The 144,179-nt window shown below is 46.1% G+C and overlaps 1 protein-coding gene across 1 annotated transcript; it reads left to right on the top strand.

Annotated features, from left to right (window-relative positions):
- The first annotated feature begins 20,407 nt into the window (after positions 1-20,407).
- SPDYC (speedy/RINGO cell cycle regulator family member C) lies at positions 20,408-94,588 on the top strand. Its single transcript, XM_077463484.1, has 7 exons — positions 20,408-20,490; positions 58,242-58,477; positions 62,000-62,058; positions 63,078-63,163; positions 66,578-66,749; positions 66,847-67,138; positions 93,974-94,588. Exons 2-7 carry the CDS (start codon positions 58,273-58,275, stop codon positions 94,033-94,035), a joined length of 876 nt encoding a protein of 291 aa, XP_077319610.1. The 5' UTR covers positions 20,408-20,490; positions 58,242-58,272; the 3' UTR covers positions 94,036-94,588.
- Positions 94,589-144,179: the final 49,591 nt, after the last annotated feature.

A 144,179-nucleotide genomic window follows, 5' to 3' on the forward strand; every position in this document is an offset into this window, starting at 1 on the left:
TAAAACACATGGAGTTTATTATTCAACCGAATAATGTTAAGTACTACAAAAGACTCGACCGAGTCGTATAAAAGTAGTCGTAACGTAAAAAAATGAACAATTTTGCTAGCAAAGTATAAAAATAAACGAATGCTAATAGCACAAAGGGTAGATACGCTCACCCTTTGTGCTATTAGCATTCGTTTATTTTTATACTTTGCTAGCAAAATTGTTCATTTTTTTACGTTATGACTACTTTTATACGACTCCCCCTTATCCTGATGGCGATATTTAGCCAGTTTTGAGGCTGTTTCTGCCCCTTTCTTTCGTGGTGACATGTTCTCTATAGGTGCAAGATGTCAGCAGACTTGATTGTGGGGTGCAGGTGGCAATATTAGCCCCAGGATTTGGGGTGATGGAGTTTGGGCAAACGGAGCTCGCGATTAGCACTCCTCACACCATGCCGGTCCAGGCCACGCCCCTCCCCCTACTGGGCACTTTTACCTCCTTCCTGCCCATGCCAATTTTCAGTTTTCAGTGCTATCACACATTTTTTTCACACAAATAGCGCTTTCTTTTGGTGGTATTTAATCACCATTGGGTTTTTTATTTTTACTAAACAAATGAAAAAACATTTTTCATAGTTTGTTTTATAAAAATTTTCAAACAGGTAATTTTTCTCCTTCACTGATGTGCGCTGATGAGGCTGAACTGATGGGCAGTAATAGGCTGCACTGATGGGCGCTGATGAGGTTGCACAGGTGGGCACTGCTGAGGAGGCACTGATAGGCAGCACTGATAGATGACATTGATGGGTTCTGACAGGCAGCACTGAAGGGCACTGATAGGTGGCACTGATAGGCAGCACTGATAGGTGGCACTGATGGGCACTGATTGGCAGCACTTGTGGGCACTGATTGGCAGTACTGATGGGCACTGTTGGGACTGCACTGATAATCAGGACACTGATTATCAGTGCCTAAATCCCTTTAACACAATCCGGTTATTGTCTCTCTTTTTCTCTCCACATTCTATGAGCGTGAGGAAAGATAACCGACTTGTGTTTAATATCCGTGATCAGCTGTCATTGCACACAGCTGTTCACGTGGTAAAGGACCTTTGTGACTGGTCCTTTTCCCCGATCTGTGATCAGAGAGTGCGAAGATCATCGCAGCGCCCATGTACGCCCTCCCGGAAAAGTAAGCCCACGCTGTAGCTGTCTTTTGTCTATAGTGCGGCAGGAAGTGGTTAAAAGAGGGTAATAATTATATGTAGTCTACCAGCTCACTGAATTAGGCATGGATCAGGGTACCTCAAAAGGACACTTAGTAAAAAAAATATTTAGGGAAAGACCCCTAAGAAGAAGAGGTACTAAAGGCGGTCTTCGTGGTATGACTAAAATTAAAAAATATTTATTGAAAACCATAATAATAGTAAAAAAGTCGTGAAAAATGCATCATATCACAAAATTATAAAAACCTCCACCCCACACCATTAATGAACTTGACAAAGTTGTCAGTGAAATAAAAACATGGAACCAGGGCTCAAAAAATGACTATAAGAAGACATCTGTCACAACAGAGTCTAGGGCTCTGTTCCTATCTCCCTGCTCAAATCTGCCTCCCGGGCAGCCAGCGCCGTACCACTATCACCTCCCTAGCACAGGTGGCACTTACCCAACGTAGATGGCGGGCTGTGGTGTCCTCCAGCATGGTGGTGGCGGTGGGATGCATGCAGTGGCTCCGGTGTCCGCTCCTCCAGCGGCTTCCTCCGCTGCCTCTTCTCGCTTCCACCTAAGCGGCAGGCATCCAATAGGATGGCCTAAACTTTGGCCAATGGGGAAACAGGTCTCACGACCTGTCTCCTGATTGGTGGGGAGGAACTAGTGTGAAAATAGCGAAAATTTATTTGCCGATGTTACACAACTGGGTGAGATTGGGGCACAGTAGGGTGCCCACCCTTCTTTGAAGCCTATTAGAGTCTCTGGCTCTAATCACATACTTAAATCTCCCCCTTATTGGAATCCATAGTCCGTTGCCTTGATATGTAGATCAGGGGGCCTGACGCATGGATAGGTGGGGCACCGCCTCTGCGCCCTCTATGGAAGGTCCGCCACTGCTTAGAGGTAAACAAACAGCGCAACAGCAAGAATCTCATGCATAGCAAATGTACACATATAGCTGTGAGAGGGGCCTGAGCATACTGTATTCATTGATTAACATGGTTGCTCTTTTTCTGAAAACGGTAAATGCAGCAGAGTTACGTAGTATCTTATAGGTACAACAGGAAACGATTGCACACATTACACTTCCCACATAAGATTTGCATCAGCAAAGAGCATTTTACAGTAAACATTTCTTTGTAAAAATAGCCCCACAAGGGAATTACATTATTCAGGTGCAATCAGATTGGCACATCTTCTGTTTCTTCAGTCCAACCGACTTCTTACAGGCATTATTTATGCAGCTTAGCTTTGTATGAGCAGCATCTAAAGCTAAAATTATTTTCAAGCATACCTTTCTCTGTAACATTGCTCCACTAAGATTCTCTGTTGTAATTATTAAAGCGGTAGTAAATTCTGTTGAAAAAACATTTAAAAAATGTGCCCCCTGCAGGCTTATAGCTGGGTTCCAAATTGTACAATGACAGACATCGCATGTGATTAACACCGCTTTGCTGTGCAGATCACATGAGATGTCTGTGCGATGCACATTCAGCCTTACAAACTGTATGGCTGAAATTGCATCGCATTTGCTCCAAAATGGTGTAGGACCCTTCTTTTGGTCTGCCCTGAAAAAAAGGGTTCTGCACCATTTGACAGTGCGCTCCACAGGGATTCACATATGTCAGTGTGAACTGGCAGAGAGTGACATGCGATACTGGAACACGCTCTGGAATTGCGCTGGTTCCAGCATTGCATATGTGTGAACCGGGACTAAATCTGGTGACAAGGTATCAAAAAGTTTTGAGAATAGCTCTGTTTACAAGAAAATACTTTATTTATCTACGTTTACACACTATCACCTTCAAAATAGTCCCCTTGCACAGCAATACAGTGTTTCCAGCGCTACTGCCAATTCTGGAATGTGTCCCGGAAGTCTTCTTTTCGAAACGTGTCTAGCATAAGTTGCCAAATGGTTTTGACAGCATACAACAAATTACATCCCAAAATACATTCTGCTACTCTTCCCGAGTATGACGATACCACATGTGTGAGACTTTTACACAGCCTGGCCACATACAAAGGACCAACATTGAAGTAGTACCTTCAGGCATAAATGACACTTCTCATTTCTCAATCACCTATTACAATTTTGAAAGCCCTGGCGCACCAGGACAATGGAATTGCCCACAAAATGACCCAATTTTGGAAAGCAAACACCCCAACGTATAATCTATGAGACATAATGAGTCTTTTGAACAGTTCATTTTTTTCAGAAGTTTTTGGAAAATGTGTAAAAAAAATGAAACCACATTTTTTTTACACAAAGTTGTCAATTTATAAGATATATATATATTTTTTTAATCTAAAAAAACGTTTTATTTGTTTTGTGTGTTCGTTGGTACAGATACATAATATGCAAAGAATTACAGGTTACATCCAAAGAAAATTTGTACAGTACAGATATTATGTGGACAATCTCTATACAGGGTCCGCTAGGTATGCCAAAAAAAACAAAAACTAACATGCGGCACACAACGAACACCAGAATAACTGACAGAATCAAATACCTATAACCACCAAGGAATATAACTATTAACTTTGTGCTTATATATTGACTCTTCCTAGTAGGCCGGGCAGAGATCTCTCATCAAGAGGCTGTCACATCCACCAGGTTTAAAGGTTCTTACACAACGCATACATACAAAAGATTCGCCTTTTCTAATTAAAGCATTTATTCACCTTTCATTCCACCCCCAACCACACGGCTTAACAACCCTGTAAAAGTCTGTCATTAATTAGTTGAAATGGTGCTAGCCCAGGTGTCTCCAGCCATGCTCTCCACAATGAGTAAAATTTACGAGGTGCATTCCTATGTTGAAATGTCAGTTTTTCCCTTATCAACATCCGGTTAACCTGCTCCACCCATTGATGTCTAGTGGGAACCCTGGGCACTATCCAAAATCGTGCAATTGATTTGCACGCTACATATAGTAAATTAAGAACTGCTGTGTGAGCAGGAGGAGCAGCTCCTCATCCAGGGTGCCCAACAGACATATCTTAGGGTCTTGCGGAATAGTAAAATCAAATACCTGAGAAATTTCCAATACCGGAAAAGTTTGGGGCATTTCCAGAACATATGCAACAGGTCACCACTGTCCTGTTGACACTTCAGGCATATAGGTGTGTCCCGTAAACCCCAACTATGCAAACGTGCTGGCGTTCTATATGCTCTATGCAACAAGTAGAGATGTGATAGTTTTTGGGAGGCGGATACTGAGACCAGGGGGGCAGAGGTGAGGCCAAGGTTCCAAGTCTCCCCATCCATAATCCTCACATCCCCCTCCCATTTGTGTCTACACGGCAAACTAGCCGGGTCCTGAATTTTATTAAGTAGCATATTATAACACCTAGATATCATGCCTTTCTTGTTATTCTCCATCAGGATATCTTGTATCAATGGTCGGTTTACCAATCTAAGTTCTTTTTGTCTGGCCTGTATGTATAATGGGTGGTGCAGTTGTAAGTATTTGTAAAAATCAGCGCGTGGTACATTAAATTCTGACTGTATTTCCATAAAAGACTTAAGGGTCGACCCATTATACAATTGTGCAATGTATCTTATACCCAGATTCACCCAATGCCTAAAGCCTCTAAGCATATATAATTCCTTATAATTAACGTTTTGCCATAAGGGGGTATGGGATAGGTATCCCTGTATCCCCAACAGCCGCTTGGTATAAGACCATAACATTTTCAAAAGGTGTATAGTCGGGGACCCATGGTCCAGTCCTGGGTAACCAGCTTCCAACTGTAATAGAGCTGTCATATCACCATCCGCAGAGTCCCGAAGGACTCCAGGAATTGGATCCAAGGAGTCCTCTGTCGCCCAACCCCCCACCTGTTGGAGCTACGAGGCAAGATAATAAGTTCTTGCATGTGGCACCGCCAACCTACCCTCAGTTTTATTATATTGTAATGTTGATAAGCTCACTCTTGCCACTTTTTAACGCCAGATTAATTCCCTAAATTGGGAGTCTATCTTGTCAAACCACTTTCTGGAAATCCAAACAGGGGAATTATTAAATATATACAGCAATTGGGTTGCCCATGCCATTTTTATTAAGTTAACCCTCCCCACAACGGATAGGGACAGTTTTCACCAGGCCTTAGCCCTTGTACACATGGTCGGAGAATCTGTTGGAATGAGTCTTATCGGACCGTGTCGTCAGATAATCCGACTGTGTGTGGTATGCATCGGACTAATTCCGTCCGAATCTCCGTCCGACCCAATTTTCCAACATGTTGGAAATATTTCCTGACCAACTGGGCCGGACGGACCTAATCCGATCATGTGTAGAGCATTTTCATCGGACCAAGTGCCACGCATGCTCAGATCAAATTCCTACATCAAAGCTATTGGCTACTAGCCTGAATGTAGTCCCATCGTAACGAAATTACGTCATCACGTTCTTAAAGATCGGATTTTTCGCCAACTTGGCCCGACCGTGTGTATGCAACAGTTTCGGACACAATCCGTCGGACTAAATCCGACGGGCAAAATCCGACGGATTTGGTTGGCAAAATCTCCGACCGTGTGTACGTGGGCTTAGACTTCTCCCAAAACTTAGCCAGGAGAGGTATTAAGTTAAGAGGTATGTATTGAGACACTTCAGGAGAGACCTGAATACCCAAATACCGAAAGGGGGGCACTATTTGCACTGCCGCAGCACATTCCGGTAGAGGAGAAACAATGGGATCTAGGGGCATAAGCACTGATTTATTCCAGTTATTAGAGAAGCCGGACAGTGCGCCAAATGCCTTAATAAGAGCCATCCCCGCGCTCAGAGATCCTTGTGTATCCCCCAGATATAGAAGCGTGTCATCGGCATATAGTGATATTACACCCGTCGTACGCTGGAATCCCTTTATATTACCGTCTCCTCTTACACGCGCCGCCAGTGGTTCCAGGGCCAGGGCAAAAAGCAGGGGCAACAGTGGACACCCCTGCCTGGTACCCCGGAAAAATGAAAAGGGATCTGACAATGCACCGTTAACCCTAATTCTGGCTGATGGCTGAGCATATAATAGTTTTACCCAGTTAATAAAATTGGGTCCTAGCCCCACCCTTTCAAGTACTTTCCACAGGTAAGGCCACTCGACACTATTGAAAGCCTTAGCTGCATCTAAGGAGAAAATGGCTCTATTACCCGTATTATTCGTGGGCACCTGTAAATTAAAAAAAAGTCTCCTAATGTTTTGGGCCGTAGACCTAGTAGGAATGAATCCCGATTGATCCCTGTGTATCAATTTATGTATGACCTGTGCCAACCTAGTGGCCAAAACCCTGGCCAGCAGCTTAACATCGGTCGTCAGAAGTGAAATAGGCCCGCATGAGTCCGGTAAGGTGGCCTCCTGGCCCGGCTTCAGTAATAAAACAATAATGGCCTCATTCATGGAGTTAGGGAGAACACCTTTGTCTAATGCAGCATTATATACTTTCAGTAACGTGGGCAATAAAGCCTCCCCATATCTTTTTTAAACCTCAGACGGCAAACCGTCAGCCCCAGGAGATTTATTATTATGGGTTTGTGCTAGCGCTATAGCTAATTTGTCCTCCAAAAGTGGGGCATTAAGCAGGTCTGTGTCCGAGGCTGACAAATGGGGCAATGTACATTTCCCTAAAAAGTCCTCCAAGTCCCGGTCTGTTGGTTGCACCTTAGATGAATATATATCCATATAAAATGCCTTAAAGTGCCCGTGCCAAAACGGCCAGCATGTGCCCAGTGGACTCCCCCTCCTCAAAATGTGACTGCTGTAAGAAGAAGCGTTTGTTCTTGGCCAACTGCAGTGCAAGCTGTCTATACATAGACTGAGCACCTAACCAGCATCTTTTAGTGTCGTCGGGATTAGCAATATAGTTATCCTCCACTTCCTTGAGTGTCCTACATACCTCCATTTCCCACGCCTTGGTCTTAGTTTTAATTTGATTAATTGCTGTAATGAATTGCCACCTCATAAAGGCCTTAGCTGCATCCCATACTATATTCAAATGTGCTGAATGCACACTGTCCTGTATAAAAAGTTTAAGCTGTTCACCCATGGGGTCCGACTCAGGAAATGGCAAAAGCCAGAAGGGGTTAAGCTTCCAGCCCTTGGAACAGCAGGAATATTGCTTCACTGAAGGTTGTCTCAATCTCCATAGGTCCATTAATCCGAGTTCCTCAAGTAGCCCCGCAAAGGGAGTATGTTCCCTATTATTTGAAGATAAATTATTTGGAATGGTCTAACAAATGATTTAAATAGTTATTATAATCACCTACTGCCACAAGCGGCACGTTTGACAGAGACTGGGTGGTAAAGCACAAACTTAGAAAAAGAAACAAAAATGTCAGTAACATATCAAATAGTGGAGCCAACAGGGCTCTCGTTGCCCTGTTGGGGCTCTCTACATACGTTGCCCCCTGAGAAGTACTTTCTAAAGGGGGGGGGTATGCTATGGAAACACCCGCAAAGAAACAAAGCTCTGGATTACAGTTGGGGTCTCACACTTGCAGGGTGAGCAACACAAGTCATACTTTAACAATGTGTAGTGTTCTCCCTCCATCCGCCTGGCCCAGAAGAAGAGGCAAACAGGCCAGAGGGGGCGAGGGGGGGAAAGAGACGAGCAATCCCTCCACCCCCCCCCCTCCAAGCCCTCCACATAACATGATCAAGGACCCTCAAGCTGGAGCTGGGTGCTGTCGTCTTGCATCCTTAAGTGCTCTATCTTCACGGTCTAGCCACTGCGCAGCTGCTGTAGGACGGTCAAAGAAATGCACCTCGCCGAGTGCTACCACCCGGAGGCGAGCAGGGTATAGCATGGCATATTGTAAATCATATCCTCTGAGTCTTTTCTTAACATCAATGAATTTTGCACACTGTTTTTGTAGTTCTGCAGAAAAGTCTGGAAACAATGAAACTTTAGCATTATCTATTGCCAATTTGTCACCCATGGTGCTGGCTTTAGACAGAATTGTGTATCTATCTTTGTAATTCAACAGTTTCAACAGAAAGGCGCGGGGGTGGTACTATAGTTTATCTGACACGGGTAAGGCCAAAGGTGTGGCCGTTGGACTCCGCAGGGGAACCGCATTTATCTTTGATTCAATGATGCGTGACCCAACTGGGCGATTTTTATTCTTGAAGGGTACCCTGGGCAGCATGCCATGTACTTTGGCCACTCTGTACTCCCCCAACCGGGATCAAGCTAGTTTTATTGCTTCCACCCTGAAGAAGTTGCGGGATTTCTCACATGGGTGTGTTATACTTGCTGGGGACTTCAACACACCTCTTGAACCTTCCCTGGACACTTCCAGGGGCAGTGCGGCTACCTCCCATAAGCGGTTGAGGTTTATACGTAGGCAGCTGCATGACTCACAGCTCACGGATGCTTGGAGACTCATGCACCCCCGCGATCGGAACTATACCTATTATTTGTCGGTTCACCAAACCTATTCCAGAATTGACTTTCTGTTAATTGACCACCGACACCTCCCACTCCTGGTTTCCTCGGCCATAGAAACTTCCCCCATTTCTGATCATATGCCCATTGTGCTTACCATTCGTGTGGAGTCACTGCCACCTAAACCTACGAATTGGAAATTAAATGAGGGTCTCCTTGCTGATGAGTTAGACACCAAGGGCTTAGAGGAGGAACTTACCCTTTACTTCCAGGATAACCTGAACCCCGATATCTCCCCGGGAACGTTGTGGGAAGCCCATAAAGCTCATATTAGGGGTAAAGAGGGAACGCACGCAGCGACAGACCGAACTACTCTCGGAAATTAAACATTTAGAGCAACAACATAAAGCCTCACAGACCTTGGCACTATTTCACGCTCTCACGGAGAAGCGAGAAGAGTTGAAGGCCCTTTTACACCTAGACCAGAAAAACCGGCTCCGCTGACTGGCACACAGTTTCTATGAATGGGGCAATAAACTTGGTAAATTGCTGGCGCGTTCCCTCCAACAGAGGCACGCTGCCCCGTTCATAGCTAAAATCAAGTCCTCCTCGGCGACCACAGTGTTTGATACACCTGGGATTGCCGACGAGTTTCGCAACTTCTATCAGCACTTCTACCCCGTTCAACACTCTACCACGAACCGGGAGTTAAAAACGCAACTCATTAGGGACTACTCGGAACGCGCCAATCTGCCCAAATTACCTCACAACACTTTGACCTCCCTTGAGGGGGAGCTCCCCCTTGCAGAGTTACGTGCAGCTTTAAAAAAAATGTCTACTGGGAAGGCTCCGGGTCCGGATGGCTTCATGGTAGCCTACTATCGTTCATTTGCAGACATTCTAATCCCCCACTTGACTAGGTATGCCAACACGACCTCGGAAGGCGGTGGGTTCTGCCCAGAGACCCTGCATGCCCATGTCACTGTCATACCTAAACCCGGGAAAGACCCATGTGACTGTGGGAGCTACCGCCCTATATCGCTACTAAATGTTGACACCAAGATCTATGCTAAAGCCATTGCTAGTAGATTGCTCCCCTTGGTCTCTCGATGGGTATCACTTGACCAAACGGGCTTTATTCCTGGGAGGGAAGCGCGAGATAACTCACTATGTACTTTATCCCTGATGGCACGTGCACATAGGACCTCCCAGCCCACCCTTCTACTCTCAAAAGATGCTGAAAAGGCGTTTGATAGGGTGGACTGGGAGTTCCTCATAGCAACACTTTCCCATTTAGGTATTAATGCTCCCCTACTGTCCCAGATTTCCGCTCTCTATCGCCAACCCACGGCCCAAATACGTGTTAACGGTATGCTGAGTGCTCCTTTCACATTGTATAATGGCACACACCAGGGCTGCCCCCTTTCCCCAATTCTATTTACGCTCTCCCTAGAACCCTTTCTCTCCGTAGTTAGGCAGAACCCGAATATTCATGAGATAGTAGTTGGCCGCAATGACCACAAATATGCCGCGTATGCGGATGATATTTTATTTTTTATACAGCAACCTCTAATTACACTCCCCAATCTTCTGTCGGAATTCTCCGCTTATGGTGCTGTTTCCAACTTCAAGATTAATATGGTTAAGTTGGAAATCCTAAATGTGTCCACCCCGTTGCGTATAGTTACACAATTGAAACGAGACTTCCCCTTTCAATGGCAAACAAGGCAGATTAAATATTTAGGGATATACCTTACATCTAACCTACATTCTCTTTTCCGAGCCAATTACATGCCCTTGCTCAACACACTACGAGTCGACATACAGAGATGGACGCAACTTGCCCATTCATGGTTGGGAAGGATTGGGGTGGTTAAGATAACCCTGCTGCCTAGGGTACTATTCATGTTTCAGATGTTACCTTTTGGAATCCCCTCGGGTTTCTTTACAATTATTAACTCCTTAATTACTAAGTATGTGTGGAGAAGGAAGAAACCTAGACTACCCAGGTCGTTACTTATTAGGTCCAAGCGTGATGGTGGCCTGGCTTTGCCAGACCTTAAGACTTACTTCCGCTCAATAGTGCTGGCCAGGCTCTCCGACTGGACATTTTGCAAACACACTAAGCTTTGGGTTGAGCTGGAAATGACCCTTTGTGGGTCTGATCCTTCGACGCAAATGTGGATACCAAAGAGATACCGGAGTCTATCACCTGATACCTCACCGCTTACCCTTTCTTCTCTGATGATTTGGGATCAGCTGTGCAAGACTTATGGTTGGCTGTATAATTCACCTTTACTGCCCCTTACTGGTCATAACTATTTTCCACCAGGGAACATGGACTCTAACCCCCACCTTTGGAACTTGGGGTCCAAAACTCGCCTGCACCAGGTCCTGAGTCCAGCAGGAGTGCTGCCCCTGTCCTCCATGGTGTCAGACCATCCTATTTCATTTATGGATCAATGGAGACACCGACAACTATCTGCCTTTGTTAACTCACTGCCAAAACCCTTGAGATCTCTGTCAGACTTAACGCCTGTGGAAGTAGCCTTCTCCGAAATCCAACCAGTGGAAAAACCCATCTCGTATTTTTATCATGCTCTGATCTCGATGTCGTCATCCCCTTCCCCAACATTTATCCGCAATTGGGAACAGGACCTTCATCAAGAGTTGGACTCAGATCAAGTAACCATTATTCTGACCTTGACCCATACTTCGTCGGGAGCCTCTAAAGTGGTGGAGATGAATTACAAGCTCATCACCAGATGGCACTATACCCCAGTTTTACTCCATAAGTTTTTTCCTCAAAAATCCCCTCTATGTTGGAGGGATTGTGGAGAACTAGCTATCCATGCCCACATCTGGTAGTACTGCCCAAGGTTACGCCCTTTTTGGCTTGCAATTATCTATTGGATTAAGGAGATTCAAGGTTGTGTTGTTCCTAATGACCCTTGGTGTGTTTTGTTTCATTGCACGGGTAAATCAGTGGGACCATACAAGCGCTCTGCAACGCCACATCTCCTTAATGCGGCCAAAACCCTTATTCCATGCTATTGGAAGACCAAAACTATACCGACATTACGCCGGTGGCTTTTATTAGTAGACGATATTTATCATATGGAAGATATGAGACTTTCCCTTAGGGGCAAAGCAGATCTTGCTAAAAAGATATGGTCCGGCTGGTTTGCCTTTAAATATACCTCCGCATACGCGGAAATTATGGCCCAACCTGCTTAAGTAATTTACGCTTAATGTTTTATCCTTGAGACAACGAGTTAACGTGGTGCACTGCATATTTTTATGATATGTGGCGGATATACCTATACCCTGGCCTCCACCCCCCAAACCACACTTCCTCCCCGCCCCCTTCTCCCCTTCCCCCCTTCTTTCTCTTCTTTGGCTCTTCCCCCTCTTTTCTTTTCTGCTTCTTTGCTCTTCTCTCTATACTACCTGTTGTAAAACCGGAAGGGGGACATACATTTCTTATGTAATTTTTGAAACGATGGCATTTGCACTCCTATTGCAATGGTAATTGGTATGCGAGCTCAGCTATGTTATTATTGTGTACTGGAAATTACCTATCCATATGCTTTCGATGTATACATTGTATGTACCTCCTTTTCTAATAAAAACTGATTTAAAAAAAAAAAAAAAAAGAAAGGCGCAGGGGTGATTGCCCGGTGGCAGAGGATAAGACGGCACTCTGTGTGCTCTTTCAACAGCAAATAGTGGGGAGAAGGCCTCTTTGCCAAATGTGGAGATGAGCCATTGCTCAATAAAGGCCACCGAATTCTTGCCCTCTGTCCTTTCTGGAATGCCCAGAGCGCGTACATTATTGCGCCTTTCCAAATCGTCTAAGGCCTCATGCACACGAGACGCAGTTAAACGCGCGTTCAGATGCAGTTGGACAGTTTTTTCAACTGCACCTGAACTCATTCAATGTTATCCTATGTGTCCATGCACACAGTCTCGTTTTTTTCCGTTTATATGCAGTTGCGTTTAATCTCGTTTTTCCAGAAGCAAAAAAATGCGTTCAGAAACAAAAATTTCTGCGTTTCAGACGCAAAACGCGGCTAAACGCGGCTAAACGTGGCTAAACGCGGCACCCGCGTTTAGCCGCGTTTGCGTTTATATGCGTTTTTAAAGGTGACCTTTTTTTTTACATTAAAAATCTCAAAAATGATTGCAAATGATGAAAAACCATTAGAAAAATATTTTAAACAATTGCAATTGCAAGTGGACAATCCACAACTTGTGGCAAGTGACGTGGCAAGTGGACAATCCACAACTTGTGGCAAGTGACATGGCAGGTGACAAGTGATGTGGCAAGTGGACAATCCACAACTTGTGGCAAGTGACGTGGCAGGTGAAGTGGCAAGTGACGTGGCAAGTGACGTGGAAAGTGGACAATCCACAACTTGTGGCAGGTGACGTGGCAAGTGACCTGGCAGGTGACGCGGCAAGTGACTTGGCAGGTGACGTGGCAAGTGGAAAATCAACAACTTGTGGCAGGTGACTGGCATGTGACGTGGCAAGTGGACAATCCATAACTTGTGGCAGGTGACGTGGCAAGTGACGTGGCAAGTGGACAATCCACTTGTGGCAGGGGACGTGGCAAGTGACGTGGCAAGTGGACAATCCACTTGTGGCAGGTGATGTGGCAAGTGACGTGGCGAGTGGACAATCCACAACTTGTGTCAGGTGACGTGGCAAGTGGACAATCCACAACTTGTGGCAGGTGATGGGGCAAGTGGACAATCCACTTGTGGCAGGGGATGTGGCAAATGACGTGGCGAGTGGACAATCCACAACTTGTGTCAGGTGACGTGGCAAGTGGACAATCCACAACTTGTGGCAGGTGATGTGGCAAGTGATGTGGCAAATGGACAATCCACTTGTGGCAGGTGACGTGGCAGGGGACGTGACAAGGGACATGGCAAGGGACGTGGCAAGTGGACAATCCACAACTTGTGGCAGGTGATGTGGCTGGTGACGTGGCAAGTGGACAATCCACATCTTGTGGCAGGTGACGTGGCAGGTGATGTGGAAAGTGGTGTGGCAAGTGGACAATCCACAACTTGTGGCAGGTGATGTGGCTGGTGACGTGGTAAGTGGACAATCCACAACTTGTGGCAGATGGTATGGCAGGTGGCGTGGAAAGTGGACAATCCACATCTTGTGGCAAGTGACGTGGCAGGTGATGTGGCAAGCGACGTGGCAAGTGGACAATCCACAACTTGTGGCAGGTGACGTGGCAGGTGATGTGGCAAGTGATGTGGCAGGTGATGTGACAAGTGGACAATCCACATCTTGTGGCAAGTGACGTGGCAGCTGACGTGGCAAATGACGTGGCAGGTGACGTGGCAAGTGACATGGCAAGTGGACAATCCACATCTCGTGGCAAGTGACGTGGCAGGTGATGTGGCAAGTGACGTGGCAAGTGGACAATCCACAACTTGTGGCAGGTGACGTGGCAGGTGATGTGGCAAGTGACGTGGCAGCTGACGTGGCAAGTGGCGTGGCAAGTGGACAATCCAAAACTTGTGGCAGGTGACGTGGCAAGTGACGTGGCAGGTGACGTGGCAAGTGATGTGGCAAGTGGACAATCCACAGCTTGTGGCAAGTGACTTGGCAAGTGGACAATCCACAACTTGTGGCAGGTGACGTGGCAAGTGAACAATCCACAACTTGTGGCAGGTGACGTGGCAAGTGACGTGGCAGGTGATGTGGCAAGTGACGCGGCAAGTAGACAATCCACAACTTGTGGCAGGTGATGTGGCAAGTGACGTGGCAGGTGATGTGGCAAGTCACGTGGCAAGTGGACAATCCACAACTTGTGGCAGGTGATGTGGCTGGTGACGTGGCAAGTGGACAATCCACAGCTTGTGGCAGGTGGCATGGCAGATGACGTGGAAAGTGGACAATCCACATCGGGTGGCAAGTGACGTGGCAGCTGACGTGGAAAGTGACGTGGCAAGTGGACAATCCAAAACTTGTGGCAGGTGACGTGGCAAGTGACGTGGCAGGTGACGTGGCAAGTGATGTGGCAAGTGGACAATCCACAGCTTGTGGCAAGTGACGTGGCAAGTGGACAATCCACAACTTGTGGCAGGTGACGTGGCAGGTGACGTGGCAAGTGAACAATCCACAACTTGTGGCAGGTGGCATGGCAAGTGACGTGGCAGGTGATGTGGCAAGTGACGCGGCAAGTAGACAATCCACAACTTGTGGCAGGTGATGTGGCAAGTGACGTGGCAGGTGATGTGGCAAGTCACGTGGCAAGTGGACAATCCACAACTTGTGGCAGGTGATGTGGCTGGTGACGTGGCAAGTGGACAATCCACAGCTTGTGGCAGGTGGCATGGCAGATGACGTGGAAAGTGGACAATCCACATCTCGTGGCAAGTGACGTGGCAGGTGATGTGGCAAGTGACGTGGCAAGTGGGCAATCCACAATTTGTGGCAGGTGACGTGGCAGGTGATGTGGCAAGTGGACAATCCCCAACTTGTGGCAAGTGACGTGGCAAGTGGACAATCCACAACTTGTGGCAGGTGCCGTGGCAAGTGACACGGCAAATGCAAGTGTACAACTGCTCTCTATGCTGCTGCTGCTCACTCTGATCAAAATAGCAGAAATAGTTAAAAAAAATGCTTTGAGAGCTTGGGGAGGGTCTACATGATGTTATCTTTATAAACGCGTTTAAACGCAAACGCGTCTAAACGCGTCTAAACGCGTCTAAACGCGGCATGCAAACGCGGCAAAACGCGCGTTTCTAAACGCGCGTTTCAGCTTTTTTTTAACAGAGGATTCATCTGCGTCTCGTGTGCATGAGGCCTAAACGGGCTGCATGTTGCTCAGTAAGGTGACAGTTGTACTTTAAGTCTCTTTGCATGGGCGCCATATCATCCTCCATTGTGCTTATTCTGCCTTCCAATGCAACTGTCCTCTCCCTAAGTTTTTGCATGTCATGATGCACATAAGAGATTTCCGCTTTCACCCCCTTAATGTCATCAGAAAGTGCAGTGATGGATTGATTACAGGAGGTTACAGCTGATAAAATATCCCTGGGAGTAGGTTCAGGCTCATCACAGTTAGTAGGAGAGGAGGCATGAGGCCCAGCAAAAATGTCTCTAGGGGTACTCACTGTGGTCCACTCTGGGGATAATCCATCGGCATCAGCCAATGGTACGGTGTCATCTGCCTCATCGGGGCTCCCATGTGCTCCCCCTACGTCCGGCGTTGCTGCCGGGGCATCTTTACACGATTTGCCACCATAGAGGAGCTTCTGTGCGGCCTCTTTGTATAGCTCTTTGGAAGTTCGTTGCAGGCCAGCGCCATCTTGGCTCAGCTCGTCTCCAGCTCCTTTCGCCTCCCTGTTCCTCCTGGTCATCGCAGCGACGGGCAACAGAGTAGTCGATTGTGCGGTGTGGCTCTCAGGGCTCTAAAGACCAATTTTGCGGGTCCTAAGCAGTTAGATGCGGTGCATCACAGATCAATGTCAGGATACTCGGCGGAGCGGAGGAGAGACACGTCCGGTTACATCCGCTGCTTAGCCACGCCCCCAATTTATTTATTTAAAGATATTTCTAACACATAGCATGTATATAGCAAAAATTATACCCCAAAATACATTCTGCTACTCTTCCCGAGTATGGTGATACTACATGTGTGAGACTTTTACACAGCCTGGCCACATACAGAGACCCAAAATTGAAGTAGTACCTTCAGGCGTTCTAGGAGCATAAACTACACTTCTCATTTCATTCCTACCTATCACACTTTTAAAGGCCCTGAAGCACCAGGACAGTGGAATTACCCACAAAATTACCCCATTTTGAAAACACACACCTCAACATATATTCTATGAGGCATGGGCTGCAGATAGGTACTTGGGAACTCTGATGGGCTGCAGATAGATACTCGGGTACTCTGATGGGCTGGAGACAGGTACTCTGGTAATTTGATGAGCTGCAGACAGGTACTCAGGTACTCTTATGGGCTAGTGACAGGTACTTGGGTACTCCTATGGGCTATAGATAGGTACTCGGGTACTTTGATGGGTTGGTGACTGGTATTTGGTCAGGCCGCGTACACACGCGCGGACTGTTGGCCCAACTTTGTCCGTCCAACAGTTTGAGCGAACAGTCCGCTCAAACTTAGCATGGACGGACATGGCCACACACGACGGACGAACAGTTTGCTGAAACCGTGCGCGATGACGTGAACGGCACGTACGACGGGACGAAAAATACGACGTCCTATACACTGCAATGCAACCTTCCGACGTGGAAATCCTTTCTGAGCATGCGCGAGACTTAGTTGGCCGAACAAGCCTACACACGAGCGAACAGTCCGCTGAAACCTTGTTTCAGCGGACAGTTTTTCGGAATTTCCGTAAGACCTTGTTCGGCCAACTGTCCGCTGAAACTGTCCGCTGAAGCCCCACACACGAGCGGACTGTCCGCCCAAACACTGTTCAGCGGACAAGGTTGGGCGAACAGTCCGCGCGTGTGTACGCGGCCTCACTCTGAAGGGCAGTGACCGGTACTCAGGTATCCGGTACTCATATGCACTGTTACAGGTACTCGGGTACTCATATGAACTGTGACAGGTACTCAGGTACTCAGATGGAATGTGACAGGTATTCATATGGACTGTGACAGGTACTCAGGTACTCGGGTACGCAGATGAACTGTGACAGGTACTCGGGTACTCAGATAAACTGTGACAGGTACTCGGGTACTCAGATGGACTGTGACAGGTACTCGGGTACTCAGATGGACTGTGACAGGTACTTTGATGGAAGGTGACAGATACGTTGCTGGGTGGTGACAAGTCCTCTTTATTGGAGGGGGCAATCATTGTGTGTTGGTGTACACTGTAAGCGGTAACGAGATGTTACCGCAATCTCCTTCTCATACACGATCGGTGTGTGAGAAGAACCTGGTAACATCTCGTTACCGCTCTATGTTTACATTTAGTGATCGGCTGTGAAAGGATCACAGCCGATCACAATGGCTGTTCGGTGACGAGCCGTGTTCCTGGGGCTGGTGACAGGTACCTGGTTACTCTGATGGGCTGGTGACAGGTACTCGGGTACTCTGATGGGCTGGTGATTGGTATTTGGGTACTCTGAAGGGCAGTGACAGGTACCCAGTACTCATATGAACTGTGACAGGTACTCAGATGAATTGTGACAGGTACTTTGATGGGTGGTGACAGGTACTTTGATGGGTGGTGACAGGTCCTCTTTATTAGGGGGGGGAGCAATCAGTGTGTGTTGGTGTATACTGTAAGCAGTAACGAGATGTTACGATTGGTGTGTGAGGAGGAGAATCTGGTAACATCTCGTTACCGCTCTATGTTTACATTTAGTGATCGGCTATGAATGGCTGTTTACCATTGTCGGTGACGAGCCGTGTTCCCGGGAACACATCGCCATCGACGTGCACGTGTAGCGCGCTTGCGCCGTGCAAAGTGGGGCAGTACCATCTGTGATTGCCCGTGACTTTATCGCGACCGATCACGCGGTAAACATCCATGCCCAATGGCTGTTCACCCACCTCGGTGGCGAGCGGTGTCTCCATGACATGCTGCCACCGAAGGTACAGGGCTGCACGCACACAATCGCGCACATGCCCTGTTTCAATGGACGGACATCATATGACGCCCGCCCAGAACAAGAGCCGCACCGCCTGGCCATCATATGACGGCCGGCGGACGGTAAGTGGTTAAAAAACATTTGCCATAACTCCATCAGTATCACCAGCTTCATTATTATACCATTAAAGAAGAAGAGAATGTGCGCTGCATTTTGAGATTTCATAATTTGCCACATCACGAATGTTAATTCTCCATTAGAAATGCTAGTTTACAAGACCAACCGCTAGCGGCTCGTCCTTGCTACCAAGCATGTGTGTTTGTAGTTTGGAGTTTTGTCTGACGGACTTGTGTACACACAATAGGAAAATCCGACAACAGACATTTGTCCGGGGAAAATTTTAGAGCCTGCCATCCAACATTTGTCCATGGAAAATCCAACAATTGTCCGATAGAGCGTACAAAGCCTTTCATCACACAATTCCCGTCGGAAAATCCGATCGTGTGTACAAGGCTTTAGTATTGCATTTTCTATACAACTATACAGATCAGACAAAAATGAAGGACAAGTGAGGAGGAAAGAGGGATAGAGGGACTTTGTTCCAAATCAGGGACAGAATCTACATACATACCTCCCAACATTTTGAGATGAGAATGAGGAACACCTATTAGCAAACGTATGTAGGCATAGGACACGCCCTTTTCCACACCCTCTTAACCACTTAAGCCCTGGACCATTTTGCTGGCCAAAGACCAGAGCACTTTTTGAGATTCAGCACTGCGTCGCTTTAACTGACAATTGCGTGGTTGTGCGACATGGCTCCCAAACAAAATTTACGTCCTTTTTTTCCCACAAATAGACCTTTCTTTTGGTGGTATTTGATCCCCCCTGCGTTTTTTATTTTTTGCGTTATAAACAAAAAAAGAGCGTCAATTTGGGAAAAAACGCATTATTTTTTACATTTTGCTATAATAAATATCCCCCCAAAATATATCAGTTTAGGCCGATACGTATTCTTCTACATATTTTTGGTAAAAAAAAAACGCAATAAGCATTTATTGATTGGTTTGTGCAAAAGTTATAGCGTTTACCAAATAGAGGATAGTTCTATGGCATTTTTATTAATATTTTTCTTTTACTAGTAATGGCGGCGATCAACAATTTTTATCGTGACTGCAACATTATGGCGGACACATCAGACATTTTTGGGACCATTGTCATTTATACAGCAATCAGTGCTATACAAATGGCAGTGAAGGGGTTAACCACTAGGGGGCAGGGTAAAGCGTGCCCTAGGGGCTTGTTTCTAACTGTGGGGGGCGTGGCTACATGTGACACATCACTGATCTCTACTGCCGATCACAGGGAGCTGTGATCAGTGACACTGTCACTAGGCAGAGCAGGGAGATGCTTGTTTACATTAGCATCTCCCCGTTCTTCCTCCCCGCGAGACGATCGCTGGTATCCCCGCGGCGATGGAGTCTGTGGGACCCACGATTGGACTCACGGAGGTCCTGGTCGGCGCGCGCACGATGGCATGGCAGCAAATTTAAAGGGACGTACCTGTACGCCCATTTGCCTGCCCGTGCCATTCTGCGGACGTACATCGGCGTTCGCTGGTCGGGAAGTGGTTAAAGGAGAATTAACCAAAACAAAAGGTTAATTAAATCCACAAGAGTTTTTTTTTACCACCACCATTTCTTAATATTGGGTTTTAAAATTTACAAATGGGGCAATTTAGAAACCGTATGAAAGGTTTAGCACTGGGAAACACTTTTTGAAAGATAAAAAGTGCATGTTATATATAACTATATAGATCAGACCAAAATGAGGGAAAACGAGGAGGAACGAGGGACATTCCCTCAAAATCAGGGACAGTTGGGAACTATGTAGACACTCCTGTGCTGATCACGGTTCTCCTTGCTGGAAGATCTGACATGAGAAAGGAAAGCCCTGACTCTACCAATATGGCCTCCTCCACATGGTCAGTCAGCAATGAGGAAATGATGTCTTATTATACACATCTTGCAGAGTTCATTGCACTACAGAATTCCCCATACTGAACACATATCTCGCTGTTTGTCTTCAACACCATCACGTGCCCTCTGTATACACTCTGGAAGACACTACCACCGAGATCTAACCAATCACTGACGTGTGCTAAATATAGCCCGCCCCCACGTTCCAGCTGCCTGCTAAGTGATTGGCTGGCGGTCTGGCGCTCTATTTAAGGCGCAGCATGACGGATGGGCGGGATTCCTTGTGTTTACGTCCGCCCCTCGGCTGGTCAGTCCTCTGCTCAGGTCAGTGTGGAGTGTATGGGTGGATGAGGGCTCTATATAGTGCACACCTGACGCTGGCTCCGCCTACCGCCGGGCTTTGTGGCGGGAGCGGGTGTGCGGCGTCCTATCCTCTGTTAGAGGTATGGCGGGGGTTAGATGTGACGGATGGCTCCTCTACTTTGGGGGAAATGAAAGGCTGTTGCGATCGTCCTTTGATTGGAAGCGTGTGTTCTGGTATGAGAGGTGTAATGAGGGTTCTGTATTGGCTGGGATATCCCTGAACTAAGTCTGACTGAATTATATAGAGGATATTCAAATAAGAGTCTGTACAGAGGCCTACCTGTCCTTGGGGTGATTGGTGCTGGCCCCACCATTGTTCTATATCCTTGTGGCCCCCTATGGTCACCTTTGTGGTGGGGATGGTGGAAGGTTGTCCCCCAAATCTGCCCTGTTGCCTGTGAATACCAGCCTTCAGGACCACTTCATATGGGGGGTAGTAAAAGCAGTTGAAACCTGCTGTTCAATTGGTAACACACATTGGTAATCGGCCAATCACATGGCAGCAACTCCAAGCATGTAGACATCTAGATGTGGTAAAGATGACTTGCTGAAGTCCAACCTGAGCATCCGAATGGGGATGAAAGGAGATTTAAGTGATGTGGTTGTTGGTGCCAGATTGGCTGTTCTGAGTATTTCAAATGCTGCTGGTTTACTAGGATTTTCACACAACCATCTTTGGGGTTTAGAGAATGGTCTGAAAAAGTGAAAATATCCAGTGAGCGGCAGCTGTGTGGAGGAAAAGTCCTTGAGGTCAGAGAATAGGCAGATAATAAAAAGCACCAGTAACTCAGATTACCACTTGTTACATACAACTTGTTTACTGCCAGTGGAGACCAGCTCTTAGGACCACTTCCTATGGGGGGGACAGTAAAAGCGGGTGATTGGTTTGTTGCCCTCACCCTTCTCCTTATGACTTGGGCCTGGTTTACTGGTGCAACAAGTGTGCTAACTTTGAGAGCACATGTTAAACGACAGGTAAAAATCAATGTCTCCCTATGAGGCATCCTAACTGGTTGGACTTGCGTCTGATCTTGGAAAAGCTTCTTGCACTTTGGTCCCTTTTTTCTCTCCTCCCCCCCCCCCCCCCCCCCCCCCATATAAGTCAGATCCTCCTAACTGATGTGATTTGGACACGACAGGAAAATTACAGGCATTCCCTTAAGTGGAGCCAAAGTCGCTTGATGAAGTTGCACAACTTTCAGGTCTTAGCAGTATGCAGGGGCAGACTGACGACTCATGGAGCCCCCGGGCAATAGGAGATTATGGGGCCCCCAGGCAATCAGAGGTTATGGGGCCACACAGTATACAATCACAGTATACACATACACGTACAGACATGTTTCTATTGGCTGAGAAGGCAGGAGGATTTCCCGCATCAACACTGTCTGTTTTCATGGGGGAATTCCATGGTTGCAGGAAGGAAATTTGCTCCGTGTATGGCTGGCCATGTGCTAGAGTGTGGAAGGTTGGATTCGATTCAAGTCCATTACAATAAAAGGCTTGATTTAAATTAACTCGACTTACATTTTTTAATTTTTAAAGAGCAATTGTTATCTCCTCTGACCCGCAGCTGACTCGCTAACAGTCCCTTTCACTTTAATGGGATGGCTGGTGATGCAGCAGTAACACAAGGTGAGGGATGTTGCAGCAGCAGGTGAGTGGATGCCCGCTAACAGGTGCTGTCATGATCTGAAATGACAGGTGCTCTTTAAATGTAAGGACTTTCTTGCTGGTAGAATCTTTAAACACTTCAGCCCCAGAAGATTTGGCTGCTCAATGACCAGGCCATTTTTTTTTATACGATACTGTTGCTATAGCTAAGAATTGCGCGGTCGTGCAGCGCTGTACCCAAACATAATTGTGCTTTTTTGGTATTGGATCACCTGCTTTTTTATATTTTGTGCTATAAACGAGCGACAATTTTGAAAATCACTTTTTTACTTTTTGCTATAGCCCAAATTTTTTTCCTGTTTTGGCCGAATCTACATATTTGTGGTAAAAAAAAAAATGCAATTGGCGAATATTTGCGCAAAAGTTACAAAATGGGTGATATATTTATGGTTTTTTAAATTTTATCGCGACTGAGATATTGTGGAGGACAAATTGGACACCTGACACATTTTTGGGACCTTTGACAATTATACAGTGATCAGTGCTCAAAATGCGCTGATTACTGTATAATTGTCACTCAAAGAGGTTAACACTAGGGGGATCAAGAGGTTAACTGTGTTCCCTCACTGTTCTAACTGTGGAGGGGCATGGGACTGTCTAGGAGAGGGTAATCGGTGTTCATACATAGTATGAACATACGATCTCTCCTCTCCCCTGAGAGAACCGGGATCTGTTCTTGCTGTCATGTGCGATCACCCGGCGGTCATCATGTTTTGCCATGCTGTTCTGCCTCAGAAAGGCTCCTTTCACATGAATGGACGCTCTATGCAGGTCTATGGAGCGACGGATGTCATCCGATCCACTAAAATCAGACGCATTGAAGAGAATTTGTGGAAAATAGGGACTTTCAGGAAGCCATGGCTTGGTAAGGTCAAGTAGTTCCATCCCTAAGGACTTTATATAGCATCACGACTTGGTAAGGTCACGAGTATCCATCCCATTTGCATAGAGAAAGAAAAGGGATTGATTTGCAGGGGAGGTGGGACTTCATATAAAGTCCCACCTCCCCTGCAAATCAATACCCTTTTCTTTCTCTACCAAAATCAGACGTATGTCGATACGTTTGCATCCGTCCTATCGGATGAGATCTGATGAAACGAACATGTTGCTTTCGCCTGATCCATCCATAGGAATCGGTGGTGCTGACAGGCCCCTCCCCACTCAGTGAGCAGAGATGGACCTGTCATCTGCCAGCTCAGCGGAGATCAACAGATCTGCTGCTGAGCTGGCAGGATCCACCTTGTGTGAATGAGGCCTAAAACTGCAGCAGCTGTTCGACAACCAGTCAATATTTGAAAACAAAATTAAGGTTTTCCTATTTGGATATAAGCTGTCAGGTTAGTAAAATGGTGATATCAGAACTATTTCAAATCATACATTTTGTAGTGCACGAGATTTGCAAAACAATGGGATAAAGGAATATTACTGAAATGTATATCCATCTAGATCTTTTTTTTTTTCAAAGATCTCATGGTTACTGTGAAATTGTGTGAATGAATCAATGCAGTGCATGGACTCAGCTTGCAGGCTTGGATTCATTGATTGACTTTACCAAAAATGTAAATATTGCAGACTATACAGCCTCATGCTATCTAACTAGGCTTCATTTCATGTTGAATAAACTAAATTATTAATATCTTAAATGGGAGAACTTAGGTGTTTACTCCAAAAGCATTTTTATTAAAATTTAATAAAAATCTGTTTTAAATCCTTTCTCAAATCGCCTTTCAGGACAACCCTGGAGAGCGCAGCTCCGCCCATTTTAAAAGGAAACACTTGCAGACCTTTAAATCTCCCCTCTTCCACCATGGCTTCAGTTATTGTTTCCTCAGTCATGGTGGAAGTGCTTGCGGGAAGCATGGGGCTGTCTCTCCAGGGTGGAGTTGAAAGGCCTTACCTCGGTGAGGTGTTTCGTATGACCATCCCAGCTCCCTCCCGGTCCGATCGGATTGCGCTCCAGAGCCCGAGCCTTTTCCAGCTCAGGGGAGCAATGGCCGACAGGAATCGTCCGGAGCTCTGTTTTGGTTTTTGTGTGTTCGAGGTGGTGGACTTCCGGACATTTCTCTGGTGGGCAGATGATGCAGTGGCCAGTGACGCAGCTTCCTGTTCAGGCGGAATGAGTGGTTCCAGATGTTTGGAATGCAGGGGTTTGGGGGTGGGTCTTTACGCCTGTTTCTGCTTCCGGGCAGCGTAGTAACGTCAGACCCGGGAAGCTAAAAAGTTTGGCTGTTGGTTTTCAGTCCCCTGCTGCGCTCTGTATGATGGAGGGATCATCAGCGACGTTGGAGGCAGGCACTGGTCAGGCCCAGGTAAGAGGGGCACAGCGGTGCTCTTTATTTTTATTTTTTTTTCTTACGGGCTGTATGTTTGTCTTATGCTACCTCCTTTTGGGGTGCCTGCCACTACAGTTCTAAGGTAATTTTTCTTGGATCTGTCTATTGGTGGTGGCACTGGTGGCTTTGAGGGCTGTTTTTTTTTTTTTTTTTTTCTTCTATTTGGTGATTGGGGAGCACCATGGATGGAGTTATTCAGTTGTTAGTGGTAGGAAGACATCATCCATCTGTCTTTTAAGAAACTGTCTTGGGGAAACAAATGTTCAAACCAGCCAAGCCAGAAGAAATGCCCCCGTGCAAGAATCCACTGCATGAATCTTGGCAAAAGGCCTTATGCAGATCATGTATCAAGGAGCTGGTTGAGGAGGAATCCTCCCAATAGTACAAGGACCTGTTTTTCCTCTGTTCGGGAGCTTGCAAGTTCCCTGAGCTCAGTTAAGACACTGCTGGTCCAGAGTTCATCAGGTCTGGTCAGTAGTCGGCAACCACCACTAAGTCCCAGGGCATCTACCTTCAAATATGGGGAGGATTTAGACTCGGGACAAGCACTCTTCCTTCCCTCAGGGATTCAGAGGATGAGGTGGAAGATGACAGCTGTAGTTCCAAGTATAAGTTGTCCTTGGAAGTGGACGATATTCTGAAAGCAATTTACACAACATTGGATATCCAAGAAGAGAAGGTCCAGTTGTTAATTCATGACAAGATTTACCAGGGCCTGGACGACACCAAGTCTAGGGTATTTCCAGTCCATATGGTACTGTCTGATACAGTCAAAAGGGAGCGGAAGGATCCAGAAAGAGCTACTGTACTTTTACTTTCCAAAATCTTGAAAGGAGTTTTCCTTTTGACAACAAAGATTCAGAAGTTAGGAACAAAAAGCCACGGGTTAATGCGAAGGACATGGGGGTCCTCAAGGGTGCAATGGGCAGAATCCCTCTTGAGAGAGGCATGGGATTCCACGTCGGCTAGCCTCAAACCAGCTATGGCATCCACAGTGGTGGGAAATCTTGAATGCTGGGTGGAGAAACTAAAGTCACGTTGAGGCAGGAACATCCTGGAAGGATCCCAAAATGTCAAGTGTCTGCCAGCATGTCGTTTGTCACGATAAAAATCAGATTGCCACCATTACTAATAAAAAATGCAAAATAAATCTATCCCCTATTTTGTAGACTCTATAACTTGTGTAAATCAATCAATATATGCTTATTGTGACTATTTTTGTGGAAAAAAAAAATGAAGAATGCATATCGGCCTAAACTTATAGATAAAAAAAAGCACTAGCTACTGCACCTCAGGTGTTTACAAAGATCTTGGCCCCTCTGGCCAGATGAAGGGCCAAAGGTATAACAATAGCATACCCTAGATGCCTTGCTCTTGATAGACCAGTTGGTAGGTAGCCTGCCTGGACCAAAATTTGGTCACCACAATCCACTACCTGGAATGCTTAGGTTGGGTCCTCGACTTGGAGAAGTCGTTTTTAAAACCAGTAAGAATACTAGAGTATTTGGGTCTGGTCATGGATACAGCCCAGCAGAGGGTATTCCTACCCCAAGCAAAGATCAGTGCTATAAGAGAACTGATTCAGGTAGTCAAGGCAAAGAAGGGTCCTTCTATTTGTCTTTGTATGAGATTGTTGGGGAAGATGGTGGCTTAATTCGAAGCAGTTTCATTCAAGGCTGCTGCAAAACGGTATCCTATCAGCCTGGAACAAGAAGGTTCAGGTGTTTAGATTTTCCGATGCATCTGTCCCCTACAATGCATCGGCGCCTCAGCTGGTTGATACCTGAAAATCTGTGGAAAGGAAAATCCTTTACCAGTTACCTGGGCAGTGGTAACAGATGCCAGTCTTTCAGGTTGGGGGGCAGTCCCAGAACAGTCGACTGTCCAAGGGAGCTGGTCCAAGACCGAGGGGGGCCTTACTTATCAACATTCTGGAGATCCATGTGGCTTATCTAGCCCTAAAAGCCTGGACACTCAGGTTACAGGGTTTCCCTGTCAGGATCCAGTCTGACAATGCCACAGCAGTGGCTTGTATCAATCACCAAGGGGGCACCAAGACGTGCAGCTCAGAAGTAAACCATATCTTAATCTGGGCAGAAAGACATGTGCCATGCATATCGACATTCTTCATTCTGGGGATAGAGAACTGGCAGGTAGACTACTTGAGCTGCCAGCAGTTAGTGCCAAGGGAATGGTCTCTTAACCCTGATGTCGTCTTGGCCATATGCCAGAGATGGGGGGGGGGGGGGGGGGGGGGGTGGTGTAGATCTTTGTGTCCAGGTTCAACAAGATCGACAACTGTCAAGAACGAGGGATCCTCTTGCATGCAGGACGGATGTGTTGGTTACTCGGTGGCATCAGTTCTCTCTGATGCATTTCCTCCTTCTGCTACTGCCAAGACCCCTTTGCAGGATCAGGCAGGAAATGAAGTCTGTTCTTCTGGTGGCCCAGAAGAGCTTGGTATGCAGAAATGGTGAAGATGGCAATAGGCTCTCCTTGGACCCTACTGTCCAGACCTGCTATCCCAGGGACCAGTATTCCATACTACCTTACAAACGCTAAATTTAAGTCTGGCTATTGAAGCCCACGATTCAGAATGTGGGTTTCATTCAGGCCCTGTGATATCTACCTTGATGCCAAAAACCAGCTTCCAGAAAGATTTCAGAGTCTGGAAAGCATATGTCCCCCGATGTGAATCCATTTCTGCAAATGGGTTAGAGATTAAACTGGCCTTGAGTACCATCAAGGGCTAAGTCTTGGCCTTGGTTCTGTTTCAACGTCCCCTTCGCATTCTTTGGTTTGAAGCTTTATACAGGGGCTAAAGCGCCTTAATCCTCCAGTTGGGGTGCGTCTGAACCCCTGGGATTTGAATTTGGTTCTGTCAGCTTTACAGAAGCAGCCTTTTGAACTGATGCATCAAATTCCCTTAGTTCTGTTGACAAGGAAATTTTTCTGGTGGCCATTTCTGCCAGAAGAGTATCAGAATTAGCGTCCCTCTCTTGTAAAGAACCGTATCTGATAATGCACAAGGATAGTGGTATGCTCTCATCCTAGTCTTCTACCGAAGGTGGTCTTGGGTTTTCATCTAAACCAAGATTGTTCTGCCTTCCTTTTTTTCCAAATCCCTGCTCTATGGAAGAGACATCACTTAATTCTTTGGATGTAGTGAAAGCAGTCAAAGCCTATCTGGAAGTGACTGCTCAGGTTCGCGAAATGCATGTTTTTCTTCGCATTGCCAGAGGGTCCTAAGAGGACAGGCAGCGTCAAAATCTACCATTGCTGGATGGATTGACAAGTGGATGGATTTGACAAGTAATTGTTCAGGCTTATGGTTTGAAGCAAAAGATTCCACCTTTCAAATCGGGGCACACTCCACTAGCACTATTAGTGCTTCGTGGGCAGTGCATCACCAGGCCTCCATGGCTCAAATCTGCAAGACCGCAACCTGGTCATCAGTTCATGCATTCACCAAATTTTATCAGGTGGATGTGAGAATGCATGAGGATATCACCTTTTGGGCGTAGTGTGTTGCAGGCAGCGGTACAGGGTCCTCGGGTCTGTATACATCCTATGTTGTGTGGTTCCCCTCCCCTCAGGTGGTGTACGAGAAAGAGAAAATAGGATTTTTATAACGGCTTGCCTGTAAAATCCTTTTCTTTTGAGGTACAGGACAAAGAGGTCCCCCCCCCCCTCTTCTAGTACACTTCTATTGCTTTTCTACAAAACTGAGGTACCTCCAGTAGGGGAGGGGTTTTATGGGGGATTGAACTTCCTGTCTAGGGTGTGCTAGTGATGCCCATCACTAGAGTCTGTGTCCCGTGATGTACCTCAAAAGATGTTTTTTTTTTTTTTTTTTTTTTTTTTTTTTTTTTTTTTTTTAAAAACCGCTTACCTGTAAAATCAATTTTTCATCCACTGACGGAGGAAAAATAGGGTTTTCCTCCGTCATCAGTTTTGGATCATAGCGGAGACTGTCAGCGGATTTTCATCCGCTGACATACTCTATCCCATAGGGATACATGTGTCTGTTTTTCATCTGAAAAAGGATGAAAAATGGACATGCGGTCCGCCCGTGTGACGGGCATAAGACAGACCATAGATGTGGTTCTTTTTCCTGCAGGCACGGGTTGCAGGAAAGGAAATTGCTAGATTTCTACAATAAACAGTGTTGATGGGGGGAGGGGGGGGGACTACTCCCTCCCACAGAGCTGTTGTGTTCTGCTGGGGGGGAGGGGGCCTGGCTCGGGTGCGCAAGGAGCCATTTCTGCCAGGAGAGCTGGGATTGTTGCTAGCAACTATAGCCACTGGTAATAATTGCATGTAAAAATCTGTCAAGCTGGTTGTACCAAAGTCTATCGATGGATCAACTTGGTTACAACCAGCCTGGCCAGTCCCTGCTGAACCATCTATGGCTGGGTTAAGGGCCCAGACCTGAATGGCAATGTGCATATGCAGTCAGGAACAGCTAGTCAAGGGTGTTAACAATCTACCCAGAGATGTACTCCTTGTAAAAGTTGCCAGTGGTAGCTTCCCTATTTTTGTCCCCTTACAGTGATTGAGGTTGTAACTGCTTTATACAATAGAACTGTTGCCTTAGCCTAGGATAGAATTGAAGACTGGGAAGTCTAGGTTGTATTGATCTTATAAGCAAATGCTGGTCCAAGATATAGTGACACTTCCAATAAGCATCTAGAAAAACAAATGAAAAAATTGATGCAACGTCAGGGAATGTCTATGTAAACTTGCATCAGTCACTACTTTTAAAAGTACAGGGACTATGAAGTCTAAGTCGCACCAATATGAATGGTTATCATGGGGTACAACTTGTCATGTGGTTCTGATGTTTAAAGTCGCAGGAAAAAGCCATACAAGTGTGAAAGGGGCCTAAAGTGTTTGTAAAGTCTTATTTTTTTATAGAAAACAGTCATACATTCCTGCTCAGTTGCAGTGAATTTGCACAGAGCAGCCCGGGATCCTTCTTGGGTCCTTCTTGTGATCCTGGCCCCTTCCTGTTCAGTGCCCCCACAGCAAGCAGCTTGATAGGGGGCTTTGACTTGGCTCCCCCCATATGTCCATTGAGGCATGGAGCCCTGCCCCATCTCCTCTGATTGGCTAGCTGACTTTGATGGCAGCCAATGCTGTGATGGCAGCCGCTGCCGTCTCAGCCAATTGGGAGGAAGAATCTCAGATGGCTGAGACACTTGTAGACAGAGGGCCCTTAGGTAAGTATTAAGGGGGCTGAGGGGGGTTGTTACACACAGCTTATTTGAATGCATTAAGATAAAAAAAAATCTGCCTTTACAACCACTTTACGTTTTGGGTAGAGTAAGGGAGGGGGTTATAACTCATGTAATCTTTATTTCTTGCCACCTTTGTCCCATTGAGATTTCCCTTCACCTCCTGCCCCATAGCCAAATGGGAAGCAAGAGCAAATCACTGCAAATTAAGGAATTTCCTTGGACCCCCAGTTCACTGGTCACCAGAACTAGTGTCTCCATTGGAAGATTCCCCTCTGTTACTTTTCTGGGGACAACCCAAAATTTGGATTTCACTTTTAATAAGCAGGACAAAGGGTGAATCTCACAAATTTTTAGCACTGACAGGTGTTCTAATCCATTTTCACTCTCAAACTACATTTCCCTAATCGTCTTTCAGGACAGCCACTATGAGAGATAGACTCCTCCTCTTCCTCTGGAAACACTGCGCCAGCCCATAAATTCTTACTTCCCCTGCCGGACCTCAGTTATTAGTGTTTCCTCCGGCGGGGAGACACTGTGCAAGGAACCAGGCCGATCAGTCGGGGAGGCTGTGGCCGTTTTGTCGTTAAAAGAACCCGGTTGAAAGAAGCAGGGGCTTCGTTTGGAGAAAGCTGGGTTCAAACCGTTCGAAACCAACGTCCGCAGTCGGACGGGTCGAACGGTTTACTTACCTCACCAGGTACTGCCACCCCTTCCGAGTCGAGCGCGGCTTCAGGTCGTGGGGGACTCCTATCGCGTCTACAGGGACGCAGCTGGCAAGCCGTTCGGAAGATTTCCCTGTACATGGGTACAGTCCGCCCCTTTTTTTCTTTGAACCGAGCGGGCCGAACGACGGGCGACGTCGTATCCGGCGGAAACGAAGGCTTGACCTCGAAATACGATCGACTTCCGGTTCCGGGTCGTGGAGCTGATAGGAGGGCCGGGCACAAGCTGGAGATGAGTTCAGAACGTGCACAGGCAACGTGGAACTCTGTAGTAAGCAGCCACCTGCAGTCATGTCGGAAGCTGAGGCTCAAACGACACTCTATCTCCAGCATTCCTAAGGTAAGAGCGCCCTGGGGAGGGGTACTCTCTATCTAGGATCCCCCCACCCCAATGTATAGTTCTATCATGGGTGGGGGGGCAGACCCCCTGGGTGGCCAGGGGGGAGGGGAGGCTCAGATCCCTTTGTTTTAAAAAAGGGTCTAGTGCACTCCCAGGGTTGTATCCCGAGCTTTTGATTGACTTTGTCTTTTTCTGTTTTTTTCTTTTTTCCTTTTTTTTAGAAAGCTACGGAAAAAACTAGGTCTACACATAGCTCTAAAAAGTGTGCCTCCTGTAGGGACATTTTAGGGGAATCTTGGACCAAAGTGTTGTGCAAAGGCTGTATTGACTCCCTCGTTAGGGAAAGGGAATCTGAACAGGAGTCAGGACTAGCAGCTTCAGTCAAGAAGCTCTCGTCCACCTTCTCTTCTTTTAGGTCCCTTTTTGAAAAATTTCAGCTTCCCACGGGTCCATCTCCCCAGGATACAACCCCACCTCTAGCACAGAGTTCTGCTCCAGTCCAACCTGCTAGTACAGGGGGGACAGAGGTTGCAGGCCCTTCAGGGACAGGTAGGGAACTTCCAGACAGTTCCTCTTCCGATTCCCAGGAGGGTTCCGAGGGGGAGGACCAGGACGGGTCCAGGAAAGCCTCCAGATATAAGTTATCCCTTGATGAGGTAGAGGACCTCTTAAAGGCAATTTATGCAACCCTCGGTATCCAGACGGATAAAAAGCCCCTAACCCTGCATGACCAAATGTATTCAGGTTTAGGGGAGCCAAAAAGGGTGTTTCCAGTACACGAAGTTTTAATGGAAACAGTTAAAAAAGAGTGGCAGGATCCGGAGAGAGAACCCTTTTTATCTAGATCCCTCAAAAGAAGGTTCCCATTTTCAGAGGACCCGGCATGCCTTTGGAATAAAAGTCCCAAATTGGATGCCGCGTTCTCCCAGGTCTCCAGACACACAGATTTGGCGTTTGAAGACATGGGGGGCCTTGGCAGATGTCATGGACAAAAGGATTGACTCCCTGCTTAAAAAGACGTGGGACTCGGCTATCGGCAATTTAAAGCCTGAAATGGCAGTTACAGTTGTGGCTCGCAATTTAGAGCACTGGCTCTCACAGATCCAACAACATATTGAGGCAGGCACAGATAAGGAAACCATTCTGTCATCCTTCCCTACTATGCTGCGAGGGATCACTTACATAGCTGATGCCTCTGCTGAGTCCGTCCGCATGTCGGGCAGAACGGCGGCTCTAGCCAATTCGGCCAGAAGGGCCCTCTGGTTAAAAACATGGCCAGGGGATAATGCCTCCAAGATAAAGCTATGTGGGATACCCCTGACGGGGGACCTCCTGTTTGGCCCAGGGCTAGAGACGGTTCTAGACCGGACAGCGGACAGGAAAAAGTCCTTTCCTCTCAAACGGAAAACCCCCGTACCAACAAAAAAGGGGTTTCGCCCGCAGGGGTGTAGGGAAACCTCTAAACCAGGGGGGAAAAAGAGAACCTGGCCCCAAAAAGGCAGGGGCAGAGGAGGGGCGTTTTTTCGCCCTCCTATCCAGCCCCGTAAAACCCAGTGACTTTCCAGCTACAGTGGGAGGAAGACTGGGGGCCTTTCTTCCACAGTGGGAGACAATATCCCCCAATCAATTTATTTTAGGGGTAATAAGGGGGTACCTCTTGGAATTCCTAAGACCACCCCCTCAAAGGCTCCTTGTCACGCATCTACCCAGGTGCATGGTAAAGGCCGAGGCCTTGCTAGAAGCTCTGAGGGAATTGGAGAATCAGGATGTTATTCTCAGGGTCCCAAAAGCAGAAGAGGGAAGGGGGTTTTATTCTCACATCTTCATAGTGAAAAAACCCTCAGGGAAGTTCAGGTTGATTCTGAACTTAAAGCCCCTGAACGCTTCAGTGACATACAAAAGATTCCGCATGGAATCGATCTTTTCAGTAAAGGCGCTTCTGCCCCACAACTGTTTCATGGTATCCCTGGATCTACGGGATGCGTATTTACACATCCCTATAGCGGAAGCCTCGCAGAGGTTTCTACGCCTTGCCATAGATCTGGGCGGAGAAACAATACACTTTCAGTTTCAGGCCCTGCCATTCGGGCTATCCTCTGCACCCCGCATATTTACCAAAGTCCTGGCAGAAGCCATGGCCTTTCTTCGGCTCCAGGGGATATGTATAATTGCCTACCTGGACGACCTGCTTTTATTTGCAGCATCCCCAACACAGTTGGTCAGGGATCTCGATCTAACCAAAGGGGTCCTTACAGACCTGGGGTGGCTTCTGAACTTGGAAAAGTCCAGCCTGATCCCCTCACAACAGATCTCCTATCTAGGTTTCCTGTTGGACTCAACACAGAGTTTTTCTACCAAGAGAAAAGGTACAAAAACTGGACAGTGCGGTGGCCTCTCTTCAGAGCAACCAGCTGGTTCCCATAAGGGTTCTGATGTCAGTACTGGGTCTCCTTACATCCACCCTTCCAGCAGTGCAGTGGGCAGGGCTACACTTTCGTCCCCTACAGTCCTTCATCCTAGGGGTATGGGACCACAGTCAGGAGGCCCTAGACACCCTAGTTTATATTCCACACCAGGTAAAGAGATCCTTCTGGTGGAGGAAAGTGACAAATCTGTCGCAAGGTCGTCTGTGGCTCATCCCGATTTCTCGGGTAGTAACCACAGACACAAGTGGAAAAGGTTGGGGGGCACATTTGGGTTCCCTTCTAGCCCAGGGCACTTGGGGGGACGGCGAGTTGACTCGATCGTCCAACTGGAAAGAACTAAGGGCAGTGGGACTAGCCCTCAAATTCTTCAAAAAAGAGCTCTGGGGTCACCACATTCAGGTGCGGTCGGACAACTCTTCCGTAGTGGCCTATTTGAACAAACAGGGTGGCACGAGAAGCGGAACCCTGTTGTCTTTAGCGACAGATTCTGTCCTGGGCCGAAACCTACACCCTTTCGCTCTCAGCAGTTTTTCTGAGGGGAGAGAAAAACGTGGTAGCAGACTTTCTCAGCCGAAAGAGGCTGAGGGAGGGCGATTGAAGACCTCCTGGTTGAGAACCCAATCTCATAAGGAGATGGGGGTCTCCGGAGGTGGACCTGTTCGCGTCCAGAAACAATGCAAAAACCCCCTGTTTTTTCTCCCTAAAAAGGGGAGAAGGAGCCTTAGGGGTGTGGACGCTTTGAGCCAGAATTGGCACTTCAGAACTTGCTATGCCTTCCCACCTCCAGCGTTGTTGCCAGCAGTTCTGAGAAAGTTTCAGATGGAAAGCACATCTCTGATTCTGGTGGCTCCACATTGGCCCAAGAGAGCATGGTTCTCAATGCTAAAGCAGTTGGCTGTAGAACCTCCCTTACTCTTGCCCCCTCGGGACGATCTCCTCTCTCAGGGGCCAGTCCTCTGCCCACAGGTACGCCAGTGGAAGTTAGCGGCCTGGCTACTGAGGGTTTATTAAAATCTAAGGGATTTTCAGAGACTAGTTTCTACCCTCCTGGACAGTAGGAAAAAGGAAACTCGCCAGATCTATGAAAAGGTCTGGTTGCGTTTCAACAAGTGGTGCGCAGAGAACTCTTTCCCAGTACGGAGCTCCTCCGCAGTGTTGGAATTTTTACAATGTGGGGCAGATGAGGGCTTATCCATTAGTACCCTTAGGGGTCAAGTATCAGCCCTCAGTGTTTATTTAGAGGATCATTTGGCTGCCAACCCATGGGTAGTAAGGTTCTTTAGAGCCCTGTCCAGACAGAGACCGGTCCAGGGTCTGTCCTTTCCCAGATGGGATTTATCTTTAGTTTTGCAGAGCTTAACTGGTGCCCCCTTTGAGCCTTTAAAGGAGTGTCTTCTGAGAGAGCTTACTCTGAAGACAGTGTTTCTGGTAGCAGTGACAACTGCTAGGAGGGTCAGTGAGATGGAGGCCTTATCAGTCAGGGCTCCCTTTTGCGTTATTTTTCCGGATCGGATAGTTTTGAAGACCGATCCAGCCTTTTTGCCGAAAGTGGCATCCAGCTTTCATAGAAGCCAGGAAATTGTTTTGCCCTCTTTTTGTCCCAATCCCTCCGGTGAGAAGGAACTAAAATTCCATTATTTGGATGTTAGGAGATGTATCCTACACTATCTGGAACTGACCAAGTCATTTAGAAGGTCAGATTCCTTATTTGTTTTGTTTTCCGGGGCCAGGAAAGGTTGTAAGGCATCCCGGCGCACTATTGCTAGGTGGCTCAGAGTAGCCATCGAGCAGGCTTATTTAGTTGCAGGGAAAGAAATCCCAGTGGGTATTAAAGCACACTCCACTAGAGCTATGGCAGCCTCCCAGGCAGAAAGAGCGGGAGCAACGCCAGAGCAGATTTGCAGAGCAGCAACATGGTCCAGCTATTCCACTTTTGTAAAACACTACAGAGTGGATCTGGTGTCGGCAGGTGAGCAGACCTTCGGGCGAAAGGTCTTGCAAGCTGTAGTCCCACCCTAACTGGTAAGTGCTCGCTTATCCTCTCATAGTGGCTGTCCTGAAAGACGATTAGGGAAAATTAGAGTTGCGCTTACCGGTAACGTCTTTTCCAGTAGTCTTTCAGGACAGCCCTAGTTCCCACCCGAAAATTGGGGGGGAGTCTTACAAAAGACCAGAGCGCAGCAAGATAATGGTATTTGATAAATATGTTATTAATGTGTTCTTGTCTCCCCAGCTGGCCGGAGGTTTTCTCGATATAAACTGAGGTCCGGCAGGGGAAGTAAGAATTAATGGGCTGGCGCAGTGTTTCCAGAGGAAGAGGAGTCTATCTCTCATAGTGGCTGTCCTGAAAGACTACTGGAAAAGACGTTACCGGTAAGCGTAACTCTAATTTTCTCACCTCGTCTTTCAGGACAGCACCTGGAGAGAGCGTAGCTCCACCCACTTTCCCAGGAGACACTGCAGTCAGTTTTCTTTATAGACCGGACACTTTCACCATGGCCTCAGTTGTAGGGTTTCCTCCGTCCATGGTGGAAGCGCTGCAGGGAACCAGGGGTGTGCTACGCTCTCCAGGTGGAGACAGTATGGGGCATACCTGTTCTCTTTTAGTTTGTCTTCAGGCCAGCCCAGAATCTCGCCTTGTGTGGCGGATTCTCGGTGCCTGCTCCCCTTCATACCCGGCGAGGGTTCAGGCTGCAGGGGGTCCTTCATTAGACTTGTGCTGTGGGCTGGTAGAGGATGGCGTGCTGCACAGAAGTGTAGGCAGCGCCTCCTCTGTATCGTCCATGCTGCTTCCGGGTCCCAGGCAGCGAATGTGTCACTCCGACAGGGGGCGCGACTTCCGGCGACATGGCTTCTGGTTACGGCCGCTGGAACGCAGGGGGAGGAGGTGGCCTCAAGCTGGTGTTTGATTTCCGGTCCTCGCAGTGGTGAAAGGACTGGGAAGTTCTAAATAAAAACGGCCTGACAGTGCTGCAGCCTCGGCACTATGGAGGAACAGACGGCGGTGGCAGGAGCCACTAACACCAGCCAGTCTCAGGTAAGCAGGGGGGCAGCGGTCCCTGTAACTTATCTAAGGGTCTTGTGTTCTCCCTCCCTTGTTCCCCTGGGGGGAAGAAAAGGGAGTCTGCGCCACTCTTCCTTGGTTTTTAAAATGTAAGGAGAATCTATTATATGCTTATAGGTGACTTATGGGGAAGAGTCACTGAGGTTAAGCTGCAGTAACAAGCATGGGGGCTAAGGGGGTTAGCTTTTTTATATTTAGAATTATTTTTTTCCTTGGCAGCTTACTGTTTTACCTTGGGTAAATGCTGTTAATCATGTATGTGATTTAATAGGGGTTTGTGTTAGTGTATTTCAGCCTAAAGCCAAGGAAAAGATCAAACATTCCTCCCCTCCTAAGAGGAAATGCAAAAATACGCTGAGTCATGGGCTAAAGCATTATGCAAGACATGTATAGCAGACCTAGTTGGGGAAGAAACCCCCCCCCCCCCCCCCCCCCCCCCCACTACACCTGCTACCCAATCAGAACTATTATCTGCTGGTTCTGGAAAAAACTAGCAGATGCATTTGAGTCATTCTGTTCTTTCTTGGATAAATATCCGGCAGCAGTCACAGTGGTGGCAATTCACCATCCTGTTCTCGTCCACGTATCTTTGCACCAAGAAGTGACAGTGACTCAGAGGACGGGGAAGTGTTTCCCAAGGTTCGGAGGAAGAGAGATTTTTTTATTTTTTTCCTCGCTATAGATTGTCTTTGGAAGATGTAGATCTGTTAAAGACACTACCTACAACCTTAAACATCGAAGACAAGGCTCAACTGTCCTTGCATGATAGGATATTTCAGGGCATGGGGGAAGTAATTCACTGGGTATTCCCAGTCCATAAATTTATATCCGAAACAGTTAAGAGAATGGAACGACCCAGAGGGCTGTGTGTGGGTTTTTTTTTTTTTTTTTTTTTTCTTCTCTTAAGAGAAGATTCCCTTTCGAGGATGACAGCGATCAGGTCTGGAATAACACCAAAGCTCAGGTGTTCAGGAACACTGACTTGGCCTTCAAGGAAAAGGCATGGGATTCTACTCTAGCCAAATTAAAACCAGCAATGGCATAAACTGTGGTAGCTAGGAAACAAACATTGGCTTGAGCAATTAAAAATGCACATTAAAGCAAGGACCTGTTAGACACACTTCCTGTGCTGCAGAAAGCCGTAGGGTACATGGCAGATAACTCTGCCAAATCTATTGAAATGGAAAAATCTCTAGGGATGTCAGCCCTACATCAGCTCATCCAGCAAAGGGTGATTGTATCTGTTCCCCCCTGGAGGGAAAGGGGTACTTTTCTCACATCTTCCTAGTAAGGAAGCCATTGGGAAGTTTTAAATTGTTCAGAATTTTCAGGTTTAAAATCATATACAAAAGGTTCAGGATGGTCACCATTTTTTCAGTAAAAAACCTTTTGGTCCCAGGCTGTTTTTTGGCCTCAATAGACCTGAGGGATATGTACCTATAGCCTTGACATTACAGAAATGCCTCAGATTAGTGGTAAAGATGGGAGTCTATCACACATCTACAATTCAGAGCCCTCCCCTCAGCCTGTCATCCTCACCAAGGATATTTACAAAAATAGCAGAGGCCCTGGCACCCCTCAGATTAAGGGGGATATCCATTGTTCCATACCTGGACAACCTCTTGCTATTTGCCAGAACAAGGGAGCTACTCGAGAAAGATCTAGAAGTGAATCACATTTGGAGAATCTCGGATGGATAATCAACAAAGAAAAATCAAATGTGATCCCAGACAATAAAATTTCTGGGGTTTACCATTGGTTCCATTCAGGAAAGATTTTTTTTCTCCCAGAGGTAAAGGGACTGACAAATCTGCCAATCAGGGTAGCCATGTCAGTTCTAGGCCTCCTCGCATAAATTCCAGCAGTGCAATGGGCACGTTCCCATGCAAGGGACCTCCAGCAGACAATTCTCAGGAATTGGTCCTATGGAGAACCTCTAGAGAAATTGATCAGGATCCCCCCTCAAGTTCAGAGGAAACTATGGTGATGGAGGAATCGGTCAAATTTGGACAGAGGTCTACTTTGGACTTTTCCCATAGCCTACAAAACTTATTCAGGGGTAGATCCTCCCACAGGAGTAGGGGCCCATTCAGCCAGGGCAGGATGGGCAGGGGCTTCTCTGGGAGGGGTTTGCAAGGCTGCTACATGAACAAGCGTCTCCACTTTCACCTGCCATTGCAGATTGGATTTGCTCTCTGCATCAGAGCAGTCCTTTGGCAGAAAAGTCCTACAGGCGGTGGTCCCACCCTAAAGTACTTTTATCTCCAGGTGCTGTCCTGAAAGACGAGGTGAGAAAACCTTAGACTTACCGGTAACCGTTACTCTACAAGTCTTTCTGCAAGTCTTTCAGGACAGCACAGATGACCCGACCTAAAGTATTAAAAAAAATGTGGTTATTGCTATGTTCTGCTTATCTAATTTCAGCATGGCTGGAGGTACTCTAAAACTGAGGCCATGGTGGAAGTGTCTGGTCTATAAAAACTCCTCCCCTCCTTCCTTCCCCCCCCCCTCTCAGGTGCTGTCCTGAGACTCATAGAAATACCATTACTGGTAAGTCTAAGGTTTTTCTCACCCTGAGAGATGACTGGTCCACCTGACAGGAAACACAATCGAAGGGGTTAAAACCCCCGTCCCTCCCTGTGCTCCTCAGTTTTTGATTGTCTCCTCGCAGCAAAACTTTTTTTTTTTTATATATAGGACCTGAAACATGGGGCTGGTGGATTCACCATTGGAGCCAGACCACAAGGTTGGGAAGTCTCTGGGTCTGGTAGGATTTCTGTTTCCAGACATGGAAATCCCCTTTCACTTCCTTAGGGGGCAGCATTGGGAAGGGCATCCTAAGGACCTGGGGTACAGTGGTGTACCCAGAACTTCAGGGGCCCTTATCCTGCCTCCCCCACCTGTGTGGGTGCTGTGCAGAAAATGAGTCCTGGGTGCCCTCTGTATGCAGCATGTTGCTTTTCTTGGGGCTGAGTGGGGCAGTGAGTATCTACTAGCTCTCCCCTCAATCTTTTCAGCCTAAGGCAGTGGTGACGGTGCTGGGGAGGGGCTCGGGTGGCTGTGTGCTTCTATGTGTGGGGCGGTGAGCATTTCTGACTGCCTGGGCGATCTCCCCATGGCTTGCGCAGGCTGTTGGTTGAGGATGGCACCGTTCATTTAGGCTGATGGTGCTCGGTGCCATGTCTTCAGTGTCTGGAGGAACAGTTTCCTGCCCAGCCCCCAGTCTCCAGCAAAATGGTGGCATCTGAGGAGGATGCTCTCCTCATACAGATAAAGGACAGGAGGAGCGGGCGCCCACTTCTCCTGTCCAGCTGGGTGTATGTCAGACGGAGGCTATTATATACTGACACCTGCAGCAATGGAGCGCAAGGAGAGGCCCACAGGATCTACGGCCATGAGATCACAGGGGGTGAGTCAGACTGGCTGCCCGAGGTTTTAATGGGGCAAGGGTACCATGACTCTTTCCTGTGACATACCATTTTTATTTTTTTAACTTATGCATGTGTATCCTTTGTTTCAGTGGAGGACGTCATTGCCTATGGGGTTGCCAGCCGTCCCATTAAATCTTCTGCCTGCTCTAAAAGATGCGTAAATTTCAATGAGAAATTACCCCTGGACCATTCAAAACTTTTGCTTTAAATGTATTCAGAAGCTAACAGGGAAGGAAACATCTCAATTTATGAGAGATTTTCTTGCAGTCCAAACTGAGATGCTGTCCACGCTTAATGCTTTTCAGACTTCTCTCAAATCTAGGGACCCAGAACCTCATACTAGTAAAGTGTTCCTCCTCTCAGGAGGGCTCTGCCTCATCCAAGGGTTCTAAGAGGCAGTCGGAACCGCCAAGATCTCTCCTTTCTCAGGATTCTGAGGAGTCTGAGGCCCCTGATCAGGCATTTTCTTATGGTCTAGTAGACGGCCAGGATGAGGATTGAGGAGGGAGAGGAGTCCAGGTCTGGCAGACATCTTTTTTGTATCGGCTCAAAACAGAATGCATAGAGTCTTAGTCAAGCCCCAGTCCAGAGTCCTTCCAGTTCCCCAAGCCCTTAAAGATATTATCTTGAGGGAATAGAAGGAACCTGAAAGCTCTTAAAATACAAGACTTGGAAACATAGGTGCCCCTCTAAAGAGGAAGATGAGGAAAAGTTTTTCTAACTCCTAGATTAGACGCTTTCTTGGCGCAAGTATCCAAGCAGTCTGATCTTTCCTTTGAAGATGCTTTCTAACATCAAAGATCAGATGGATTGGCAAGCTGAGACCATTTTGTGCAGAGCTTGAGAAGCTAATGCTGCAGCTATGAGCCCCGCATTACCTTCAGCTTATCTAGTGAGAAATGCAGATGTGTATCTCCAGTTTAATGGATCACCTATCCTAGACCTCCAAGTCTAAATAGGTCCTGGATTCTTTAGAAGTGATAGGTAGTGTGGTTGCCTACTTGGCGGATGCAGTGGTTGACCGTGTACAACTGCCAAATCTGGTGCTCTGAATGCAGCAAGGAGAGCCCTGTGGGTCAAGACTTGGAATGGGGATAATTCATCTAAAACAGTTTGTGGTCTCCCATTTAGATGGTTCTCTCCTTTCCAGAAGCGGGACAAAAGGATTTTTCTTTTTTGAGGGCCCCAGGTGAACTGTTCCCCAGATAAGGGCTTTAAAGCGTTGGGGGGTGGGAAGAGACAAGCAGAAGGGAAGTAATAGGATTTTTATAATGGCTTACCTGTAAAAACCTTTTCTTTGAGGTACATCACGGGGCACAGAGCCATAATAGTTACTGTGAGTTTTAGGCCACCTTCAGGTGATGGATACTGGCATGCCCTAAATTAAAGTGCACTCCCTCACTATATAACCCCTCCCACTGGTGGGAGTACCTCAGTTTTGTAGCAAAGCAATACATGTGTACACCAAGAAGGGAGGGACCTCTGTCATGTGATATACCTTTAAAAAAGGATCTCATTTTTGTTGTACATCACAGGACACAGATCCATAGTTACTATATCTGATGTCCCATAGCAATGCCAAGTGAAGGGGGGGGAGACACACAACAAAGTAGGGCACCAAGATGGGGCTTAAACAACTAATAGATTATGAAATTAATCGATTACTATTTTCATAATCGATTAATCGGCCAGTAACAAAATGGGGTTAAAGTTAATGAGTCTGATTACCAGATTGACCCTTTAAAAGTATATCTCTCCTCTAATAGTTTATACAGTATATGCAGTATATCTCCCCTCTAATAGTATATACAGTATAACTCTACTAAAAGTACCGGTATGTACAGTATCTCTCTTCTCTAATGTATATATCCCCTCTAATGTATATACAGTATCTCTCCTGTTCTCAGAGTGGATTCAATATTTTGCTCCATAACCATATAGTTGGTTATTTATATTTACTACTGCATAGAGATATTTAAGAATAAATTGCCTTTTTTAAAACTTTACATATTAACTAAATTATACAACACACTTTAATTAATCAAAACAATAATCGGCCAACTAATCGATTATGAAAATAATTGTTAGTTGCAGCCCTACACCAAGAGACTAGAGGACTCGTACTGCAACTTGTATACTGTGCCCAAAGGCGATGTCATGCGTTTTTACATCTACTTGATAGCATCTCATAAATTTATGGACTGAAGACCAAGTTGCGGCCTTGCAGATTTAAGCCCTGTAGGCTTGGTGATGCATTGCACAAGAAGCACTAACAGCCCTGGTGGAGTGCACTTTAATATGAAAAGGAAGAACTTTCCTCTTAAAACGATAAGTTTGAACAATCGCTTGATGAATCAATTTGGAAACGGTAGATTTCGATGCTGCCTGTCATCTTTTAGGCCCATCTGGCAACACACACAAAACATTTGTTTACGATTCTGAACGGTCACTTTCAATAGGCCCTGACCGCTCTCACCACATCAGGAAAATGTAGTGACTCTTCTTCCACAGAAACTAAGTTCTGGAAAAAAATTAAGGCAGAACTATATCCTGGTTTAAATGAAAACCTGATGCTATCTTCAGTAAGAATTCAAGATGAGGCTGCAATCCAGCCTCAGCCTTATGAACAACCAATACGGCTCCTTACAAGAGAGCAGCCAACACTGATGCTCTTCTTCCAGAAGAGATGGCAACAAATAATTTTTTTCCCCTGTCAAGAGGACCAAGGGAATATCTCTCGTACTGGCTCCCAAAAAAGGCTGCTTCTATAAGCAGACAGGACTAAAATAAGTCCTAAGGGTTCAGGAGTGACCAGACTAGAGAATTAATCTGCATTACCCCCCGAATAAAGTTATGAACCAGAGAAGCGAGTGGTTGATGAAAAGAGGCTGACATCTGTAGTACTCAAGGCCAGCTTCAATTCTAATCCTATCTATGAATTCAAGGATCCTACCTATGACATATTTCCTGGGGTGCCAACCCCTGGATTTACACCAGGAGAAATAGGCTATCCAGATTCTTGACTCTGGAAGCCAGCTTCCTAGCATTTACCAAAGTAGAGCTACTGAGGCTAACTGCCCACAATCTTTCAGAATGTGGGTCTCGATAGCCAAACCGCTAAATTTAGTGTTTGTAAGGGAAGATGGAATACCAGACCTTGCAAGAGAATGTCTGGCTATAGTGGTAGGGTCCCCCACTGCCATCTTTACGATCTCGGCAAACCAAGATCTCCTGAGCCACAAGAATCACCAGCTTCCCTTCTTACTTGATCCTGTGAAGAAGGCGTGGAAGCGGCAGAACAGAACGCTTAGATCAGCAAAAACTGATCCCACAGAAAAAAAAATCAAGGCATCTATTTCATATGCCATCAGATCCCTTGTCCTTGACACAAAGTTCCACATCTGGAACACCCATCTTCGAGGATCAGGCGTACTGCCAATCTCTAGAATATTGGACAAGATCACTGATTTGGACCGTTTCCTTAGGACAGATGTTTCTCCCAGGACTGCTCCTCAGCCCAGAAGACTTGTCTGTTAGAACCTTCCAGGTAACTGGTAGGATTCCTTTTTGAAGATTCTTGGATATCAACCACTAATTGGGTCTCTGACACGCATTGGGGGATAAACACATTAGGAAGCCCAGAGTTTGGTCCTTGTTCCCAGTTAACAGGATACTGTTTTGCAGCAGTATTAAATGAAACCACACTTAAGGAACAGCCTCGAAAGATCACCATCTTTCCCAACAAATTCATCCAAGGCTGAATAGAATAATTTTTCTTTGATTACTCAAGTCAGTTTCCTTATGGAACTGACCCTTTCCTAGGGGGAAAAAACATCCTCTTTTGAGCTGCATCATTGATGCGCCCCAAGTACTGCAATCTCCTTGATGAATTCAAGGAGGATTTCTCTAGTTTTAGCATCCAACCTAGGTATTCCAGGTAGCTAACCGCAGTGACCAAAGTTTGGATTAAGTGGGCTACCAAATTGATCTATGAAGAGAAGATCTAAATAGGCTAGTATTGTTATACCTTGCACCATCTCCCTGGCTAAAGGAGGAGCCAGGACCTTTGTTTCCACTCAAGGTGGAATAGCTAGACCAAAAGGCAGAGCTACAAACTGCAAATCAAGATTTTCTACCTTGAAGCGTAAATTTCTGGTGAGCGGGGGAAGAATGGCACCGGGGGGGGGGCGCGCATCCTTGATGCCAGAAGTTCTCCCCCTTGTAGGACTGAGACTACTGATCAGATTGACTCCATGCCAGGAGAATGGATATTCAAACCTGGTTTAGATCTTTGAGATCCAAAATGGGTCTGACATTCCTGTACGGTTTTGGAACCATAAAGTTTGAAAATCCCTAATCCTTGCTCTACCAAGGGGACCATTGATTCACTTTTTGAGTAGAGAGGTGATCCAAAGTAAGACTTTTCACTCGATCTCTGGGAATGTTTTGATCTGAGAAAACAAGGGGATGGGAACTGAGTTTGTTCCTGCCAGATCCTTGACAGCTGTAGAGGCCCCCCCAACTCGAGAGGCTTTAGTTTTTTTAGTTTTTTTGTGGGTTACCTCCCTCAGGTTCTCTGACCCTTGGACTGACCTCAGGTTTAACTCTTGAATCCTGACGGTGAAGGGCATCGTGACTGCCTTGAGGCAGATGCCCCTGGCACTGGAGAAGCACATTTAAAAGAAAAATACATAAACTTAATCAGAACTCTTCCCATTTGGAAATTGTGTGTTTGTGTGTGTGTTTTTCCCCCTCAAAATTACCTCCTAAACTTGGGGTGCGTGTTATATGCCAATGAATACGGTGCTTATCCAGATTGTCTCCAAATAACTTATCCATAAAAAGGAAACTGGTCAAAACTTTTTGCATGGTGCTTCGGCTGACCATCTTTCAACCATAGGATTTAGGGATGCACCGAATGGGTTTTTTGGTGCCGAAAATGAAAAATACACTAGGCCGAAAACCGCTACCAAAACAGCACCGATACCGAAAATGACTGTTTTTAAAAATATATTTTTATACAGGAGGTGGTCAGACTGGGGACATGGTACAGGAGGTGGTCAGAGACTGGGGACATGGTACAGGAGGTGGTCAGAGGACGTGGTACAGGAGGCATCCCCCATTGCAGGCAGTGTGCCCCATTTTGCAGGCAGTGTCCCATTTTGCAGCCAGCCTGTGCAAGGAAGAGCCGCCTCCGCCGCCTGTTTGATCACAGCGCCGGGAACATCACAGCTTTCATTTCAATAGCTGTGTGTTCCCTGCTGCGCGCCGTCACACGCAGCCCCTCTCCCTTGTCCGGGCACTTTGATAGACAGATCATCCGTCCAATCCTGCGGATGATCTGTCTATCTAGGTGCCCGGACAAGGGGGAGGGGCTGTGTGACGGTGCGCGGCCGGGAACACACAGCTATTGAAATGAAAGCTGTGATGTTCCCGGCGCTGTGATCAAACAGGCGGCAGAGGCAGCTCTCCTGCGCTATGCACCCCCCATGATGGGCGTCACCAGGGGCGGAGCCCCGCCCCCAACAGGCCACGCCCCGTTTTCGGCCGTTTTCTCTTTCGGCAAATTGCCGAAAAGGGCATTTTCGGCTGATATGTTTCGGCGGCCGAAATTTCGGTGCATTGCTAATAGGATTCTATGCACATGTACCAGCCTAGGCATGAGGCCTGGAGAATAGAATCTTTCATAGGGTCAACTGTAAAACAGAACGCTTCTGTTATGCTGGCCAAGCCCTGGGCCTGCTGATCAGGAATAACTGAGTACTTCTGTAAACTGGTCCTAGAAGCCTACGGCACATGGAATTCTCAGGCGGTCTCCCATGCAGGTAATAACCAGGCCTGACCCTGCTTGGCCTCCAAGATCAGACAAGATCTAAAGCTTTCAGGGTGATGTGGCAGTAGGCCTTTAAAAGCCAGTGCAGGTTTGACTGAACCTGCAGTGAAATAAGTTATTTTTAAATAAAAAAAATCTGTTGAATCCTTTAGCATATGAGCATTGTCTACTGTACAAGTCAGGTTTTTGTTTAGCAGATACAGCAGCAATAATTGCTGGAACTCCCCATAAAACCCTTCCTCCATAGAATAGTGTTGACCTTTTTCAGAGGAAAACTTTTTTTATCTGGGTGCTCACTCAGAATACATAAGCTTTTCTTTCTTGGCCATGAATGGATAGAAAAAGCATTAACAGTTTTGGGGGGAGGGGGGTGCTTTTTGGGAACCCAAAGCTGAGTTGGCTCATCGATTTGATTGCGTTACTGGCAGTAAAAATGTGGAGTGGACCAGTTCAGCGAGTGACTGGAAACTACCTTTCCTGTGAGCTTGATACTTCACATCAGGTTCTTTGGAAGAAGAGACCTCAGCCTTTTCCTGGTCCTAGAGGGAAATTTGCCATCTCTCTCCTTGTTCCTCTGTATGAAGGTCCTGAGCAATGGATGAGGATATGCTATGCTTAGTCTCCCTCTGGGATGTGATTAAAGCAAAAACTTTTTTTTTTTTTTTTTTTTAAACGTAATGGTTGAAGAAAAACCTCCTTTAGCAATATACACAGGGCCTGCAGTGTTTAAGAGCAGCTGCAACAATTGCCCCTCCTGACGGCTCACCGTGACCAGCCATATTACACTCAGGGGAGGATGCCATCTTACTGTAATAGATCTAGGCTTCCATGTGACTAAAGTCATGGTGGCTTTATCCTCAGAAGCTATTGGGGCCAACTTCAGCTCCTCAGGATAATAATGGATGCGATGGCTTGGGGGGGGGGGGGCGGCGGCACCAAGAGGAACTGCAAGCCCAGGGCTCTTGGAACCAGGGTCAGAGAAGCGCCTCCAATTTTCGGGAGCTCTTGGCTGTCAGAGGCCCTTAAGGCTTTTGAGGGAAGGATCAGGGGCCGAGAGGTCCAGATTCTTTCAGACAATGCTACAGCTTTGGCATTCCTAAATCAGAGGCACCAGATCTCGTGCTCTTCTGACCTAGAGATTCTTGGCTGGTTAATGCATCGGATACAATTTCAGCAGTACATATAAAGGGAACATTAAACATTGAAGCAAACTCTTAGTCGACAGCTGATTCTCCAGGGAGAATGGGAGTTGAATCCCAAAGTGTTCTCGCTGGTGTGCCAGCCTTTCAGCAATCCAGAGATCGATCTCTTCACTCGCAGAACTAACGGAAGGGTAAAGAGATTCTTCTCTCCCACGAAGGGCAATCGGAGGGGATGGGTACATTGGCCCAAGTTTGGCTTCAGATTTGGCCTATGCCTCCCCCCCCCCCCCCCCCCCACACACACACCTTGGGTCTAATTCCGAGAGTACTACAGAAGTTGTATCTCTGAGGGCAGTCTGATCCAAATCGCTCCATGGTGGCCCAAGAGGGCCTGGTTTCCAACCTTTTGGAGTTGGTCCATAGCCCTGCCTCAGCATCTTTCTGTTCGGTGGGACATTCTCCTTCAGGGTCCAGTATACCACCTAGATCCCAGCTTCAGGCTGACGGTCTGAACTTGTGGGAGAAGGGCCTTTCTGACAGTAGTTCCTACACTCAAGTAGGAAGCCAGTTACCAGGCGTATTTATGCCAAGACCTGGGATTTTCTCACTCTGGTGTCAGGTGAGGGGGACTTCACAATAAGAGATCCCTGCCATCCTGGACTTTCTCCAGGCTGATGCAGATCAGGGACTGGCAACTAAGACTCTTGTGGTACAGGTTGCAGCCCTGTCCTGGCTTTTTTTTTTTTTTTTTTTTTTTATACAGGACATTGGCTCTAGACCCCCTGATTAAGGGGTTCTTGTCGGTCAGAAAGGTTGTCCCTGGTTCAGATGTCTAAATTTCTGCCATTGGGCCCTATTTTGGTTTTAGAGGGGCTAACCAAAGCTCCATTTGAACTGATCAGATTCCCCTAAAATGCATCACTCTAAATTTGGCTTTCCTACAAGCGATTACAACAGCCAGGAGGATAAGCAACATTCAGGCTTTTTCAATAAAAGCCATTTTTCATTTACTTGCTGACAGGGTTGTACTTGGGCAGGACCCCCTTTACCTCCTGAAGGTAGCCTCGAAGTTTCATAGAACTCAAGAGATTGTGCTTCCTTTTTGCAACTATCCCCAGGAGACATTTATTTTCATTGTCTAGATGTCAATTGTTAAAGTTTAGAAGGTCCAGTCATTTTTTTTATTTTTGGCCAGAAGGTCCACTAAGCTAGAGCATCCATAGCAAGGTGGATTAAACTTACTATTTCATTATTGTTATGGCAGTCCTGTGGGACCTTAAAGAGGGATTCCACCAAAAAAAAAAAAATTAAAAGCCAGCAGCTATAAATACTACAGCTGCTGACTTTTAATAAATGGACACTCACCTGTCCCAGGTTCCAGCGAGGCCGATCGATCGCTCAGCTCTCGGCTGCTGCCCTCACCATTCTAGGTGAGGGAATCAGGAAGTGAAGCGGATCGGCTTCACTTCCCAGTTCCCTACTGCGCATGCGCGAGTCACGCAGCGCAATAGGAATTGTCTGCGCTGTCGCTGGGACCTGTGTGTCCCAGCAGACAGCGCGGCAGGACAGGAAATGACAGACTCCCATGGGAGTCTATGCCCGGAAGTGGGTGTGAATACTTGTCTTTGACAGGTATCTCCACCCCCCTCCCCCCTGTAAGGTGCCAATTGTGACACCGGAGGGGGGGAGGGTTCCGATCAGCGGAAGTTCCACTTTAGGGTGGAACCCCGCTTTAAGGCGCATTACACTTGGGCAGAAAGGGCTGTAGACTTCAGTGGAGCAAATGTGTAAAGCGGCTACATGGACAAGCCAGAACACCTTCCTGAGGCATTATAGAGTGGAGTTGCTGTCTCCTCAGGATCTGGCGTTTGGTAGGAAAGTCCTACAAGCGGTTGTCCCGCCCTAAGGTAGGCCTGCGCTACTATATCTAAGGGTGCCATCCTGGAAGACTACTTGAGAAAATGACCAGTTACATTTGCTGGTAATGGTGTTTCTGGGAATTCTTCCAAGACGGCAGGCCTACTTCCCACCCACTCTTTTTAGGTATATTCATAATGTATAAAGTTTTGTGGTGGTTTCACTCTTGTGCACTGATATGAGTCAATACTTTTCACAACTGAGGAGCACGGGAGAGGCAGGGCTTTTAAACTTTGTGTTTCCTGTCGGGTGGACCAATCATCTCTCGGGGTGCCATCCTTCAAGACTTCCCAGAAACACCGTTACCGGTAAGTATAACTGGTCATGTTTTCTCAGTTTAGGCTGATGTGTATTCTACATATTTTTGGTAATAAAAATCGCAGTAAGCGTATATTGATTGGTTTGCGCAAGTGTTAGTGTCTACAAAATAGGGGAGGCATTTATAGTTTTTTTTTTTTTTTTTTTTTTTTTTTTATCTGGACTGCAACATTATGGCGGACACTTAACATTTTTGAGACTATTGTCATTCATACAGCGCTCAGTGCTATAAAAATGCACTGATGCAAAAATGTCACTGGGAGGGAAGGGGTTAACACTAGGGGGTGATCAAGGGGTTAACTGTTCCCTCTGTTCTAACAGAAGGGGGGAAGGGACTGTCTATGGGAGATGACAGATTGCTGTTCATACTTTGTATGAACACACGGTTGGTCTCTTCTCCCCTCAGTTTACACACAGATCCCGGTTCTCGGTGTCATGCCATTCTGCCGCAGTAAAATGCGGCAGCTGGTTGGCTAGTGGTTATCAAGGTAAGGTCAAGTCCACGGTAATGTCGCTTCACCTAGTTGAGCCATTCTGCTGCAGTAAAACTGCAGCAGCTGGTCAGCAAGTGGTTAACAAAGTAAGGTCAAGTCCCATTTTACTAAACATTTGTTAACACTAATGTTTTATCCTGCATTGTGCTGCACTACGTGGCAATAGAAATTACCTTATTCTCTGTAGTGCCTGCACATTGGTACAACCAATTATTTATTTATTTTTTGGATAGTGGAGATGGTTTAGGACACCTGTCAGTCTGTATTGCTGTTTGTGCACCCATTTAACCACTTACGGACAGCCCGCTAAAGTTTTATGGCAGCTGTTTGAAGAGTAATATTGTTATGGCAGCAGCTAGCTGCCATAACCCCTGTATCCCCTTCAGCGGGCTATCTGCTACAAGATAAGTGGTCCCTGCGGCAGGTTCACCGTGAGATCACTTTTATTGGTGGCGGGAGAGGGGCCCTTCCTCGTGCCTTCCGCTGCTTACCGGAGCTGTCGACGGAGGCGATTGTGTCCTGCTTATTCAGTATGGAGACAAGTAAGGGGAAGATGGCCACCACCCGTCTCCATACAAATGCTGGGCGGAAGTGACATCAAAACACCAATTCCGCCCATAGCTCTTAAAGGGCCAATTCTTTTAAACCATTTAAATTACAATATTTTATTGCCTTTTTAGCCTTAAATGAGATCTGATGTCAAAAAGTCCTCAGATCTTGTATTTAGAGGCCCTGACATGTTCTATTACAAGGGATGTTTACATTCCTTGTAATAGGAACAAAAGTGAAAATTTTTTAAAATTGTAAAAATAACAAAGGTAAATAACTTATTTTTTTTTAACGCGCCCTGTCCCACAGAGCTCGCATGCAGAAGCAAACGTATGTGAGCGCTACTCGCGTATGAAAACTGTTCAAACCGCACGTAAGGTATGCCCACGATCGGTAGAGCAATATTAGCCCTAGCCCTTCTCTGTAAGGCAAAACATGCAACCTGTAGCTTTTTTTTAAGTGTAAACATTTGTCACCATTCCACAATTTTGAAGCGTGACATGTTTGGTATCAATTTACTTGGCGTAACATTATCTTTCACAATATAAAAAAAGAGCTAACTTTACTGCTTTTTTTTTTTTTAAGTGATTTTTTTTTTCCAGAGTGCGCTTGTAAGACCGCTGCACAAATACGGTGTGAAAGGATTTCAACGACCGCTATTTTATTCTCAAGGGTGTTGGAACCCCCCAAACATAGGAGAAAAAGTAATTTTCTAGCAAAAGTTTTAAATGTGTAAACACCAAAATATCAAAACAAGGCTGGTCCTTAAGTGGTTAAAACCAAGTTCCAGATTCCGGTTGTGTCATAAGGCGATTCCAATTGACTCCTGGTATACAGACGTCTAGCCCAGGAGTCTTTGGGAAGCCTAACAAAATCTTGCAGTATTTGAACACATGACAGCCTGCAATCAACTGTGGTGTCATTACCGTGCAGACACAATCAGGTTTATGCTGGGTAGCCAGTTGCACCAAACCCTTGAAAAAGACAGAAGGGGGGTTTGAGATGCCCACACAATAGGTGGCCAGCTGCCTGCTTCTGAGATCGGGTACATTTTAAAGATTCAGAAATGGGCATGAATACTGTTATAACAGTATTCTAAATTTAAATGTACAAGTAATTACAGGGGCAGCTTTTTAAATGAATAAAAGTTTATGGGGACTGAAGCTCTGCTTTAAGGAGCTTCAGCCTTTGTCCTGTTTACCATTATTGCAGGTAAAGCCTGAATTTTGGCTTGTCCCCAGAAAAGGAACTGAAGGGAAATTGTTCTAGTGACCCGGGGGTCCCCAAGAAATTCCCTTTGCAAGGGATTTACCCTCACTTCCTGTTTGACTATGGGACTGTTCTATCCAGAATGAAGAGAAGTTTTGCCCATAATTATACTTAATGCAGCACAGCTGTGACATTCTTTTGAAAAGTGCAGGTGCTGTTGTAGCACATTTTCTGCCCCATAGGCTTTAATGGAAATGCACCGTAAATGCATTTTAACCATTTGTATGCTGACCATACACTGTTCGAATTTAGAAAGAATTTTCTTTCAAAAATCGTATCTAAGAACTTTCGTATAAATTTCCGCATGAAATTCAATCTAATGAAGTGATTATGTTGGAAAAGTTTTTGAAAAACAAACTATTTTCTCCGTCGTCCAGGACAGCCTCTGAGATATAGGGCTCCTCCCTCCGGGACAGGAAACGTGTCAACCCAATCAGATAAAAAGGGTGGTCCTCCAGGCCTTTTTTTTTTTTTTTTTTTTTTTTTTTTTTTTTCCTGCCGGATGGGAAGGAGCATGTTGGAACTAGCAGGGGAGCTCCTTATCTCAGGGGGTGTCCTGGGGAGCACCTGGTGGACCTTGCCCTTAGCTACCCTCTCCTCCCTCTCATCGGACCGAGGGGTGCTAACAGTCTCCGCTGCCAGAAACGTTCAGAGAGCGGGACCCCGATGTGTGGCAATCTCCCCACTATCTCACTAACCGCTTGTACCTGGCCGATCGGATGGCGGACGAGACGTTCGAGTACTGCATGGAGCGGTGCGGTCGTAGGAACGAATGGTGTGAGTGGGCGGAGTTTTTGCGTTCCGTCATTTGGAAATGAGATGCACTTCCGCCAGGAATCGCATAATCAGGGGGCACCACGGGACCTGTTCCAGTCCCCAAGGCGCAGCGATGTGGCTGTAGGGCCGTCCGGAGCGGTATAAAGGCTCAGACTGAGTAAATACAGGAACCATGGAGGGCACAGTGGTGCAGGTTCCAGCACCTCCCAGGTAAGCTTGGTGAGGGCAGACCAGGACTTACACTGGGGGGGTTGAGGTGTCACTTTGACCGTAGTAACCTCCCGTGGTGGGGAACCTGCTGGTGAGGGGGGCATTTCCTAGGCAGACCCTAGGAAAAAGTGTGGGTCAGGAGTGGTATTCTAATGGGAGCCTGTTTTTCTTTTAGGTCAAACAGGATAGAGCCCAGATACCCTTGCCCAGAAGGAAATGTGTCGTGTGTGGGGCTAAGTTGGGCACTGGGAGAAGCTGCTTTGCCCTGAGTGTCAGTAGCCTTGTTAAGGATGACTCTGTGGCAGCTTGTCACAAAGTTTTGACACAAGGATGAGATTGCATACACTTTCCAGTCGTTTAAGAGTATGATGGCTAGGATGCAGGGTCCCTCTGTTTCCTTACCCAGGGCTGTGAGCATGCCTTCCTTATCTGAGCTAAGTCAGGAGGAGGTGGATAAGGAGAGGGTCCCAAGGTCGCTAGTCTCCTCTCGGACAGAGTGAACTTCTTAGTCAGAGGGGGGAAGAGTCCTCTAGTGCATCCAGATACAAGTTATCTTGGGATGACGTGGGCGACCTTCTTAAAGCGATATCGGTCTGGAAATCGGAAGAACAGGTCCAACTTTCAAAGCATGACTTGATGTATCAGAGGTCAAGTGCACAGAAAGACAGACAGGGTATTCCCCATTCATAAATCATTGATTGAGGCGATTTTGCTGGAGTGGGAGCAGCTGAAAGGCTTTTTTTATTTTTTTTATTTTTTTTTTTTTTTCAGGCAGCCTTAAACAGAGGTTCCTTTTTGAGACTGATGCAGTGCATCCCTGGAACAAGGTCACTAAGCTTGATGCCCCTTTGGCTAAAGTCTCTGAAGATGGATTTGGCCTTTGACATGGGTTCACTCAGGGACCCCATGGATAAGAGGGGAGATGTACTGCTTAAGGGGGCTTGGGATGCTGCTTTGATTGGGCTTAAACCAGCCCTAGCAGCTACCTGTGTGGCCAGGAATCTAGTGTTGTCTTACCCAGTTGCAGTCGCATATTTCAGCCGGTACTTCCAGGCAACAACTGAAGTCCTTCCCGTTGCTGTTCAAGGCAGTAGGGTTTTTGGCTGATGCCTCGAGTCAGTTAAATTAGCCGCTAGGTCTGCTGCGTTAAGCCATGCGGCCATTCTGGCTGCATTCACTGAAGCTGTGTGGATTACCCTTTTCAGGGACCACTTGTTCTGGCCTGCAAGAGGCGTTAGAGCGCACGAAGGATAAGAGCTTTCCCAGAGAAAAGAAGGCTGAAGCAAAGTTTTTTGAGGAGCAATCTTATTCAATCCACCTCTAAAACCCAGTGACTCCTGTGTCCCGGTGGGGAAGGCTGGGGAAGTTCCTTCCACAATGGGTCACTTCAACCGAAAGTCCGTTCATATGCGATGTAATAAGGAACGGCTACAGGTTGGAGTTTGGTTCAGTTCCCCTCCCAAATTTTCAGGTAATCGGGTTACCAAGAGAAGGCGATGGCCCTGGGTTTTCTTTTGGCCTGGTAGGCCAAGAGGTGTTTGTACAGGTGCACCAGGAGGAACAAAGCTTGGGTGTTTACCCCCACGTCTTTGTGGTAAAGAAGCCTTCAGGGAAATTCAGGCTGATCCTGAATCTCCACTCCTTGAACAGGTTCATAAAATGCAAACGGTTTCGGATGGAGTCCAAGTTTCTGTTTCGGGGGTGTCACATGGCCACGGTGGACCACAGGGATATACATATTTACACATCCTGATTCATCCGGAGTCCCAGAGGTTTCTCAGGTTAGCAGTCCAAACGAGCACAGGAGTGGTACACCTCCAGTTCTGGGCTCTTCCTTTTCGGGCTCTCAGCATCACCAAGGATCTTTATGAAGGTACTGGCAGAGGCGCTGGCCCTGTTAAGGCTCAGGGCTATAACCGTGATTCCATATTTGGACGATCTATAGCCCATTTGGCCCAACAGCTGGAGAAAGACTTGCAGGAGGCATTAGTTTTCCTGCGTTGTCTGGGGTGGCTGATCAACCAGGAAAAATCCCAGTTGACCCCCCTCACGGGAGGTCCTGTATCTAGGGTACAGGGTCTCTTCTGTGGAAATGAGGGTGTTTCTCCTGGCAGAGAAGTTTAGGAAGGTAGAGCAGGCGGTAGCCCAGCTTCAATCAGGTCGGGAAGCCCAGATCAGAGAGGTTGAGTCCTGGGACTGACGACATTGTTTTCCAGCGGTGGCTTGGGCAAGGCATAATCGGTGCCCGTTGCAGAGTCTTGTGCTCCCTTATTGGGACAGCAAGGAGCAGAGCCTGGATCAGGTTATGCACCTATCCTCCACCGTCAGGAGATCTGTGGTGGTGACGGGCCCAGGTCTACCTGGACAAGGGTCTTCCCTGGTCCCGACAGGCTGCAGTGGTGGTCACGACCGATGCCAGTGCGTTTGGTTGGGGTGCCCATCTAGAGGGCGCCTTAGCCCAGGGGACCTGGTCGAAAGTAGAGGCAGGTCATTCCTCAAACCAAAAGGAGCTTCTGGTGATTTTGAAAGCAATAGAAGCCTTCCAGTCCCAGATAGAGGGGCGGGATTTGCAGGTTCGGTCAGACAATGTAGCAGTAGCTTATCTGAACAAGCCGCAGAAAGAAACAGGAAGGTAACAGTTTATTTTATTTTTTTATTTTTTCCATTCACCTGCAGGATCAGGCCAGGGGGTTAGACACCTTTGCCAATCCTTGGCAATTTGGTCTTTGTTATGCCTTCCCTCCAGTAAGGATGATTGCGGAGGTTCTGCAGAAGTTCTTGACAGAAGCTACGGACCTCATCTTAGTGGTGCCTTTTTGGCCAAGGAGACCCTGGATTGCCAGTCTGAAGAGGTTGGCCGTTCACCCCCTGTTCTGGTCAGGGAGGATTTGGTTTCCCAGGGGCCCATTCTACATCCCCGGAGAGACTCAAGCTTGCGGCCTGGTATCTGAGGAACAGCTCTTAAGATCGCAGGGTTTCTCAGAGTGGTTAAAACCCTGTTGGAATGCCGTAAGCCGGTAACTAGGGTGATTTACTCCAAGATAGGGTAAAGGTTTAACTCCTGGTTGCGGGAACAGGGAGTTGGGCATCCCAGGGTCCCAGCAGTTTTAAAATTTCTTCAGGCAGGGGTAGAGCTGGGTCTTTCTATCAGCACCCTAAAGGTACAGGTGGCAGCCTTAAGTGTTTTTTTCCTTCAGTCCTCTCTCCAGCAGAATCCTTTCAAGAACTTCTTCAAAGCTCTGGCTAGATCCAGGCCAGTGAAGATGAAGACCTCCCCTACCTGGGATTTGTCCTTGGTCCTAAGGTCTTTGACCCGAGATCCCTTCGAACCCTTAGAGAAGGAATCCCTTAAATGGATATTACTGAAAACTGTTTTTTTGATAGCGATCACCTCAGCCAGAAGGGTGAGTGATCTGCAAGCTCTCTCAATCAGGGAGCCTTTTTTGTTAATTTTAGAGCACAGGGTAGTGCTTAAGACTGACCCTAGTTTTCTTCCTAAGGTTGTGTCTACTTTTCATAGGACACAGGACATTTTGACTTTTTTTTTTTTTCAACCTCAGACAAGGATGAGGTAGGATCTTTGAGAGTTTTTAGATGTTAGAAGAAGCCTTTTAGTTTTTCTGGAAGCCACTAGGGACTTCAGGAAGATGGATTCGCTTTTTGTAAATTTTTCGGGCGCTCGCAAGGGCTCCAAGGCGTCCAAATAGTCGATCACCAGGTGGATTGGTGATAAAGCCTATGAGTTAGAGGGGAAGCAGGCTCCCTTAGTTAAGGCACTCTACCAGGGCTGTTTCTGTTTCATGGGCACAGAAGGCTGGAGCCTCTCTGGAGGAGATCTGCAAGGCAGCAACTTGGTCCAGCTACTCTACTTTTGCAAGACATTACCGTCTGGATTTACTGTCTGATAAGGAACAGACTTTTGGACGTAAGGTCCTCCAGGCAGTGGTCCTCCACTGACAAGGTGAGTTGCTTATCTCAGAAGCTGTCCTGGAAGACTATAGGAGAAAACCAGTTACTTACCGGTAACTTTTTTTATTTATTTTATTTTTTTTTCCTAGGAGTCTTCCAGGACAGCCTGGTTCCCACCCAGTGTTACTTAGATTGACTAGTGGTGAGGATGTGTACTAACGTGGTTGTTAGTGTTATGTCTTTGAGGGCCTGGAGGACCACCCTTTTTATCTGATTGGGTTGATGTGTTTCCTGTCCTGGAGGGAGGAGCCCTATATCTGAGACTGCCCTGGAAGACAGTTACCGGTAGGTATAACTCTGGTTTTCTAATCGATGGGAGAATCGTGCGAGGAATGTAATAAGAATTTATGGAGAGAAGATTCCAAGCCACAAATTCTTTTCTGTAGCAACATGAGGTGAAATTGAAGGCTTGGTTGGCCAAATTTCAAAAATCAATGGTGGCATCGGATCACACAACTTTCTGATTTTTGAAAAGAAAATTTGTTCGCCATTTGACCATGTATGGCCTGCATAAGACCAGCCACCACAGTTGTACTGCGGCAGGTTGGCTGTCCTGGGTGAATTGCTGTCATTGTACACCAGCTTGTGCCTGATGCATGCTGTGGCAGTGTGCCCGTGGGTCAAACCTACTCGTTGTCCGCAAGCGATTTCCTAGTACAGAGGCAGAATGGGGATCTGCCTTTGTAAGCAAGGTGTATCCTCATTCTGACAGATAACATGATGGATCTACTGTCATCGGACAGTGATCTGGCAGCCCCCTAAAGTTATCACACCTAGGGAACAGTTAACCACTTGATTGCCCCCTAGTGTTAAACCCTTTCCTGCCAGTGTCAGTTTCTACACTGATCAGTGCATTTTTATACCACTGATCAATGTAATATCACTGGTCCCCAAAGTCATTTGGGGTTAGAGTTGCAGCAATGTTGCAGTCCCGCTAAAAATCAGATTGCCATTACTAGTAAAAATAAACCCTACATTTATCCCATAGTTTTGGAGAAGTGATAACTTTTGCAAACCAATCCAATATTGCTTTTTTTTTTTTTTTTTTTTTTTTTTTTTTTTTTAAGGGGGCAAATCCGTAGGATCTTTAGGTAGTCGCACTACAAAAGTGCACTGAAAATGCATCATGCAGCAGCACTTGTGTCAATCAGCTTAAAGGGATTGTTAAGTGAAATTATTATTTTTTTTTTTTAAATAACATGTTATACTTGCCTCCACTGAGCAGCTCATTTTGCACAGAGTGGCCCCGAACCTGCTCTTCTGGGGTCCCTCGGCGGCTGTCTCTGCTTCCTCCCTCAGATGCTTCACACGTTCATGCAAGCTCCCTCGCATGGTGAGAAGCATCTGCGGGAGCGTTCCTGTGATACAGCGAGCGGCTATAGCCGCCGGCTGCATCACACGGCCCCGGCGCTCCGCGTCAGTGGAAGTGATTGACAGCAGTGAGAGCCAATGGCTGCGCTTCTTTCCATCCACTCCAGCCAATCAGCGGCCAGGCTGAACGGTGGAAAGGATGTTGGGACAAGCGTGGGACATTCGAGGGGTGAGGTAAGTAAAACGGGGGGGGTGTTGGGGGGCCGGCACTGTCAGATGTTTCACCTTAATGCATAGAATGCATTAAGGTGAAAAAACATTTAACTTTACAACCCCTTTAAGTGTATCTAAACCCAACACCAAAAATGTAACCTATTGCAGTTTACCAGTCCTCGATATGTGGCTGTATTTTGTTATACCTGGTCATCCTGCCAGCAACAGCTTTTCTGTCTTGGTGACTATATGCCTACTCACTGTGGAGCAGCTTTGTCAACCTAGGAAAAGGTTGCAAAACACTTCTCAACTGACTGTAGGACAGAGATGGCTTGGAACAATAACTGATGAGAACGCAGCACATTATCACTTTTCTGGCAAGATCAACAGTTGTAACAAAACCCTTCATGTAATGTTTAACAGACCAATACATGTTTATTTTTACACACTTTAAATTGCTAATAACATCACCTTCATTTGCAGATCAACCCTCAAGTCTGTCTCCCATCTCACCATGAGACATGTACGCACTTCTCCTCGGGCCACAGTTACTGCTGGCAGCGGGGTGAAGAACATGGTCAAGGGACATCAGCACTCAAGGGTTGTTGGAGCGCTCAAGCAGCGAATCCCTGAGAGAGAGGATTCGGCAGCCAGGACAAAGGTGGCAAGGACAATCAGCCTCCTGCCTCATGAACGCCAGGCCTTCTATCAGCTCTTGGGTAAGAAACAGTTTCACCAGTTTTCCAGGACAGTAACATGAGATGATATGGTTTCTCCCTTTACAGGAAAGAATCAGTTACACACCCTTCCCACCCCCTTGTCCCTCAGGTTGGCTTGTTTCCTATCATCCAGGACCAGCATAATGTCCTTCTGATTTATTGGCTGTTAAGGGATTGCTGCACCACTCCACCATGGGGGAACTCTGATTAAGGAAACATGATGGCTATGACGGCCTTTCCATTTGTGCCCAATTTAGTAGTTGGACAGGTGCTGGGATGTAATTTTGTAGTGAACCCTTCTTCTTTTTTTTTTTTTTTTTTTTTCCTTCTGTTCAGACTTGCAGCAGTTGCAATACCTGCCTCCTAAGCTTCTGTAAACCTACCTACTGCTCTCTAGGAAGCAGTAGTTTTGGACAACACGGCGAGCAGGACAAACTGCTTTGAGGCAGAATGGCTTGTGTGCTGCCATTGTAGAAGCCAGAGGCTGCAATTGGTATGCTTGGCCAGTGAGGGGGTATCAATTTCCACAGTGGCAATGTGGTGGGGTCTGGGCACCTTTCCTTTGAGTTTGATATGAAGGGGTTGAATGCTGTTAACATTCCTACACTCCTGTATCGAATGCACCCTGTCAGAATAGCCTCCCATCTCCTTTGCTTTTATTTTTTATTTTTATTTTTTTGGGGAATTTGTCATGCCTTTACTTGCACCCAGTCTGTTTTGACATTCTGGGCTACAGATTATGGTGTCTTAGGCTGCCTTAAGTGTGGTTACCACTTTTTTGAGATGTCATCCATGTTGTAGGGCGTGTGCAAATGTCAGGGTGTAAGTCTCACTTGAGGGGGAATGCCCCTCTTTTTTTATATTAGTGAGGTTGGTTTCAGGGTCTGTCGCTGCACAGAATAGCAGATCTAACACTTTCATTTTGCTCTAGCATACCTTTCAGGTGGGTGGTTGCTTTTACTCCAGGATAGAATGTTTTTGGGGTCAAACCTTCAGTTCCCTGAGTACTCTGCAGCTGCTTTGTTCCATCTGGTAAATGCCTACGTTCTATAGGCCTCTTGATGTACAACCTCCAATTGAGTAACGAGGTTTACTAGCATTTTGAAATTTGAGCTGTCTTTATTTAAAGCCTGACGTTGGCAAGCGTTTTTTCTTGCAAGACTAGCAGGATTCAAGCCTCTGGGGCAGTGATGGTGAACCTTGGCACCCCAGATGTTTTGGAACTACATTTCCCAAGATGCTCCACTACACTGCAGAGTGCATGAGCATCATGGGAAATGTAGTTCCAAAACATCTGGAGTGCCAAGGTTCACCATCACTGCTCTGGGGTGTGCAGGGCTGCTCGGAGCCACACTGGGCTGCTCTCCATTCCCAAGTGTCTCTGGCCCCCACCTCTGACCACATGTGAGTACTGTATACACTAGCCGTGACACGACCAAATTCTGAGTTTCCATTGACTCCTATGGGGAACTAGCTTTGCTATACGAGTGCTTTTGGATTACAAGTGGAAGCTGTAAAAGTTCTGGAACAGATTAGGTTTGTAATCCAAGTTACTACTGTACCTATCATTCCAGTGTGTCTAGGCTACCTGTGTTCTGTAGGGTGCTAGCCCATGTGCCTACTCAGTGTTCAGATTCTTTTGTGGATTTTGGTGGCTCCTGACATTTAAAAATTGCTGTAGCTGACCCTTTTTGGAACAAGAGGGGTATTTAGTTGTAGATGCTTCCAAGTAGAAGTGGGTTTCTTGTTTGGATCCCAAGCTTTGACTTTTCTCATTGATGTTGGAATCGGTGCACTACTTGCTAGCCTTGAAGCTTTAAAGCAGTAACTGGACAGTTAACCTCTTATGCCATCTTTCTTAACATGGCTTTAGTTTAAACAATGTAGTTTTATAGCCAAATATTGTAGGGAAGGGTTAAACCCTGTCACTTGCCTTTCCTGTAGGTGAGATTTCAATTCGCTTGCCCTAAAGTTGCAAGGGGAAATGCTTTTGAGGAAAAATAATCCTCTCAATCACTTGTCACTAGTACAGGTAGTGTTCCATTCAATGTCCTGGTGACATCTGAATTGTTTCTCTATTGCTCAGTTTTGGTGACAGTGGTTACAATTCTTGGTGGGGGTTCTGATCATTGCTATTAAAAAATTGAATGGTCTTCACGTTTTATCTGCTATTGCTGCCAGTGTATTTCATGCAGATTAGACATTTATTTATTTTTCCCACAAGTTGCTATCTGTAGGACTGACGGCAGTTGGCTGTAATGGTTACAATTGGGTTTTTCTACACATCAGCTACGCAGGTAGTACCAACAGTTGAGCTTTTACAGACCTGCAGGATGCACATTTTATACACCTCTGCTCATTGCATTTTACACTTGTGTATTGAATTTCCAACTTTCTCACCACATTGAAATAACACTTTGTTCTGGCTGTCATGCTTTGAGTTTTTTAGAATGTTTAATAGTTTATAAATGTTTTCACACAAGATTTTCTACAACTTCAGCAACTATTCACAAATTCTCCATTTGGCTCTGTTAGAAAAGTCTGTTAATCTTGTATGAAAACCTTTTTAGACATGGAGTCAGATCTCCAGAAACGGAAATATGTACGTATTTTCAGGCACTATTGTCTGGTTGTAGAAGTTGGCCTGGACTCTTCGTGTGCAAGGTTTAAGGCTGTGATGAAGGCAAAAACCTGTAGATTTTAAGTTTTTTGGGTTACCAGGATTTCAGCATCTAGTCCCATATTCCTACCCTTGGGGTTCATAGGTAGGTTCATCCATTCACTGAGGCTTGGGCAAAAGTCTAGGATTCCTGCTTGTAGTAGGTTGAACTTTTTAGGGTCTGTGAATTTCTTCACCAGAAACTAGAGCTGCATGATCATTTAATTTTTTTTTTTTATTCCCCCCCCTTACAATCTCTATGCAGAATTTCCAGATTCATTTGTGTGACAAGTGTAGATGGAGTTCTCTGCTCACTCAGCTGTCAAAAGAAAACAAAGGCAGTCTGCCACGTTTTTCACAACACTGAGCTGCTAGATAACTAAAGACTAACTTTTCGTTCTTCAAAGGAATGAACTTTGGTGTGTAAATGAGGAAAGTTTAACCACTAAAGACTAAACCTTTTTCTGACACTTGTTTTGTTACAAAGTTCAAATCAGTATTTTTTGCTAGAAAATTACTTGGAACCCCCCAAACATATATATTTTAGCAGACTCTAGGGAATAAAATGGTGGTGGTTGCAATATTTTGTTGCACTTGAAAGACTGCTGCGCAAATAGTGTTATTTTGTTTGGGGAAAAAATACACTTCGATGAATTAAACGGTAAAGTTAGCCTTTTTTTTTTTTTTTTTTTTTGTGAAAGATGTTGCGCCACAATCGTGATCTTTATTCTAAGCAAAAAATTGTGATTCTGATTTTAGCCAGAATTGTGCAGCTCTACCAGAAACTAGTGATTTTGTGTATTTATATCTTTATATATTTTTTATTCCCAATGCTAAACTGGTAAATTGCATTTAATCTGCAGATTGTGACATCATTCAGCAGTTCCTGTCAATGGATGTTTGCCTTCGGATCTCTGACAAGGTTGGTTTAAGTGGTAGCAGAAAAGCTTATTTCCATACAGGCTTTCATGGTAACATGTCTCTTGCCAAAACTGAAATTGGCTGAACCATATCTCTTCACACTGCTGGTATGTAAGCACCCATAGTGGTGCCCTCTACAGAGGTTCTGCACACCCCCTTCTGAGCTAGAGTGCCAAGTGCAGGGAATGTGCATTTTGTTTGCAGAGATGACACAGAAAGCAAGGTACCTGCTCTATAGCATGCAGGCAGGGGGCAGTCTTCTACTGACACTGGCTGCTTTTCAACTAAAATATATATTTAGCAGACTTAAACTATGTACAGTTAAGGCCCATACACACTATCAGATTTTATGCAGATTTTTTCTTCATATTTAACAAACATATATCTGAGGTCAATTTGTATGCAGTCAGGCAGGCCCTTGCACTACATGGTTTTGGTAAATCTGAAGAAAAACGGAATCTGATAGTGTATGGGGCTTTAGGATGTGCTGCCAGCCAATTTAGAATGAATGGGCTGTTTACACAGCATGCCTTAAAAGAGTAGCATAACCAAAGCCATTTGGTAATACTTCTCCTATAGAGCTCAGCTGTGATCTCTTAGCCAACAGCAAACTGATGTCTGGCAGACCAGGCTCAGAAAAAATCCCAAACATGGCGGATCTGCCCAAAAGGGTGGAGTGACAGCTGGCAGTCTTGACTGTTCCTGGCTCTCTGCTCACAGAAACCTGAGAATCTAGCAATCAGCCATTGAATGCCCCGTTCGGTGTGCAGAGTCAGCAGCTGACAAATGCAGCATCAGATCAATGCAGCATACACTTACGAGAAATGTTGGACTGTCTTGCGCAGGATGGGGAGGCTGTAGTAAATGTGTTCTGTTCAATTTTTAGATTTGTTATACACTTGTGCTGGCTTTGAGATGAAATGAAGCTAAGTTACCAGTTAAATTACTTTTCAAATGTGCTTGTTTCTGTTTACAAAATGTTTTTTTTTTTTTTTCTGAACTGCTTTGTTTTCCATGCAGTATCTCATAGCAATGGTGCTTGCGTACTTCAAACGAGCAGGCCTGCGAGTCAGAGAATATACAGCAATGAATTTCTTTGTTGCTCTGTAAGTATCTTTTTCCACTTGTTTATGAAAATAGATGAAATACCTATGCATGGTACAGAATCGAATCTTTAAAGCCTAATGACACTTTCTTGAAAAGTTAAATGTAAACCCACCCATACCTTTTTTCCTAGTAATTGCTTATTTTGCAAATCCTGTGCCTGTTTCCGCATAAATTTAGATCAAACCTTTGAGCCATTTTCTAATGACTGGAATCAAGATTATGCAAGCTCATCAGATGTCTGAGTTTAAAGTATGTGTGAGAACACCCAGCAGTTCAACCCTGAACAAAAAACCTGATGGCTCAGGTCGGAGCCACTGTACTGTTACAGCAATCTCACCTGCTGTTCTAGTGTGTGTGTGTGTGTGTGTGTGTGTGTGTGTGTGTGTGTGTTTCTATTTTTGGCAGGGGGACCTGGCTCCCTCCAGAACACTCCAGTTGGCATTCTCAGCCTGCAGATTTCTTTGATTTCTTAAAAAAAACTTTGTCCATGTGCTGAGTGCATCCTGCATGGGAGTGGCTTTATAATCTAACAGCAGCTGCACTTGAAGGGCTCTGATGAAGAAAGCAGTGAAGTCTATTCTTTTTAGGCCTGGTTTACACTATTGCAGGTGGTTGCAGGAATCTCGCATACTGCTGTTTTAAAACCTGCAGGGCTACCATTTATTCTTGCATCTAAAAACTGCATTTGTAGGTGTATGAACTGCCAGGTACAAAATGCGTTGTACAAAAGCACCATGTGATTCCCAGCCACTGCATTTTGAAAACTGCAACCTTTTTCTGGCATGAAACTTGTGAATGGACTGCTATGCCCATGCAACATGGCCTGCAGACATCCTATAGTGTGAACCAGGCTGAAGACATGATTTCCCTTTGGGAGTAGCTAACCAAAAATTACATTTTTATTGCAGGGATTGCTCAATATCTGACTTGTAGCTTAATGCACACTGCTGGGGAAATCAGTGAGCCAATCATACCAGCATGAAATAACATTTATGGGGGGAGTTTTGTACACCTTGTACAGAAAACCTCAAGGTTGCAATAATGCATTTTACAGAACATTGCAGCAATGCAGATTGGAAACGAAGTAATTCAGTACAATGACTTGTGTAGCAATTGAGAGCGAGAGATTCCCCCATGTGCTGTAAGCCTTGTTCAAGCCCACCTAAAGATGGCTGCCCATCACACTTCAAATGTCAAATGCTTGTTTGGATCTGGGGGGGCCACAAAGTTTCTTGGCCAATCCTTTACTCCCTGGCAGTAGATGCTCTTCTCTACTGTGTTCAGCCAGAGGACAGTCCCTTTAGCGTCCAATGGACTCTGAATTTAACTTTTGTTAACCCAAAAAAAGCTTAAAGCATGTTAAAATGGCACGGTGCTTGTGCTGTAGAATTTGGCCCCCTGTAACACCAAAAAAAAACTGTCTGATCCTGCCTGGCTATTCCCTCCCCCTCTGTAAACTGACCACTGTGTATCATAGCTGCTGAGCCCTGACACCATGGTCTGTTCCCGTGCCTCAGTCATCCACAGCCCTGCTCTGGCTCCCCCTCCCTCATGTCTTTTATGTAATATGCTTATCTGTACCGATAATACAGCGGCTCTCTGAGATCATGTGACTCCTTGGCACTCTCCCCCCTCCATGGCTGATGTCATAGTTATTGTATTATAATAGAGGGGGTGGGAGTTATCTAGAAGTGGCTTTACAACCACTTTAATGTGGGTCCTTCAACTACTGCAGCATAGGGGAGAAGAGGCTGCAGGGACTAGTCTTAAAGCCTGTGGGAGAGGACGAGATTGTGTAGGTATAACTTGCTAGTTTGGGTCTATAGGCTGCACAACAGACACTTATAGTGCAGGAACATTTTTCTTTTCCCTGGCGTTTGCCTTTGGCATGCAGTTGTCAAGGCTACCGTAGACAAGTGTTTCTCAACCTTTTCCAGTCACAGCACCCTTGGCAGCAATCCGATTAGTGTATACGAGGTTTAATACTCGGTCTCCCTTTTCCACCCACTCAACTCTTCCCCAGCTGGGCTGGTCTCTGGGTATTTAAGGCAGCCTGCCAATTCAGATTAAGGATTGGTCAGGGCACCTCAGAACACCCCAGGTAGCTCCACCTCTTTCCAGAAAACATGAGAACCTTCTGGAAAGTGGAAGGTGCTGGTGACACTACCTGTGAGTCACCCAGCTCGATTAACTATATAAATGAGGGACTTGGGATTTTTTTTTCCTCACTGTTGGTAATACCAATGTGTTGCATACATGGGTATGTGAGGGGTAAGGGGTGCTTTAAACTTTGTAATGTTGTTTCAGAAGGTGACCGGTAACTCTTTATGGGAAAATCTGAGTCGGCCGGGAAACCTCACATAGTGATGTAAGAGCAATTTTAAGCAGCTCTTCAGCCCAGGTTTTTATAGGCAAACCCAAAGCCTGCTGATGCAGACAAGCTCACGTTTGCTACTGCACCTAGGAGTGTGTTAACTTCTTTAGACCAGGGGTAGACAACCTTTGAGTGGTGGAGAATCCACCTGAGCAACATGGAGATCAAAGGTCACCAGGTGCAGTGCCCTCTTTTTAAACTCCTTTACAGCCTGCTTAAATGAATTACTCTGTCTTGTTAAATGCATGTCTAAGCTTCCCATGTTCAATTCCAAGGTGTATAGAAAAGCTAGTCAAAGATTCCCCCTGAATGGGTGGGATTTTAAATGACCAACAGCAGACAGGTGCACAAAATTAAGACATGTCGTCATGGTTTATTGACAAATGGACAATCGCATAAACAGAACAAAAATTTGACTAAAATGCTTTTCCTATATCGCCTACACCCTAAGTAGAAAAGCTAGTCTGCCAAGCATAGGGATACCTTAAAGTGTTACTAAACCCAGTAATATGAAAATCGTTCAAACCTCCCCACAGTGCCCACAGCCTGTACATCTTTTTGACGTTCAAATATTGCCACTCTAACTTTTTTGGCTGATTTTGTATGGTCCGTGATGAACTGTAGTTTCTCCAGTGCTGAGTTCAAGTAGATATCCACTTTAGCATGTATACACTCCCACATGTGTGGTACCAGTATGTGACCTGGCTAGCTCTGCAAACAATTAAATATTCTCTCCAGCATAAAAGGCACAACTGAGCATTTACAGGTTGGCTACCCTGTTGGGGTTATCTGGCTTTCCCAAGATGGTGCAGGAGAGAAGGATCTGTGCATACAGGATAAAACTGCCTTTTTACACAATGCAGAGATTAACCCCTTTAAGTACCACAGTGAGTATATCAAGCATGCTATGCTGCATATATAGACTGATTTTACTGTTGTGGGTTTAAAATTTTAAGAGTATATTATAATTCTCTAATATCCAATAAGGCTGCCACTTGTTTATGTAAACAAACTCAATTGCATTTGGATTTTCTTCAAGATATCTTGCAAATGACATGGAGGAAGATGAAGAGGATTACAAATATGAAATATTTCCTTGGGCTTTGGGTGAATCATGGCGAGACAACTACCCCCAGTTTCTACATCTCCGAGACCACTTGTGGTCCAGAATGAAATACAGAGCAGTTGTGAGCAGGAAGTGCTGTGATGAGGCAAGTTTATAATCAATCTCTTTATTCTGTGTTCTGATTCACTAGGATAAAAGCGTGTGTGTGTGTATATTAATTTTTTATTTTTTTTGCCGTGCAGGTGATGTCTAAAGATTCCTCTCATTGGGTATGGCGCCGTAATCGTCCAATACACCATAGTGGGGCACTCAGGAGTTACCTTCGAAATGAAGACCTCTTTCCTAGAGGTCCTGGTGTGACTCCAACCAGCTGTGTTCTTTGCCGGAGGTCCAGCACGGACTCTGATACAATAGCTAGCAACAACTCTTCACCAGAATTAAGCTCATTTACTTTTTCAACTTGTGAGTGGTCTCAAGACCTCATCTTGCCCCCACCTATGCTTCTGGATCCAGAGTCTGTCTACGATATCAACAGTGAGTTAAATCTTCAAACGCATTGCCCTAGTCTAACAATCTTTGCTTTGTGCAGAACGCATTTGAGGTTTTGTATCTGGTGACTAAATTGACAAACAGCCCGCCTATTGCTGGGATATCTCAATATAGTGTGCGATCAAAGCTGATTTCATAGGTGCTTGGACAAGGAAGTTCATAAAAGCCAGATTGATTGTGACAGACCATCTAGCGCCCTGCCTGGGTGCCTCTGCCAACAGCTGCTTCCTTGCCACAGGAACAAGGTGGTATAGCTGAGAATTGCACCCAAGATCTAGCTTGGGTGCAAAACAGGAACTAGGTTTAAAAGATGCATGTTTTTATGCACGTCAAAAATGGGGGCAGTCACCACATGAACAATGCAAAATTTAGAATATCAGTACATCCTAATTCACCAGTGACCTAATCAGCCAGGCACCCAGATGAGCTTTGATCAGTCAGGGAGCCCTCCCTAGACAGTCTGGCAACAAGTCCACAGCCCTCGATACAAGTACATTTCACATGCTGTCTTTCAGGTGTTTGGCTTTCACATGTGTAATCTGTCCACTAGAAAAGGCATAAGACAAAACTTATGTTTCAGCAGTCTGAGACTGGAATTTATGCGCTTAGGGTTTTTTTTTGGGTTATTAAATATTTCTGTCCCAAGTGGAGGAGCTTCCCTAACCCAATCTGCATGAGAGCCACCATATTTCCTGACCATTAACCTGTACAAGATTAATATTGCACTTTTCCATCCATTCCAGAAGGGAAGCTTTGTCTTGTAGGATAAATTGTCAGTGTGCAATGGCTAGATGTAATGAAAAATCCAGAATCTTTTAAGTGGCTCCCTCGCCACCACAAAACAAGCAAGCATTGGTAATTGGTGACCATGTAAAACCCCAGCACACATTGGTGTTCAGTGGCACTCAAACAATCCCACAGCACTGGTGGTTGCCACAATTTTTCTCCCATGACACTTGTCTTGCAGGATGTACCTAGAGATCTTGGCTCAGTAATGGTACTGGCATAGAAAAAATGCTGCTTGTTTTGTTCAAGGGAATGCATGCCTCTGTCTCCTTTTTGTCATAAGCTTTGCATCATAAGTGTGGCCTGGAAAATAGGTTTTCCCTTTATGACTTTCAGGACAGCACGAGAGTGTCTCCTCCCACTTGTCAGGAAACGCACTTCCACCAAACTTTAAAAGGCGGCTCCTTCCCACATGTCGGTTTTTGTTTCCTCCTGAGGAAACACTTTGTGGGGGGTTAGGAGCTCTCAAGGTGCTGTCCTGAGGCCAGGCTTCCCGCTGCATTTGTTTTTTATTTATTTTTTTGCTGTAATCTTGGGATGGGCGGTCAGAGGACTACATCTGCCAGAAGTGAGGTACCCAGAAGTGGGTCGGCATCCTAGGAGCAGGCTGTCAAGTGTCTTTCCCTACTTTTAATTTTCCCCCTTGTCACGGCAGGCCAAGAGGCCATCCACCGTCTTGCGGCTAGCGTGATGACATCACCGTCAAAACCCTACCCTACTCATTGTCGGCAACAGGACATCTGGGGACTAGCCAATCCCCAGACGTCCTGTTGCTGACAACGCATAGGGTGGGGCCTTGACGGTGATGTCCTCACGCTAGCCGCGAAACGGTGGATGGACATACGAACTAGGAAGTACAGCGAGATATTTGAGGCCGCACTGGACGCTTATTTATCCCGAGTAACTTTTCGGCTGTCTGACTACTAATCTGTGAGTGCTAACTTTTTTTCTTTTCATTAAATATATCGATTTTACATGCTACACTATGGAAGTCTTTTGCTTCATATTTTTGAGTACTTTATACGGAGGCTCTGGAATATCTATAGGGTTGAGGGAGACCTTACTTCCCGAGGCTGGGCGAGACTGTTTTTGCAGTCATCGCCTTTTGGTAAGCAGGCAATTTATATACAGTTTGTGGTCACAAGGGTGCACTCTGCATGCTCTTGAAGACACGTCACGGATGTTACTTAATTAATTTGTGTGGACACTTTGTTTTTTCACCCTTCTTTTTTTAATGGAACTCTGCATTAGTTTTTATTTATCACATTTTTCTCATTTCGTCTTCCAGGACGGCCTCTGAGATACAGGGCTCCTCCCTCCGGGACCGGAAACACGTCAACCCAATCAAATAAAAGGTGTGGTCCTCCAGGCCCTCAGTTTTTGTGTTTCTTGCCGGATGGGAAGGAGCACGTCGGAACTAGTAGGGGAGCTCCTTCTCAGGGGTTGTCTTGGGGGGAGCACCTGGTGGACCTGGCTCATAGCACCCCCTCGGTCCGTTAGGAGGGAGTAGAGGGTAGCTATCAGTCCCCGCTGCCATTAAAAACGTTCGCAGAGAACGGGACCCTGATGGGTGGCAATCTCCCCCTCTATTGCGCTAGCCGCTCGTACCTGGTCGGTCGGATGGCGGGTGAGAGACGTTCGGAACCACTGGCTGGCGTTCGTAAGGAACGCACGGCATGAGTGGGCGGAGTTTTTGTATTCCGGCGTCCGGAAGTGGGAGGCGTACTTCCGCCAGATTCGCGTCATCGGGGGGCGCCGCGGGACCTTTTCCAGTCCTTTGGGTGCAGCGGTGTGGCTACAGGGCTGTCTGGAGCGGTGTGAAGGCTCAGAGACTGAGTCAGACACTGGAACCATGGAGGGCGCAGTTGTGCAGGTCGACTCCGGTTCGACAGGCTCCAGCACCTCTCAGGTAAGCTTGGTGAGGGCAGACCAGGACTTACACTGGGGGGTGGAGGGGTCACTCTGACCTTAGTACCCTCCCGGGGTGGGGAACCTGCTGGTGAGGGGGGCACTTCCTAGGCAGACCCTAGAAGCGCAGTGGTGTGGTCAGGGGGTGGTATTTTAATGAGACTTTTTTTTTTTTTTTTTTTAAGTCAAACGGGACAGAGCCCAGATACCTTTGCCCAGAAGGAAATGTGCCGTGTGTGGGGCTAAGTTAAACACCGGTTGGGAGAAGCAGCTTTGCCCAGATTGTGTCAGTAGCCTGGAGAAAGGACTTGGTGGCAGCTTGCCACAAAGTTTTGACATCCGTGAAGGATGAAATGGCATCCACTTTCCAGTCATTCAAGAGCATGATGGATAGGATGCAGGGTCCTTCTGTCTCTTTACCCAGGGCCGTGAGTATGCCCTCCTTGTCTGAACTAAGTCAGGAGGAGGAGGTGGATAAAGAGAAAGTACCAAGGTAGTTGGCCTCCTCTAGGACAGTCTACTTCTGAGTCAGAGGGGGAGGAAGAGTCCATTAGATCATCCAGATACAGGCTGTCTTTGGACGATGTGGGTGACCTCCTTAAGGCAATATGACACTTTGGAGATCAGGGAAGAACAGGTCCAGCTTTCAAAACACGACATGATGTATCAGGGGTCGAGTGTACTGAAAGACAGTGTATTCCCCGTCCATAAATCACTGAGGCGATTCTGCTAGAGTGGGAACAACTGGAAAAGAGGCTTTTTTTTTTTTTTTTCAGGTAGCCTTAAAAGGAGGTTCCCTTTTGAGACGGATGCTCCCTTGGCTAAAGTCTCTAGACAGATTTGGCTTTTGATATGGGTTCTCTCAGGCATCCCCTGGATAAGAGTGGAGACGTGCTGCTTAAGAGGGCCTGGGATGCCTCTTCCATTGGGCTTAAACCAGCCCTAGCAGCTACCTGTGTGGCCAGAAACTTCGAATGTTGGCTTACAGTTACAATCTCAGATTTCAGCGGGCACTTCCAGGCAACAGCTGTTTAAGTCCTTTTCGCTACTGTTCAAGGCAGTGGGGTTTTTGGCCGATGCCTCCGCAGAATCAGTCAAATTGGCTGCTAGATCTGCCGCATTAGTGAACGCTGCCAGAAGGGCCGTTTCACTTAAAACCTGGGCAGGCGACGCAGCTTCGAAATTGAAGCTGTGTGGATTACCTTTTTCAGGGGACCACTTGTTCACCCCCGGCCTGCAAGAGGCATTAGAGCGCAAGCAGGATAGGAAGAAAGCTTTCCCAGAGAAGAGAAAAAGCTGAAGGAAAGCGCTTTCTTTGAGGCTCTAGGTAGCAGAACCTGTAGGAAAGGGAGGTTTGCCCCAAAAAACATTGGTCGGGTCACAAGGGAAGGGGCAGAGGAGGAATCGTATTAAATTCTCCTCAACCCTCCCCTTAAAACCCAGTGACTCCTGTGTCCTTCCACAATGGGATACTTCAACCGAAAGTCCATTCATACGAGATGTAATAAGGAACAGCTACAGGTTGGAGTTTGGTTCAGTTCCCCTCCTGAATTTTCAGGTAACCAGGTTACCAAAGGACCAAGAGAAGGCAAAGGCTCTGGGTCTTTTGGGAGATCTGGAAGACCAAGAAGTACTGGTGCAGGTGCCTTCAGAGGAGCGAGGCTTGGGGGTTTACTCCCACGTGTTCGTGGTAAAGAAACCTTCAGGGAAATTCAGGCTGATGCTGAATCTCCGCCCCCTGAACAGGTTCATAAAATGCAAGCGGTTCCGTATGGAGTCAATCTTCTCGGTAACCAAGTTTCTGTTTCAGGGTTGTCGCATGGCCACCGTGCATCCCAGGGATGCATATTTGCATATCCGGAGTCCCAGAGGTTTCTCAGGTTGGCTGTGAGGATGAACAAAGTGGTACACCTCCAGTTTCGAGCTCTCCCTTTCGGGCTCTCGGCCTCGCCAATGATCTTTACAAAGGTACTGGCAGAGGCGCTGGCCCCATTGAGGCTCAGGGCTATAACGGTGATTCCATATCTGGACGATCTACTGCTTATAGCTCAGTCAGCCCAACAGCTGAAGTAGGACGTGCAGGAGGCCTTGGGTTTCCTGCGCTCACTTGGGTGGCTGATAGTGGCCAGTTGACCCCCTCAAGGAAGTCCTGTATTTAGGATACAGGATCTCTTCAGTGCAGATGAGGGTGTTTCTTCCTGCGGAGAAGATCAACAAGCTAGAGCAGGCGGTAACCCAGCTTCAATCAGGTTGGGAAGCCCAGATCAGGGAGGTTATGAAAGTTTTGGGATTGATGACATGCTTTCCAGCGGTGGCCTGGGCAAGACATCAGTGCCCTTTGCAGAGACTTGTGCTCCGTTATTGGGATGGCAGGGAGCAGAGCCTTGACCAGGTTATGCCCCTATCTTCTCCCATCAGGAGGTCTGTGGTGGTGGGCCAAGGTCAACATGAACAAGGGTCTTTCCTGGTCCCCACAAGCTACGGTGGTGGTCATGACCGATGCCAGTGCGCTGGGTTGGGGTGCCCACCTAGAGGCAATCTTAGCCCAAGGAACCTGGTCGAATGTGTTGGCAGGTCGTTCTTCAAACCAGAAGGAGCTTCTGGCAGTTTGGAATGCTATAGAAACCTTCGCGTCCCAGTTACAGGGCAGGGATCTGCAGGTTCAGTCAGACAATGGGGCAGCAGTAGCTTATCTGAACAAGGGGGAACCAGAAGCCCTGTGCTGCAGGCTATTGTGGACAGAATCTTCTGCTGGGTCGAGAAGAACTTGTTCTCTATCAGCCATTCATCTGAAGTGAACTCAGAATTTGCTGGCCGATTTTCTCAGCAGAAGATGGGCCAGGACGAGTGGTCCCTCAACAGGGAAGTGTTCGAGAAGATTGTCATGCTGGGGAAGGCCAGAAATAGACCTATTTGCAACAGGAAGGTGACACGATTTTTTTTTCTGTTCACCCACAGGATCAGGCCAGGGGGATAGACGCCCTTGCCAATCCGTGGCAGTTCGGCCTGTTATGCCTTCCCTCCTGTAAGGATGGTGGCGGAGGTTTTACAGAAGTTCCGGTTGGAAGCTACGGACCTCATTTTAGTGGCTCCTTTTTGGCCAAGGAGACCCTGGTTTGCCAGCATAAAGAAGTTGGCTGTTCATCCTCCGATATTACTACCAGTCAGGGAGGATTTGCTTCCCCCGGGGCCTATTCTGCATCCTCAGATACTCAAGCTTGCGGCCTGGTATCTGGGGAACATATCTTAAGATCACAGGGTTTTTCAGAGAGTGGTTAAGACCTTGTTAGAATGCTGTAAACCAGTAACTAGAGCGATTTACGCCAAGATGGGGAAAAGATTTAATTCCTGGTTGTGAGAACAGGGGATTGAACGTCCCGGCAGTCCTAGATTTTCTGCAAGCGGGGGTAGAGCTGGGCCTCTATCAGCACCCTTAAAGGTACAGGTGGCGGCCTTAAGTGTTTTTCTTCAGTCCTCTCTCCAGCAGAATCCTTTCATCAAAAACTTCTTCAAAGCTCTGGCTAGATCCAGGCCTGTGAAGGTGAAGACTTGTCCTACTTGGGATTTGTCTTTTGGTCCTTAGGGCTTTGACCCGAGATCCATTCGAACCCTTGGAGAAAGTGTCACTGAAGTGGATGGTACTAAACGTTTTTTTTTTTTTTTTTATACTGATCACGTCGGCTAGAAGGGTAAGTGATCTGCAGGTGCTCTCGGTCAGAGGTTTTTGTTAATTTTAGAGGACAGGGTAGTGTTTAAGACTGACCCTAGTTTTCTCCCTAAGGTTGTGTCCACTTTTCATAGGACACAGGATATTTTACCAACATTTTTCTCAGCCTCAGGTGGAGATGAGGCGAGATCTTTAAGTTTGTTAGATGTCAGAAGTCTAATTTTTTTAGAAGCCACTAGGGTCTTCAGGAAGTCACTCACTTTTTGTTAATTTTTCGGGTGCCCACAAGGGCTGCAAGGCGTCAGTCTATCGCCAGGTGGATACGAATGGCGATAATTAAAGCCTATGAATTAGAGGGGAAGCAGGCTCCCTTAAGGCACACTCTACCAGGGCGGTTTCCGCGTCATGGGCAGAGAGGGCTGGAGCCTCTCCGGAGGAGATCTGCAAGGCAGCAAAGTGGTCCAGCTACTCTACGTTTGCAAGACATTACCGTCTGGATTTATGGTCTGATAAAGAACAAACTTTTGGACGAAAGGTCCTCCAGGCAGTGGTCCCGCCCTGACAAGGTGAGCTCCTTGCTTATCTCAGAGGCTGTCCTGGAAGACGATATGAGAAAACCGGAGTTGGACTTACCGGTAACTCTTTCTAGGAGTCTTCCAGGACAGCCTGGTTTCACACCCAAAGTTTAAGTTGGACGTGTACTAACGTGATTGTTAGTGTGTTATGTCTTTCAGAGCCTTCCGGCGGTTCTTGGAGTAAAACTGAGGAGTGCCTGGAGGACCACACCTTTTTATTTGATTGGGTTGATGTGTTTCCTGTCCCGGAGGGAGGAGCCCTATATGTCAGAGGCTGTCCTGGAAGACTCCTAGAAAGTTACCGGTAAGTCTAACTCCGGTTTTTCTTTTTGTATTTGCCTATTTTCAGATGTATATTTATGAGTTTGTTATTGGCGCTGCATCAGTTTTTTTGTTAAAGATCTGATCTGGCATTTGAGGACATGGGGATTTAAAAAAAACAAAAAAAAACCCATGGATAAAGATTGATCAACAATTTAAGAGGGCTTGGCAATTCACCATGGGCAACATTAAGCCAGCAATGGCGACTACTTGAATCTCTAGGAATATGGAATATTGGGTGAATTGACTTAAAGCTCACATAATGGCTTATTCTCCCAAGCAGGAAATTCTCAATTCCTATGACTGTCAGCAGCTGTAGCTTATGTTTCAGATGCATCAGCAGAATCTAATCTGGATAACGGCAAAAGCCGCAGCCCTAAATTCAGTCAGAAGGGGGCTGTGGTTAAGACCTGTCCGGGAGATTCAGCATCCAAAAACGAGCTATGCGGGGGTCTCATTCTTGGACTTGTTGTTCAGGCCTGATTTGGATTCAGTTGACAGAACTGCAGATAAAGTCCTTTCCTGTCGAGAAGAAACTCAGTCTTTTTTTTTTTTTTTTTTGTCCTCAAAGGGCTCAGGAACAAAGTAACAAACTTCAAAAGAAAGATTGGTCAGAAGGGAAAAGGAATTTTCCTTTCATCCTACGTCAACCAGAAAAACACAATGACAGCCAGTTACAAGTGGGAGGAAGGCTTCAATTTTCTCCCCTATTGGGCAAGCATGACAGAAAACCTGTATTTTTCAAGCATGCTGTCCCAAGGTTACAAAATAGAATTTTCGGATCACCTCCAGAAAGGTACCATATAACAAACCTACCAAGAGATGCAACAAAGGCCCTAGTTATGAAGAACCTGTTAAAGGATCTGATGAAATAAGTGGTTGTGACTTGTGTACCACTGGAGGAGCATCAGGGATTCTATTCCCATATATTTTTGATTAAGAAAAATCCCAGAAGCTTTTGATCTTCAATTTAAAACCTCTAAACAGATCATTCCTATACAAGGTTTCATGTGGACTTTATCTTCATGGTCAGAAACCTATTGATAAGTGTGCTTCATGGCATCGATGAACCTAGCTGCCCATCTGTACATCCCTATAGCCCCTCGGTCTCAGATTCCTAAGAAAGATGATAAACATGGGGAATGAGGTGCTGCACCTACACTTCAAGGCCCTCCCATTCGGCCTTTCTTCTGCCCCATGAGTATTTACAAAGGTGGTGGCTGGTGTCTCGCACCTCTCCGCCTTCAAGGGAGAAATTGTTAGACCTGGAAAAGCCTGCAGTCCTTTAGAAGCCTTGGATTGTGACTGTTCAGAAGTTAAACTTCAATCCTAGCTCAAGTAAAATTTCTGGGGTACCAAATCGGCTCGCGAAGCAGTTTTTCTTCCAGAAGAGAAAAAAATGAAAGTCCAAAATGTCATGGCTATGCTACAGACAAATTGGGGAATGTCAGATGGGTTATTTCAGCCCTAGGAACCTTAACCTCAACTATACCAGCTATTCAATAGGCAAGGCAACATTTCAGACCACTTCAGAGTTTCCTCCTAAGGGCATGGAACCACAGAACAATCTGTGGTGGGAATCTTTACCTTTGCTTCCAAAGTCAAATGATCGCTTTGGTGGTGGAGAAATTTGGCAAGTCTGTCAAAAGGCCTTCTGTAGTCTTTCCCTATAAAAAAAAGTGGTGATTACGGATGCTGGTGTGTTGGATGGGGAGTGCAATGGTATCAGAACTTGGTGCAAGGACAATGGTTTGAGGCCCTCAAATTGAAGGGAACTAAAAGCAGACACTTTGGATGCCTTCTCCAATCCTGCAAGGTGTCCAGGTTCTATCAGACAATGCTACTACCATAGCATACCTGAACAAGCAGGGAGGCACAAGAAGCAAATCTCCAGTTGCTGGCACCAGATCCTAGAGTGGGCGGAAAATCACTTGGTGTCCTTATCGGCAGTCCGCCTCAAGGGCATGCTAAACCTTGTGGCAGATTTTCTGAGCAGAAGACCGATTCAAGAGGCAGAATTGAATTGAGCTTCAATCCAGAAGTTTTTGCAATGGTCACCAGAGCCTGGGGCCATACGCAAGTGGACCTGTTTGCGTCGGAAGAAAATGCGCAGTTCTTTTCCGTTCAAACTAGTTCTCAGGGGATAGATGCCTAGGAACTTTCATCTGTTACACCTTTCCCCTGTTCCAGCTAATTCCGTTGGTATGAAGGAAAATGCAAAGCGAAAGTGTCAGTAATGCTGATTACTCCATTTTGGCAAAAAAGGGCATGGTTTACCACAGTTCTGCAGATGGCAGTTAAATCATTTTGGCAGCTGCATCTGACGCTTGCTTCTGCAGGGTCTGATGCCTCAACCGGATGTGACCAGACTAATGCCGCGTACACAAGATCGGACTTTCTGTCAGACTTGGTCCGGCGGACCAGAATCCGTTGGACAATTCAATCGTGTGGGAGCTCCATCTGACTTTTAGGAAGAGGGGAAAAAAGTCCGGACCTAGAAATAAAACATGTTAAACCTTGGTCGGCCGGACCAAGTTCCTATCGGGAAGCCCATTCGTCTGTATGCTGGTCCGACGGACCAAGTACAACGCAAGGGCTGCTACAGCCCCTGGCCGCGAGAGGATCCTGCTGGAAACAATCATGCTGATTCTCGGTGGCAGGATACTGTACATCTTGTGCTCGCTGCATAGGAAAAACCCATTTTCCTATTGCAGCGAGTGTGAGAGAGATAGGCAGCAATGTCCCTTTTGGTCTGGTATGGATTTTAAGGGGAACCCCCCAAAGTTCATACCAGAACCTTATCTGAGCACACAGGCCGGTCAGGGAAGGGGCTGGGGACGAGCGAGCACCCCTCCTGAACCGTACCAGGCTGTATGCCCGCACCATGGGGGATGGGTGCTTTGGGAAAGGGGGTGCCCTGCAGCCCCCACCCCAAAACGCCTTGTCCCCATGTTGATCTTCCCAACAACCCTGGTTGTTGGTCTGTGGGGGGGGGGGCTTATCTGAATCCAGGGGGCCCCCCACCCTATTTCAATAAGTATGCGGTACATCGTACCCTTAACCATGCACCTGGGGGGAAAAGGTGGGGGGGGAAAGCACTACACAGGTTTTTAAAGTAGTTGGGCAGCTCCGAGGGCCCCTTCATACTTCTCCACACTTTCCGCCTCTTCTCCCACTCTCCGGTTCTTCTGCTGGGCTCCTCTGCTATCTTCTGCTCTTTTGCTAACAGTGGCCTGGCTTTCTGCTTCGTCAACTTCTTCCTTCTGTTCTTCTGTTGACCTAATGCACTCTCCCGCTGTAATGCCGTAGACATGGTGCGTGATGACTTGTATAGACATTAAGAGCGGGGTCGCTCGCTCCCCACCCCAGTATGGACTTTGGGGAGGCCAAAAGCGTGGGTTCCCCTTAAAATCCATACCAGGTGACGGGGCTCACAAGGTGTCAATCTCACCGATTTTAAAAGCTGCGAGATTGACTGACTTCCTTTTTCTAGTCCCGTCATACCTGGAGTAGTGTTCAAAATGAACAAACTTTAGTCCGTGTGGGCAAGTCCGTTCATTTTGAAAGTCCTTCAGACCTAGTCTGTGCCTGGTATCTGAGGAGCAGTTAAGAGACAAAGGTCTGTCAGAGCCTTTAGTAACTACTTTTCCAGTAGGATAACCGTAATTAGAAACATTTTATACTAAATTTTGAAGAGCTACAACTCCTGGTGTTCAACAAATAAACCAACTGTCAAAAATGTGGTGTTTATTATTGGAGTTCCTACAAAATGGCGCAGACAAAAGCCTTGCAGTCAGCACACTGGAGAGACCAGTCTCTTGTGAGCCCTTGGTCACAAGGGTTCCCCCCCCCCTTACTAGATCTAGACCATCTCCAGCTAAGCATTTTCCAAAAAGGGTTGACTCACAACAGGTCGCAGGAGATCATCCTACTGACCTTTTGCCCAAACCCTTCAGGAGAAAGGCAATTCCGCAATTTTGGATGTAAGAACTCTATTACTTTGAAGTAACAATGGATTTTTGGTCTTTGGACTCTGTACTTTTTTTTTTTTTTTTCCAGGCAAAATGGGGCCACCAATCTTGGAAGGGGTCAATTGCTAAGATGGCTTAAATCTGCCAGGGCTATCTCCCCCACTGGCAATTGGAGCATATTCTGCCAAGGCTCAAGCCACTACATGGTAGGGCTGGGGAAAAAATAGATTTTAAATCTTGAGTTGAGAGGTCAAATCAATTCAAAATTTCAGCAAATCTTAATTTCTCCCTTCGTCTTTCAGGACAGCACCTAAGAGCGCAGCTCCACCCACTTTCCCAGGAAGAACTGCAGTTTTCTTTAAAGACCGGTCACTTCCACCATGGCCTCAGTCGTAGTGTTTCCTCTGGCCATGGTGGAAGCGATGCAGGGAGTGCTGTGCTGTCTCCAGGTGGGGAGAGCTGGAAGCATACCTGTGCCTGTCATGTGTTTTCTTTTAGCCCAGCCTCCTCCCTTGTGTGGGGGTCGCTCCAACGTCCTCTTCAAGCCCAGGGTTGTCTTTGGCTGCTGGAGGCCCCGCTCTCCTTAATAGACCAGCGGCATGAGGCTAGGGTGCTTTGAGTTCTGTGCCGTTCTTTTTAGCCTCATGCCTTCCGGGTTCGGATGGCAAGCACATCATTCCGGCGTCACGGCTTCCGGTTCTGGCCACTGGAACGCAGGAAGAAGAGGGGGTGGTCTCGGCTGACATCACCTCTGGTCCTCACAGCAGCAAAAGACAGTGAAAATTAAAAATTGAAAGCACCTAGCGCCAGAAATGCCTTGCAGATGATAAAGGAAGATCAATCGGCAGGGGCAAGGGCCACACTGGTCAGCCAGGCCCAGGTAAGCAGGGACAGTGGTCTGTCTTCACTCTATGGGCTTTATGAATGTCTTCCCTTCCCTGGTCTAGTAGATTGGGAACCTACTGCATTCATTTCCTGTGTTTTACTGTTTCAGGAAGAATGTATCTTATGTTGTAGATTCACTGGCTGCAAAGCAGGGCTAAAGTGTTAGTCTCTTCTCCTTCTCCTCCTCCTTCTTCTTCTTCTTCTTCTCCTCCTCCTCCTCCTCCTCCTCCTCCTCCTCCTCCTTCTCCTCCTCCTTCTCCTCCTCCTTCTCCTCCTCCTTCTCCTCCTCCTTCTCCTCCTCCTTCTCCTCCTCCTTCTCCTCCTCCTTCTCCTCCTCCTTCTCCTCCTTCTCCTCCTTCTCCTCCTTCTCCTCCTTCTCCTCCTTCTCCTCCTTCTCCTCCTTCTCCTTCTCCTCCTCCGCATGTTTGTGGTGTTTTTTTTGTAGGTTCCGAGGAAGAAACAGATGAAATAGACTTCTCGGTACAAATTATCCTTGGATGATCTTCTGAAAACTATCCACACAACTCTAAACATCAGAGGATAAATCCCAATTATCGTTGCACGATAGGATGTTTCAGGGCATGGGCGAGGTAAAACATGGGGTGTTTCCAGTGCATACGTTTCTTTCGGAAACTACTCTGGATAGCTCTCAGGTCTGGAACGAAACAAAAACCTAAGCTTGACGCAGCGTTCTCTCAGGTTTCTTGGAATACAGACCTAGTGTTTGAAGACATGGGCTTCTTAAAGGATGCCATGGACAAGAGGGCTGACTCCCTCTTAAAGAGAAACAGGGGTGAACAGCGGCACTAGATATGGTGATAACATAAAATTATATAGCAACTGGAATATAGGTATACATAAAATGTGTGAATAAGCACACATAATATTAAAACATTTGTTAAAACAAAATGTCCATAAATGATCCGAGATCTTGTATGATTGGCACCTGAAGGCAGCTCCCTTGGAGTGAAGCGATGAGCTCTGTAGAAATGGGAACAGAGGGGCGCCAGACTGAGTGCAGTATAAATCATATATTTAATAAAAACAAGTAGTAACTCACAGGTTTAAATTAGATGAGTTCAGTATGTGGTGAAAATCGCCAGTCCTGGAGTCTCATAAAAGTCTTCCCTTTGCAGCCTGGGGCACTGGTGTAGTCTTACAGGGATCCAGAGAATGCTGGGAACCAGGAGGCAGGAAACAAGAAGCAGCTGGTCGTGACTTAACAGGAAATGTGATTATTCACAGTGGTAAGGAATGGTAATGCATTTCGAAGCTACAGCTTCTTCATCAGACCATTGGGATTCAACCTTGGCAAATTTAATACCAGCAATGGCATCAACAGTGGTAGCCAGAAACCTGGAACACTGGTTGGAACAGTTAAAAACCCATATTGAGGCAGGAACCTCCCGTAAAGATCTGCTGGATACCCTGCTGGTTCTGCTGAAAGCTGTAGGATATATGGCAGACGCTTCAGCTGACTCTATAAAGATGTCAGCCAGATCTTCAGCATTGATAAACTCAGCACGTAGGGCCCTATGGGTTAAAACATTGACCGGGGATACGGCCTCAAAAACCAAACTGTGCGGTCTGCTGTTTGAAGGAGACTTGGTTTTTGCCCTGGACCTAGAAGCTATACTTGACAGAACGGTTGATAAAGGCCTTTCCAGTAAAGAAAAGGGTCAATCCTCAGGCTAGCAAGAATTTTCGTGCTTTTCGAAAAACCCCGGAAAATAAGGAGGTGATATAAAAAAACCCTGGTTAAGTCAGGGGTTATTCTGCTCCCCGGCCCCAAACGCAAAGAGCCAGGGACGGTCTTCCAGCTGTGGGAGCAAGTCTACGGGCTTTCTTTCCACAGTGGAAGTCAATAACCAGTTTGTTTATCCTAAAAACAAGGGTTACAGACTAGAATTTTCACAACACCCACCTGTTCGGTTTTATGTAACTTGGGCTCCCTGAGACCTAGAGAAATCAGTGGCCATGACGGCAATCCTTCAGGAATTGCTCCAGCAAAGGGTGATCATATGCGCCCCCCCCCCCCCCCAAAGTAGGACAGGGGTGTTATTCACACTTCTTGTTAAGAAGCCATCGGTCAAATTCAGACTAATTCTGAATTTGAAAATGCTAAACAAATCAAGCAGGTACAAGAAATTCAGAATGGATACTATTCTCAGTAAAGGGTCTCCTGACCCCAAGCTGTTTCATGGCATCCATAGACCTGAGGGATTCTTGCCTCCATGTGCCTATAGCCATAGCATCTCAAAAACTCCTAAGGTTTGCGGTCAGGATGGGAAGTTCAGTCCTACATCTTCAGTTCAGAGCTCTTCTGTTTGGGCTGTCCTGAGGATATTTACAAAGATTGTGGCAGAGGCCTTAGCTCCCCTCAGGGTAGAGGGAGCATCGATTGTCCCATACTTATACGACCTTTTATTTGCCAGAACAAGGGATCTACTAGAGAAGGACCTGGCAAGGACAAAGGGGCACTTGGAAGGCCTCGTTGGATAATCGGGGAGAAATCAAACATGATTCCATCAGTTAAGATTCCTGGGATATACCATTGACTCCATACAGGAGAGAATTTTTCTCCCGGCAGAGATAATAAAAGGCCAAAGCGCAGTAAAGACCCAGACAAACCTGGCAATTTCCATCAGGCAGCGATGTCAGTGTTGGGTCTTCTCACTGCATCTATTTCAGCAGTTCAATGGGCATGCCTCCATGCAAGGAATCTCCAGCAGGCAATATTGAGAAATTGGTCCTATGGAGAAGCTGTTCAGAATGCCTCCTCGAGTTTGGAGGAAGCTCTGGTGGTGGAGTCACTCAAACCTAGCCAGGGGTCTGCTTTAGTGTTTCCCGGTAGACAGGTTGACAACGGATGCAAGCTCCTGGGGGTGGGGTGCACCTGGAGGGTCAGAATTGCTCAGGGGAACTGCACAATCAAGGAGGCCAGGAGATCCTCCAACTGGAAGGAACTAAGGGCTATGCCTTTGGGCCTTCAAGAAACTGGTTCAGGGTCTCCGTGTCCAGGTCCTGTCAGACAACGCCACAGCAGTGTCTTGTATAACAAGACGGGGTGGCACAAGCAGGGTGTTGCCATCTTTGGCAGGTCAGATCCTGTCCTGGGCGGAAAGCAACCTGAAGTCCCTGACAACGGTACATCTAAAGGGCAACCTGAATTCTGTAGCAGCATTCATGAGCAGGGAAAGGATTCTAGAATCAAAGTAGTCTGAACCCTGAAGTTTTCCAAAAATAGGAAGATGGGGATTTTCGCAGATCTGTTCGCATCCCAGAACAACACATAAAGGTCAAGACTTTTTCTCTAAATAGGCAGGACCAATCGAGGGGCCTGTATGCGCTAGCACAACCATGAAACTTCTGCTTGTGCTACGCCTTTCCTGCCTTCTAGATCACCTTGGTCCTGAAGAAGTTGGTCCACAAATGTGATTCTAGTGGCTACCTTTTGGCCCAAAATAGCATGGTTTGCAACCATACAGACGATGGCGGATGAACCCCCATTTGGTTTCTTTCCCTTGAGGACCTCTTCAGCATCCAAATATCGAGCACCTCAGTCTAACAGGGTGGTTACTGAGGAGCAGATCCTAAAAAGATTGGGATCATCTGACAAGCTGGTCTCAACCCTCTTGGGTAGTTGGAAAAAGACGAGCAATTTTAAAACATGGAAACGTTTTAATTCCAGGTGCTCTTGAAAGAGTTTCCACCCCAGGAAATGCCTTCAGTTTTAGAATTTTCTTGAGACTGCTATCGCAGGAGCCGCTTTTTTTTTTTTATTTTTTTTTTTTTTAGACATTGACCAGAGCTAGTCCAATGCCTCTTACATTTTTTCTAAGATGGGACTTGTCTTTGGTTTTACAAGGTCTGACCTTTTGAAGCCCCAGAGGAAGCAACGATCAAGGTGTGGTCGCTAAAGCTAATTCTTTTAGTTGCAGTCACATCAGCTAGACGGGTAAGTGAGTTGCAAGCCCTCTCTATAGCTGAACCTTTCTGTTATATATTTCTGGACTGGGTAGTGCTAAAAACTGACCTGGTTTTTTGCCAAAAGTTTCAACAGTGTTTCATAGGGCACAAGAAATAATTCTCCCTACCTTCTGTCCTACACCATCCAGCCCCAAGGAAAGGTCCTTCCATAACCTGGCTGTAAGAAGATTCCTACTGCACTATTTAGAGATCACGAGAGAATTCAGAAAATCTAACTGCATTCTATTCGCAGGACCACGTAAAGGCTACAGTGCTTCCAAAAACACTTTAGGTGGCTGCGATTGGCCATTAGCAAGGCCTATAGAACATCTGGGGCAGATCCTCCCACAGGCATAGTTGCCCACTCTGCATGGGCATCTCCAAGTCGAATTTGTAGGGCAGCCACATGGACAAATTTCTCCACCTTCATCCGCCACTACAGGTTGGACCTGCTATCAGGATCAGAACAATCATTTGTCAGAGGTTCTGCAGGCGGTGGTCTCGCCCTAGAGTATGTACTCTTATCTCCAGGTGCTGTCCTGAAAGACAGAGGGAGAAAACCCTAGTTAGACTTACCGGTAATGGTATTTCTACAAGTCTTTCAGGACAGCGCCGATGACCCGCCCTATTTATGTTTGGGGAAAATGTAGTGTTATTGCTATGTTCTGCTTATCTAATTTCAGCATGGCTGGAGGTACTCAATGAACAACTGAGGCCATGGTGGAAGTGACTAGTCTTTAATGAAAACTGCAGTGTTTCCTGGGAAAGTGGGTGGAGCTGCGCTGTCCTTAAAACACTTTAGTTAGACTCACCCGTAACAGTATTTCTATTACCAGGAACGGTGCTGACACCATGTTGGTCCTGAGATGCTGCCGGCAGTTTTTAGGCAAGGCTGTGGCCTAGTCCATGAGGCCTGACAACATGGACTAGGCTGATGCTGCAGCCTCTCCTAAACTCCTGCCCACAGATCCTCAGGACCGGTGTCCATCAAAAAAAACTTACTGTGAAAATCGGCCCAGCTCTATGGGCAGATTACATTTGTAAGGTGGCTACGTGGTCACGTTAAATGTTTGTCTGAGATTAAACTGGATCTTCAGCAAATGATCTTGGTTTTGGCAGAACGGTCCTGCAGGCTGTGGTCCCTCTCTTGTGGGTAAGTCTTATCTATTCAAATGCTGTCCTGAAAGACGTTAAGGGAAAATTCAAGTTGGACTTAACAGTAACTTGTTTTCCAGGAGTCTTTCAGGACAGCAGCAACTTGCCCTTTGTTTTTTTGCTGTGACTAGCCATATGTTTTCCATCTCAGGCTGGAGGTTCACTACTACTAACATGTGGGGTGGAGTCTTCCTAAGTTGAGGTGTTTCCTGACAAATGTAGGAGCCACTCTGATTCTGTCCTGAGACTCCTGGAATAACAAGTTACCGGTAAGTCTAAAGCCTTGTGCACACAATCTGAATTTTCCAATGGGAAATGTGTGAAAGGCTGGCAGAAAATCTGACCATGTATGCTCAATCAGACAATTGCTGATGGCTCTTCAACAGACTAATGTTGGCTACCAGGCTTTAAAGTTTTTCCACAGACAAATGTTTAAAAGATTTTCTGAGCAGGTGTACAAAAGTCCAAACTCGCATGCTCCTGAAGAAAGGACGAGCCAGAAGCAGTTGGTCTTGTAAACTAGCATTTGTAATGGAGTTAACATTCGTGATGTGGCAAATTATGAAGTCCAGAAATGCAGTGCACCTTTTTTTTTTTTTTTTTTTTTTTTTTTTTTTGATTAAGCTGCTTCGGTGATGGAGTTATTGCAAATTTTTAAAAGCATTTTTTCCTAGTAAAATCGTGTATGTGTATCTGCAAGTTAACACCATTATGCCATAGTTTGATCAAACATACCACTGTTGGTGTCCCTTTTCAATTTTACATCAAATAACAGTTTAGGAGTAGGCAGTTGCATTTAAAAAATAAAGACATAGCCAAGTATATTCCAATATTTTTAATTGTGCATTAAAAAAAGAAAATTGGTCTATCTGCCAATAGAATGTGACAAGTGCATTCTATGCATCCAAAAATATAGAAAATATACCAAATCATTATTCAACCAAGTCAAAGCAATAACTCCAAGGCCAATAATAAACGCATCTGATTCCACAACATGTCTGGTTGACAAACGGCTGTACTGAAACATGCAAATCAACAGTTGCCAAAACTTCTAACGTATAATTGTCAGAAGGAGCTCAAAGGATGGCTCTAGAGAGCTGAAAAAACATACGTAAAAAGTACGTCAGTATGTTTGTGTTAGGTTGACCATTCCTTGCAATTTGTATGCAAGGCCAGCTTGGGCTAATGCCCTTCGGACAAAAATCCACAGTTTTGTTGGCTAACAATCTGATCGTGTGTACGAGGCTTTACTTGAATTTTCTTCATGGGGGCCCTATAGGAAGACCTTGCATTATATGCCTTAAATTCCTTGTACAAAATTTTGACTTTAGGTCAGTCAGATCCTCCTGGCCCCTGTGTAATATCACCCAGGCCTTCATGGTGGGGCAGGGGAGTTTTTCATCTATCCCGATATTTGAAGTACCAGGTATCCAGCTTGATATATTAATAGGTAGGGGACATTTGGAGACTACAGCCTTCCTTAGGTTTTACGATGGACACCAGTTTTTTTTTTTTTTATTTCAATGATTTTTATTGAGATTTTCACATGTACAAAAAGATGAGATAAAAAAGACAGGGCATAACCTAATATATACTAGAACATAAAGTGAAAAATAGTTGAGTAGTAACATTAACATAACACAAATCACATTTAAACTTAAGTGGTAAATATATTGTTAGCAATAAACGAGGGGTGAAGGCATTGTCCTCACACCCAGACACTCCAACTGGGAACTGTGTTGTGGGATGGGAGGCAAAACCCACCCCTCTTTCCCCCTACACTGGTATATTTTTTTTTTACTTGGTATGCTTTTTATTAAAAGTTTTCCAGCAATGAATAACAATATTGCACCTTGTAGAAAAGGGGAAAAAAAAAAAAGCAGATTACATATCGAGCAAGCTAATACGCTAGAGCTGCTATACCCCGCCTGCTCATTAGTACCTGCCCTCAATGCACTTTTCCCCCCACCCCATCCCCCCCAAACCTCCCTCCCATCCGCCCACCCCACCTCGAACACGCAGCGCCGGCAACAACTGTCCCGGTCGTAACCAGATAGCTATATCCATATAAAAGGAGAAAAAAAAAAAAAATTTAGGGAAAAGGGAAGAGTGAAGAAGAGAATCCTCTCCACAATCCACCCCTAAGAGATTCCACCTAAGGGGGGGAGGGAGGAATCTCCTCCCTACCACCCACCCAGTGGGTACTGGTCTATTCTTATGTTGACCTCACTCCAAAGGGAACCCCATGTCGCTCAGCCAAGGATTCCATAATATCTCGAATTTTCTTAAATTATTTAGCTTTATAAGCATTGCTCTCTCACACCATATTAAAGAGTTGATTGCATTAACCCATTGTCCAGTTTCCGGGGGATTTTTAGCTTGCCAATTGATTGCTATCAGTCGCCTAGCTTGATATAAGCACTTCAGGACGGATGGCTTAATTGGCAGAGGAATTTTTGTCTCTTCAAATATCCCCAGTAAACAGGCCCTAGCCTCGGGTTTCAGGGTGGTCTTAAAGGCCCTGTTTATTTTAAGGACTATTTCTAACCAATAGCTATACAGTTTTGGGCATTTCCATACCATATGGAAGAGATCACCCGGTGCCCCACATTTAGGGCATTCATCACTAGGTTTCCTACCCATTTTCCATAGCTTCTGGGGGGTGTAGTATGCCCGGTATATAAGGAACAAATGGGACACTCGCTGAGATGGGGATATAGAGGCCAAGTGCCCCTGTTCGAGCGTTTTAGCCCATTGTTCCTGGGATATCGGGCCAACGTCCCCTATCCAGCCCTGCCTACTCTTGGCTGGGCCTTCGCCTTTCAAGAATCTACCTCTAAGCTTTGTATATAACCGCAAAATCTGGCCTTTTGCATACCTACGGTCCATAAGGCCCTGGAGCTGGGGGATTTCGGTTCGCTCGATAGCGAGTGTCCCGTATTGGGCTTGAATTCCGTGTCTCAGCTGTAAATATTTATAGAACGTCCTGTTTGGGACATTAAATTCCTGTCTAATAGTTTCAAAGGGTTTCATTACGTTCCCCTCGTAAAGATGCACCATTCTATTAATCCCCTGGCTATCCCATTCCAGAGATCTATCTACCTTGTTTAATTCGGGCAGATGGTGATTGCGCCATAGAGGGGTATAAGTAGTTACTCCCACGTATCCCAACTTTTGCTTTGCTTGCTGCCATACCTTCCTCATTAGGATATTAGTAGGGCATCTATGAAGAAATGAGTTAGCCTCCAGGGCTTCGGGTACCAATTTATGGGGTGCTCCTAGCATCATCAACCTATGGTTTATAGGCCTCCCCTCTTGGAGCCCCACCCCTGCTAAATGCTGAAGTTGGGCGGCCAGGAAATATGCGCCCAGATGGGGTATGGCCAACCCTCCCTCCGCGACGGGGAGCTGCAGCGTATGCAACCCTATCCGGGCATGCCCCTTTTTCCAGATTAATTCCCGGATAAGCGAATCCATAGTTTGGAACCATTTCTGGTTAATCCAAATTGGGGAATTATGTAAAATGTAAAGTATTTGGGGTTGCCAGAGCATTTTTACTAGGCTGCAGCGTCCCGCCACCGAGAGGGGGAGGCCACACCACCTGTTAAGTTTCGTGTTCATTTTCAGCAGTAATGGTGCTAAGTTCTCGTTAGCATATTGGCTTACATCCCCAGATATCCAGATACCCAGATACTTCAGCTTAGTCACCGTCTCCAAGCCCACTATCGTTGAGGGCACCCCCTGTTCCCCATGCCTGGACAGTGGTAGAAGGGCTGATTTGCCCCAGTTGATCTCTAAGCCCGATTGTTGACCAAACTCGCCCATCAGATGAACCACTCTATTCAGGGTGGAGTCCACATCTCCAATAAAAAATAGGACATCGTCCGCGAATAGAGCAATTTTTTCCTCATCACTACCCCGCCGAAATCCCTGTATGTCCGGGCAGGATCTTACCAGAACCGCCAGGGGCTCCATGGCCAATACAAATAAGAGGGGGGACAACGGGCACCCCTGCCTTGTACCTCTCTCCAGTTGGAATATTTCAGAGACTTCAGTGCCCATCTTAATTTTGGCCCTAGGTTTATTGTACATTAGTTTTATCCACTGGATAAATAAAGGGCCGAATCCAAACCTCTCTAGGACCCTCCACAGATAGCCCCATTCCAAACTGTCAAAGGCCTTAGTGGCATCTAGTGCTAAAATAGCACCCACCCCCTCGTTATCTCTGGGTATTTGAACGTTAAGGAAAACTCTTCTAATATTGGTACTGGTTGCCCTACCCGGGATAAAGCCCGACTGGTCTGGATGTATGAGTTTATGGATATATGTATTTAACCGAATTGCTAGTGCCTTGGCTAGTATTTTAATATCCGAGCATAACAAGGATATCGGCCGGTATGATGGAACTTCCTGGCAGTCCTTCCCCTCCTTCAAAATTAAGATAATATTGGCCTCCAGCATCGAGGCGGGAAGTTCCCCCGTCGCCAGTGCATAATTCAATGTCGCCAAGAGTTCCGGTAGCAGCGCATCTCCATAACGTTTGTAGATTTCTACTGGTAGGCCGTCTGGCCCTGGAGATTTATCGTTGGGCATTGCGGCTACTGCATTTTTTAATTCTTCCAGCGTAAGTGGTAACTCAAGGGATAGTTTGTCCTCCATTGATAATGTTGGGATTGCTGTCTGAAGTAAAAAGTCAGTAGCTAGATTACCTTGTCCCTGGATGACGGATTTATAAGTTTTTATAGTAGTCATGGAGTATCCTCATGATCGCGGGGGGGCTGGAGACAAGATCGCCTGTTGGAGACTTAATTACCTGGGCTACTGTTGGCGCACCATTAGTTTGAACCAGGAGGGAGAGGGCTCTGCCTACCCTTTCTCCTTCGCCAAAGTAATGCTGACGCTGAAATATCCGCCTATTCTCTGCTTTTTTTTTAGAAGAGCTATTTTATAGACTTGTTGACTGGCCAACCATTCCCGCTGGCTTACAGTCGATGGAGCCTCTATATATGCTTGCTCTGCCTGGGCGACCTTGTTTCTCATTACTAGGTCCTGTTCTCGAGCTTTCCTCTTAATAATTGCGACTTGTTGTATTAGTGTGCCCCTGATGTAGGCTTTTAGGGAGTCCCAGACTATACCAGGAGGGGCAGAGCCCCTATTTATTTGAAGAAATTCCCCTATCTTATCCTGGGGGGGGCTTGAGCCACCCATTAATACCAGCCAACCAGGATTTATCCTCCACTCCCTTGGACCTGGTCTAGCGCCCAAAGACAGTATCATGGACAAAGGGGAGTGGTCTGAGACCCCCCTTGCTCCGTATTCTATCTCCTGAACCACCTCTGCAGCTTCTTTATTGCCCAGCACCATATCGATTCTTGATAGTGTGCAATAGGTGCTGGAGAAGTAAGAATACTGTCTTGCTTGAGGGTGACGTGTTCGCCATAGATCATTTAATCCTATTTCAGAGACAAAGCCCTGCAAGCGCCCTATTTTGGTCACCACTGGGGCAGGAAATCTGTCCATATGCGAGTCCAGCGTTTCATTAAAATCGCCTGCTACTATCCATGGGACATCTGGCTTATCTAGGCAGAACGCCATCAGTTTAACCATTACCTCCAGTTTGAAGGGAGGGGGTATATAAATGTTGGCTAAGATACATTGTCGCCCGCTCAACAGGCCGTATAAAAAAACAAATCTTCCCTCTTTGTCAATAGAGGACTCCTTACACAGAAAATGCGTGCCCCTCTTAACGAGAACACTCACCCCTCTAGAGTATGATGTATAAAGTGTGTGGTAGTATGCCGAAAACTTCCGGTTACTTAACAGTGGGGCTGTGCTAGGGGTTAGATGCGTCTCTTGAAGAAAGAGCAGGCTGGGGCCTCCCCTTGCTGTTTCCAGCAAGACTGCTGCCCTCTTTTTTGGATCTCCTAACCCCCTCACATTCCATGATATGATATGTACACTACCCATAGGTGTTGATACTTTCTAATCCGGGCGGGGGGAGGGAGAGGAGGGGGCCCGCCCTCCCACGACGGGCCCACTGCCCCACCCCCCCCCGATTCCGTTGTACCAGCTATAGGTGCCCCCCTTAACCCTACTACCCGCCCATTCTCCCCCACCCCCCCCCCCCCGCCCATCTGGGCAACCCCTGGGGGTCACTATTGTGGCCCGATTTACCATACTCTCCGAAACCCTGGACGCCCATCTCCACTCCCCCCTCTCTCCCAAATTACCTGGGAACCCATCCCCCCTCGACCTCTCCACTTTCAATGCGGTATAGGCCCGAACCGGCCTGCGCTAGCCCATCACCTTCCCAGGGAAAAAAAAGAGGGGCGGAAAATATTCAATACCAGCCCCCTCAATACTTAACTATTAAACATTTCTAATAATATTTATACTATATTGTGCCATTCATACCCTCTCCCTGTCTCTCCCCGCTTTACTGATCAGTGGAAAGTGACCTTGTAATAACATTCCTCATACCGCCATAATAAACATTCCACATTTCTAGTGAATAAAATTATTTCAAGTGCAAATATCCTACAGTATTATTCAATACTCTCTTACTTCCAAAAAAAAAAAAAAGAGGCGGGGGGTATTCAATACCAACCCCTCCAAGACTTAACTATGTAACATTTATAGTGATATTTATATTATGTTATCCTGTTCAAACCAACACCCTTACTCACCCCTCTTTACTAATAAGTACTAAATGGCCTTATAGTAGCGTGTCTCACACTAGATCTAACTAACATAATAGACATTCCACATTTCTACTCAATAAAATTATTTCTCGTGCAAATACTATATAATGCTCACATATGGGAACAAGAAAAAATAAAAAAAAATAAAGAACGGGCGCACACCCCTCGACCCCCCCCCCCCCAAGGGAAGAAGGCCCCCCAGGAGCCGGACCTCCAGGCCCGGTGGCGGAAAAGTAACTAGAGATCCTTTTTATGTTCCTCCAGCCACTTCTCCGCCCCCTCTGGAGTGCCAAAAAAGAAAGTTGAGCCCAAAGCAGTTATACGTAGCCGGGCAGGATACAGCAGAGCATAGTTTATCTTGTGTTTTTGGAGAGTTCGCTTAATGGAGATAAACTCGGCTCTGTTTCTGTAGGTCTGGTGAAAAGTCTGGGTAGAACGAAACCCTAGATCCTTTATAAAAGACATCGTTCAATTCCCTGGTCCTTCGTAGCAAAATAATCCGGTCATTATAATTCACCAGTCTCAGTATCAGGGGCCTAGTACGGCCCTCTAGTGGGTGCGTGCCTATGGGAACTCTATGGGCCCTTTCAATAGCGAAAAGGGTGGTAAAAGAGGTGTCGCCCAGAAGTTCCCTGAACCAATTTTCCAGAAAGTTTATAGGGTTAGGCCCCTCGCTTCCCTCTGGTAGACCAATCAGATGAACGTTATTCCTACGGTTTCTATTTTCCATCGCATCTAATTTCACTGTCTGTATGGCCATTTGTTTCTGTAGCCCAATTATTTTTTGCTGTAGTGGGGAAAAGTCATCCTCAATCGTGCTTAATCTTCCTTCCAGGACCGTGGTTCGTTCCATTGTGTTGCTCAGTAATTGGCCCATGGAGTGTAGTTCAGTTTTAATACTGCTTAACTGGTTGTCGAGGCCACCTATAGACACCTTGCATTCGTTAACTGCTTGCAGTATATCGCGCAGTGTAGGTTCGCCATCCTCTATCAGAGGGGATTCCAATGGGGCTATTGTGTTATGCACTATCTTACTTGCTGCTATAGCTGCGTCATGCGTCTTACTACCATTGGGTGATCGGCTTGGATTAGATGTTAATTGAGTAATACTTCTCCTTTCCGAAATACCCCCCTGTGTCCTTGTCTGCCCTACTGGCTGGTGGGGCCCTTTTCTGGTAGGAGAGATTGCATGGGCAAAGCGTTCCAGTTTTGCTGCCGCTGTAGCAGAAGCCTGGTTTGCTTTTTCTTTGGCTGCCCGGGTTTTTTGATTCCCGTCACCAATCAGCCCGTCCTCGTTAGCCCGCTTGCTAAGCATAGTAAGCAGCTAGGAATAATAGTTCACAATAGGCCTCCCTTAGGATAAGAGTAGTAGTGGTATTACTAAATTGCAGCAAAGTCACTCCCACACACACAAAAAAAAAATATATATGATATGGTATAAGTCCGTACGGTATGGCAAGAGTAATGCAGTGGCCTCAGATCAAGAGGACAACAAGCTGACCATACAAGCTGACCATGTAAGCAGGGGAGAGGAGATTGATCCACCGACAATTTGTCTGATTCTCAGCGTTGTATTGAGTTTGCGCAGGTAGTTAACACAGTTCATCACACTGTAAACACAGCAGTGCAATCATATGGAGTAGAAAAAAAAAAGGGGGGGGGGGAGGGGGCTTCCCCCAACTCCCTCTTGCAAGCAGGGCCGTCGAGCCGTTCAGTGGGCCCCGGTAACGCAACCTCTACCTCCCAGCAAGCAAGTTTGGTGGAGCAATAGCTCTAGACCATTATATACCAACCCCCGGCTTCTGCACCCCACGGCTCACTCCCGCATTACCCTTAGCCTAGGTAGGTGCCATAGGCTTCTTCACAAGTGTCTACAGGCCGCCACCTGGTTCTTCTTAGTACATACTGCTCGCGCTGCCGAGTTGCTGTAACCGGTCTCACGGTGTCCCGGGTCTACTGGGAAAGTTCCTTCGGGTTCCCGCTGGCTCCTTCGGCTCACCCCTGGTGCCCCGGAACTGATAAGTGAGGTCCTAAGCTTGCGCTGGTACGAGTTCCCGCGAGAGCTCCCGCTACTATCGCCAAGCTCTGCAGCATTCAGCGTGATGATTTCCACGGACTCCAAAGTAAGGAGGCTAGAGCCGCTGTATTGGGCTATATTGGGCTCGGGACCCGGCTAGGCACCGCTTCTACGAACAGGCTGATTTCTTCGCATGGAGGGGGAGTGAGGGGAGACTAGGTCCGGGCGTCCAGCATTCGCGTTCTCTCACTCACTCCCACATCCGACCACGCCCCCGTCCCCGTCCCCGAGGCATCATCAGACACCAGTTTTTAGTTTAGACAGCACACATTTGCAGTAAACAAGCATTGCATAAGCTTGTATGGTGTTGCATTAAAGTGATTGTAAAGTTATTTTTATAGGAAAAATGGCATGTTATACTTGCCTTCTCTGTTGCAGTGGATTTGCAGAGTGGCCTGGATTCTCCTCTTCTCAGGTCCCTCTTCTGTGTTCATGGCCCCTCCCTCCTGTTGAGTGACCCCACAGCAAACAGCTTGCCATTGGGGCACCCGAGCGGAGTAACAGCTAGCTGTATCCATTCAGACACTGAGCCCCAGGCCTCGCCCACCTCCCCTGACTGCCGCCAATCAGTCAGCTTGCCAATGGTGCTGCTGTTTCAGCCAATCAGGAGGGAGACTCTCATGGACAGAGGGACCTTGGGTAAGTTTTAGGGGGTGCTGGAGCAGCTACTACACAGATTTTTATCTTAATGCATAGAATGATTTCAGATAAACCTGCCTTTACAACTCCTTTATACTTTCTAGTCTTTACTTCACATGTCATAAACAAATTATCTGTTATTGGTAACTTTTTTTTTTTCTTGCAGTGTTTCAGGAACCACTAGTAGGACTGGAACCTGGAGGGACAACCCTGGAATGGTGCCTCTAGCTCAGTGAATGCTTGATGATACTTTCCTGAAGCCAGTATGCAAGCAACTTAAAGCACTGATCCCGTATCCTTCGTTGCCTTGTGTAGAACTGGGAACCTAATTTGGGTTGGGTCTATGAATATTTATGTAAATAAGCCTCTAGAATGTCTGTATTTGTAAAAGTGGTATGTTCTGTGGGTTGGTCACAAATGATCACCAGGTGTACATTTTCTTGAATGAGTTACTAAAAGGCATTGCAAAATGTTCCATAATCACTATGGAGTCTGACTTATTGCACTTTTTACAACCTGCACTTTAAGTACAAAAAATATAAAATGAAAAAAAATTAAGTCTATAGATGTGATGCTAGAGATTCCTGCACTGGCAGTAACTGCAATCATAAATGTGATTGCCACAGAGGTTGTGGAGAAGTTTTGCAGTAGTTTGTATGCTGTTCATGTATGTCCACTTTTTAAATGTTTAATGTCTTCTTCTCAATCTTGTTGCTGTTAGTGTTCTGAAATGCATATGTATGGCTTTAAATGTACAATTAAAGTGTGTAATAAACCCAAACGTTGTGTGTGGCTCTATCACTATATACCATGGTTGTGTGGGGTTCCCCCCCCCCCCCCTTGTCAGCCTTGGACCCTAAAGCTCTCCAAGCCTACCCAAAAGCCCCCTTCACATTCCCCACACTTTTTTTTTTTTTTTTTTTTCTTTCCCTTTCCTTCATATGCAGAATGTGGTAAGCTACAGTTGCATTATTTAGTGTATTTAGAATGGCTTTTTACACTTTGAAATTGTTGCCCTTCCACAGCAATCTGTCACCACCCCCTTCACATTTGGGCTATTCACAAAGATGCTTACTCTACTTCTGGCCTAGATAAGATCTCAAGGCATCCATGGCATGGGATACCTAGACAACCTGCTGCTGAAAGACTCCTCAGTCTGTCTTTTCTAGTGTTTAACAGACAATTCAACTCCAAACTTTTAGGCCCTCGTTCACACCTGTGCGGTTTTCAGCTTGCAGCTCTAAAACGCTCAAGCTGGATCTTATTCTCTTTAACCACTTCAGCCCCGGACCAATAAACAGCCTAAGGACCAGAAGTCTTTTTACAATTTCGCACTGCTTTAACTGGTAATTGCGCGGTCATGCAATGTTGTACCCAAACAAAATTTGCGTCCTTTTCTTACCACAAATAGAGCTTTCTTTTGATTGCCTCTGCGATTTTTATTTTTTGCGATATAAATGGAAAGACCGAAAATTGAGAAAAAAAATATTTTCTAATTTTTGTTATAAGAAAAATCGAATAGACTCAATTTTAGTCATACATTTAGGGCAAAATTTATTCAGCCACATGTCTTTAGTAAAAAAAATGTCAATGCGTATATTGGTTTGCGCAAAAGTTATAGCGTCTACAAACTAGAGTACATTTTCTGGAATTTACACAGCTTCTAATTTACGACTGCCTATCATTTCTTGAGGCGCTAAAATGGCAGGACAGTACAAACCCCCCCAAATGACCCCATTTTGGAAAGTAGACACCCTAAGGAAGTTGTGGAGAGGCATGTTGAGTCCATTTGAATATTTTTATTTTTTTGTCCCAAGTGATTGAATAATGACACAAAAAAAGTTTACAAAAAGTTGTCACTAAATGATATATTGCTCACACATGCCATAGTTATATGGGGAATTGCACCCCAAAATATATTCTGCTACTTCTCCTGAGTACGGGAATACCACATATGTGGGACTTTTTGGGAGTCTAGCTGCGTACGGCACCCCGAAATCCAATCACTGCCTTCAGGATTTCTAAGGGTGCAAATTTTTGATTTCACTCCTCACTACCTATCAGTTTCGAAGGCCATAAAATGCCAAAATAGCACAAAACCCCCCAAATGACCCCATTTTGGAAAGTAGACACCCCAAGCTATTTACTGAGAGGCATGTTGAGTCCATGAAATATTTTTTATTTTGCCACAAGTTGCAGGAATTTTTTTTTTTTTTGCACAAAGTTATCACTAAATAATGCTCACACATGCTATGAGCATAAGTCAAACTACACCCCAAAATTCTGCTTCTCCCGAGTACGGGGATACCACATGTGGGGGACTTTTTGGGAGCCTAGCCACGTACGGGACCCCGAAAACCAAGCACTGCCTTCCGGATTTAAATATAAAATGCTACCAAAAAAAACTGTTAGCGATCGCAGGGATCAGGCCTGACTCTGCGATCGCTGCAGTTATGTGTTTAGTGTTTTGTAAGTGACAGTGATCGATACTGCACTTGGGTGGGCTGGGCAGAGGGGCAAAACGTAGGTGCCAGCAGGTATCTGGGCTGATCCTGCTAACAATGCGTTTTTTTGGAACCCTAAACTGCTGGGGACGCTAGTATAGATCTGATCAGATATTGATCTGTTCAGATTCTATACCACTACGGGAGGTTTATGCTTTGCGCATGGGTGTTAGCGGTACTGGCACTAACCTTGCGCTGCCTGGGGCGACGCAGACCCTGACCCTAAAACCTAATTGATATCACCCGCCGGGTGATCAGGGTGTTAAACCTTTATTGGGTAATAAATGGTGGGTGCCCTGATGCTATAAAAAGCAAACTAACCAGAGTCACCCGTAACACTTATATGGTGATCACTGGTGAAAGGGTTAACTAGGGGCAATCAGGGGGTTCAAATTTTTATTAGTTAGTATATGGGGGTCCCTGGCGCTATATAAAAACCTGACGGGGAACCTAAATAACTAGCTAACCAGCGTCACCAGTGACACTTGTACTGTGATCGCTGGTGAAAGGGTTAACTAGGGGCAATCGGGGGGTTAAAACCATTATTGGGTAGTATATCGGGGTACCTAGCGCTATAAAAACCTGGCAGTGAACCTAAAAAAATAACTAGCTACCTAGCGACATCAGTGACACTAATGCAGCTATCAGAAAAATGATCGCTTAGTGACACTGGCAAAAGGGGGTGATAGGGGGCTACCCTGGACCTAACACTAACTGCCCTGACAGTTTTTACTTTTACAACTGACACTGAATGCAGTGATCAGTAAATAAATGATCAATGCAATCAGTGACACTGACTGGGGGGGCGGGGGGGGGGGGTTTGTTTACCTATGTGTACCTATGTGTTAGTGTAGTGTTTTGGTGCACTCACTTTCTGTCTTCTCCTCGTAGTCTGGTCAAAAAGACCGCCCGAGGAGAATGACATCACTTCCTCCTTCCTGTGTATACAATACAGTGGGAGGAAGCTTCTCATTGGCCAGGAGCGATTGAGGGGGGGGGGGGGTGGCCAGAAACCAACGGCCATCCCCTCATCACGGATCGCTCCTGCAGCGAACCGGACCGCCGTATCCAGCAGGAGGGGGTCCGATCGGACCCCCCATCCGCTGGAAGGCAGGCACGTACATGCTTGTGCCTGCCTGTGCCATTGTAATGACGTACATTGGCAATACGGCGGTCCTTAAGTGGTTAATGGTCCTGTTCATATAAGCAGGCCTTCATCTGAAGCAAAGTGCCTGTCGCTCAAAGTATAGTCTTTTTTTGGTCCCATAGACTTCAATAGAAATGCCTGACCTTGAGCATTTTGTTGCCTTTTTCTGCTCAAAGATGCAAGATCCATCTATCTTTGTGCTTTCAAAGCGCCAGTGCATACTGCACATGAATGCTGCTGCCCCATGTATTTCTATCGGAAAACTGACTTGAGGCAGTATAAATTTTCAGGAGTATTGCTATGCAGCTCAGCTTTGAGCAGGTTAACTCGGCGAGGACTGCGGGATTGGTAGGTGGGGAGTATTTGAGCAAAACATGACTTGGTACTTGATGGAAAAACTCTTGTTGGCAAGCAGAGGTACTACATTTCTTGTAGTTGGGTACCAGGTTTGCACACATCAGGAGGCATTTTGGTCAACTTTACAGATTCTCTAAATCCTTAAGGTTTCTTGGCTTTCGCTTGGCAACACAAGTTTCAGCTCCCTCCATACATTTTTATATAGGCTTAAGGTCTGGAGACTGGGTCACTCCATGACTATAAAGTGATACTAAAGTCAATTTTTCTTTTCTTTCATCGGGGGGGCACAGAGCCATAGTAACTGTGGGTTATATCAGCGTATCAGGTGCTGGACACTGGCACGCTCCTTAAGGTGTGTAATTTCCCCATATAACCCTTCCATTACTGGGAGTTTGATAAAACACTGCTGCAAGGATAAGGTAGGGGAGATTTTCTCAGGAATCTCTCCTCCCATGTAGTGTAATGTCTGTGTCACCACTGGAGGCTGTATTGCGCACACTCACCATTCTGACGCTGGAAACGGCAGAAGCCCCACTCTCCTCACCTGAGGGTCTGAGCTGGCTAAGAGGTGGGGTCTGGTGATTTTTGTCTGCATTAATGCCAGCCACCTTTTTTCTTTCATGAAGAAACTTTTTTTTGGCAAGCTGCTGGCACTCACTGAGCGGAGGATTCCCCCCCCCCCGCCATGATGCCAGTGCTCGCATGGGAGTTTTTCTTTCCTTGTTTGAAAGAAGGGGGTTGTGGCTAAACGGCATCAGAAGCTGGCCACAAGTGTAGGAATTCTTTTACAGCTCTAAGAGAAGCTGCTGCCTGGCGGTGGACTCCATTATAGCCAGACCGTCTTGCACAAGGTCCGGTATTTCAACCTAGCTTACGGACAAAGAGTTCAACAGGTTTTACTGTTGAGCCCCACTCTAAAGGCTCATGGGTCATCTCCTTTGGTAGTGTCTACTTTGATTCTGGAAGCTGGATTCCTGGCATTAGTCACTTTAGAGTCTGGAAGGCAGGTTTCTTGGTGTGAATCTGGGGGTTGGCACCCCAGGAAGTATGTCAATAGGCAGGATTCCTGCATAAAGGGTCTGAAATTAAGCTGGCCTTGACTTTTTTTTTTTAATCAAGTGCCAGATCCAGGCTGTGTTGGGGTGTGTGTTTGTGCATTCCCCCCCCCCCCCCCCTCCATGGCCTCTTGCTTCCCGCTCTTGGTGCATAGCTTATTCAGGGGGTCACACGGTTTATTCCCCCTATCCAGACACCTCTACACCTTCTTAGTATTTAAAATTGGTCTTATCGGTTTTGTTAAATCAGCATTTTGAACATTATGAGAAATTCCCTTGGTTCTTTGACAGAATCTTTTCTGCTTGCCATGTCTTCTGCTAGAGTATCAGAACTAGCGGCTCTGTCTTGTAGGAGACATATTTCATCATGTATAAGGATGTGGTGGTAGTAGTATGTCCACATCCTGAATTCTTACCAAAAGTGGCAACAGGTTTTCATTTAAACCAAGGTAGTATTCTTCCTCCTTTTCTCCCCAGAGCCTTAATCTGGGGCAGAGAAAGCACTACATTCACTTGATGATGTAGTAAGAGCAATCAGACTATTTTTAAGGGCAACCGCTCAGGTTCGCAAAACACAGGTTTTGTTTGTACTCCTCATCAGTAAACGGTATTATCAGGGGGGCTGCTGGAGGAATCCCCACCCTTCTTTCTCGCAGCACACACACTTGCACATCGTATAATTGAGGCAGACTGCCACATTAGAATAGTCGCACCCCAAACTATCACAGCAAATGGTAAACAGCATGAGGCAATATACAAGATTGAGTCTGATTAGTACAGATCTTTCACCTTGCAAGGAGTATTACTCCCTTTTTAAAATCCAGGGCCCATAATCTGAAGCAAGCTTTCAGTCCCCTTCAAAAGCCTGTCGCATCATCCTTGCCTTTTTTGAGGCAAAATCTTGCATGGAGCTTCTGACTGAGGGTGACTGACTGGTTTTGTATTTGTTCAGTTTTCTGAAAAATCGCTCTAACAATTGTCTTCTCACCAAGCTTCTTGCTGGTGGTTTTGTAACCCATTTTAGCCTTATGCAGATCTACAATCTTGTCCCTAAAGGCTTTTGACAGCTGCTTGGTCTTGCCCATGATGGTGAGTTTTGAATGGAAGATTCTGTGGACAGGCCTTTTATACACCTAATTAGTTGCCATTAAGAGTACCTTCTTAAATTGCCGAGACTAAACTGTGTAGCACATTAACATATACTGTAGACAGTCTGTGGGAGCCGGGATCAATTACTTATAAATTTAGTTGCAGTTTAGTAAGTAAAATGGATAACTGTTGTATTGTGTTTGTCTGCTGGGGTTTTGGATGATAGTCTGTCTATCATTTAAAATAAACCTATGCTAATTAGACCCTTAATTTCTTAAGGGGGATATAATGAAACGTCCCACACTCAGCTAAGGTGCTTTCAACATATAACACTTCCCAGTCTGAATATAGATATCAGACTTTCCAACTGCTACTGACCCCCATACGTTTGGTTGCTTAACATGGACTGTTTATTGAAAACACAGGTAATACTCTGTGTAATTCAACCCCACCAATATCACAGCTAATCTACATACACATCCCAATATATCCAAGGCAGACATCCCAAAGAGCAGAGCCCATCATGGCCTCATTAATAATGTCCTTTTGCATTACATAACAGAATATCTTCCTAAATGATTATAGCTCCCTCCCAAATGCCAGGGTCCATAGTCTAGCATTCAGTCCCCTCCAAAATACTCTGTCCCGGTTGAGTCTGTCACAGAAGTTGACTAATAAGGTCCCAGTCCTCCACATGGTCTGGAGATGTGTTAGCCAGGCAGAGTGAACTCGCATAGTCTGCATGATCTCTATTCTTGGCTGCAAGGAATAGTTGACCTCGGTTGGTCTGGGGCAGAGGTCATTGACTCTGTCCGGTTGCCAGTGCTTCAGCTGAGTTTTTTTTTTTTTTTTTTTTTTTTTTTTATATATATATATATATATATATATATATATATATATATATAACCATTCTGGGGCTTGGTCTGCTGCTGAATCCATTGACACAGACAGCAGGACTTGGCCACACCCCCTGTGTCACTGGTTTTGATTGAAAGCAGCAGGAGCCAATGGCTCCTGCTATCAATCAATCCAGTGAGGACCCAAGACAGCGGCTGGAGCTGCTGTGCTCGTTCTCATCACTGAGCTTGGGTTCAGTTACGTTAAAGGGGCTGCTGCACTACAGAAGTTTTTTCACCTTAATGCATAGAATGTATTAAGGTGGTTGAAACCTCAACGTTTTTTACCTTTCTGCTCAGGCCAATTTTCAGCTTTCAGCGCTGTCACTATTTGACAATTACACGGTCATACAAGCCTCATGGGGTTGTATGTAAATGTCCCGTTTTACACGAGCTGAGTCCCATGACACTTGTCTTGCAGGATGTACCTAGAGATCTTGGCTCAGTAATGGTACTGGCATAGAAAAAATGCTGCTTGTTTTGTTCAAGGGAATGCATGCCTCTGTCTCCTTTTTGTCATAAGCTTTGCATCATAAGTGTGGCCTGGAAAATAGGTTTTCCCTTTATGACTTTCAGGACAGCACGAGAGTGTCTCCTCCCACTTGTCAGGAAACGCACTTCCACCAAACTTTAAAAGGCGGCTCCTTCCCACATGTCGGTTTTTGTTTCCTCCTGAGGAAACACTTTGTGGGGGGTTAGGAGCTCTCAAGGTGCTGTCCTGAGGCCAGGCTTCCCGCTGCATTTGTTTTTTATTTATTTTTTTGCTGCAATCTTGGGATGGGCGGTCAGAGGACTACATCTGCCAGAAGTGAGGTACCCAGAAGTGGGTCGGCATCCTAGGAGCAGGCTGTCAAGTGTCTTTCCCTACTTTTAATTTTCCCCCTTGTCACGGCAGGCCAAGAGGCCATCCACCGTCTTGCGGCTAGCGTGATGACATCACCGTCAAAACCCTACCCTACTCATTGTCGGCAACAGGACATCTGGGGACTAGCCAATCCCCAGACGTCCTGTTGCTGACAACGCATAGGGTGGGGCCTTGACGGTGATGTCCTCACGCTAGCCGCGAAACGGTGGATGGACATACGAACTAGGAAGTACAGCGAGATATTTGAGGCCGCACTGGACGCTTATTTATCCCGAGTAACTTTTCGGCTGTCTGACTACTAATCTGTGAGTGCTAACTTTTTTTCTTTTTATTAAATATATCGATTTTACATGCTACACTATGGAAGTCTTTTGCTTCATATTTTTGAGTACTTTATACGGAGGCTCTGGAATATCTATAGGGTTGAGGGAGACCTTACTTCCCGAGGCTGGGCGAGACTGTTTTTGCAGTCATCGCCTTTTGGTAAGCAGGCAATTTATATACAGTTTGTGGTCACAAGGGTGCACTCTGCATGCTCTTGAAGACACGTCACGGATGTTACTTAATTAATTTGTGTGGACACTTTGTTTTTTCACCCTTCTTTTTTTAATGGAACTCTGCATTAGTTTTTATTACATTTTTCTCATTTCGTCTTCCAGGACGGCCTCTGAGATACAGGGCTCCTCCCTCCGGGACCGGAAACACGTCAACCCAATCAAATAAAAGGTGTGGTCCTCCAGGCCCTCAGTTTTTGTGTTTCTTGCCGGATGGGAAGGAGCACGTCGGAACTAGTAGGGGAGCTCCTTCTCAGGGGTTGTCTTGGGGGGAGCACCTGGTGGACCTGGCTCATAGCACCCCCTCGGTCCGTTAGGAGGGAGTAGAGGGTAGCTATCAGTCCCCGCTGCCATTAAAAACGTTCGCAGGCTGGCGTTCGTAAGGAACGCACGGCATGAGTGTGCGGAGTTTTTGTATTCCGGCGTCCGGAAGTGGGAGGCGTACTTCCGCCAGATTCGCGTCATCGGGGGGCGCCGCGGGACCTTTTCCAGTCCTTTGGGTGCAGCGGTGTGGCTACAGGGCTGTCTGGAGCGGTGTGAAGGCTCAGAGACTGAGTCAGACACTGGAACCATGGAGGGCGCAGTTGTGCAGGTCGACTCCGGTTCGACAGGCTCCAGCACCTCTCAGGTAAGCTTGGTGAGGGCAGACCAGGACTTACACTGGGGGGTGGAGGGGTCACTCTGACCTTAGTACCCTCCCGGGGTGGGGAACCTGCTGGTGAGGGGGGCACTTCCTAGGCAGACCCTAGAAGCGCAGTGGTGTGGTCAGGGGGTGGTATTTTAATGAGACTTTTTTTTTTTTTTTTTTTAAGTCAAACGGGACAGAGCCCAGATACCTTTGCCCAGAAGGAAATGTGCCGTGTGTGGGGCTAAGTTAAACACCGGTTGGGAGAAGCAGCTTTGCCCAGATTGTGTCAGTAGCCTGGAGAAAGGACTTGGTGGCAGCTTGCCACAAAGTTTTGACATCCGTGAAGGATGAAATGGCATCCACTTTCCAGTCATTCAAGAGCATGATGGATAGGATGCAGGGTCCTTCTGTCTCTTTACCCAGGGCCGTGAGTATGCCCTCCTTGTCTGAACTAAGTCAGGAGGAGGAGGTGGATAAAGAGAAAGTACCAAGGTAGTTGGCCTCCTCTAGGACAGTCTACTTCTGAGTCAGAGGGGGAGGAAGAGTCCATTAGATCATCCAGATACAGGCTGTCTTTGGACGATGTGGGTGACCTCCTTAAGGCAATATGACACTTTGGAGATCAGGGAAGAACAGGTCCAGCTTTCAAAACACGACATGATGTATCAGGGGTCGAGTGTACTGAAAGACAGTGTATTCCCCGTCCATAAATCACTGAGGCGATTCTGCTAGAGTGGGAACAACTGGAAAAGAGGCTTTTTTTTTTTTTTTCAGGTAGCCTTAAAAGGAGGTTCCCTTTTGAGACGGATGCTCCCTTGGCTAAAGTCTCTAGACAGATTTGGCTTTTGATATGGGTTCTCTCAGGCATCCCCTGGATAAGAGTGGAGACGTGCTGCTTAAGAGGGCCTGGGATGCCTCTTCCATTGGGCTTAAACCAGCCCTAGCAGCTACCTGTGTGGCCAGAAACTTCGAATGTTGGCTTACAGTTACAATCTCAGATTTCAGCGGGCACTTCCAGGCAACAGCTGTTTAAGTCCTTTTCGCTACTGTTCAAGGCAGTGGGGTTTTTGGCCGATGCCTCCGCAGAATCAGTCAAATTGGCTGCTAGATCTGCCGCATTAGTGAACGCTGCCAGAAGGGCCGTTTCACTTAAAACCTGGGCAGGCGACGCAGCTTCGAAATTGAAGCTGTGTGGATTACCTTTTTCAGGGGACCACTTGTTCACCCCCGGCCTGCAAGAGGCATTAGAGCGCAAGCAGGATAGGAAGAAAGCTTTCCCAGAGAAGAGAAAAAGCTGAAGGAAAGCGCTTTCTTTGAGGCTCTAGGTAGCAGAACCTGTAGGAAAGGGAGGTTTGCCCCAAAAAACATTGGTCGGGTCACAAGGGAAGGGGCAGAGGAGGAATCGTATTAAATTCTCCTCAACCCTCCCCTTAAAACCCAGTGACTCCTGTGTCCTTCCACAATGGGATACTTCAACCGAAAGTCCATTCATACGAGATGTAATAAGGAACAGCTACAGGTTGGAGTTTGGTTCAGTTCCCCTCCTGAATTTTCAGGTAACCAGGTTACCAAAGGACCAAGAGAAGGCAAAGGCTCTGGGTCTTTTGGGAGATCTGGAAGACCAAGAAGTACTGGTGCAGGTGCCTTCAGAGGAGCGAGGCTTGGGGGTTTACTCCCACGTGTTCGTGGTAAAGAAACCTTCAGGGAAATTCAGGCTGATGCTGAATCTCCGCCCCCTGAACAGGTTCATAAAATGCAAGCGGTTCCGTATGGAGTCAATCTTCTCGGTAACCAAGTTTCTGTTTCAGGGTTGTCGCATGGCCACCGTGCATCCCAGGGATGCATATTTGCATATCCGGAGTCCCAGAGGTTTCTCAGGTTGGCTGTGAGGATGAACAAAGTGGTACACCTCCAGTTTCGAGCTCTCCCTTTCGGGCTCTCGGCCTCGCCAATGATCTTTACAAAGGTACTGGCAGAGGCGCTGGCCCCATTGAGGCTCAGGGCTATAACGGTGATTCCATATCTGGACGATCTACTGCTTATAGCTCAGTCAGCCCAACAGCTGAAGTAGGACGTGCAGGAGGCCTTGGGTTTCCTGCGCTCACTTGGGTGGCTGATAGTGGCCAGTTGACCCCCTCAAGGAAGTCCTGTATTTAGGATACAGGATCTCTTCAGTGCAGATGAGGGTGTTTCTTCCTGCGGAGAAGATCAACAAGCTAGAGCAGGCGGTAACCCAGCTTCAATCAGGTTGGGAAGCCCAGATCAGGGAGGTTATGAAAGTTTTGGGATTGATGACATGCTTTCCAGCGGTGGCCTGGGCAAGACATCAGTGCCCTTTGCAGAGACTTGTGCTCCGTTATTGGGATGGCAGGGAGCAGAGCCTTGACCAGGTTATGCCCCTATCTTCTCCCATCAGGAGGTCTGTGGTGGTGGGCCAAGGTCAACATGAACAAGGGTCTTTCCTGGTCCCCACAAGCTACGGTGGTGGTCATGACCGATGCCAGTGCGCTGGGTTGGGGTGCCCACCTAGAGGCAATCTTAGCCCAAGGAACCTGGTCGAATGTGTTGGCAGGTCGTTCTTCAAACCAGAAGGAGCTTCTGGCAGTTTGGAATGCTATAGAAACCTTCGCGTCCCAGTTACAGGGCAGGGATCTGCAGGTTCAGTCAGACAATGGGGCAGCAGTAGCTTATCTGAACAAGGGGGAACCAGAAGCCCTGTGCTGCAGGCTATTGTGGACAGAATCTTCTGCTGGGTCGAGAAGAACTTGTTCTCTATCAGCCATTCATCTGAAGTGAACTCAGAATTTGCTGGCCGATTTTCTCAGCAGAAGATGGGCCAGGACGAGTGGTCCCTCAACAGGGAAGTGTTCGAGAAGATTGTCATGCTGGGGAAGGCCAGAAATAGACCTATTTGCAACAGGAAGGTGACACGATTTTTTTTTCTGTTCACCCACAGGATCAGGCCAGGGGGATAGACGCCCTTGCCAATCCGTGGCAGTTCGGCCTGTTATGCCTTCCCTCCTGTAAGGATGGTGGCGGAGGTTTTACAGAAGTTCCGGTTGGAAGCTACGGACCTCATTTTAGTGGCTCCTTTTTGGCCAAGGAGACCCTGGTTTGCCAGCATAAAGAAGTTGGCTGTTCATCCTCCGATATTACTACCAGTCAGGGAGGATTTGCTTCCCCCGGGGCCTATTCTGCATCCTCAGATACTCAAGCTTGCGGCCTGGTATCTGGGGAACATATCTTAAGATCACAGGGTTTTTCAGAGAGTGGTTAAGACCTTGTTAGAATGCTGTAAACCAGTAACTAGAGCGATTTACGCCAAGATGGGGAAAAGATTTAATTCCTGGTTGTGAGAACAGGGGATTGAACGTCCCGGCAGTCCTAGATTTTCTGCAAGCGGGGGTAGAGCTGGGCCTCTATCAGCACCCTTAAAGGTACAGGTGGCGGCCTTAAGTGTTTTTCTTCAGTCCTCTCTCCAGCAGAATCCTTTCATCAAAAACTTCTTCAAAGCTCTGGCTAGATCCAGGCCTGTGAAGGTGAAGACTTGTCCTACTTGGGATTTGTCTTTTGGTCCTTAGGGCTTTGACCCGAGATCCATTCGAACCCTTGGAGAAAGTGTCACTGAAGTGGATGGTACTAAACGTTTTTTTTTTTTTTTTTATACTGATCACGTCGGCTAGAAGGGTAAGTGATCTGCAGGTGCTCTCGGTCAGAGGTTTTTGTTAATTTTAGAGGACAGGGTAGTGTTTAAGACTGACCCTAGTTTTCTCCCTAAGGTTGTGTCCACTTTTCATAGGACACAGGATATTTTACCAACATTTTTCTCAGCCTCAGGTGGAGATGAGGCGAGATCTTTAAGTTTGTTAGATGTCAGAAGTCTAATTTTTTTAGAAGCCACTAGGGTCTTCAGGAAGTCACTCACTTTTTGTTAATTTTTCGGGTGCCCACAAGGGCTGCAAGGCGTCAGTCTATCGCCAGGTGGATACGAATGGCGATAATTAAAGCCTATGAATTAGAGGGGAAGCAGGCTCCCTTAAGGCACACTCTACCAGGGCGGTTTCCGCGTCATGGGCAGAGAGGGCTGGAGCCTCTCCGGAGGAGATCTGCAAGGCAGCAAAGTGGTCCAGCTACTCTACGTTTGCAAGACATTACCGTCTGGATTTATGGTCTGATAAAGAACAAACTTTTGGACGAAAGGTCCTCCAGGCAGTGGTCCCGCCCTGACAAGGTGAGCTCCTTGCTTATCTCAGAGGCTGTCCTGGAAGACGATATGAGAAAACCGGAGTTGGACTTACCGGTAACTCTTTCTAGGAGTCTTCCAGGACAGCCTGGTTTCACACCCAAAGTTTAAGTTGGACGTGTACTAACGTGATTGTTAGTGTGTTATGTCTTTCAGAGCCTTCCGGCGGTTCTTGGAGTAAAACTGAGGAGTGCCTGGAGGACCACACCTTTTTATTTGATTGGGTTGATGTGTTTCCTGTCCCGGAGGGAGGAGCCCTATATGTCAGAGGCTGTCCTGGAAGACTCCTAGAAAGTTACCGGTAAGTCTAACTCCGGTTTTTCTTTTTGTATTTGCCTATTTTCAGATGTATATTTATGAGTTTGTTATTGGCGCTGCATCAGTTTTTTTGTTAAAGATCTGATCTGGCATTTGAGGACATGGGGATTTAAAAAAAACAAAAAAAAACCCATGGATAAAGATTGATCAACAATTTAAGAGGGCTTGGCAATTCACCATGGGCAACATTAAGCCAGCAATGGCGACTACTTGAATCTCTAGGAATATGGAATATTGGGTGAATTGACTTAAAGCTCACATAATGGCTTATTCTCCCAAGCAGGAAATTCTCAATTCCTATGACTGTCAGCAGCTGTAGCTTATGTTTCAGATGCATCAGCAGAATCTAATCTGGATAACGGCAAAAGCCGCAGCCCTAAATTCAGTCAGAAGGGGGCTGTGGTTAAGACCTGTCCGGGAGATTCAGCATCCAAAAACGAGCTATGCGGGGGTCTCATTCTTGGACTTGTTGTTCAGGCCTGATTTGGATTCAGTTGACAGAACTGCAGATAAAGTCCTTTCCTGTCGAGAAGAAACTCAGTCTTTTTTTTTTTTTTTTTTTTTTTTTTTTTTTTGTCCTCAAAGGGCTCAGGAACAAAGTAACAAACTTCAAAAGAAAGATTGGTCAGAAGGGAAAAGGAATTTTCCTTTCATCCTACGTCAACCAGAAAAACACAATGACAGCCAGTTACAAGTGGGAGGAAGGCTTCAATTTTCTCCCCTATTGGGCAAGCATGACAGAAAACCTGTATTTTTCAAGCATGCTGTCCCAAGGTTACAAAATAGAATTTTCGGATCACCTCCAGAAAGGTACCATATAACAAACCTACCAAGAGATGCAACAAAGGCCCTAGTTATGAAGAACCTGTTAAAGGATCTGATGAAATAAGTGGTTGTGACTTGTGTACCACTGGAGGAGCATCAGGGATTCTATTCCCATATATTTTTGATTAAGAAAAATCCCAGAAGCTTTTGATCTTCAATTTAAAACCTCTAAACAGATCATTCCTATACAAGGTTTCATGTGGACTTTATCTTCATGGTCAGAAACCTATTGATAAGTGTGCTTCATGGCATCGATGAACCTAGCTGCCCATCTGTACATCCCTATAGCCCCTCGGTCTCAGATTCCTAAGAAAGATAATAAACATGGGGAATGAGGTGCTGCACCTACACTTCAAGGCCCTCCCATTCGGCCTTTCTTCTGCCCCATGAGTATTTACAAAGGTGGTGGCTGGTGTCTCGCACCTCTCCGCCTTCAAGGGAGAAATTGTTAGACCTGGAAAAGCCTGCAGTCCTTTAGAAGCCTTGGATTGTGACTGTTCAGAAGTTAAACTTCAATCCTAGCTCAAGTAAAATTTCTGGGGTACCAAATCGGCTCGCGAAGCAGTTTTTCTTCCAGAAGAGAAAAAAATGAAAGTCCAAAATGTCATGGCTATGCTACAGACAAATTGGGGAATGTCAGATGGGTTATTTCAGCCCTAGGAACCTTAACCTCAACTATACCAGCTATTCAATAGGCAAGGCAACATTTCAGACCACTTCAGAGTTTCCTCCTAAGGGCATGGAACCACAGAACAATCTGTGGTGGGAATCTTTACCTTTGCTTCCAAAGTCAAATGATCGCTTTGGTGGTGGAGAAATTTGGCAAGTCTGTCAAAAGGCCTTCTGTAGTCTTTCCCTATAAAAAAAAGTGGTGATTACGGATGCTGGTGTGTTGGATGGGGAGTGCAATGGTATCAGAACTTGGTGCAAGGACAATGGTTTGAGGCCCTCAAATTGAAGGGAACTAAAAGCAGACACTTTGGATGCCTTCTCCAATCCTGCAAGGTGTCCAGGTTCTATCAGACAATGCTACTACCATAGCATACCTGAACAAGCAGGGAGGCACAAGAAGCAAATCTCCAGTTGCTGGCACCAGATCCTAGAGTGGGCGGAAAATCACTTGGTGTCCTTATCGGCAGTCCGCCTCAAGGGCATGCTAAACCTTGTGGCAGATTTTCTGAGCAGAAGACCGATTCAAGAGGCAGAATTGAATTGAGCTTCAATCCAGAAGTTTTTGCAATGGTCACCAGAGCCTGGGGCCATACGCAAGTGGACCTGTTTGCGTCGGAAGAAAATGCGCAGTTCTTTTCCGTTCAAACTAGTTCTCAGGGGATAGATGCCTAGGAACTTTCATCTGTTACACCTTTCCCCTGTTCCAGCTAATTCCGTTGGTATGAAGGAAAATGCAAAGCGAAAGTGTCAGTAATGCTGATTACTCCATTTTGGCAAAAAAGGGCATGGTTTACCACAGTTCTGCAGATGGCAGTTAAATCATTTTGGCAGCTGCATCTGACGCTTGCTTCTGCAGGGTCTGATGCCTCAACCGGATGTGACCAGACTAATGCCGCGTACACAAGATCGGACTTTCTGTCAGACTTGGTCCGGCGGACCAGAATCCGTTGGACAATTCAATCGTGTGGGAGCTCCATCTGACTTTTAGGAAGAGGGGAAAAAAGTCCGGACCTAGAAATAAAACATGTTAAACCTTGGTCGGCCGGACCAAGTTCCTATCGGGAAGCCCATTCGTCTGTATGCTGGTCCGACGGACCAAGTACAACGCAAGGGCTGCTACAGCCCCTGGCCGCGAGAGGATCCTGCTGGAAACAATCATGCTGATTCTCGGTGGCAGGATACTGTACATCTTGTGCTCGCTGCATAGGAAAAACCCATTTTCCTATTGCAGCGAGTGTGAGAGAGATAGGCAGCAATGTCCCTTTTGGTCTGGTATGGATTTTAAGGGGAACCCCCCAAAGTTCATACCAGAACCTTATCTGAGCACACAGGCCGGTCAGGGAAGGGGCTGGGGACGAGCGAGCACCCCTCCTGAACCGTACCAGGCTGTATGCCCGCACCATGGGGGATGGGTGCTTTGGGAAAGGGGGTGCCCTGCAGCCCCCACCCCAAAACGCCTTGTCCCCATGTTGATCTTCCCAACAACCCTGGTTGTTGGTCTGTGGGGGGGGGGGGCTTATCTGAATCCAGGGGGCCCCCCACCCTATTTCAATAAGTATGCGGTACATCGTACCCTTAACCATGCACCTGGGGGGAAAAGGTGGGGGGGGAAAGCACTACACAGGTTTTTAAAGTAGTTGGGCAGCTCCGAGGGCCCCTTCATACTTCTCCACACTTTCCGCCTCTTCTCCCACTCTCCGGTTCTTCTGCTGGGCTCCTCTGCTATCTTCTGCTCTTTTGCTAACAGTGGCCTGGCTTTCTGCTTCGTCAACTTCTTCCTTCTGTTCTTCTGTTGACCTAATGCACTCTCCCGCTGTAATGCCGTAGACATGGTGCGTGATGACTTGTATAGACATTAAGAGCGGGGTCGCTCGCTCCCCACCCCAGTATGGACTTTGGGGAGGCCAAAAGCGTGGGTTCCCCTTAAAATCCATACCAGGTGACGGGGCTCACAAGGTGTCAATCTCACCGATTTTAAAAGCTGCGAGATTGACTGACTTCCTTTTTCTAGTCCCGTCATACCTGGAGTAGTGTTCAAAATGAACAAACTTTAGTCCGTGTGGGCAAGTCCGTTCATTTTGAAAGTCCTTCAGACCTAGTCTGTGCCTGGTATCTGAGGAGCAGTTAAGAGACAAAGGTCTGTCAGAGCCTTTAGTAACTACTTTTCCAGTAGGATAACCGTAATTAGAAACATTTTATACTAAATTTTGAAGAGCTACAACTCCTGGTGTTCAACAAATAAACCAACTGTCAAAAATGTGGTGTTTATTATTGGAGTTCCTACAAAATGGCGCAGACAAAAGCCTTGCAGTCAGCACACTGGAGAGACCAGTCTCTTGTGAGCCCTTGGTCACAAGGGTTCCCCCCCCCCTTACTAGATCTAGACCATCTCCAGCTAAGCATTTTCCAAAAAGGGTTGACTCACAACAGGTCGCAGGAGATCATCCTACTGACCTTTTGCCCAAACCCTTCAGGAGAAAGGCAATTCCGCAATTTTGGATGTAAGAACTCTATTACTTTGAAGTAACAAAGGATTTTTGGTCTTTGGACTCTGTACTTTTTTTTTTTTTTTTCCAGGCAAAATGGGGCCACCAATCTTGGAAGGGGTCAATTGCTAAGATGGCTTAAATCTGCCAGGGCTATCTCCCCCACTGGCAATTGGAGCATATTCTGCCAAGGCTCAAGCCACTACATGGTAGGGCTGGGGAAAAAATAGATTTTAAATCTTGAGTTGAGAGGTCAAATCAATTCAAAATTTCAGCAAATCTTAATTTCTCCCTTCGTCTTTCAGGACAGCACCTAAGAGCGCAGCTCCACCCACTTTCCCAGGAAGAACTGCAGTTTTCTTTAAAGACCGGTCACTTCCACCATGGCCTCAGTCGTAGTGTTTCCTCTGGCCATGGTGGAAGCGATGCAGGGAGTGCTGTGCTGTCTCCAGGTGGGGAGAGCTGGAAGCATACCTGTGCCTGTCATGTGTTTTCTTTTAGCCCAGCCTCCTCCCTTGTGTGGGGGTCGCTCCAACGTCCTCTTCAAGCCCAGGGTTGTCTTTGGCTGCTGGAGGCCCCGCTCTCCTTAATAGACCAGCGGCATGAGGCTAGGGTGCTTTGAGTTCTGTGCCGTTCTTTTTAGCCTCATGCCTTCCGGGTTCGGATGGCAAGCACATCATTCCGGCGTCACGGCTTCCGGTTCTGGCCACTGGAACGCAGGAAGAAGAGGGGGTGGTCTCGGCTGACATCACCTCTGGTCCTCACAGCAGCAAAAGACAGTGAAAATTAAAAATTGAAAGCACCTAGCGCCAGAAATGCCTTGCAGATGATAAAGGAAGATCAATCGGCAGGGGCAAGGGCCACACTGGTCAGCCAGGCCCAGGTAAGCAGGGACAGTGGTCTGTCTTCACTCTATGGGCTTTATGAATGTCTTCCCTTCCCTGGTCTAGTAGATTGGGAACCTACTGCATTCATTTCCTGTGTTTTACTGTTTCAGGAAGAATGTATCTTATGTTGTAGATTCACTGGCTGCAAAGCAGGGCTAAAGTGTTAGTCTCTTCTACTTCTCCTCCTCCTCCTTCTTCTTCTTCTCCTCCTCCTCCTCCTCCTCCTCCTCCTCCTCCTCCTCCTTCTTCTCCTCCTTCTCCTCCTTCTCCTCCTTCTCCTTCTCCTCCTCCGCATGTTTGTGGTGTTTTTTTTGTAGGTTCCGAGGAAGAAACAGATGAAATAGACTTCTCGGTACAAATTATCCTTGGATGATCTTCTGAAAACTATCCACACAACTCTAAACATCAGAGGATAAATCCCAATTATCGTTGCACGATAGGATGTTTCAGGGCATGGGCGAGGTAAAACATGGGGTGTTTCCAGTGCATACGTTTCTTTCGGAAACTACTCTGGATAGCTCTCAGGTCTGGAACGAAACAAAAACCTAAGCTTGACGCAGCGTTCTCTCAGGTTTCTTGGAATACAGACCTAGTGTTTGAAGACATGGGCTTCTTAAAGGATGCCATGGACAAGAGGGCTGACTCCCTCTTAAAGAGAAACAGGGGTGAACAGCGGCACTAGATATGGTGATAACATAAAATTATATAGCAACTGGAATATAGGTATACATAAAATGTGTGAATAAGCACACATAATATTAAAACATTTGTTAAAACAAAATGTCCATAAATGATCCGAGATCTTGTATGATTGGCACCTGAAGGCAGCTCCCTTGGAGTGAAGCGATGAGCTCTGTAGAAATGGGAACAGAGGGGCGCCAGACTGAGTGCAGTATAAATCATATATTTAATAAAAACAAGTAGTAACTCACAGGTTTAAATTAGATGAGTTCAGTATGTGGTGAAAATCGCCAGTCCTGGAGTCTCATAAAAGTCTTCCCTTTGCAGCCTGGGGCACTGGTGTAGTCTTACAGGGATCCAGAGAATGCTGGGAACCAGGAGGCAGGAAACAAGAAGCAGCTGGTCGTGACTTAACAGGAAATGTGATTATTCACAGTGGTAAGGAATGGTAATGCATTTCGAAGCTACAGCTTCTTCATCAGACCATTGGGATTCAACCTTGGCAAATTTAATACCAGCAATGGCATCAACAGTGGTAGCCAGAAACCTGGAACACTGGTTGGAACAGTTAAAAACCCATATTGAGGCAGGAACCTCCCGTAAAGATCTGCTGGATACCCTGCTGGTTCTGCTGAAAGCTGTAGGATATATGGCAGACGCTTCAGCTGACTCTATAAAGATGTCAGCCAGATCTTCAGCATTGATAAACTCAGCACGTAGGGCCCTATGGGTTAAAACATTGACCGGGGATACGGCCTCAAAAACCAAACTGTGCGGTCTGCTGTTTGAAGGAGACTTGGTTTTTGCCCTGGACCTAGAAGCTATACTTGACAGAACGGTTGATAAAGGCCTTTCCAGTAAAGAAAAAGGTCAATCCTCAGGCTAGCAAGAATTTTCGTGCTTTTCGAAAAACCCCGGAAAATAAGGAGGTGATATAAAAAAACCCTGGTTAAGTCAGGGGTTATTCTGCTCCCCGGCCCCAAACGCAAAGAGCCAGGGACGGTCTTCCAGCTGTGGGAGCAAGTCTACGGGCTTTCTTTCCACAGTGGAAGTCAATAACCAGTTTGTTTATCCTAAAAACAAGGGTTACAGACTAGAATTTTCACAACACCCACCTGTTCGGTTTTATGTAACTTAGGCTCCCTGAGACCTAGAGAAATCAGTGGCCATGACGGCAATCCTTCAGGAATTGCTCCAGCAAAGGGTGATCATATGCGCCCCCCCCCCCCCCCCCCAAAGTAGGACAGGGGTGTTATTCACACTTCTTGTTAAGAAGCCATCGGTCAAATTCAGACTAATTCTGAATTTGAAAATGCTAAACAAATCAAGCAGGTACAAGAAATTCAGAATGGATACTATTCTCAGTAAAGGGTCTCCTGACCCCAAGCTGTTTCATGGCATCCATAGACCTGAGGGATTCTTGCCTCCATGTGCCTATAGCCATAGCATCTCAAAAACTCCTAAGGTTTGCGGTCAGGATGGGAAGTTCAGTCCTACATCTTCAGTTCAGAGCTCTTCTGTTTGGGCTGTCCTGAGGATATTTACAAAGATTGTGGCAGAGGCCTTAGCTCCCCTCAGGGTAGAGGGAGCATCGATTGTCCCATACTTATACGACCTTTTATTTGCCAGAACAAGGGATCTACTAGAGAAGGACCTGGCAAGGACAAAGGGGCACTTGGAAGGCCTCGTTGGATAATCGGGGAGAAATCAAACATGATTCCATCAGTTAAGATTCCTGGGATATACCATTGACTCCATACAGGAGAGAATTTTTCTCCCGGCAGAGATAATAAAAGGCCAAAGCGCAGTAAAGACCCAGACAAACCTGGCAATTTCCATCAGGCAGCGATGTCAGTGTTGGGTCTTCTCACTGCATCTATTTCAGCAGTTCAATGGGCATGCCTCCATGCAAGGAATCTCCAGCAGGCAATATTGAGAAATTGGTCCTATGGAGAAGCTGTTCAGAATGCCTCCTCGAGTTTGGAGGAAGCTCTGGTGGTGGAGTCACTCAAACCTAGCCAGGGGTCTGCTTTAGTGTTTCCCGGTAGACAGGTTGACAACGGATGCAAGCTCCTGGGGGTGGGGTGCACCTGGAGGGTCAGAATTGCTCAGGGGAACTGCACAATCAAGGAGGCCAGGAGATCCTCCAACTGGAAGGAACTAAGGGCTATGCCTTTGGGCCTTCAAGAAACTGGTTCAGGGTCTCCGTGTCCAGGTCCTGTCAGACAACGCCACAGCAGTGTCTTGTATAACAAGACGGGGTGGCACAAGCAGGGTGTTGCCATCTTTGGCAGGTCAGATCCTGTCCTGGGCGGAAAGCAACCTGAAGTCCCTGACAACGGTACATCTAAAGGGCAACCTGAATTCTGTAGCAGCATTCATGAGCAGGGAAAGGATTCTAGAATCAAAGTAGTCTGAACCCTGAAGTTTTCCAAAAATAGGAAGATGGGGATTTTCGCAGATCTGTTCGCATCCCAGAACAACACATAAAGGTCAAGACTTTTTCTCTAAATAGGCAGGACCAATCGAGGGGCCTGTATGCGCTAGCACAACCATGAAACTTCTGCTTGTGCTACGCCTTTCCTGCCTTCTAGATCACCTTGGTCCTGAAGAAGTTGGTCCACAAGTGTGATTCTAGTGGCTACCTTTTGGCCCAAAATAGCATGGTTTGCAACCATACAGACGATGGCGGATGAACCCCCATTTGGTTTCTTTCCCTTGAGGACCTCTTCAGCATCCAAATATCGAGCACCTCAGTCTAACAGGGTGGTTACTGAGGAGCAGATCCTAAAAAGATTGGGATCATCTGACAAGCTGGTCTCAACCCTCTTGGGTAGTTGGAAAAAGACGAGCAATTTTAAAACATGGAAACGTTTTAATTCCAGGTGCTCTTGAAAGAGTTTCCACCCCAGGAAATGCCTTCAGTTTTAGAATTTTCTTGAGACTGCTATCGCAGGAGCCGCTTTTTTTTTTTTATTTTTTTTTTTTTTAGACATTGACCAGAGCTAGTCCAATGCCTCTTACATTTTTTCTAAGATGGGACTTGTCTTTGGTTTTACAAGGTCTGACCTTTTGAAGCCCCAGAGGAAGCAACGATCAAGGTGTGGTCGCTAAAGCTAATTCTTTTAGTTGCAGTCACATCAGCTAGACGGGTAAGTGAGTTGCAAGCCCTCTCTATAGCTGAACCTTTCTGTTATATATTTCTGGACTGGGTAGTGCTAAAAACTGACCTGGTTTTTTGCCAAAAGTTTCAACAGTGTTTCATAGGGCACAAGAAATAATTCTCCCTACCTTCTGTCCTACACCATCCAGCCCCAAGGAAAGGTCCTTCCATAACCTGGCTGTAAGAAGATTCCTACTGCACTATTTAGAGATCACGAGAGAATTCAGAAAATCTAACTGCATTCTATTCGCAGGACCACGTAAAGGCTACAGTGCTTCCAAAAACACTTTAGGTGGCTGCGATTGGCCATTAGCAAGGCCTATAGAACATCTGGGGCAGATCCTCCCACAGGCATAGTTGCCCACTCTGCATGGGCATCTCCAAGTCGAATTTGTAGGGCAGCCACATGGACAAATTTCTCCACCTTCATCCGCCACTACAGGTTGGACCTGCTATCAGGATCAGAACAATCATTTGTCAGAGGTTCTGCAGGCGGTGGTCTCGCCCTAGAGTATGTACTCTTATCTCCAGGTGCTGTCCTGAAAGACAGAGGGAGAAAACCCTAGTTAGACTTACCGGTAATGGTATTTCTACAAGTCTTTCAGGACAGCGCCGATGACCCGCCCTATTTATGTTTGGGGAAAATGTAGTGTTATTGCTATGTTCTGCTTATCTAATTTCAGCATGGCTGGAGGTACTCAATGAACAACTGAGGCCATGGTGGAAGTGACTAGTCTTTAATGAAAACTGCAGTGTTTCCTGGGAAAGTGGGTGGAGCTGCGCTGTCCTTAAAACACTTTAGTTAGACTCACCCGTAACAGTATTTCTATTACCAGGAACGGTGCTGACACCATGTTGGTCCTGAGATGCTGCCGGCAGTTTTTAGGCAAGGCTGTGGCCTAGTCCATGAGGCCTGACAACATGGACTAGGCTGATGCTGCAGCCTCTCCTAAACTCCTGCCCACAGATCCTCAGGACCGGTGTCCATCAAAAAAAACTTACTGTGAAAATCGGCCCAGCTCTATGGGCAGATTACATTTGTAAGGTGGCTACGTGGTCACGTTAAATGTTTGTCTGAGATTAAACTGGATCTTCAGCAAATGATCTTGGTTTTGGCAGAACGGTCCTGCAGGCTGTGGTCCCTCTCTTGTGGGTAAGTCTTATCTATTCAAATGCTGTCCTGAAAGACGTTAAGGGAAAATTCAAGTTGGACTTAACAGTAACTTGTTTTCCAGGAGTCTTTCAGGACAGCAGCAACTTGCCCTTTGTTTTTTTGCTGTGACTAGCCATATGTTTTCCATCTCAGGCTGGAGGTTCACTACTACTAACATGTGGGGTGGAGTCTTCCTAAGTTGAGGTGTTTCCTGACAAATGTAGGAGCCACTCTGATTCTGTCCTGAGACTCCTGGAATAACAAGTTACCGGTAAGTCTAAAGCCTTGTGCACACAATCTGAATTTTCCAATGGGAAATGTGTGAAAGGCTGGCAGAAAATCTGACCATGTATGCTCAATCAGACAATTGCTGATGGCTCTTCAACAGACTAATGTTGGCTACCAGGCTTTAAAGTTTTTCCACAGACAAATGTTTAAAAGATTTTCTGAGCAGGTGTACAAAAGTCCAAACTCGCATGCTCCTGAAGAAAGGACGAGCCAGAAGCAGTTGGTCTTGTAAACTAGCATTTGTAATGGAGTTAACATTCGTGATGTGGCAAATTATGAAGTCCAGAAATGCAGTGCACCTTTTTTTTTTTTTTTTTTTTTTTTGATTAAGCTGCTTCGGTGATGGAGTTATTGCAAATTTTTAAAAGCATTTTTTCCTAGTAAAATCGTGTATGTGTATCTGCAAGTTAACACCATTATGCCATAGTTTGATCAAACATACCACTGTTGGTGTCCCTTTTCAATTTTACATCAAATAACAGTTTAGGAGTAGGCAGTTGCATTTAAAAAATAAAGACATAGCCAAGTATATTCCAATATTTTTAATTGTGCATTAAAAAAAGAAAATTGGTCTATCTGCCAATAGAATGTGACAAGTGCATTCTATGCATCCAAAAATATAGAAAATATACCAAATCATTATTCAACCAAGTCAAAGCAATAACTCCAAGGCCAATAATAAACGCATCTGATTCCACAACATGTCTGGTTGACAAACGGCTGTACTGAAACATGCAAATCAACAGTTGCCAAAACTTCTAACGTATAATTGTCAGAAGGAGCTCAAAGGATGGCTCTAGAGAGCTGAAAAAACATACGTAAAAAGTACGTCAGTATGTTTGTGTTAGGTTGACCATTCCTTGCAATTTGTATGCAAGGCCAGCTTGGGCTAATGCCCTTCGGACAAAAATCCACAGTTTTGTTGGCTAACAATCTGATCGTGTGTACGAGGCTTTACTTGAATTTTCTTCATGGGGGCCCTATAGGAAGACCTTGCATTATATGCCTTAAATTCCTTGTACAAAATTTTGACTTTAGGTCAGTGAGATCCTCCTGGCCCCTGTGTAATATCACCCAGGCCTTCATGGTGGGGCAGGGGAGTTTTTCATCTATCCCGATATTTGAAGTACCAGGTATCCAGCTTGATATATTAATAGGTAGGGGACATTTGGAGACTACAGCCTTCCTTAGGTTTTACGATGGACACCAGTTTTTTTTTTTTTATTTCAATGATTTTTATTGAGATTTTCACATGTACAAAAAGATGAGATAAAAAAGACAGGGCATAACCTAATATATACTAGAACATAAAGTGAAAAATAGTTGAGTAGTAACATTAACATAACACAAATCACATTTAAACTTAAGTGGTAAATATATTGTTAGCAATAAACGAGGGGTGAAGGCATTGTCCTCACACCCAGACACTCCAACTGGGAACTGTGTTGTGGGATGGGAGGCAAAACCCACCCCTCTTTCCCCCTACACTGGTATATTTTTTTTTTACTTGGTATGCTTTTTATTAAAAGTTTTCCAGCAATGAATAACAATATTGTACCTTGTAGAAAAGGGAAAAAAAAAAAAGCAGATTACATATCGAGCAAGCTAATACGCTAGAGCTGCTATACCCCGCCTGCTCATTAGTACCTGCCCTCAATGCACTTTTCCCCCCACCCCATCCCCCCCAAACCTCCCTCCCATCCGCCCACCCCACCTCGAACACGCAGCGCCGGCAACAACTGTCCCGGTCGTAACCAGATAGCTATATCCATATAAAAGGAGAAAAAAAAAAAAGAAAGAGAAAAAAAAAAAAAATTTAGGGAAAAGGGAAGAGTGAAGAAGAGAATCCTCTCCACAATCCACCCCTAAGAGATTCCACCTAAGGGGGGGAGGGAGGAATCTCCTCCCTACCACCCACCCAGTGGGTACTGGTCTATTCTTATGTTGACCTCACTCCAAAGGGAACCCCATGTCGCTCAGCCAAGGATTCCATAATATCTCGAATTTTCTTAAATTATTTAGCTTTATAAGCATTGCTCTCTCACACCATATTAAAGAGTTGATTGCATTAACCCATTGTCCAGTTTCCGGGGGATTTTTAGCTTGCCAATTGATTGCTATCAGTAGCTTGATATAAGCACTTCAGGACGGATGGCTTAATTGGCAGAGGAATTTTTGTCTCTTCAAATATCCCCAGTAAACAGGCCCTAGCCTCGGGTTTCAGGGTGGTCTTAAAGGCCCTGTTTATTTTAAGGACTATTTCTAACCAATAGCTATACAGTTTTGGGCATTTCCATACCATATGGAAGAGATCACCCGGTGCCCCACATTTAGGGCATTCATCACTAGGTTTCCTACCCATTTTCCATAGCTTCTGGGGGGTGTAGTATGCCCGGTATATAAGGAACAAATGGGACACTCGCTGAGATGGGGATATAGAGGCCAAGTGCCCCTGTTCGAGCGTTTTAGCCCATTGTTCCTGGGATATCGGGCCAACGTCCCCTATCCAGCCCTGCCTACTCTTGGCTGGGCCTTCGCCTTTCAAGAATCTACCTCTAAGCTTTGTATATAACCGCAAAATCTGGCCTTTTGCATACCTACGGTCCATAAGGCCCTGGAGCTGGGGGATTTCGGTTCGCTCGATAGCGAGTGTCCCGTATTGGGCTTGAATTCCGTGTCTCAGCTGTAAATATTTATAGAACGTCCTGTTTGGGACATTAAATTCCTGTCTAATAGTTTCAAAGGGTTTCATTACGTTCCCCTCGTAAAGATGCACCATTCTATTAATCCCCTGGCTATCCCATTCCAGAGATCTATCTACCTTGTTTAATTCGGGCAGATGGTGATTGCGCCATAGAGGGGTATAAGTAGTTACTCCCACGTATCCCAACTTTTGCTTTGCTTGCTGCCATACCTTCCTCATTAGGATATTAGTAGGTCATATATGAAGAAATGAGTTAGCCTCCAGGGCTTCGGGTACCAATTTATGGGGTGCTCCTAGCATCATCAACCTATGGTTTATAGGCCTCCCCTCTTGGAGCCCCACCCCTGCTAAATGCTGAAGTTGGGCGGCCAGGAAATATGCGCCCAGATGGGGTATGGCCAACCCTCCCTCCGCGACGGGGAGCTGCAGCGTATGCAACCCTATCCGGGCATGCCCCTTTTTCCAGATTAATTCCCGGATAAGCGAATCCATAGTTTGGAACCATTTCTGGTTAATCCAAATTGGGGAATTATGTAAAATGTAAAGTATTTGGGGTTGCCAGAGCATTTTTACTAGGCTGCAGCGTCCCGCCACCGAGAGGGGGAGGCCACACCACCTGTTAAGTTTCGTGTTCATTTTCAGCAGTAATGGTGCTAAGTTCTCGTTAGCATATTGGCTTACATCCCCAGATATCCAGATACCCAGATACTTCAGCTTAGTCACCGTCTCCAAGCCCACTATCGTTGAGGGCACCCCCTGTTCCCCATGCCTGGACAGTGGTAGAAGGGCTGATTTGCCCCAGTTGATCTCTAAGCCCGATTGTTGACCAAACTCGCCCATCAGATGAACCACTCTATTCAGGGTGGAGTCCACATCTCCAATAAAAAATAGGACATCGTCCGCGAATAGAGCAATTTTTTCCTCATCACTACCCCGCCGAAATCCCTGTATGTCCGGGCAGGATCTTACCAGAACCGCCAGGGGCTCCATGGCCAATACAAATAAGAGGGGGGACAACGGGCACCCCTGCCTTGTACCTCTCTCCAGTTGGAATATTTCAGAGACTTCAGTGCCCATCTTAATTTTGGCCCTAGGTTTATTGTACATTAGTTTTATCCACTGGATAAATAAAGGGCCGAATCCAAACCTCTCTAGGACCCTCCACAGATAGCCCCATTCCAAACTGTCAAAGGCCTTAGTGGCATCTAGTGCTAAAATAGCACCCACCCCCTCGTTATCTCTGGGTATTTGAACGTTAAGGAAAACTCTTCTAATATTGGTACTGGTTGCCCTACCCGGGATAAAGCCCGACTGGTCTGGATGTATGAGTTTATGGATATATGTATTTAACCGAATTGCTAGTGCCTTGGCTAGTATTTTAATATCCGAGCATAACAAGGATATCGGCCGGTATGATGGAACTTCCTGGCAGTCCTTCCCCTCCTTCAAAATTAAGATAATATTGGCCTCCAGCATCGAGGCGGGAAGTTCCCCCGTCGCCAGTGCATAATTCAATGTCGCCAAGAGTTCCGGTAGCAGCGCATCTCCATAACGTTTGTAGATTTCTACTGGTAGGCCGTCTGGCCCTGGAGATTTATCGTTGGGCATTGCGGCTACTGCATTTTTTAATTCTTCCAGCGTAAGTGGTAACTCAAGGGATAGTTTGTCCTCCATTGATAATGTTGGGATTGCTGTCTGAAGTAAAAAGTCAGTAGCTAGATTACCTTGTCCCTGGATGACGGATTTATAAGTTTTTATAGTAGTCATGGAGTATCCTCATGATCGCGGGGGGGCTGGAGACAAGATCGCCTGTTGGAGACTTAATTACCTGGGCTACTGTTGGCGCACCATTAGTTTGAACCAGGAGGGAGAGGGCTCTGCCTACCCTTTCTCCTTCGCCAAAGTAATGCTGACGCTGAAATATCCGCCTATTCTCTGCTTTTTTTTTAGAAGAGCTATTTTATAGACTTGTTGACTGGCCAACCATTCCCGCTGGCTTACAGTCGATGGAGCCTCTATATATGCTTGCTCTGCCTGGGCGACCTTGTTTCTCATTACTAGGTCCTGTTCTCGAGCTTTCCTCTTAATAATTGCGACTTGTTGTATTAGTGTGCCCCTGATGTAGGCTTTTAGGGAGTCCCAGACTATACCAGGAGGGGCAGAGCCCCTATTTATTTGAAGAAATTCCCCTATCTTATCCTGGGGGGGGCTTGAGCCACCCATTAATACCAGCCAACCAGGATTTATCCTCCACTCCCTTGGACCTGGTCTAGCGCCCAAAGACAGTATCATGGACAAAGGGGAGTGGTCTGAGACCCCCCTTGCTCCGTATTCTATCTCCTGAACCACCTCTGCAGCTTCTTTATTGCCCAGCACCATATCGATTCTTGATAGTGTGCAATAGGTGCTGGAGAAGTAAGAATACTGTCTTGCTTGAGGGTGACGTGTTCGCCATAGATCATTTAATCCTATTTCAGAGACAAAGCCCTGCAAGCGCCCTATTTTGGTCACCACTGGGGCAGGAAATCTGTCCATATGCGAGTCCAGCGTTTCATTAAAATCGCCTGCTACTATCCATGGGACATCTGGCTTATCTAGGCAGAACGCCATCAGTTTAACCATTACCTCCAGTTTGAAGGGAGGGGGTATATAAATGTTGGCTAAGATACATTGTCGCCCGCTCAACAGGCCGTATAAAAAAACAAATCTTCCCTCTTTGTCAATAGAGGACTCCTTACACAGAAAATGCGTGCCCCTCTTAACGAGAACACTCACCCCTCTAGAGTATGATGTATAAAGTGTGTGGTAGTATGCCGAAAACTTCCGGTTACTTAACAGTGGGGCTGTGCTAGGGGTTAGATGCGTCTCTTGAAGAAAGAGCAGGCTGGGGCCTCCCCTTGCTGTTTCCAGCAAGACTGCTGCCCTCTTTTTTGGATCTCCCAACCCCCTCACATTCCATGATATGATATGTACACTACCCATAGGTGTTGATACTTTCTAATCCGGGCGGGGGGAGGGAGAGGAGGGGGCCCGCCCTCCCACGACGGGCCCACCGCCCCACCCCCCCCGATTCCGTTGTACCAGCTATAGGTGCCCCCCTTAACCCTACTACCCGCCCATTCTCCCCCACCCCCCCCCCCCCCGCCCATCTGGGCAACCCCTGGGGGTCACTATTGTGGCCCGATTTACCATACTCTCCGAAACCCTGGATGCCCATCTCCACTCCCCCCTCTCTCCCAAATTACCTGGGAACCCATCCCCCCTCGACCTCTCCACTTTCAATGCGGTATAGGCCCGAACCGGCCTGCGCTAGCCCATCACCTTCCCAGGGAAAAAAAAAAAAGAGGGGCGGAAAATATTCAATACCAGCCCCCTCAATACTTAACTATTAAACATTTCTAATAATATTTATACTATATTGTGCCATTCATACCCTCTCCCTGTCTCTCCCCGCTTTACTGATCAGTGGAAAGTGACCTTGTAATAACATTCCTCATACCGCCATAATAAACATTCCACATTTCTAGTGAATAAAATTATTTCAAGTGCAAATATCCTACAGTATTATTCAATACTCTCTTACTTCCAAAAAAAAAAAAAGAGGCGGGGGGTATTCAATACCAACCCCTCCAAGACTTAACTATGTAACATTTATAGTGATATTTATATTATGTTATCCTGTTCAAACCAACACCCTTACTCACCCCTCTTTACTAATAAGTACTAAATGGCCTTATAGTAGCGTGTCTCACACTAGATCTAACTAACATAATAGACATTCCACATTTCTACTCAATAAAATTATTTCTCGTGCAAATACTATATAATGCTCACATATGGGAACAAGAAAAAATAAAAAATAAAAAAAAATAAAGATAACGGGCGCACACCCCTCGACCCCCCCCCCCCCCCCCAAGGGAAGAAGGCCCCCCAGGAGCCGGACCTCCAGGCCCGGTGGCGGAAAAGTAACTAGAGATCCTTTTTATGTTCCTCCAGCCACTTCTCCGCCCCCTCTGGAGTGCCAAAAAAGAAAGTTGAGCCCAAAGCAGTTATACGTAGCCGGGCAGGATACAGCAGAGCATAGTTTATCTTGTGTTTTTGGAGAGTTCGCTTAATGGAGATAAACTCGGCTCTGTTTCTGTAGGTCTGGTGAAAAGTCTGGGTAGAACGAAACCCTAGATCCTTTATAAAAGACATCGTTCAATTCCCTGGTCCTTCGTAGCAAAATAATCCGGTCATTATAATTCACCAGTCTCAGTATCAGGGGCCTAGTACGGCCCTCTAGTGGGTGCGTGCCTATGGGAACTCTATGGGCCCTTTCAATAGCGAAAAGGGTGGTAAAAGAGGTGTCGCCCAGAAGTTCCCTGAACCAATTTTCCAGAAAGTTTATAGGGTTAGGCCCCTCGCTTCCCTCTGGTAGACCAATCAGATGAACGTTATTCCTACGGTTTCTATTTTCCATCGCATCTAATTTCACTGTCTGTATGGCCATTTGTTTCTGTAGCCCAATTATTTTTTGCTGTAGTGGGGAAAAGTCATCCTCAATCGTGCTTAATCTTCCTTCCAGGACCGTGGTTCGTTCCATTGTGTTGCTCAGTAATTGGCCCATGGAGTGTAGTTCAGTTTTAATACTGCTTAACTGGTTGTCGAGGCCACCTATAGACACCTTGCATTCGTTAACTGCTTGCAGTATATCGCGCAGTGTAGGTTCGCCATCCTCTATCAGAGGGGATTCCAATGGGGCTATTGTGTTATGCACTATCTTACTTGCTGCTATAGCTGCGTCATGCGTCTTACTACCATTGGGTGATCGGCTTGGATTAGATGTTAATTGAGTAATACTTCTCCTTTCCGAAATACCCCCCTGTGTCCTTGTCTGCCCTACTGGCTGGTGGGGCCCTTTTCTGGTAGGAGAGATTGCATGGGCAAAGCGTTCCAGTTTTGCTGCCGCTGTAGCAGAAGCCTGGTTTGCTTTTTCTTTGGCTGCCCGGGTTTTTTGATTCCCGTCACCAATCAGCCCGTCCTCGTTAGCCCGCTTGCTAAGCATAGTAAGCAGCTAGGAATAATAGTTCACAATAGGCCTCCCTTAGGATAAGAGTAGTAGTGGTATTACTAAATTGCAGCAAAGTCACTCCCACACACACAAAAAAAAAATATATATGATATGGTATAAGTCCGTACGGTATGGCAAGAGTAATGCAGTGGCCTCAGATCAAGAGGACAACAAGCTGACCATACAAGCTGACCATGTAAGCAGGGGAGAGGAGATTGATCCACCGACAATTTGTCTGATTCTCAGCGTTGTATTGAGTTTGCGCAGGTAGTTAACACAGTTCATCACACTGTAAACACAGCAGTGCAATCATATGGAGTAGAAAAAAAAAAGGGGGGGGGAGGGGGCTTCCCCCAACTCCCTCTTGCAGGCAGGGCCGTCGAGCCGTTCAGTGGGCCCCGGTAACGCAACCTCTACCTCCCAGCAAGCAAGTTTGGTGGAGCAATAGCTCTAGACCATTATATACCAACCCCCGGCTTCTGCACCCCACGGCTCACTCCCGCATTACCCTTAGCCTAGGTAGGTGCCATAGGCTTCTTCACAAGTGTCTACAGGCCGCCACCTGGTTCTTCTTAGTACATACTGCTCGCGCTGCCGAGTTGCTGTAACCGGTCTCACGGTGTCCCGGGTCTACTGGGAAAGTTCCTTCGGGTTCCCGCTGGCTCCTTCGGCTCACCCCTGGTGCCCCGGAACTGATAAGTGAGGTCCTAAGCTTGCGCTGGTACGAGTTCCCGCGAGAGCTCCCGCTACTATCGCCAAGCTCTGCAGCATTCAGCGTGATGATTTCCACGGACTCCAAAGTAAGGAGGCTAGAGCCGCTGTATTGGGCTATATTGGGCTCGGGACCCGGCTAGGCACCGCTTCTACGAACAGGCTGATTTCTTCGCATGGAGGGGGAGTGAGGGGAGACTAGGTCCGGGCGTCCAGCATTCGCGTTCTCTCACTCACTCCCACATCCGACCACGCCCCCGTCCCCGAGGCATCATCAGACACCAGTTTTTAGTTTAGACAGCACACATTTGCAGTAAACAAGCATTGCATAAGCTTGTATGGTGTTGCATTAAAGTGATTGTAAAGTTATTTTTATAGGAAAAATGGCATGTTATACTTGCCTTCTCTGTTGCAGTGGATTTGCAGAGTGGCCTGGATTCTCCTCTTCTCAGGTCCCTCTTCTGTGTTCATGGCCCCTCCCTCCTGTTGAGTGACCCCACAGCAAACAGCTTGCCATTGGGGCACCCGAGCGGAGTAACAGCTAGCTGTATCCATTCAGACACTGAGCCCCAGGCCTCGCCCACCTCCCCTGACTGCCGCCAATCAGTCAGCTTGCCAATGGTGCTGCTGTTTCAGCCAATCAGGAGGGAGACTCTCATGGACAGAGGGACCTTGGGTAAGTTTTAGGGGGTGCTGGAGCAGCTACTACACAGATTTTTATCTTAATGCATAGAATGATTTCAGATAAACCTGCCTTTACAACTCCTTTATACTTTCTAGTCTTTACTTCACATGTCATAAACAAATTATCTGTTATTGGTAACTTTTTTTTTTTCTTGCAGTGTTTCAGGAACCACTAGTAGGACTGGAACCTGGAGGGACAACCCTGGAATGGTGCCTCTAGCTCAGTGAATGCTTGATGATACTTTCCTGAAGCCAGTATGCAAGCAACTTAAAGCACTGATCCCGTATCCTTCGTTGCCTTGTGTAGAACTGGGAACCTAATTTGGGTTGGGTCTATGAATATTTATGTAAATAAGCCTCTAGAATGTCTGTATTTGTAAAAGTGGTATGTTCTGTGGGTTGGTCACAAATGATCACCAGGTGTACATTTTCTTGAATGAGTTACTAAAAGGCATTGCAAAATGTTCCATAATCACTATGGAGTCTGACTTATTGCACTTTTTACAACCTGCACTTTAAGTACAAAAAATATAAAATGAAAAAAAATTAAGTCTATAGATGTGATGCTAGAGATTCCTGCACTGGCAGTAACTGCAATCATAAATGTGATTGCCACAGAGGTTGTGGAGAAGTTTTGCAGTAGTTTGTATGCTGTTCATGTATGTCCACTTTTTAAATGTTTAATGTCTTCTTCTCAATCTTGTTGCTGTTAGTGTTCTGAAATGCATATGTATGGCTTTAAATGTACAATTAAAGTGTGTAATAAACCCAAACGTTGTGTGTGGCTCTATCACTATATACCATGGTTGTGTGGGGTTCCCCCCCCCCCCCCCCTTGTCAGCCTTGGACCCTAAAGCTCTCCAAGCCTACCCAAAAGCCCCCTTCACATTCCCCACACTTTTTTTTTTTTTTTTTTCTTTCCCTTTCCTTCATATGCAGAATGTGGTAAGCTACAGTTGCATTATTTAGTGTATTTAGAATGGCTTTTTACACTTTGAAATTGTTGCCCTTCCACAGCAATCTGTCACCACCCCCTTCACATTTGGGCTATTCACAAAGATGCTTACTCTACTTCTGGCCTAGATAAGATCTCAAGGCATCCATGGCATGGGATACCTAGACAACCTGCTGCTGAAAGACTCCTCAGTCTGTCTTTTCTAGTGTTTAACAGACAATTCAACTCCAAACTTTTAGGCCCTCGTTCACACCTGTGCGGTTTTCAGCTTGCAGCTCTAAAACGCTCAAGCTGGATCTTATTCTCTTTAACCACTTCAGCCCCGGACCAATAAACAGCCTAAGGACCAGAAGTCTTTTTACAATTTCGCACTGCTTTAACTGGTAATTGCGCGGTCATGCAATGTTGTACCCAAACAAAATTTGCGTCCTTTTCTTACCACAAATAGAGCTTTCTTTTGATTGCCTCTGCGATTTTTATTTTTTGCGATATAAATGGAAAGACCGAAAATTGAGAAAAAAAATATTTTCTAATTTTTGTTATAAGAAAAATCGAATAGACTCAATTTTAGTCATACATTTAGGGCAAAATTTATTCAGCCACATGTCTTTAGTAAAAAAAATGTCAATGCGTATATTGGTTTGCGCAAAAGTTATAGCGTCTACAAACTAGAGTACATTTTCTGGAATTTACACAGCTTCTAATTTACGACTGCCTATCATTTCTTGAGGCGCTAAAATGGCAGGACAGTACAAACCCCCCCAAATGACCCCATTTTGGAAAGTAGACACCCTAAGGAAGTTGTGGAGAGGCATGTTGAGTCCATTTGAATATTTTTATTTTTTTGTCCCAAGTGATTGAATAATGACACAAAAAAAGTTTACAAAAAGTTGTCACTAAATGATATATTGCTCACACATGCCATAGTTATATGGGGAATTGCACCCCAAAATATATTCTGCTACTTCTCCTGAGTACGGGAATACCACATATGTGGGACTTTTTGGGAGTCTAGCTGCGTACGGCACCCCGAAATCCAATCACTGCCTTCAGGATTTCTAAGGGTGCAAATTTTTGATTTCACTCCTCACTACCTATCAGTTTCGAAGGCCATAAAATGCCAAAATAGCACAAAACCCCCCAAATGACCCCATTTTGGAAAGTAGACACCCCAAGCTATTTACTGAGAGGCATGTTGAGTCCATGAAATATTTTTTATTTTGCCACAAGTTGCAGGAATTTTTTTTTTTTTTTGCACAAAGTTATCACTAAATAATGCTCACACATGCTATGAGCATAAGTCAAACTACACCCCAAAATTCTGCTTCTCCCGAGTACGGGGATACCACATGTGGGGGACTTTTTGGGAGCCTAGCCACGTACGGGACCCCGAAAACCAAGCACTGCCTTCCGGATTTAAATATAAAATGCTACCAAAAAAAACTGTTAGCGATCGCAGGGATCAGGCCTGACTCTGCGATCGCTGCAGTTATGTGTTTAGTGTTTTGTAAGTGACAGTGATCGATACTGCACTTGGGTGGGCTGGGCAGAGGGGCAAAACGTAGGTGCCAGCAGGTATCTGGGCTGATCCTGCTAACAATGCGTTTTTTTGGAACCCTAAACTGCTGGGGACGCTAGTATAGATCTGATCAGATATTGATCTGTTCAGATTCTATACCACTACGGGAGGTTTATGCTTTGCGCATGGGTGTTAGCGGTACTGGCACTAACCTTGCGCTGCCTGGGGCGACGCAGACCCTGACCCTAAAACCTAATTGATATCACCCGCCGGGTGATCAGGGTGTTAAACCTTTATTGGGTAATAAATGGTGGGTGCCCTGATGCTATAAAAAGCAAACTAACCAGAGTCACCCGTAACACTTATATGGTGATCACTGGTGAAAGGGTTAACTAGGGGCAATCAGGGGGTTCAAATTTTTATTAGTTAGTATATGGGGGTCCCTGGCGCTATATAAAAACCTGACGGGGAACCTAAATAACTAGCTAACCAGCGTCACCAGTGACACTTGTACTGTGATCGCTGGTGAAAGGGTTAACTAGGGGCAATCGGGGGGTTAAAACCATTATTGGGTAGTATATCGGGGTACCTAGCGCTATAAAAACCTGGCAGTGAACCTAAAAAAATAACTAGCTACCTAGCGACATCAGTGACACTAATGCAGCTATCAGAAAAATGATCGCTTAGTGACACTGGCAAAAGGGGGTGATAGGGGGCTACCCTGGACCTAACACTAACTGCCCTGACAGTTTTTACTTTTACAACTGACACTGAATGCAGTGATCAGTAAATAAATGATCAATGCAATCAGTGACACTGACTGGGGGGGCGGGGGGGGGGGGTTTGTTTACCTATGTGTACCTATGTGTTAGTGTAGTGTTTTGGTGCACTTACTTTCTGTCTTCTCCTCGTAGTCTGGTCAAAAAGACCGCCCGAGGAGAATGACATCACTTCCTCCTTCCTGTGTATACAATACAGTGGGAGGAAGCTTCTCATTGGCCAGGAGCGATTGAGGGGGGGGGGGTGGCCAGAAACCAACGGCCATCCCCTCATCACGGATCGCTCCTGCAGCGAACCGGACCGCCGTATCCAGCAGGAGGGGGTCCGATCGGACCCCCCATCCGCTGGAAGGCAGCACGTACATGCTTGTGCCTGCCTGTGCCATTGTAATGACGTACATTGGCAATACGGCGGTCCTTAAGTGGTTAATGGTCCTGTTCATATAAGCAGGCCTTCATCTGAAGCAAAGTGCCTGTCGCTCAAAGTATAGTCTTTTTTTGGTCCCATAGACTTCAATAGAAATGCATGACCTTGAGCATTTTGTTGCCTTTTTCTGCTCAAAGATGCAAGATCCATCTATCTTTGTGCTTTCAAAGCGCCAGTGCATACTGCACATGAATGCTGCTGCCCCATGTATTTCTATCGGAAAACTGACTTGAGGCAGTATAAATTTTCAGGAGTATTGCTATGCAGCTCAGCTTTGAGCAGGTTAACTCGGCGAGGACTGCGGGATTGGTAGGTGGGGAGTATTTGAGCAAAACATGACTTGGTACTTGATGGAAAAACTCTTGTTGGCAAGCAGAGGTACTACATTTCTTGTAGTTGGGTACCAGGTTTGCACACATCAGGAGGCATTTTGGTCAACTTTACAGATTCTCTAAATCCTTAAGGTTTCTTGGCTTTCGCTTGGCAACACAAGTTTCAGCTCCCTCCATACATTTTTATATAGGCTTAAGGTCTGGAGACTGGGTCACTCCATGACTATAAAGTGATACTAAAGTCAATTTTTCTTTTCTTTCATCGGGGGGGCACAGAGCCATAGTAACTGTGGGTTATATCAGCGTATCAGGTGCTGGACACTGGCACGCTCCTTAAGGTGTGTAATTTCCCCATATAACCCTTCCATTACTGGGAGTTTGATAAAACACTGCTGCGAGGATAAGGTAGGGGAGATTTTCTCAGGAATCTCTCCTCCCATGTAGTGTAATGTCTGTGTCACCACTGGAGGCTGTATTGCGCACACTCACCATTCTGACGCTGGAAACGGCAGAAGCCCCACTCTCCTCACCTGAGGGTCTGAGCTGGCTAAGAGGTGGGGTCTGGTGATTTTTGTCTGAATTAATGCCAGCCACCTTTTTTCTTTCATGAAGAAACTTTTTTTTGGCAAGCTGCTGGCACTCACTGAGCGGAGGATTCCCCCCCCCCCCCCCCCCCCCCCCGCCATGATGCCAGTGCTCGCATGGGAGTTTTTCTTTCCTTGTTTGAAAGAAGGGGGTTGTGGCTAAACGGCATCAGAAGCTGGCCACAAGTGTAGGAATTCTTTTACAGCTCTAAGAGAAGCTGCTGCCTGGCGGTGGACTCCATTATAGCCAGACCGTCTTGCACAAGGTCCGGTATTTCAACCTAGCTTACGGACAAAGAGTTCAACAGGTTTTACTGTTGAGCCCCACTCTAAAGGCTCATGGGTCATCTCCTTTGGTAGTGTCTACTTTGATTCTGGAAGCTGGATTCCTGGCATTAGTCACTTTAGAGTCTGGAAGGCAGGTTTCTTGGTGTGAATCTGGGGGTTGGCACCCCAGGAAGTATGTCAATAGGCAGGATTCCTGCATAAAGGGTCTGAAATTAAGCTGGCCTTGACTTTTTTTTTTAATCAAGTGCCAGATCCAGGCTGTGTTGGGGTGTGTGTTTGTGCATTCCCCCCCCCCCCTCCATGGCCTCTTGCTTCCCGCTCTTGGTGCATAGCTTATTCAGGGGGTCACACGGTTTATTCCCCCTATCCAGACACCTCTACACCTTCTTAGTATTTAAAATTGGTCTTATCGGTTTTGTTAAATCAGCATTTTGAACATTATGAGAAATTCCCTTGGTTCTTTGACAGAATCTTTTCTGCTTGCCATGTCTTCTGCTAGAGTATCAGAACTAGCGGCTCTGTCTTGTAGGAGACATATTTCATCATGTATAAGGATGTGGTGGTAGTAGTATGTCCACATCCTGAATTCTTACCAAAAGTGGCAACAGGTTTTCATTTAAACCAAGGTAGTATTCTTCCTCCTTTTCTCCCCAGAGCCCCTAATCTGGGGCAGAGAAAGCACTACATTCACTTGATGATGTAGTAAGAGCAATCAGACTATTTTTAAGGGCAACCGCTCAGGTTCGCAAAACACAGGTTTTGTTTGTACTCCTCATCAGTAAACGGTATTATCAGGGGGGCTGCTGGAGGAATCCCCACCCTTCTTTCTCGCAGCACACACACTTGCACATCGTATAATTGAGGCAGACTGCCACATTAGAATAGTCGCACCCCAAACTATCACAGCAAATGGTAAACAGCATGAGGCAATATACAAGATTGAGTCTGATTAGTACAGATCTTTCACCTTGCAAGGAGTATTACTCCCTTTTTAAAATCCAGGGCCCATAATCTGAAGCAAGCTTTCAGTCCCCTTCAAAAGCCTGTCGCATCATCCTTGCCTTTTTTGAGGCAAAATCTTGCATGGAGCTTCTGACTGAGGGTGACTGACTGGTTTTGTATTTGTTCAGTTTTCTGAAAAATCGCTCTAACAATTGTCTTCTCACCAAGCTTCTTGCTGGTGGTTTTGTAACCCATTTTAGCCTTATGCAGATCTACAATCTTGTCCCTAAAGGCTTTTGACAGCTGCTTGGTCTTGCCCATGATGGTGAGTTTTGAATGGAAGATTCTGTGGACAGGCCTTTTATACACCTAATTAGTTGCCATTAAGAGTACCTTCTTAAATTGCCGAGACTAAACTGTGTAGCACATTAACATATACTGTAGACAGTCTGTGGGAGCCGGGATCAATTACTTATAAATTTAGTTGCAGTTTAGTAAGTAAAATGGATAACTGTTGTATTGTGTTTGTCTGCTGGGGTTTTGGATGATAGTCTGTCTATCATTTAAAATAAACCTATGCTAATTAGACCCTTAATTTCTTAAGGGGGATATAATGAAACGTCCCACACTCAGCTAAGGTGCTTTCAACATATAACACTTCCCAGTCTGAATATAGATATCAGACTTTCCAACTGCTACTGACCCCCATACGTTTGGTTGCTTAACATGGACTGTTTATTGAAAACACAGGTAATACTCTGTGTAATTCAACCCCACCAATATCACAGCTAATCTACATACACATCCCAATATATCCAAGGCAGACATCCCAAAGAGCAGAGCCCATCATGGCCTCATTAATAATGTCCTTTTGCATTACATAACAGAATATCTTCCTAAATGATTATAGCTCCCTCCCAAATGCCAGGGTCCATAGTCTAGCATTCAGTCCCCTCCAAAATACTCTGTCCCGGTTGAGTCTGTCACAGAAGTTGACTAATAAGGTCCCAGTCCTCCACATGGTCTGGAGATGTGTTAGCCAGGCAGAGTGAACTCGCATAGTCTGCATGATCTCTATTCTTGGCTGCAAGGAATAGTTGACCTCGGTTGGTCTGGGGCAGAGGTCATTGACTCTGTCCGGTTGCCAGTGCTTCAGCTGAGTTTTTTTTTTTTTTTTTTTTTTTTTTTTTATATATATATATATATATATATATATAACCATTCTGGGGCTTGGTCTGCTGCTGAATCCATTGACACAGACAGCAGGACTTGGCCACACCCCCTGTGTCACTGGTTTTGATTGAAAGCAGCAGGAGCCAATGGCTCCTGCTATCAATCAATCCAGTGAGGACCCAAGACAGCGGCTGGAGCTGCTGTGCTCGTTCTCATCACTGAGCTTGGGTTCAGTTACGTTAAAGGGGCTGCTGCACTACAGAAGTTTTTTCACCTTAATGCATAGAATGTATTAAGGTGGTTGAAACCTCAACGTTTTTTACCTTTCTGCTCAGGCCAATTTTCAGCTTTCAGCGCTGTCACTATTTGACAATTACACGGTCATACAAGCCTCATGGGGTTGTATGTAAATGTCCCGTTTTACACGAGCTGATACTCTTCCCCCCCCCCCCCCCCCCCTTTCCTTCCTCTCCTGCTGTCAATGTGAGGGAAGCTCATTACTGGTGTCTGTTCACGTGATCAGTCATTTGCTGACAGCTGATCAGAGCGTGTCCCTAGCACATACATGGATGCTCTTCTGGTAATTTAGGCCTGCTATATAGCTGTCTTTTGGATAAGGTGGTACTAATCCCATGAATTTAACTGTTCCATTTAAGGCATGCCATGAATGACTGTTACTGGTGGGTTTATGCCAGCTCTCAACTGTCAAGCCATCGAACGGTTAGTGTCATAGCTGATCACATGTGCACTGCAGAACAAAAACGGCAGCTTTCTTGGGTGTAATGTACAGGAGCGTTTAGTTCTGCTTTAACGACAAAAGGTGCTTGGCAGTATACAAGGTCTTTCTTTTTTTTTTTTTATAAGAAACGTAAACGTAATCGTTCTTTTCCAGCCACATCTCATCCATTGGTAACAGGAGTAATACTATTTGTAAACTTTATTACCATAAGATAAGCATGCAACTATATTATAAGGGTCTTTTATCCCCTCAATCTTGCTAAACTTCACATAGTGGATGCGCTCCACTTTACGCACTACATCGCTGTGCTTCGTTGGGAGCTTAAAGCTAGGTAATCATGGCACCATATAACATTTACATAATGCTTTGTAAAGGAAACCAGAGCTCTAATACATAGAATACTAACAAGCCTTACCTATACATCAAGGAACAAAGAAAAAAATGCAAATAATGAGGCAACAGATAATAGAAATGAACAATAAAAAAAAATAAGATTAACCACTTCAGCCTTGGAAGGACTTACCCCCTTGACGACCAGAGCCCTTTTTACAATTTGGCACTGTGCTGCTTTAACTGTTAAATGCATGGTCATGCAATGCTGTACCCAAGCAATATTTACATTTCCCACCCCCCCACAAATAGAGCTTTCTTTTGGTGGTATTTGATCACCTCTGGGATTTTTATTTTTTGCGATATAAAGGAAAGAAGACCAACAATTTTGAAAAGAAAATATATTTTCTAATTTTTGTTATAAAAAAAAAAAATATAAACTCAATTTTAGTGATACGTTTAGGTCAAACTTTATTCAGCTGCATGTCTTGGGTAAAAAAAAAAAAAAAAAAAAAAACCAATAAAGATAGGCTTATTTAATTTTTTTAACAAAAGTTATAGCGTCTACAAACTGGTACATTTACTGGAATTTACACAGCTTTTAGTTTTATGCCTGTCTCATTTCTAAAATGGCAGGGAAGTACAAAACTCCTCCAAATTACCCCATTTTGGAAAGTAGACACCCCAATGAATTTGCTGAGAGTCCTGTTGAGCCTATTGAATATTTTATTTTTTGTCACAAGTGTTTGTAAAAATTGTATTTTAATTTTTTTGTAATTTTTCACAAAGTTGTCACTGAAATTATATATTTTTCACACATGCCATGGGTATATGTGGAATTACACCGGAAAATGCATTCTGCTGCTTCTCCTGAGCATGGGTATATCACAAGTGTGAGACTTTTTTTGGCAGTCTAGCCACATACAGGACCCTGAAATCCAATCACGGCCTTCAGGATTTCTAAGGGCATACATTTTTGATTTCACTCTTCACTACCTATCACAGTTTTGCAGATGACATGTTTGGTATCAATTTACTCTGCCTAACATTTATCTTTCACAATATAAAAAAAAATTGGACTAACTTTACTGCTTTCTTATTTTTTTATAAAAAAAAAAAGTGATTTCCCCCCCCCAAAAAAGTGCGCTTGTAAGACTGCTGCGCAGTATTGCGATGGCCGCCATTTTATTGCCTAGGGTGTTAGAACCCCCACATATTATATATTGTTTTTTTTTGCAAAAAAAAAAAACTGTTTTAAATGCCTAAATTCTAAAACTAGGCTAGTCCTTCAAGCCCCTTTCACACTGGAGCGGTGCTATTTTTAGCGCCGTTTTAGTGGCGGTATTTTGAAAATCGCCCTGCTAGCAGCCGAAAAAGGGTTAAAACCGCAGCGGCGCTTTGCCAGCTATATAGCCGCGCTGTCCCATTGATTTCAATGGGTAGGAGCGGTGAATTCACCGCTCCAAAGATGCTGCTAGCATTTTTTTTTTTTTACCGTCCTGTTAGCGCTAGAAAGGAGCCGTTTTTTTTCAAACCCTATTTTTAGCGTTGTAGCTCCTGAAAAACGCCTCAGTGTGAAAGGGGCCTAAGTGGTTAAATCTGAGTTGATGGCTTGGTATTTTGGACAGCTATTTTATATAAGAGAAATTCCCAAAGCATGGCCTGTTGTTTTTTTTTTTTGTTAGAAAAGTACTTTGGACCCCCAAACATAGATCATTTTGAGGCCCTACAGATTAAAATGGGGGTGTTGCAAATTAGTTTTTCACGAAGTATTTGCTCAGTGATTTTTCAAATGCAATTTTAATGCACAAAAACACACTAAATTGCCCAATTGTTTGGTGAAACATAAAATACGATCTTACGCTGAGTACATAGTTACCAAACACGACATGCTTTAAAATTACGCACACCCGTGACAAACTATATACATATTTAAAAGCCTTAGTTATTCATGGTGTGGTATCTGAATTCTTATGGCAAGGGAGGGTAGCTAGACTGAAACTTGGGGTGTTACAGCCCTGGAAGGAGGGGGGGGGGGCCTAGCTGTGCCTAATTTTTACAAATATTTTCTGGCAGGACAGTTGGTGATGGTTAATAGGTGGCTCACTGGTCTGTATGGTGATGCTGCAGCTGCTCTAGAGGTGGCAGTGGTGGGTTCTTATGAAGCACTGGCTCATTTGGTTTTTCGAGGAACCAGATCACCCTATGCTTTAACCACTTCAACAAGGTCAGTTCTCTGTGCCTGGATAGTTGCTCAGAGTGAGGAATTGGGGGCCCCTTTCTGCCATCACCTCATGCCCCTCTGAAGGAATCCCAACCTGCCCCAATTTTTTGCTTTTGAAGATCCAGTGGTCTGTACAAAATTTGGGATTAAAAAGCTTGGTGATGTCTCCACAACCACAAACTGAAAACCTTTGACAAATTGAAATCCTTCTACCACTTGCCAAACATCCATTTATTTTGTTATATACAGTTAAGACATGCATACCAGAAGCAATTTAAACATGTCAGTGCTCCCTTTTCGTAATCTGCCATTGAATCCATGTTGAGGGATGATGACCTTCAAAAATCCTTATCTAACATTTATAAATTCCTCTATCTAAGACTAATTAACTTTTAACTGTGTGTAAATCTAAGTGGGATTTGGTGGTTCCTGATCTGGACACAGAAGACTGGCAGGATGTCTGGGATGCACCCTTTACCAGGCTAATCTCAGCCCATGATCAGCTGATCCACTATAAATTTTTGCATCGTGTACCTGACCCCAGCAAAGATAGTCAGAATTTTTCTAACTCTCACCTCTGCTTCATGGCGATGTTCTGCAAGTGTAGCTGATTTCATACATATCTACTGGTATTGTCCGGGTATACAGAACTATTGGAGGGCTGTTTTGCTGTGCGTGTAAGAGGGGACCACTTTCCCTTTAAATCCCTCTGTAAAAAAAACTGTCTGCTCGGGTTGGTAGATGATCTGGCCCCTACTACGGCTATATAAACCTTACTCACTTTATTAATTTTTTCATGCTAGGAAATGCATAGTTTTGTCTTGGAAAAGCAGTATGCCCGTCTGTAGAGTCCTGGAAGGCTTCAGTGAATAAGATTCTACTCTACTCTTTTACAAAGCCTCATATTTTAACAGGGGTGAATACACCGCTCCTTCCCCGCTCCAAAGATGTGGCTAGCAGGACTTTTTTCACCGTCCTGCCAGCGCACCGCTCCAGTGTGAAAGTCCTGGCTTTCACACTGGAGTGAAAGGGGCCGTTTTTTTCAGGCGCTATTTTTAGCGCTGTAACGCCTAAAAAAAAATGGCCCCTTTCACTCCAGTGTGAAAGCCAGAGGACTTTCACACTGGAGCGGTGCGCTGGCAGGACGGTGAAAAAAGTCCTGCTAGCCACATCTTTGGAGCGGGGAAGGAGCGGTGTATTCACCACTCCTACCCATTGAAATCAATGGGACAGCGCGGCGCTTTGCGGGCGGTTTTAACCCTTTTTCGGCCGCTAGCGGGGGTTAAAACCACCCCGCTATCGCCCGCAGACCGCTGCTAAAGCGACGGTAAAGCGTCGCTAAAAATAGCGGCGTTTTACCGCCAACGGCCGCACCGCCCCCGTGTGATAGGGGCCTTAAGGAGCACTTGTGGAAGCCTCCTGTACATTTGGCTCCAAGCTTTGCAATCCCACCCTGGCCTCCTTCACCTTCCATACCTCCTGGTACCGAGTCTGCCAGTGAGGTAGAACCCATGCAGTTGGGCTTCATATGTCTCTCTGCGGATGAGAGGGCCTTTAGGAGGAAGGAGAGATTGTGCCTTTATTGTGGCCAGGCAGGTTGCTTTTTGAAGTCTTGTCCTACCCGTCCAGGAAACGCTTGCACCTGAGGTCCTGTAGGGGACAGACCTTAGGTGGCGTTGTTACGTCCCCAGTTATACATAAGGATAAGCCCCTGGTACTGGTTACCCTTTCTTGGTCCGAGTTGTCCATTGAGATACTGGCACTAATCAACTGTTCATAAATGGTGCCTTTGTGTCCAAGCACTCGATTCCACTGCAGCTGCATGCCACTTCACTTGTCCAGGTGACTCATGAGACTGCTCCATTGACCATGGTCGTGGGGGCTCTTCACCATGAGATAATCAAATTCCAAGTCATTTCCTCGCCTTATTTTCCGGCACAACCCCTCTTTTAATTGGCTTTGTGCTGAGGTTCTTTCCTGGTCACCACAATGCAGGGAGACATGTTTTCTGAAAGTGGCTAAGGTCTTGTGCACTCCTTCACTCTCGGCCCTGCCAGAGGAGTACCGCAAATTTTTGGCAATGTCTTTGACAAAGATCAAGCCGGTAGTTTAGTATACAAAGTGTAGCGCTAAATGTACCAGTGGAACACTACAGTATCTCACAAAAGTCAGTACACCCCTCACATTTTTGTAAATATTTTATTATATCTTTTCATGTGACAACACTGAAGAAATTACACTTTGCTACAATGTAAAGTAGTGAGTGTACAGCTTGTATAACAGTGTAAATTTGCTGTTCCCTCAAAATAACTCAACACACAGCCATTAATGTATAAACCGCTGGCAACAAAAGTGAGTACATCCCTAAGTGAAAATGTCAAAATTGGGCCCAAGGTGTCAATATTTTGTGTGGCCACAATTATTTTCCAGCACTGCCTTAATCCTCTTGGGATAATGGAGTTCAGCGCTTCACAGGTTGCCACTGGAGTCCTCTTCCACTCCTCCATGATGACATCACAGAGCTGGTGGATGTTGTGTTGCAAATTTGTATAGGAATAAGGGTCCCTTGGGATGGTTCATGGTAAAAAGGGGTGGGCTTCACTACCATGCCATTTACTGTGCTTAATTTCCAGCCTGATGGAATGCTGTATTGTAATGATTAAAGAACAATGGGGTTGTTTTCTGGAATTATTAACTAAAATTAAAAAAAAATCATCAACAAATAAATGCAACTGTGATCAACCAACAAATTGTGTAAAGACCCATACACACTATCAGATTTTTTGCTTCAGAATTACCAAAACCATTTAATATGAGGTCAAACCTTAGGAGTTTCAATGTGTATGCAATCAGGCAGGCCCTTGCACTACATGGTTTTGGTAAATCTGAAGACAAAAATCAGCAGAAGATCTGATAGTGTGTATGGGGCTTAAGGCAAATCCTTTTTGTAAATTGTCCTATACTTGATTGGGTGAATCCTGTTCAAAGACAACAAAACTTGACGCTTTTTTTTTTTTTGCTTGTTACTACATAAATTGAACATTACTGTATGAACTTATTTTAGACCATTTTCTGGTTACATTGGAATGAATCCTCCCCCTCCGATCTGTCATCACCAGTGTATTCATTAGTAGTCATGTGCATTACTTTGTAGCAGGTGCACTGTAACTTGAACAAAGGATACTATTACATCAGAGGGTAAATGCCGCAACTGTCTGTGTGTACCTCCCATAGAAATACTATCCAGTTTAAAGTCTTAACTGTGTTTTCATGAATATTTACCAAAAGTACACCTCAGAAGAACATGACTAAAGGTAACAAATGACAGGGAATAATTGATACTGGCCAAACGGATCAATGTTGCTCATGTTTGTGGTTAACCCTCAGATTCCCTCAACCAGATTACATCTGTATGGGTGGTGGACAGAGAAGAGGAAGATATGAATGTAAGTTTATGTATCAGCCATACAATCTCATAATCTGATTGATCAAAACTTGAATTCACAAACATATTACCTCAGTGCTGCCGATTGATGCAACACATTTGATCATCATCCACTCTAGCTGGTTTGATCTCGATTGATTGAAAGGCAAGTCATGTCTGTTCAATTGAATGCCAATTCGATTATTCTAAATTAATCACACACCAATCGGATAATAAAATTGGAGCATCTACGAACATCATTACAATAGCACAGCTATGCTTTGTGTGTGCAACTTTTTTTTTTTTATATGAAAGATCTGCACACGTTCCATATCTGCACACATACTTACACACTTTATATATAGTATACACATTCACACAATAGTGTACACATACATATACGCACATACGTACAGGGCCAGTGCCAGCTTAAGGCTGCTTAGGCAGCTACCTTAGGGTGCCAGGATGGGAGGGGCGCTAAAATGCATTTTCACCTATGTAGACAAAAATTCTTGCACCAGCCCTGACTAGCAATAATCATTGTGTTCTGCCGGCCGGGAAGACTCCCCACATCCCCCACCCGCTGTCACAATAGCACTGTGGGAGGCATTTCCCCCATCAAAACTGACTAAGTCAAGCAATTTGGGTGGAAGGAAAAAAATCAAATCATATATGGGCTGCTTAAAGGATTTTCTTTCTACATAGACATCTATATCCACTTCGCGCCCGAGCTATAGCCAAAAGACAGCTACAGTGTGGACGCTAAGTGCCGGGAGGGCGTCCCTGCTGTTTACTTCCCTTCTGCACGCCGCCGCGGTGGGCATCGGGTAAGTTCTGTGCTGGCCGTGTCCCTCGGACACAGCCAGTCACAGATCGCTGTAAACGGCCAATCACAGCGGCCGTTTACAGCGCGATCGGCTTGTCCAATGAGAGATGATCTCATATGTAAACGAGATCATCTCTCATCGCTGGCTCTCCCTCCTCACACAGACAGCGTGTGAGGAGGGAGAGATGAACCGCTGTGAGATGCAGCGGTTAGTGAAAAAATGAAAATAGAGTGGCCATCTGCCCCCACTGCCACCTGTCATCAGTGCCATCTGTCATCAGTGCCACCTGTCAGTGTCATGTGCCATCTGTTATCAGTGTCATCAATGCCAGGTATCAGTGTCACGTGTCATCAGTGCTACGTATTAGTGCCATGTGTCATTAGAGCCACGTGTCGTCAGTGCCATGTATAAGTGTCATCTGTCATCAGTGCCACATATTAGTGCCATCTGTCATCAGTGTCACGTGTCATCAGTGCCACGTATTAGTGGCATCTGTCATCGGTGCCATGTATCAGTGCCATCTGTCATCGGTACCACGTCAATGTCAAGTGTCATTGTCCTGGTGCTCCAGGGCCTTCAAAAGTGTAATAGGTAGTCAACAAGTTATATGTGTAATTTATGCTCCTAGAACACGTGATGGTGCTCCCTGCATGTTGGGCCTCTCTAAGTGGCCAGGCTGTGGAAAAATCCCACACATGTGTTATCGTAATACTCAGGAGGAGTAGCAGAATTTATTTTGGGGCATTATTTGTGGTATACACATGCCATGTGAGAGAAATAACCTATTTCCCAGCAACCTACAGATCTTCAGTCATTACTGTGGAACTCTGCAGGTCCTTCAGGGTTATTTTAGGTCTTTGTGCTGCCTCTCTGATTAATGCCCTCCTTGCCTGGTCCGCGAGTTTTGGTGTGCGGCTGTCTCTTGGCAGGTTTGCTGTTGTGCCATGTTCTTTCCATTTGGTTATAATAGATTTGATGGTGCTCCTAGGGATCATCAAAGATTTGGATATTTTTTTATTACCTAACCCTGACTTGAACTTCTCAACAACATTGTCCCTTACTTGTTTGGAGAGTTCCTTGGTCTTCATTGCAGTGTTTGGTTAGTGGTTCCTCTTGGTTAGGTGTTGCAGCTTCTGAGGCCTTTCAAAAAGGTATGTATATGTAATGAAGGATCATGTGACACTTATATTGCACACAGGTGGACATCATTTCACTAATTATGTGACTTCTGAAGGTAATTGGTTGCACCAGGGCTTTTTATGGGCTTCATAACAAAGGGGGCAAATACACACATGCCAATTATCAGTTTTTTATTTCTGAAAAATAGTTTTATGTATATATTTTTCTAATTTTACTTCACCAACTTAGACTATTGGGTTCTGATCCATCACATATAATTCAGATTAAAAAAACATTGAACTAAAGGTTGTTATGTAACAAAATAGGTAAAAAGCCAAGGAGGGTGAACACTTTTGCAAGGCACTGTAGGTGCTAGAGTTAGGATTCTTGTGAGTGCAGGCAAATGTAGGCAGGCTGTTTGTTTTGATTTGTGTGGGCAGGGAGTGGTTTAGAGTAGGCTGGTGACGCATAGACAGCATCACTTTACGGTTACCTCCCTCGGGCTTCTAGAGGATTCTAGAAGAGAGGAGGGGAAGAGAGGTGGAGCTGCCTGGGGTGTTCTAAAGATCCCTGACCAATCCCAAACTTGGATTGATAGGGAACATCTCCTTAAAGCGGAGGTCCACCCTAAAGTGGACCTTCCGCTCATCGGAACACTCCCCCCCTCCGGCGCCACAATTGGCACCTTTCAGGGGGGAGGGGGGTGCAGATACCTGTACAGTACAGGTATCTGCACCCACTTCCGGGATAGCTCTCTGCGGAAAGGGGCGTATATTACGCCCCTTTCCGCAAGTGCCCGCCCCTTTCCGCAAGTGCTCCGCTGCCTGCTGGGAAAACACACAGATCCCAGAGGCAGCGGTGACCGTCCTTATTGCGCAGCGCGGCTTGCGCATGCGCAGTAGGGAACCGGGAAATGAAGCCGAAAGGCTCCATTTCCTGATTCCCATACCCAAGATGGCGGCGGCAGCACCCGAGAGACGATCTACAGATCGGCTTCGGGTGCCGACATCGCGGGCGCGCTGGACAGGTAAGTGTCACTATTTTAAAAGTCAGCAGCTGCAGTATTTGTAGCTGCTGGCTTTAAAAAAAAAAAAAAAAAACGCAGAGTCCCGGCGGACTCCCGCTTTAAATACCTAGAGTCAGCCCAGATGGGGAGGAGTTGTTGGGTGGAAGAACTAAGGATGGAGTGCTAGGCTGTCGGGGCCTTTGAGGGCACCCCCCAATCTGGGGGGGAGGTGACCTTGGGCCTGGGATTTGGTTGCAAGAACGCATGATGGATCTGGACAGGAGGCACAGAGAGGAGTCAGAGAAGACAGCAGGAACTAGCACTGCCAGGCAAGTCTTTAGGAGGGAACCACCAATGTATGTGTGGCCAGGAGGGTCGGTGAGCGACAGGCACAGTCGGGAGGACTGGGGAGGCATGCCGGAGAAGACTGTGCAGTCTGGCATGGGTGCAGAGCCAGCAGTAAGGACTGTGATGTCTCAGGCAGCTGCAGCCAGGGGGGCTGTCAGGGCCTGAAGAGGGATTGCTTACTCCACCTTAGGTCAGCTAGCACTATAAGAATTTCTATTCTATTTTTGCTACACATAAAGGGACCAGCGGTCCCTGCCTACAGGGCCTGACTGAGTCAGTGTTAGGCATAACCATGTACTACCTATACCCGGAAGTGAAGTGATGTGCAGGAGAGTGAGAGAAACAGCCTGCAAGCAAGTGTTGTGCTGGAGGAGACTGAAGTTGTAAAGTGTA

The sequence above is a fragment of the Lithobates pipiens genome, unplaced genomic scaffold (genome assembly GCF_037356315.1).
Source record: "Lithobates pipiens isolate NorthernLeopardFrog02 unplaced genomic scaffold, aLitPip1_a1.2 Scaffold_10, whole genome shotgun sequence".
NCBI lineage: Eukaryota > Metazoa > Chordata > Amphibia > Anura > Ranidae > Lithobates > Lithobates pipiens.

Coding starts and splice junctions, on each gene's coding strand:
- SPDYC (XM_077463484.1), top strand. CDS start 58,273: ATGAGACATGTACGCACTTCTCCTCGGGCCACAGTTACTGCTGGCAGC. Junction 62,059..63,077: donor GCCTTCGGATCTCTGACAAG/GTTGGTTTAAGT, acceptor TTTTCCATGCAG/TATCTCATAGCAATGGTGCT. Junction 67,139..93,973: donor GTCTGTCTACGATATCAACA/GTGAGTTAAATC, acceptor TTTTTCTTGCAG/TGTTTCAGGAACCACTAGTA.